The sequence below is a fragment of the Maniola hyperantus genome, chromosome 9 (assembly GCF_902806685.2).
Source record: "Maniola hyperantus chromosome 9, iAphHyp1.2, whole genome shotgun sequence".
Taxonomy (NCBI): Eukaryota; Metazoa; Arthropoda; class Insecta; order Lepidoptera; family Nymphalidae; genus Maniola; species Maniola hyperantus.
Genome location: NC_048544.1, coordinates 1,374,598 through 1,518,776, shown reverse-complemented (window position 1 = coordinate 1,518,776; position 144,179 = coordinate 1,374,598). Strand labels below are relative to the sequence as shown.

The window sequence follows — 144,179 nt, the reverse complement described above, 5'->3', positions numbered from 1 at the left end:
TTGATAGATCAGTTAGTCAGTCAGTCAGTCACCTTTTCCTTTTATATATTATTTAGATATTGATCTCGGAAGAATATTCCAAACCCTAGTCAGGCGTATAAGGAATGGATGACGCAATGCATCTAGTATGTTTGTCAAAAATCCCGGAGTAAATCTATGATTTTCAGGGGTGAAAATATGTCTACTGTCTATGTCCGTCTTCAGGATACAAGCTTTCTTTGAGCCAAATTTCATCAAGATTTCAACGGTTGACTTTTCATAGACATCAAACAGACAGACAGACAGATAGACACATTTTTGCATATTTTTTTTTAAAAAGAATATTAGCCATGACTAATATTCCCTAATAATATTAGTGTTAATGTATGGATTTGTATGTTGTATGGATGATAATATTAGTGTTAATGTATGGATTTGTATGGATCTTACGAACTAGTCTTAGATCTTACCTCTTATAAACTTTATTTCGAGAACTTTAGAACTTGAGCGAACTATGATAAACCTAAGCAACGTTCACCGTACTGCGAAGGCTAGATGACTATCTCCCTTCCTTATCTAAGCCTGTGAACAGTACTACCATAGTATAAGGAATATAAAAGCCATTTGTGGGTATGGGTATAACCTTTTATAACAAAATTCCGCAGTCTGTTATGGACTTGCCTTTACACAAGTTTAAAAAATCTACTAAATAAAATAAATAAATAAATAATCTTTTATTTCAGACCAGTTCTAGTCCATATTTAAATTTACAACTATATATTTACTAAAGTTAGTGTGTTAGTAACAATATTTCCTTATACTAAAAGTATGCTCCAGAAAAAAGCATATTACAACAATTGAATATTATCTAAATGATAAAAGAGCGTGCGTTCCACATGCAGCTCGCTCCAGCAAAACGCAGGACTGCAAATGGTTTCATATACATGGCATAATATTGTATATCAAATCTTTGAATTTTTTTTACAAAAAAAATAAAAACCGACTTCGATACACAAACACTAAAAATTGAAAAATAATTTAATTTATTACCGAATATATTATGTATACAAGAGTTAATATAGTTCCATAATAATACTTTTTGGTGCCGGTGCCAATTAGCTTTAGCTGTGCGAATCGTCTAGACTTCATATTTTTATGAGACTCCACAATGGCACCTCATTGGCACCGACCCCAAAAAATATTATTATGGAACTATATTAACTCTTGTATACATAATATATTCGGTAATAAATTAAATTATTTTTCAATTTTTAGTGTTTGTGTATCGAAGTCGGTTTTTATTTTTTTTTGTAAAAAAAATTTATTTCACAATTTTTAGTGGCCCCATGGAATTAAGCTATGACTGGTTAAAAATCTACTGTTTACTAAGCTATTACACTGATCGCGAGCAATTTACTCTTATCCGTTGAGGAGTTCCAGTATCTATCTTCGAAGATGTTCATCAGATCTTCACCAAATTTAAATGGGACCTTTGAAGTATACCCTTTCAAACAAAAAAAGAATTTTCAAAATCGGTCCAGGCGTCATCGGGTAATCGGGGAACATACATAAAAAATAAAAAAAATAAAAAAATAAAAAAAAGATTCCGACGAATTGAGAACCTCCTCCTTAGAAAGAGTCGGTTAAAAAGAGCAACCGCCGAGTTTCGTGCTGGTTCTTCTCGGTAGGAAAGGCATTCCGAACCAGCGGTAGATGCATTTGACGATTCAAAGTACTTGTAAAATTTTAATTAAATAAATATTTTTATTAGGAATCCAATAATGTTTTGTGTGCCTTTATAATAAAATATAATAAAATAGCACATTGACAATTTAAAAGAGCATAATATCTAAATATATAAAAGGAAAAGGTGACTGATTGACTGACTGACTGACTGACTGACTGACTGACTGACTGATCTATCAACGCACAGCTCAAACTACTGGATGGATCGGGCTGAAATTTGGCATGCAGATAGCTATTATGACGTAGGCATCCGCTAAGAAAGGATTTTTGAAAATTCAACTCCTAAGGGGGTGAAATAGGGGTTTGAAATTTGTGTAGTCCACGCGGACGAAGTCGCGAGCATAAGCTAGTCATAATATAAAGCTTTAAGCTATATACCGTGAGAACAGTGACAAAATACGTGACATACTTGAATATGTAGGTAAGTAAATGATTTTAGTTGCTCGCTATTATGCGATAGGTATATGCGTTGTAATAGATCAAATGAATTCTGTTAAAGTCACTGAAGGACCTTGGCACTGGGAACATAGAAAAAAACCGGCCAAGTGCGTGTTAGACTCGCGCTCCGAGGGTTCCATATTCGGAATTTTTTTTCGACATTTTGCACGATACATCAAAATCTATTATGCATAAAAATAAAGAGAAATCTGTTTTAGAATGTACAGGCAATGCCCTTTCATATTATGATACCCCACTTGGTATCTAACTTCGAAAATTGACAATAATTATTTATTTGTTCGTGAACACGTTTTAGTTTTTTGTTTGATGTAGCCACAAATTCACGGTTTTCGGATTTATTCCTTTACTTGTGCTATAAGACCTCCCTACCTGCAAAATTCCTGCCAACTGGAAGTACCCTATAGGTTTTCATGACAGACACCACAGACGGACAGAAATACAACAAAGTGATCCTATAAGAGTTCCTTTTTCCTTTCAAGATACGGAACCCTAAAAACGATGGATTGATAAACCAATGATAGAAATTCAAAGAGTTCCATTGATAAAACTGGTTCCTTGCGGAAATTGTAGGTGAAACTCATTATGTAATGTTTGACGTGAGACCTTGGGCCTTGGGGCTGGTCATGGCCCCATTGCATTTGCAATTGCTTATCATTCATCAATGGTGTAATTAAAGACGAATCATCATCATCATCATCAACAACCGATAGACGTCCTCTGCTGGACATAGGTCTCTTGTAGGGACTTCCACACGCCACGGTCTTGCGCCGCCTGAATCCAGCGGCTCCCTGCGGCTCGTCTGATGTCGTCCATCCACCTAGGGGGGGGGGTCTTTCAATACTGCATCTTCAGGTGCGAGGCAACGTCTATCGCTTTTACGAACTATGTGCCCTGCCCATTGCCACTTCAGCTTCGCAACCCATTGAGCTATCTCAGTTACTCTAGTTCTCCTTCGGATCTCCTCATTTATGATTTGATTACGTAGAGAAACTCCGCACATAGCTCTCTCCATCGCCCGCTGAGTGACTCTGGGCTTTCTTATGAGGCCCATAGTTAGCGACTATGTCTCGGATCCATATGTCATCACTGGCAACACGCACTGTTCGAAGACTTTGACAAGCACTGAGGAATTTTGGACAAGAAGACATCTCGAAGCTTCCTGGACGCTGCCCAACCGAGTTGGATTCGACCGAAAGACCGAAAGACGAATACGTTATTGATATTGTCGGAGGTCAGGCATAATGATGGATATTATTAGACGGTAAAAACATTACCAACGGATTGACAGTATAAGAGGATAGTTACCAGATTAGGCTAGCTATGAGTTTCATTGTAAGGTTTTCAATTTAAAAAAAATGAATGCAAAACCAGCCAAGTGCGAGTCAGACTCGCGCACCGAGGGTTCGATACTCGGATATTTTTTTCGATATTTTGCACGATAAATATTATGCATAAAAATAAATAAAAATCTGGTTTAGAATGTACAGGTAAAGCCCTTTCATAGTATGATATCCCACTTGGTATAGTTATCTTACTTTGAAAATTGAAAATACTAACTATTTGTTCCTGAGCACATATTCTTTTTTTGTGATGTAACCTCGAAATCACGATTTTCGGATTTTTACCTTTATTTGTGCTATAAGACCTAGGTACCTTCCTGTCAAATTTAATGATTCTAGGTCAACGGGAAGACGGAAGTACTCTATAGGTTTTCTTGACGAACACGACAGACAGGTTATGCAGTGATCCTATAAGGGTTCCTCTTTTCCTTTTGAGTCACGGAACCCTATATATAAGCACGAGGGATTGGAGTGGTGAGAGTTGGAATCACTCATGTTTATCTGCCTAGGCAGGGTTAGTATTAAGCTGGTCTAGTATTACAAAATATCCATTAGGACTAGGTCAATGTTAGTAACTTCGTGAGACCAGTGTGGAATTCTTAAAACAACTTATAAATAAATACCTGCCTACCATATGTCTTTAATTTCGTACAAGGTTGACAGACGCACGTAATGTGTGTGTATGGTAAACCTATGTAATGAATATTAGGTACTCTAGCGACCGTCCGCGGCTTCGCTCGCCGAAAATACAAGTCGTCTTTATTCCCTATCCCAAGAGAATTTTCGAAATTCCACCCTAATTTCTTATTAGCAGGGGGAATCCCTGCGCAAAATTTCAGCTTTGTAAGCATTGATATAAATGTTTGTAAGTCAAAAGGTTTGGATTTTTATATTTATATTATTACCATTTAGATTTGAGTTTTACTCAAATATAATATAGTCTATTATATTGCCCGCGACTTCGTTCGAGTGGAATTAGGTTTTTTTAAAAATCCCGTGGGAACTCTTTGATTTTCCGGGATAAAAAGTTATAGCCTATGTCACTCTTCAGGTCTTTATTTATACCCATGCAAAAAATCACGTCAATCCGTTGCAGCGTGATTGAAGGACAAACCAACAAACCAACAAACCAACAAACCAACGAACCAACAAACCAACGAACCAACAAACCAATAAACCAAAATACCAACAAACAAACATCGGCCGTCGTCTAAGGGAAAGAGGTTGCGATCCGCGCTCTGGGGCCTACGGTCCAAAGGTTGTCCATCGCCATTCAGCGTGGCAATAGTGCCAGCTTAATGGGCACCTTTGGCCCAGGGGCAACCAGGGGCGGACTTTTTGACGATCTTTAATTTTAAGTTTGTATGTTTTATTTTAATATTTTTAAGTACTTTTAATTTAGATTTAAGTTTATTTAATATAGATTATTTTTATTGTGGTCTAAAATAAAAATATAAAAACAAACAAACACACTTTCGCATTTATAATAAAGGTACTGAGGTACTGATTATAGGTACCATATAGATTTGAGTTTTACTAAAATAGATATAGGTAGATAGGCACTTATAATAAAAAAAAACCTTAATTACGTATAGAAAAAAATTGTTACCACCCAGTAGGTACAGTTTACAGGAATTTTTTGACACTAGCTTATGCCCTCGACTTCGTCCGCATGGACAACTAACACAAGCAAACCCTTATTTTACCCTCGGATTACGATTATCTACGTCATAATAGCTCTCTGAATCTCAGTTCTTTATAATCTAAATAAATAAAAGAGAAAGGTGACTGACTGACTGACTGATCTATCAACGCACAGCTCAAACTACTGGACGGATCGGGCTGAAATTTGGCATGCAGATAGCTAATATGACGAAGACATCCGCTAAGAAAGGATTTTTGAAAATTCAACCCTTAAGGGGGTGAAATAGGGGTTTGAAATTTCTGTAGTCCACGCGGACGAAGTCGCGGCAATAAGCTAGTTACACTATATAGTGTAAGCGAAGTTTCAAATTATTATTATTGTTACCTAGTTAAAGGTAAATACTTGCCTATAATAAGCTGTGATAGCCTAGTGGTTAGGACGTCCACCTTCTAATCGGAGGTCGGGGGTTCGATCCCGGGCACGCACCTCTAACTTTTCGGAGTTATGTGCGTTTTAAGTAATTAAATATCACTTGCTTTAACGGTAAAGGAAAACAACGTGAGGAAACTTAAACCTGAGTTCTCCATAATGTTCACACATGGCCAGCGTGGTAGACTATGGCCAAACCCTTCTCACTCTGAGAGGAGACCCGTACTCTGTAGTGAGCCGGCGAAGGGTTGATCATGATGATGATGACTTACCTATAATATATTTTGTACATAATTAGTTGGCTTAGAATGCTTTTTTTTGTACAATATTTTGAGCTCCAAGGTAAACCACGGACTAACAAAAAAACTAAATTATAGTAATGTACATTTGATAAAAAAAATTGCCTAAGCAAGTAATGCTTAATGCGGAAATTAGCTAATTAAACAGTTTTAGATAATAACAAAATAAGAACGTTAAGATTTGAAATGATAATATTTTTTTAGAATATCGTTCTATTGTCGAAAATTTTTTGTTCATGTTTTTGTTGACGGTTTGATGATACGATCTTTCTACGAGATTATTACGATTATTGAGAATTAAGTGCTTGTTGTAGCACTTAGTTCGTGATTTATTACATACCTATAAAATACTATCCATACTAATATTATAAATGCGAAAGTGTGTCTGTGTGTCTGTCTGTCTGTCTGTCTGCTAGCTTTTCACGGCCCAACCATTCAACCGATTTTGATGAAATTTGGTACAGAGTTAGCTTATATCCCGGGGAAGGACATAGGCTACTTTTCATCCCGGAAAATTAAAGAGTTCCTACGGGATTTAAAAACTTAAACCCACGCGAACTAAGTCGCGGGCATCATCTAGTACTATATATATATATATTTTTTTATTTTTTTTAAAGAATATTAGCCATATTAAATGACTAATATTCCCCTTTCCTCTCCAACTAAGCGTCAGGCTCGTGCTAGGAGTAGGTACCACAATAGTGCAACGGGCGGGATTTGAACCGTCGACCTTTCGGTTTTCAGTCCACTCCTTTACCGATTGAGCTATTGAGGCTCTGATATATTACACTATAAGTATATTTTATACTTGCAAAGGCTTTTTAGGGTTCCGTACCAAAGATGATGGCAGATTGTAATTGGACTTTCATATTTTTAAGACCCTATGTACCTACATACAATACGGTATTTGACAACTAGTCAAATCAGTAACTTTTTATCAAACGTCAAAACGCGCGCTTAGTATGCGAGCTTCTATGAAATACCGGTGTGTGACGTCACAATCATTTAACGTGCTTTTTTAAGTTTAATCGATAATTTAAAATGATCATCATGATCAACCTATCGCTGGCTCACTACAGAGCACGGGTCTCCTCTCAGAGTGAGAAGGATTTTGAACCTGTTTACATGCAGGTCATAATGAAAAATATGTATCAGAGCTATTACAACTGGGGTAAGCAGTGCATTTATGCCTCTATGATCTGCACGCCACTGCCACACTGGCCATGTGCGGATTGGTAGACTTCACACACCTTTGAGAACATTATGGAGAACTCTCAGGCATGCAGGTTTCCTCACGATGTTTTCCTTCACCGTTAAAACAAGTGATATTTAATTAATTAAAACGCACATAGCTCCGAAAAGTTGAAGGTGCGTGCCCGGGATCGAACTCCCGACTGCTCCCGACCTCCGAAATAAGGCAGACGTCCTAACCACTAGGCTATCACAGCTTCAATACAGTTATTACAGGTTAAATAACTGGTTAAATGTTTTTGTTTATCTTGTTTCAGGTAATACAGCCAAATTTTAATAGAGCATGAGCATAGAGCACAGACCACATAGAATAACGTGAACAAGATGGCGCCTCAAGAGCGAACTCCTTGTTGCGAAGAGGATTCCCGGCAAAACACACCCATAGACAACAATCTGTCGAACATAGACTTAAGCGGAAGTTTCGTTAACAAAGGATACACGAACGACCCAAGTGATAGTTCAGCTAGTGTTGCCAGCACAAGAAAAGTCTCAGATGATGGGGAAAATAGGAAGAAAGCTACAGACTTCGATGATTTGTTGCCATATGTGGGGGAGTTTGGGATGTACCAGAAGATTTTGTTTCTACTAATGATACCGTTCGCGTTCTTCGTGGCGTTCGTGTACTTCTCGCAAATCTTCATGACCATCGTGCCGGAGCAGCACTGGTGCTGGATACCGGAGTTGGCGAATTTGACTGTTGAAGACAGGTAAGAACGATTTTAGTAGGTACTTATAGTCTGTCTGTTCTTAGTTTGATTAAAAGGTGAACCAGAAACTTTCTCGGAGAAACGCCTAAGCGACGCGATTTTCCCAGAAGATCAACCTAACAAGCGTTAGACCTTCTGGTGTTGGGTTTTTAAATCTATATATATAAAAGGAAAAGGTGACTGACTGACTGACTGACTGAATGACTGACTGACTGACTGACTGATCTATTAACGCACAGCTCAAACTACTGGACGGATCGAGCTGAAATTTGGCATGCAGATAGCTATTATGACGTAGGCATCCGCTAAGAAAGGATTTTTGAAAATTCAACTCCTAAGGGGGTGAAATAGGGTTTTGAAATTTTGTAGTCCACGCGGACGAAGTCGCGAGCATAAGCTAGTCGTATCATAATTTCATTAGCAGGTCACGGTAAAAGGTCGTATGGGCTGCGTATAGTGCGCCTCTTACGCATTTCAGTGAGAAGCTACTAGTTGACCTGTTAAGAAAACAAAGAAAAACTAAATTATAATAACACTAGCTTATGCTCGCAACTTCACGTGGACTACACAAATTTCAAACCCCAATTTCACCCCTTAGGGGTTGAATTTTCAGAAATCCTTTCTTAGCGGATGCCTACGTTACAATAGCTATCAGCATGCCAAATTTCAGCTCGATCCATCCAGTAGTTTGAGCTGTGCGTTGATAGATCAGTCAGTCAGTCAGTCATCTTTTCCTTTTATATATTTAAGAGATTAAGAACATGAGGAACGTGTGACCTAGTTGTGACAAAACATATCAATCGATTCCAGTAATTGGATTGGTTTGTTTTGTTTGTTTGAAAAATGTCTTTATTAATAAATAACAAAAATATATAGGCCTACATAGTTTATGTCCTATTAACCTAGGATAAACAAATAAAAATATAATTAAACAAAGACGCCCCTTTCAAACTTACCAGCTTCATATTTTAATTGTATGGGTGATCAACTTTGGAGGTCCGAATTATGCCTTTTCGTTTCCTCCGAGTTCAATACTCTATTTTGACAACCCTTTATTTGTACTGTGGATACAGACATTCAAGTCAAATCCAATAATTTATTCAAAATAGTTAATAAAATACAGTTTTTGATTGTCAGTTGTTGCATTTGTAAGATATAGTGGTGATAATTTTTACGCCGACTTAAAACTAAAGCTACGAGGGTTCCAAGTGTATGATTCATGCCGTAAACTGCAAGTTAAACACTCAATAAAAGCAGAACGGAGGTCAGCACCGACTACCACGTAATGAGCAGTGGAATAGCCGCCTCAACAAAACAATCGGCGCTAAACAGAAAATGATTAAAAAACCAAGGTTCGATACTTTGCTATTGTGCACAAGGCCCTTCCGGTTTCATAATATCATATTTTTGTAAACGTGAATTTTTTGGGGCACACTTCCTTCTTCATTACCTACTTATACCATATTTTGAAAAAAAAATCGTTTTGTTTTAACTAGTAGAAGGTACCTACTTACCTGCAGAAAAGGTTTTGAAAGGCAAACGAATTCAGCCACCATCACAATTTTTTTGTTTAGAAAGAACCTATAAGGGTTCCGTTTCTCCTTCCGTCCGGTTCCGTTTTTCCTTTTGAGGTACGGAACCCTAAAAATTGGGAAATTCAAAAGGAGTAAGTATATCTACATTTAAAAAAAACATGTCTCAGATTATGATGGCGGGGGGTTAGAAGTTGAACCCCCAAACCCCCCTTATAACTTTTATAGCTTTTAAAACATTTCTTTACTAGCTGCTCGCGACTTCGTCCGCGTGGACTACACTAATTTCAAACCACTATTTCACCCCCTTAGGGGTTGAATTTTCAAAAATCCTTTCTTAGCGGATGCCTATGTCATAATAGCTATCTCCATTGGCATCCAAATTTCAGCCCGATCCGTCCAGTAGATTGAGCTGTGCGTTGATAGATCAGTCAGCCAGTCAGTCAGTCAGTCACCTTTTCCTTTTGTATGATTTAAGATGTAATATCTTCAATAGTTAGAAACATATATCTCATTTCTGTCGAATTCGTTAGATGACTAGGCGAACTTGGCCTCTGCACGAATTCAACGACCTTTACTTGTAACCTCAAGTTCTCAAGTTCGGATCGCTACAACGTAACGGTTACCTAAGAATTGTCGAAACGTTCAGATTATGCAACTTTACGCAAGCATTTCTAATTGTTTGTGATTCAATACCAATAGCGGACGATAAAGAAAAACCGGCCAAGTGCGAGTCAGGCTCGCGCAACAAGGGTTCCGTACTACAGTCGTATTTTGTCGACATTTTGCACGATAATTCAAAAACTATGATGCATAAAAATTAATAAAAATCTGTTTTAGAATGCACAGGTGAAGACCTTTCATATGATACCTCACTTGATATAGTTATAATACTTCGAAAATTGAAAATACTAATTATTAGTTCATGACCACAATTTAATTTTTTTTATGTGATGTAACGACAAATTCACATTTTTCAGTTTTTCCCCAAATGTCTGGTAAAAGACCTACCTACCTGCCAAATTTCATGATTCTAGGTCAACGGGGAGTACCCTGTAGGTTTATTGACAGACCGAGAGTCAGACAGTCAGACAGACAACAAAGTGATCCTATAAGGGTTCCGTTTTTCCTTTTGAGGTACAGAACCCAGAGAGGGCGGATTTGTAGAGCATTGTCTGTGTCGTTGAGACCGACAAAATGTCATATCGAGTTATCAAGAGACAAGTTATCTCTATATTATGCTTACGTAGCTATTTATGCTGAACTAGATGATGCCGCCGACTTTGTACGCGTGGATTTATGTTTTTCAAAAGTTCCGTGGGAACTCTTTGCTTTTCCGGGATAAAAAGTCCTTCAAAAGTCCTAGTCCAAAGCCTATGTCCTTCCACAGGATGTAAGCTAACTCTGTACCAAACTTCATTAAAATCGGTTTATGGATGGGCCGTGAAAAGCTAGCAGACAGACAGACACACTTTCTCATTTATAATATTAAGATTTTAATGAAATTTGGTACAGGGTTACAGAGAGTTACACAGAGAGAGAGAAACAGTTAGGTAACAGAGAGGTAGGATTAGGATATTATGGATTTCGGCCTGGTGACGTCATGTAGCAACATTTTGGCACTTTGGATTGTGTGGTTGTTTGTGGCATGGCTGCAAGGATCCTTCAAGTCATTTCCGTGAAGTATTATAGTAGGAGAACTAGAGCAACCGATAGCTCAACGGGTTGCGAAGCTGAAGTGGCAATGGGCAGGGCACATAGTTCGTACAACCGATACGAGTAGACGTTGGGGTCTCAAGGTGCTGGAATGGCGACCTCGCACCGGAAGACGCAGCGTTGGAAGACCCCCTACTACGTGGACGGACGACATCAGACCAGTCGCAGGGAGCCGCTGGATTCAGGCGGTACAAGACCGTGGCGTGTGGAAGTCCCTACAAGAGACCTATGTCCAACAATGGACGTTTATTGGTTGATGATGATAATGATTATGGAAGTGACTTATCTATCATCTTTGCCGGCGCCTACAGGCTAGGCCTAGAGGTAGAGACGTTTTCATTGAAAATTATGCATAGTAGTTCAGTTAAGCAATTAAACTAAACGCCAGTATCCGTTCAAACTAACCTCAGAGTGCGGACGTCCGCAATCACTTAACTGACTAATTGCAAAGCAAGGCTTAGATCTTGTGTCGGTAGAGCTATGTTGGTTACTATGACAGGTTTTGATACGCAAAGTGACAGATCATGGTAAGAGAACGTTGGACCCTGGGAAGGGTGCTTTCATCATCATTTGGCATTGCTGTAAGCATACCAAGGATATTTCCTAATAAATCAATAAAAAAAATCCGGCCAAGTGCGAGTCAGGCTCGCACACTGAGCGTTCCGTACTACGGTCGTATTTTTTCGACATTTTGCACGATAATTCAAAAACTATGATGCATAAAAATAAATAAAAATCTGTTTTAGAATGTGCAGGTGAAGACCTTTCATATGATACCCCACTTGATATAGTTATCTCACTTCGAAAGTTGAAAATACTAATTATTAGTTCATGACCACAATTTTTTATTTTTTTGTGTGATCTAACCCTAAATTCACGGTTTTCAGATTTTTCCCCAAATGTCAGCTATAAGATGTACCCACCTGCCGAATTTCATGATTCTAGGTCAACGGGAAGTACCCTGTAGGTTTCTTGACAGACAGACAGACAGACAGACAGAGAGAGACAGACAGAAAGACAGACAGACAGACAACAAAGTGATCTTATAAGAGTTCCGTTTTTCCTTTAGAGGTACGGAACCCTAAAAATCAACCCACACCGGCTCACTATTGAGCACAGGTATCCTCTCAGATAGGGTTGCCAACATTTTTTCGGCTGTTTATAGTATTTTTCAGAATAAGCTAGAAAAAATATAGTAGGTACCAGTGGCGTGCACAGATTTGAAGCCAGGGTAGGCATTAGTTAGCTAGGAATCTGTTCATTAGCAGGTCAAAATGAAAAATATGCATTGAGCTATTACAACTGGGGTAAGCAGTGCATTTATGCCTCTATGACCTGCACGCCCCTGGTAGGTACCATAAAAGGCATTAGAATGAAGTAAGTACCTAACCACAAGATAAAGCAAAAAACAATAGCATTAGAATAACGGCCAATTCTTTGAAGAAACCGAATGAAAAGAAATAGTCAAACGTCTTTTCCTCAAACAGACAAACTTTTTAGGGTTCCGTACCTCAAAAGGTAAAACGGAACCCTTATAGGATCACTTTGTTGCCTGTCTGTCTGTCTGTCTATCTGTCAAGAAACCTACAGGGTAGGTACTTCCCGTTGACCTAGAATCATGAAATTTGGCAGGTAGGTAGATCTTATAGCTGACATTTGGGGAAAAATCTGCAAACCGTGAATTTAGGGTTAGATCACACAAAAAAAATTAAATTGTGGTCATGAACTAATAATTAGTATTTTCAACTTTCGAAGTGAGTGACTATATTATCAAGTGGGATATATGAAAGGTATTCACTTGCACATTCTAAAACAGATTTTTATTTATTTTTATGCATCATAGTTTTTGAATTATCGTGCAAAATGTCGAAAAAATACGACTGTAGTACGGAACCCTCATTGCGCGAGCCTGACTCGCACTTGGCCGGTTTTTATTTATTTATAGACTAGGTAGCGCTTGGCTGCAACTAGACTTGCTAGTAAGTGATGGAGTTCGCTTGTCTAGAAGATGTCTATTCACTCTTGACTTAAAGGTAGATACCCATGCTTGACCTATAAATTGATAACTGAATTATTCCTGCATTTATCTATACTAATATTATAAAGAGGTAAAGAGGGGGTAATATTTGGAACTAGTGAACCGATTTTGGAAATTCTTTCACCAGTAGAAAGCTACATTATTCCTGAGCGACATAGCCTATATTATGTACTAGCAGATGCCCGCGACTTCGTCCGCGTACTGGTTTCACACGAGATCTGAATTTTCCCGCTGCAAAAGGCCTCACTTACCTACTCACTCAGTCTCACCTTAAGACACGGAACCCAGAATACCTAAATGCCAATTTTCATATCTCTAACTTCAAAAACGTAGGATTTTCATATAACCCTTCCACCCCCATTTTACTCCCTTAGGGGGTGAATTTAGCTAGATCCTTTCTTATCTAATACCTACCCCCTAGAAATAGCCTACATTTCAAATTTTAAGTAAAAATAACAATTGTTAAAACTTTTCTATTAAAACATTGCCCCCCTATTTTACCACCCTTAAAAGGGGAATTTCCCAAATTGAATTATACAGATTTTTATTATTTAAAGCTAATAACCTAAAATATCGATTTTCACGTCTCTAACTCGAAAAACATAGGACTTACATACAACCTTCGACCTTTTCAAAACCGTTTCTTAGCTGACACCTACGTCCTAGAAAGAACCTCCCTTCCAAATTTCAAGTTTGTAGGTAGGTATTTCGTGATTAGTCAGTCAGTCCGTCATCGTCAGTCAGTGAGTGGTATTTCTCTTTTATATATTTAGATTTAATTTTCAAAAATAAAATAGAGATCCCTACGAAAATTATTGTAAAAAGCTATCCGTGCAAAGCCGGGCCGGGTTGCTAGTAATAAATATTAGTATGAATTAGTTACTAGACGAAGCCGATATAAAGCGTGTAAAAAAAAAAGTTTACGTTTTTTACTAGCTGAAGTGGCACGGCGGCGTACGATGCAAAACATTATAAAAAGCCCCAAATACCCAAACAACAATGGGTAGGTAAGTACCATCCTCATAACCGGAGACTATTCTTTGTAATAGGTACTAAATGCTAATGAAATTTTCCTGACGCAAACGGCAAACCACATCTTAACACTATAGCGAGAGAGCCAGCGCGTGCAAAACCTTTGTTATTTTATAAAAGGTGAAAGTTTCCCTGCTTACTGTCCCCAACACTGGGAGGAACGTTTGTTTTGATCATGGTGGCTGTGGAAGATTCGTGGTAGCCCCCTGCCAGACACCTTTAAACTTTTAAACTTTAAGGGTGTCTGGTGGCGGGTTGCCATGATACTAATTGTCTGGCAATGCATGACGTGATTTCTAATACCAACCTGAAGAAAATATTAAGAAATTAGCTGATGCTCGCGACTTCGTCCGCGTGGATTTACATTTTTCAAAATCCCGCGGGAACTCTTTGATTTTCCGGGATAAAAAGTAGCCTATGTGTTAATCCAGGGTATAATCTATCTCCCTTCCAAATTTCATGCAAATAAGTTCAGCCGTTTTTGCGTGATTGAGTAACAAACATCCACACTTTCACATAGGATTAGGATTAGTCTTAGTCTCTAGTTATTTTCCAAAGTCACCATTATCCAAAGAAACGTTTCTCCCAGTGTTGGGGACATTACGCAGAGAAACTTTCAGCTTTTATAAAAACGAAGGTCTGGCACGCGCTGACTCTCAGTCCACTAAATCTAAATATCTAAAGGAAAAGGTGACTGACTGACTTACTGACTGACTGACTGACTTACTGACTGACTGACTGACTGACTGACTGACTGACTGACTGACTGACTGACTGACTGACTGACTGACTGACTGACTGACTGACTGACTGACTGACTGACTGACTGACTGACTGACTGACTGACTGACTGACTGACTGGCTGATTGACTGATCTATCAACGCACAGCTCAAACTAGTGAACGGATTGGACTGGGCATGCAGATAGCTATTATGACGTAGGCGTCCGCTAAGAAAGGATTTTTGAAAATTCAACCCCTGAGGGGGTGAAATAGCGGTTTAAAATTTGTGTAGTCCACGCGGACGAAGTCGCGGGCATAAGCTAGTATATAAATAAACAATTGTCGATTTGTTAAGAACAAAGGAGATAAGTAGGTATCTAATTTAGGATTTCGTGATCATGCATTGAATAGAAACCGCAGATAGGTCAAAGATTTGCGATCGTCTGATCGTATCGCTAGGTGTTTTCCCAGGAAAACACTTAGATCCTTTAACGCTTTGAGCTGACCTTAATTCTTGGGATTTGTACTTTGAAATACATTTACATCGTGACTGTCTCGTTGGTTTAGTGGTTAGCATGTTCGACTGCAGATGACGAGGTCCTGACACCGAGTCCCGGGTCGGGCTAAATTTTTTGTAAGGAAGTTCTCAGTACTAGTCTGGAGTTTGGAAGTTGGAGGTGCGTCACCCGTGCCTCGAAGAGCACGTAAAGCTGCCGGTCATGAAACTGATCTCTCTCCGGTCGTGTTGGATATCCGTCCCATCAGGTTATGAGAGTGAGGTAATAGAGGGTGAATCAGCTGTGTTTGCGCACACACTAATTGTGCACTATATTAATATCTCCTGCATAATTGGTTAATTAAACTCCAAGGAGATTGGCCGCCCGTTGCCGAAATTCGGTTAGGAGGACATTGCGTAGGGTTACTCTTTCTCTACTCCGTGGTAGGGACTATATTGGTCTCCACTCTCCTGAGGGTCCTCAGCAGACGCCGCTAGCTGGGTTGCGCGAACGTGCTTGGCCCCGTAACCCAGCCGATGCGTGGAACATCGTGGGGTTTTAGTCGGTAAGTGTCCGACAAAACCTCCGTGCCTCCCCGGGTATCCATACCCCGTGGTATCCATGAGTATTTCCCCACGGAAAAAAGGGTTGAGTCCACACGGGCGAAGTCGCGGGCATTTAAACTAGTTTTCAATATGCAATCTTATTATAATAAGTAGGTCGTCGCACAAACCGGATAAGGCACTTGCCACTTAGTTTAACACTGCAGTGTTCAATGCAGTTCAGTGAATACCCAATAGGTACAGTGCAACAACGTGCAGTTCCTTTGTTGGAAACACTGCACTGTACAAAGAGGAACTACTGGTGCGAGAAATGAGAGCCTTGTACGAATATCTACTTACTGAGCATGCGCGTCGCATCTCTCAAGCTTCAGCATTTATGTACATAAATGAATTATCTTCATCTTCTTCTTCATCATCATCATTATTAACTGATAGATGCCTACTACTGAACGTACTTAGATCTCTTGTTGGGACTTCCACTACAGTAAAACAGCAATTTTTTTACAATGTTTTTTTAAATCAAATAGGAATAATTGCAATCTCTATCTCTACATACTTACTTAGTATAAAATAAAGTCGCTTCCCGCGTCTGTATGTATGTATGAACGCATAGATCTTTTAAACTACGCAACGGATTTTAATGCGGTTTTCACCAATAGATAGAATGATTCAAGAGGAAGGTTTATAGGTATAGTTTAATTCTCAAAAAATTAGAAATCCCTAGAGAAATTGAAATAATGTGAATTAGGGTGGAAAAAATCCTCTCATTTGAGAGTTTCCGAGGCAATGACACCTCAATGAAACCACATTAGTATCTACATTGCACCCATGCAAAGCTGGGGCGAGTCGCTAGTAATTAATAATTGTATAAAATAAACTTATATCTAAAAAAAAAAAAAACTGAAACAAATTAATTTAAATCTAAAACTAATTGGAATCATGAACGTCACACGTTGCATCCCACACAAGCGAGCTGCCCATCATTTATTATCCCGACTTATATTATAAAGGCGAAAGTTTGTATGTGTGTGTGTGTGTGTGTGTGTGTGGGTGTGTTTGTATGTTTGTTACTCCTTCACGCAAAAACTACTGGACGGATTTGGCTAAAATTTGGAATGGAGATAGATTATACCCTGGATTAACACATAGGCTACTTTTTATCCCGGAAAATAAAAGAGTTCCCACGGGATTTTGAAAAACGTAAATCCACGCGGACGAAGTCGCGGGTATCAGCTAGTTATTAGATAATTTCCTTTGCTTGACTTCAGTATAAAATTGTGACGTTATATTTATTTTTATTTATTTTTAAGAAGAATATTAGCCATTTTTTAAATGACTAATATTCCCCTTTCCTCTCCAATTAAGCGTCAAGCTTGTGCTAGGAGTAGGTACGACAATAGTGCAACGGGCGGGGTTTGAACCGTCGACCTTTCGGTTTTCAGTCCACTCCTATACCGGTTGAGCTATTGAGGCTCTTGACGAGTTATAGATAAGAACAGCATCTAAATAGCATTAAATGTGAACCCTATTATTATATTTTTATGCAATAAAAAATGCGGAAATTAATCAGTGCACATATAATATGAAACGACATATACACGAAGGTATGTGTTTTTTATTACTAGCGGACCTTGCATTAAGTCACTATGTCACAACCGACTTCTTAGCGTCTCAATCAATCCACGTCCATAAAATGTAAATTAACTTACAAACTATACCTTTTTGTAATATTAGTATACCTAGAAGTATAGATAGGTATATCATTTATTTTATTTATTTTTTATTTATGTTTATATCTTATTAGAACGGCAGTGCCACTTACACTAACTAGATGATTAATAATAAATTTAAATACAAATAAAGGTACAAGAAACAAGACACAAAATACAAAACGATAAAAGATTAAAGGATTTTGAATATGTACGCTGAGAACATTGAATGACATATTCATGCAATGCTCTCAGCGTACTTCAGTAACTCCCGAACCAGTATTATAGACCCAACATTAAATGGGTCCCATTGAGCATTATTGTCCAAAAGCGCGTTGAATGATGCTAATGAACGGGGTATAGGTGACATAGATCTAGCAACAGTGCGATGATGTGGGACCACGAAAAGTTTATTTTTTCGTGAACGAAGATTGCTATTGGATTCAGGGACACGTATGCGACACAGTTGGTCATGAAGTTCTGGAGCATTATCATAATATATAAGTAGGTACCTCAACCTACTTAGTAGGGATTTGTGTTGTATATTATTAAGAGCAATAAAAGAATTATAAACATAGATAATACACAAAATATTTCACACTTTTTGCTCGAATTCAAAGGAAATAGCCATCAGTTTTTCAATAGGCAAATGAAAAACGTTGTATTATTTTGTATAGCAAACTCGCTGAACCGAGAACATGCAGTTTTTGTGTCTGTTTACAACTTCGCATAAATCTCAGAAATATAACATTCGTGTCTATGTTCAGTGGAGATGATAATATAACTTGAGTTATGGGTCGTTAAAAATCGGTCAAGTGCGAGTCGAACTCGCACACAAAAAGTTCCGTACCATACAAGAAATAACGCTTTAATTTTTTTAAATTTTCATGGCAACCATTTTTATATTTTTACTAGGTAGCTGATGCCCGCGACTTCGTCCGTGTATTTAAGGTTTTTAAAAATCCCGTGGGAACTGGGAACTCTGATTTTCCGGGATAAAAGTAGCCTATGTCACTCTCCAGGTCTTTAACTATACCCATGCAAAAAATCACGTCAAACGGTTGCTCCGTTGCGACGTGATTGAAGGACAAACCAACAAACAGACAAACAAACACACTTTCGCATTGATAATATGGATACTGATTATTTTTGTTATAGCGGCAATAGAAATACACATTCTGTGAAAATTTAAACTTTCTACCTATTACGATTTACGAGATATAGGCGGCTGACAGACGGACGGACGGATACGGATAGACATCGGAGGTTCAGTAATAGGATCCCGTTGGTACCATTCGCATTCGGACCCTAAAAACTGCTGTACAATACAACTTCAAGGTTATCGGGTATCTATCAGATTATATCTACTTCTCTTCTAGTATAAAATTATTGTAATTAACAAGTTGAGTGCTATGAACATAACCGGTGCTCGGTAGTTAAGTTTTTAACTGTTTTGTATATAAGGTTAACTATTTTTTTTTTTTTTTAATTCAGATACAAGTTAGCCCTTGACTGCATTCTCACCTGGTGGTAAGTGATGATGCAGTCTAAGATGATAGCGGGCTAACCTGGAAGGGGTATGGCAGTTTTTATTAAACCCATACCCCTTTGGTTTCTACACGGCATCGTACCGGAACGCTAAATCGCTTGGCGGCACGGCTTTGTTGGTAGGGTGGTAACTAGCCACGGCGGAAGCCTCTCACCAGACCAGACCCCTGCCAGGAATCGAACCCGGGACCTCCCACTATTAAGACCACAGCGCTCACCACTGCGCCAGGGAGGTCGTCAACTAACACCTAATATGTACCTAACTATTTGATTTTCTTAGTCTAATCTAAAAATTTATAAATCGTGTAAGGTCGATGATCTTTGTCAGCGCTAGCACAGACTACGGTCTATTTGTTGCTAACACCAGTCTCAGTTTTTATCTAGTGCTTTGGTCTAAAAATGTGGTGTGAAATGTTCACTTTTCATTAAATCTATTTAAAAAAAACCGGCCAAGTGCGAGTCAGGCTCGCGCAATGAGGGTTCCGTACTACAGTCGTATTTTTTCGACATTTTGCACGATAATTCAAAAACTATGATGCATAAAAATAAATAAAAATCTGTTTTCGAATGTACAGGTGAAGACCTTTCATATGATACCCCACTTGATATAGTCACTCACTTCGAAAGTTGAAAATACTAATTATTAGTTCATGACCACAATTTAATTTTTTTGTGTGATTTAACCCTAAATTCACGGTTTTTAGATTTTTCCCCAAATGTCAGCTATAAGATCTACTTACCTGCCAAATTTCATGATTCTAGGTCAACGGGAAGTACCCTGTAGGTTTCTTGACAGACAGACAGACAGACAGAAGGACAGACAGACAGACAGACTGCAGTATTATTGTAACTGCCGAATATAGCTCATATAGTCGTAATAAGTCTATGGTACTGCTTAATATATGTAGTAACTATAATAAAATAAAATATCAATTATGTGATTCCAGACGAGCGCTGGCCATACCACCGAAATTAGAAGGTCCCTTCGCCCACGACAGGTGCCATATGTACCAAGCTGACTACGCCTTAGCTCTAGCTCAGGGTAGAACCACGCCTGATGATGAGTGGCCTATCGTACCCTGCACCAGCGGCTGGGAGTACAACAGGAGCGATGTGCCATATGAAACTATTGCGTCACAGGTAATTAATTTTAATTCTACCCCTTACTTTCTTCTTAAATGCCGTCTCCTATTGGAGGTTGGCAATCATTAGGGCTATCTGCATCTTGGACACTGCTGCTCGGAAAAGAGATCGGGTAGTCTTCCCGTACCATTGGCGTAAATTCTTTGGCCACGATATTCTTCTACGGCCTGGTGGTCTTCTGCCGGCTATTTTTCCCTAAATAATGAGCTGAAGGAGGTATTTCTCATAATGTGGCCGAAGTACCTACCCCTTACCATACCACAGACATGTGCCATATTATGTGCCAAGCTAAATGAAACCTTGGTTTAGTTCAATCGTATAATATAGTAAGTACGATGTGCCATATTATGAAACTGCATATCAAAGACCTCCTCAGTCCTATCATTATCATCATCAACCGATAGACGTCCACTGCTGGACATAGATAGGTCTCTTGTATGGACTTCCGCAACGCCACGTTCTCGCGCTGCCTGAATCCAGCGGCTCCCTGCGACTCGTCTGATGTCGTCCGTCCACCTAGTGGGGGGTCTTTCAACACTGCGTCTTCCGGTGCGAGGTCGCCATTCCAGCACCTTGAGGCCCCAACTATTGGTTTTACGAACTATCATGATTAAGTCATCAATCATGGTTATAACTTTGCAGCTGGACTGGGTGTGTGACAAGGACAACCTAGCTGCAACGGCGCAGGCTATCTTCTTCTGTGGTGCCATCGTCGGTGGTCTGGTCTTCGGCTGGATAGCTGACAAGTACGGCAGGATACCTGCTTTAGTTGGTAAGTTTAGGTATATACTTAGGAAACCGACCAAATATTCCCGAGCTGCCAGTTTTTTCTTGGTCTATATTGCTCATAGTACCTATGTGGGAAAGGGTTCACACCATCGATATAAATGACAAGATATGCCCAAGCGAACAAAATTTTTCATGGTTTTGGAACCAAATAAATCAGCGCCACCTCCTAGATAAACTACACAAATTTCTAACCCCTATTTGAGCACAGGCTACAGAATGCCGTGTTAAGCTATACAAAGTCTCCGATAACCATGTCGGAGGATTGCCAGCGAAACATACATTAAAAAAACCCCTATTTCATCCCCTTAGGGGTTGAATTTTCAAAAATACTTTTTTAACGGATGCCTACGTCATAATAGCTATCTGCATTGGCATCCAAATTTCAGCCCGATCCGTCCAGTAGATTGAGCTGTGCGTTGATAGATCAGTCAGTCAGCCAGTCAGTCACCTTTTCCTTTTATATATTTAAGAAGAAGAAGAAGATTGATGGTGATTAATTTCACTTTTCAGGAACAAACCTGGTGGGCTTCGCGGCAGGCATAGCCACAGCATTCTGCAACACGTTCTGGTCCTTCGCCCTGTGCCGGTTCTTCGTGGGACTGGCGTTTGACAACTGCTTCACTATGATGTATATCTTGGGTAAGGTAGTCATCATCATGATCAACCCATCGCCGGCTCACTACAGAGCACGGGTCTCCTCTCAGAGTGAGAAGGGTTTTGGCCATAGTCTACCAGTGCGGATTGGCAGACTTCACACACCTTTGAGAACATTATGGAGAACTCTCAGGCATGCAGGTTTCCTCACGTTGTTTTCCTTCGCCGTTAAAGCAAGTGATATTTTAATTACTTAAAAATGCACATAACTCCAAAAAGTTAGAGGTGCGTGCCCGGGATCGAGACCCCGACCTCCGATTGGAAGGCGGACGTCCTAACCACTAGGCTACCACAGCTTCAGGGTGAGGTAGTGGCACCCATGGCCGTAACATTACGCATTCCCATCTGAAAATAAACATAAGTACCCAATGTTCCAACTTTCTCCACAGTTCTAGAATACGTGGGGCCGAAATGGCGTACGTTCGTAGCCAACATGTCAATAGCGATATTCTTCACTTTGGGCGCGAGTCTTTTGCCCTGGATAGCGTTGTGGGCTGATGATTGGAGGACATACGCTCTGGGCATCAGCGCTCCCTTCATCATCGCTGCAGCCACGCCTTGGCTGGTTCCAGAAAGTGCCAGGTGAGCTCATCTTACAGATAGATATAAGAGATAAAAATGGTGACCCGACCACACTTGAGAGTGTTGTGAGCTGGATGACTGAAAAACGTAAGCTCCAGGTACCTATCAGAGATCCCTTCATCATAGCAGCAGCCACACCTTGGCTGGTTTCAGAAAGTACTAGGTCAGTTAATCTTAAAGATAATATTATAGGCAAGAATAGGTGGAAACTATACCATTCTTCTCCTCTACATACCGTTGTGGACTAACGATTGGAGGAGATGACGACCACACTAGTCTGGTTCTTGGGCTGATGATTGGTACATATAAACTCTAAGCACCAGCACTCCCTTCATCATCGCCGCAGCTACACCTTGCTGGTTCCAGAAAGTGACAGGTGATTGAAGAACATATGCTCTGAACATCAGCGCTTCCTTCATCATCGCTACAGACATACTTATTAACTGGTACCAGAAAGTCTTAGATTACTAAAATTTATTTTGAGCCGGTATGTATAAGAGATGCTTCGGAGACAGACTAAAAAAGGATGGGAGGGATAAAAATTTTGGACCCAATTTACCTTTCAATATCCATAGTCGCGTGTGTGAGATTTAGATGAATAAGGTTAAGACAGTGGGCTTTAATAGTGATGATAAATTAAATCCAATGATTACTAATGAAAGTTATCATTTATCAATTATTTGTCAGGTAAGGCCAAATACCAAGTAATTAAAAATCAAGCAAAGCATCTGCTGTATTATTTCAAAGTAAGAATCCTAATCATCTAAACAGGCTTCTATAATAATTAGAAGCTAACATCCTAGTGTTTACTTTTATCTCAATGTGTAAAATAAATAGCACAAGAGGGTAGGTGATAAATACAGAAGTAAAACCAACCAAGTCGAATAATAACTGAAATGTATTTGTTCAGCATTGATCTATTTATATTAAAATGAATCTACCACCCATTTCGCTAAGGTGTTTAGTCATGGAGAAGAAAGGGCAAAGAAACTCCATAACACACATCTTTTAAAACATTAGAACGTTGAGTAAAGTAGTAGGTACATATTTGGTACACAGTTACAACAGGTAACCTATAAAAGGCAAATGATTACATTACATTATAATACAATATAAGAATACTTAACTTCAGTAAGGTCCGCTGTGTTTGCTCTGGGCTGTCGATACAAGACTGTCCTCTCTGTCGAGGTAGGGTACTTTTATAACACTGCCATCGCAAACAGGGCGGATGTCGACTATCACATGCTCTTAATATTAATCATTTATTTTGGGTTTGTTGACAAAAGGTATGTTGACACACCCAATTTACAATAATAAAATCAGTAACATTGATGGTCTACGTATTAATAATTTACAATAATAATAAGCGACTTAAATTGACAGTTTACACAACATTATTATTTCACATAATAGCTATTGCCAACTGCATGTTGACAATAGCTTAGTATAATGTCACTCTTAGTACATTGACAGTATTTAATTTACGATGAATAATTAGTTACCAGTATTGACAATTCACATAATATTATTTATCGTATTGTCACATTCCTAAATATTAAATTAAACAACATACAAGAAAAGATACCACTTAAACCATACTCTTTCCGTACATTGATATTGAATCCGGAAACGGAATAACGATTCTGTTTTAAATATCACAACAAATATTCATTTCGGACTCCCAAGTTTATGATTAGATGAATTTTAGCATAATAATTATGTATCCAATTTTATCGTAATATAACACGGCCATACTGACAAGTACTTCGCTCCCGAAGTACATAGGTAAAAACAGAAAGAAAAGAAAAAAAATTGTCCCATTGGGAGTCTTAACATTTTGTCACATAGTGAGTCTTAACATTTTGTCCCATTGGGAGTCTTAACATTTGTCACATAGTGAGTCTTAACATTTTGTCCCATTGGGAGTCTTAACATTTTGTCACATAGTGAGTCTTAACATTATGTCCCATTGGGAGTCTTAACATTTGTCACATAGTGAGTCTTAACATTTTGTCCCATTGGGAGTCTTAACATTTTGTCACATAGTGAGTCTTAACATTTTGTCCCATTGGGAGTCTTAACATTTGTCACATAGTGAGTCTTAACATTTGTCACATAGTGAGTCTTAACATTTTGTCCCATTGGGAGTCTTAACATTTGTCACATAGTGAGTCTTAACATTTTGTCCCATTGGGAGTCTTAACATTTTGTATCATATGCCAAAAAAAAATTTTTTTTTTTTTTTTTTTTTTTCTTTCTTTTTTTTCTTTTTTTTTCTCTGTTCTGCTTTTGTCATTTAGCATAAATTATTAGTATGTTTTATTACAATTCGGCCATCTTGATAAGTACTTCGTTCCCGAAGTACATAGGAAAATAGAAAAATGCAGCCAGTGAACTTAAATGAACAGCGGCAACAAAAGTACTGACATAAAAAAAATATAAGATTGCTTCATTCACAAAACGATATTCAATGATTCAATGTCAATGTTACTGTCATCTGCCTTACGTTGCTAAAAAAGTAATTTAGCTAAATAATAAAAGTTACTTGAATTGACCATCTCTTTTGTGTTGTTTTAAGAGAAGAAAAATGGTTGAGTTATTTTAAGAAGCAAAATAAATAAATAAATATAGTTTATGTTTAAGTTACATAAATCAGAATAAGGTAATTTCTTCAAGTTTCGAGTTGTAAGTACGATGCAATTTCTCAAAAGTAAACCTACTGATTTGATTAGTATTATTGTTTCGGTATATCATAACTTTCTAAATGATTTCACATTTACATATACTTTATCAAAAACCGTTCGGCTAATCTGACCTCCAACTAGACTTATTCTTATCTAAATAAATTATACCACAACACGTGGTTTATCTAACTAATTAAAAATCTTCTCTGATTCACCTCACAGAAACTTTTTTCATATAAACTATACCACAAAATCGTGGTTTTAAATTTACACTTTTCTTCACACACAACGCACAAAATTGTACTTAGCTTGCTCAACGACGCGACGTTTCAACCGGCGATGCCACACCAGCACCAAGTGCCACTGACAACAGAGTTGCCCCTCGCTTTGGGATCATCGGGCACCAACATCAAGTGCCACCGACGACAGGCGGTAGCCTGTCGCTTCGAGGAGAAGCCGTATCCACGATTGCTGAAAGCATTTGAAAAGTATTAGTATTTCGACAAGAAAAGAATTACCGTATCCCACTTCTGATGTGAGATTTAGATGAATAAGGTTAAGACAGTGGGCTTTAATAGTGATGATAAATTAAATCCAATGATTACTAATGAAAGTTATCATTTATCAATTATTTGTCAGGTAAGGCCAAATACTAAGTAATTAAAAATCAAGCAAAGCATCTGCTGTATTATTTCAAAGTAAGAATCCTAATCATCTAAACAGGCTTCTATAATAATTAGAAGCTAACATCCTAGTGTTTACTTTTATCTCAATGTGTAAAATAAATAGCACAAGAGGGTAGGTGATAAATACAGAAGTAAAACCAACCAAGTCGAATAATAACTGAAATGTATTTGTTCAGCATTGATCTATTTATATTAAAATGAATCTACCACCCATTTCGCTAAGGTGTTTAGTCATGGAGAAGAAAGGGCAAAGAAACTCCATAACACACATCTTTTAAAACATTAGAACGTTGAGTAAAGTAGTAGGTACATATTTGGTACACAGTTACAACAGGTAACCTATAAAAGGCAAATGATTACATTACATTATAATACAATATAAGAATACTTAACTTCAGTAAGGTCCGCTGTGTTTGCTCTGGGCTGTCGATACAAGACTGTCCTCTCTGTCGAGGTAGGGTACTTTTATAACACTGCCATCGCAAACAGGGCGGATGTCGACTATCACATGCTCTTAATATTAATCATTTATTTTGGGTTTGTTGACAAAAGGTATGTTGACACACCCAATTTACAATAATAAAATCAGTAACATTGATGGTCTACGTATTAATAATTTACAATAATAATAAGCGACTTAAATTGACAGTTTACACAACATTATTATTTCACATAATAGCTATTGCCAACTGCATGTTGACAATAGCTTAGTATAATGTCACTCTTAGTACATTGACAGTATTTAATTTACGATGAATAATTAGTTACCAGTATTGACAATTCACATAATATTATTTATCGTATTGTCACATTCCTAAATATTAAATTAAACAACATACAAGAAAAGATACCACTTAAACCATACTCTTTCCGTACATTGATATTGAATCCGGAAACGGAATAACGATTCTGTTTTAAATATCACAACAAATATTCATTTCGGACTCCCAAGTTTATGATTAGATGAATTTTAGCATAATAATTATGTATCCAATTTTATCGTAATATAACACGTGCAGCCAGGCCATGTTTTCCAATCTTAAATTGACGACGAGGTGAAATTCGTGATTATTATTATTATTAAGTAAATCAAGCATTTATCTTTATTAACTGTTTTTGCAGGTGGTTGGTATCGCAAGGCAAGATCGACAAAGCTATGATTATAATGAAGAAGTTCGAAAGAATCAACAAAACCAAGATCCCTGACAAAGTTATTAGTGAATTTACGGTGAGCGTGTTTAGATATTATGGTTTATTAACCCCCTTCAATTCATTCTTTAATTCACCCTGTCTTGATTCATAACAAAAATATTGACAATACAAAGTTACAATAATGATTTCTCAACTATTTCCAGGAGGCATCCCATAAAGCAATCAAGGAATCCGAAGCGGAATCCAAAACGTATTCAGTTTTGGACATCTTCAGGACTCCCAGGTTGCGTCGCAACGCTTTACTCCTCATAGTCATTTGGATGGCTATTTCCCTGGTCTTCGATGGCCACGTGAGGAACGTGGGGTCTTTGGGCCTGGATATATTCCTGACCTTCACTATTGCCACCGCTACGGAGTTCCCGGCTGATACGTTTTTGACTCTTGTGCTGGATAGGTAAGATTTTGAAAAATTACAATAAATGATTTTTTTTCAGGCAATAGAATTACAACCCATAACAAACTATCAAAACTTTAATTAAAAGTTCTACAACAATATAAGTAAAGTTGTTGTTGTCGCACCGATGCAGGTTAGACCAATGTTTGACTCAGATCCCCAACAACAGCACACAAGATGGAGTCACAAATATTGAGCAGTTTTCTAAGTCCGTTTATTGAGGGGCTTAGAAGCACCATGTCTTCAGCGTAGCTGAAATTGTTAACTCAGACGTTACCAATATGGCAAACAACTTTGGTACTTCTCAGCCTCCCAATAAGGTCATTGATGTAAAAGTTAAATAAGTCTGGAGACGTTAGTCCTCCTTGACGAACGCCATACTCTAGTCTGTATTCACAAGAGAATGCGTCGTCCCATTTTTACGTAGTTAGTTTGGTTCTCGTACCAAAATCTCTGTTCTTCAGCTGAAGGATTTGATCTAACGAACTCTTAGGATGCGTTTTCTGTTAATTTTTATGGCAGTACAATTTTACAGAGATTTGAATGGCCTATTGGGCAACAAAAATGAGCTGTGAGAGCCATATACCTACTCGTCCGAGTGACTTTGCCCGAGGTCTGTGCAGCAGCGTCTACAAGGGTATTTATTTACACATGCATCATCAGTTTTATTTTCTAAGCGTATTTTCGTTTCCAGATGGGGAAGGAGGTGGCTAGCCTGTGGGTCAATGGTCGTCAGTGGTATATTCAGTTTATTGGCTACGGTTGTTCCTATTGGTAAGAACTTCATATTTGTTTAACACACACACACGCACACACGCACACACACACACACACACACACACACGACACACACAACACGCGCGCACGCGCACGAAACTGGATTATATACCCACCTATAGGCGGGGCATGGCTGCGTGTTTAGTAACAATGTGATGTGCTTCATTCAATTCCTTGTATAAGTCCCGCAAATTGCTAAAGCGCGTGACCGCCATTTTAGTGACGTCAGCACTAGACTGAAGTTTTGATGGTATTGTTTTTACTTAAATATACGTCAAATGACGTCATTTCGATGCTAATGAGACATGGTTCCAGCGCAATAGCAATTTGCTGGACTTTATCGTTTAAAACTGTTTCTTTTTCCTCCAGGTGGCCCCTCAGCCTCTCTAGCCATTTGCGGGCGCTTCGCCGTCAACATATCCTACAACATCGGCCTGCAGTACGCCGCTGAACTGTTACCCACGGTGGTCAGGGCGCAGGGAGTGGCTCTGATCCACATTATGGGATATGTCGCCTCTATTGTGGCTCCATTCGTCGTGTATCTGGTGAGTCCTATAATTATTTATCAGTAAAGAAGATAAGCTGTGATAGCCTAGTGGTTAGGATGTCCGCCTTCTAATCGGAGGTCGGGGGTTCGATTCCGGACATGCACCACAAACTTTTCGGAGTTATGTGCATTTTAAGTAATTAAATATCACTTGCTTTAACAGTGAAGGAAAACATCGCGAGGAAACCTGCGTGCCTGAGAGTTCTCCATAATGTACTAAAGGAGCGGACTGAAAACCGAAAGGTCGACGGTTCAAACCCCGCCCGTTGCACTATTGTCGTACCTACTCCTAGCACAAGCCTGACGCTTAGTTGGAGAGGAGAAGGGAATATTGTTCAATTAACATGGCTAATATTCTTTTTTTTTTTTAATAAATAAATAAAAAAAATGTGTGTGAAGTCTACCGATTCGCACATGGCCAGCGTGGTAGACTATGGCCAAAACCCTTCTCACTCTGAGAGGAGACCCGTGCTCTGTAGTGAGCCGGCGATGGGTTGATCATGATGATGATGAAAGAAGATGGTTGCACCAATTTGCTCAGCTATGAACAGGAAATAGAATATTAACAAAAAAACAGTCAAGCGCGAATCGGACTCGCACACGAAGGATTCCGTACCTATAGTACGGAATCCTTCGTGTGCGAGTCCGACATCGTACAAAATATAACAATTTAAAAGTGTTATTTTTATAGGATGACTATAGCTGATGCCCGCGACTTCGTCCGCGTGGAATTAGGTTTTTGTAAAATCCCGTGGGAACTCTTTGATTTTCCGGGATAAAAAGTAGCCTATGTCACACTACAGGTCTTTATCTATACCCATGCAAAAAATCACGTCAATCCGTTGCACAGTTGCGATGTGATTGAAGGACAAACCAACAAACCAATAAACCAACAAACAAAGACACTTTCGCATTTATAATAAGGGTACTGATACGGGACCCTTCGTGTGGAAGTCCTACTCACACTTGACCGGTTTTTATTTAAATCTTCTAGGGTAACATATCCCAAGATCTACCACTGCTGATCCTGGGCGTGCTGGGCATCGTGGGCGGCGTGCTGTGCCTGCTGCTGCCGGAGACCATGGACATGGAGATGCCGCAGACCCTGGCCGATGGAGAGAACTTCGGCCAGGACCAGAGGTTCTGGGACAACCCGTGCTTCCCCAGGTAAGCAATTAGAAATCTACAATACATAAAACTAAAGTGACTTCGTCATCATCATCATCATCAGCCTGTGGACGTCCACTGTTGGACATGGGCCTTCCCTAAAGAGCGCCACCACACCCAGTCTTGAGCCTTCCTCATCCAGCCACTTCCCGCCAGCCTCTTTATATCGTCGGTCCATCGTGCTGGAGGGCGTCCCACACTACGCTTGCTCAAACGCGGTTTCCACTCAAGGACTTTCCGGCTCCTATACGACAGGCATGACCTGCCCACTGCCACTTCAGCTTTCTAATAGTTTGGGCTATGTCAGCGACCTTGGTTCTCCTGCGGATCTCCTCATTTCGGATCCTATTCCTCAGGGGAAACTCCTAACATAGCCCTCTCCATAGCTCGCCGAGCGACTTTGAATTTGTGAACAAGGTCGTTTGTCAGTGTCCACGTTTCAGCACCATAGGTGAGGACGGTGACTTAGTTTTGGGTTTTTGCATTAAGGAGCCTAGTGGAAGCTGTGGTAGCCTAGTGGTTATAGGACGTCTGCCTTCCAATCGGAGGTCGGGGGTTCGATCCCGGGCACGCACCTCTAACTTTTCGGAGTTATGTGCGTTTTTAAGTAATTAAAATATCACTTGCTTTTACGCAACGTGCGTCGAGTGTGTTTTGGGATTTGTGTGGTGGTGGTGCGTATTGCTTGCCTGGTGGCTGCTTTTCCCTGCATGGGTTAGCAGTGGGAGGGCGGGCGGTGCATTTGGCATGTTGCATCATATCTACAGATTCAACCTATTAATTAAATGTCACTTGCTTTAACGCTGAAGGAAAACATCGTGAAGAAACCTGCATGCCTGAGAGTTCTACATAATGTTCTCAAAGGTGTGTGAAGTCTGCCAATCCGCACATGGCCAGCGTGGTAGACTATGGCCAAAACCCTTCTCACTCTGAGAGGAGACCCGTGCTCTGTAGTGAGCCGGCGATGGGTTGATCATGATGATGACTACCTTACCCAAGATATAAAAGGTGATGAAGAATAAGAAGGTGATTTAGGTGTGACAAAAGCCTCCGACGACGAGCTCTCTGGCGCAGTGGTAAGCGCTGTGGTCTTGTTAGTAGGAGGTCCCGGGTTCGATTCCCGGCAGGGGTTTGGAATTCAATAATTTCCAAATTTCTGGTTTGGATTGGTGGCACAGCAGGATGTTTGCCAGATATTAAAGTTAGTAATTGTCTAGACAAATATGATCTGTATAAAAGTAAATAATTACATCATTTATGCAGCCATATATAGTTGTGGTAATTATAACAAGTTCACATGAATGCGTAAGTATTTATGGCTGTCTCATCTCTATATCATTCTATATATATTATATTATATGTACTTATCTCAATATTATTTCGGTCTTTGCAAAAAAATAGATTTTTTACTAACAAGAACTAAACTAGAGACAAGTTTTTTGGAGTTGATTAAATATTCTGTATTTCTGTCTAGTAATAAGCTTTACGATTTGATAACGATAATGAAGTCGGTTAAAAATAACCCTGGCCCAGGAGTGAGCGCTGTGGTCTTATCAGTGGGAGGTCTCGGGTTCGAATCCCAGCAGGGGAAATTTGTAATTTTAAATTTTTTAAATTTCCTATGGTCTGGCTGGCTGTGAGGCTTCGGCCGTGGCTAGTTACCACCCTACCGGCAAGGCCTTACCGCCAAGCGATTTAGCGTTCCGGTACGATGCCATGTAGAAACCACAGGGGTATGGGTTTAATAAAAACTGCCACAGCCCTTCCAGGTTTGCCCGCATTCATCTTAGATTGCATCATCACTTACCACCAAGTGAGATTGCGGTCAAGGGCTAACTTGTATCGGAATAAATAAATAAAAAAGCCACGTGATCTTTTTCTTTTTCTTTTAACTTTTTTGTCACTCACAAAATTTCTTGATCAAATTTTCCCAAGCTTCGGCAAAAGTATCGAAATCAACGCGCATCGATTTTTGTAAATTTTCATACGAACGATCTTGATGCGATTGACAGATAATTTAATTTAAATTTAATTTGTACCAAAAACCAAAAACATTTACAATAAAGAGAAAAAGAGAATAAAAGTAGACAGGGAATCACTTGTCTCTATGAGAGATCTCTACCAGTGACCCTTCGCAGTGCGACAGGTTGTAGATGGAGTAGAATAGGTACAAAAATAAGATAGAAGATGGGTTGGTGGGGCGACGATGCTAGATCCTTTTTTAAGGACCTTTCATCCCGTCTCGCGGAATCTACGGGGGACCGGAGGGCTGGCAGTTACCTCGGTCAACATATTAGTCTGGCCATTCAACGAGGTAACGCTGCCAGCGTTCTGGGTACCCTGCCTCGTTGCGGTGGTTTAGATGATATTTTCGATCTGTAATTTTTATGTTCTAGAATAAGTTTGGTATTTTTGTTTATTGTATTTTCATTTGAATCTAATAAAATAATAATTATTATATAAAAAAGATAGAAGATAAATACCTCTTACCAAACATTTATGTATTGTTACGTTTACAGAAAAAAGCAAGGAACAAGTATCGAAGAGAAATACAACAGTCGAGCGTCGATGTCAAATCAAGAGAACCACTTCGTAAGATCCTTGCCAGCTTCTGGGTCCAGGGCGTCCGTAAGAGCTTCCATCAGACTATCATCCAGGTCACAGAGAAGGAACCACGAGAATAGCGGGGTTTGATACCAAAACATAGAGGTTTAATGAAAATTGGCTATGTTAAAGAATCTATACAAAACTGGGCCTATTGTTATTGCTAAAATTGTGATACATTGCGACTGGTGTTATTGACTGAGTTTATGGTAATTTACGAGTGTTTTTTAAGCTTTGTAGACAATTTAGAGCCTCAATAGCTCAACGGGTAAAGCAGTGGACTGAAAACCGAAAGGTCGACGGTTCAAACCCCGCCCGTTGTACTATTGTCGTACCTACTCCTAGCACAAGCTTAACGCTTAGTTGGAGAGGAAAGGGGAATATTAGACATTTAACATGGCTAATATTCTTTTTAAAAAAATGTAGAAAAAAGGTATTAAACTGTTTCTTGCGAAATACTCGTAAGTTACCAATACTTTCTCTTTACTATATTTTGCTATACTTCGATTATTATTCTACAGAGAAATTATACAAAGTTACTTTGCTAAATTGTACTTTAAAACTGAGTTTTTCTGCAAAATACTTTGCACTCTGAGATCAGCTGTTGATAACTCAGTTTCTGTGTAAATTGACTTTGGTGACGTAGATTTTGAAACACAGTTTTTGTGCAAATTGACTTTGCAATCTGAGACTTCGAAACTCAGTTTTTCTGCAAAATTACTTTGCTACCTTACACTTTTAACTCAGTCTTTGAGCAGTGACTTAGATTTTGAAACAGTTTTTTGCAAAGTAACTTTGCAGTCTGAGATTCCGAAACTCAGTTTGTCATTATTGCATAATTCGCATAGTTTAATAGGCTGTACTGTGATTGATTAGTATCATAAAGCTGAAACGAAAGGAAGTATCTGTTGACTGACATGGTTATGTCGGTAAACGCTAAGAAAGGCTATTGAAAAAATCTAATGGGCTCTAGAAATATTATGAGAAATGAAACTCCACATTTCGCGGGTTGATTTTAACCCAGGACGGGGTTTGATCATAAACTGAGAGGGGGAATTGGCTGCCATCGAATTTGTAATTTTTTAAAATTGGTTTTTAGAAATACGTGAAGGATCTCTTAAAAGTTTTTTAAATTATTTTACATTTTAAATTTTTAATTTTAGTACAGTATGTATTTACTCAAAAGTGATTTTAATGAATAAATCCAGAATAATTTGCTTTTTAAGAAAAACTGTTCTGTACTGTATGCTAAAAATTAGACATTAGTCACGTAAGTTTGACGAAGGTATGATCGTTCACACAAAATTACGTATGAGCAGTTAATTTGCATAAAAAAACATCGGATTTGTTAAGTCCCTTTCCCTTTTTGGAATTGGAAGTCTATTAATTTAGACAAGAATACAATATTTTGTTGTTATTTTAATTAGCAGCTGGGCTGACTGTATTTTAATGATTTATGTTTAGTTAATATTTTAAAAGATTGAATTGCCAAGGCGCGTTTTAAAAATAAACCTGTTATTGATTTTTTTCTTTTAATTTAGATAGTGTAAATAGTTGTTACAATTAATTTTAATTGCAAATGTACAATACCTACTATAGTTATTTAACGCAAAATATTATGATATCTCATTAAGTGACAGTATTGTGTGAAATACACGAGCAACGATATTTTGCTTTCCTAGTATAATATTGCAAAGTAATATTCTTTACTATGTCGTAATCCTTAAAAATCTGTAGCTATGGTGCTACCGTAACGTATAGTTGCACCATAGTGTAAAAATATTATAAACAGATCATGGCATATTGGCATTATTTAGACTTTGAAATTAAGTTTTTTATTTCAAAGAAATGGAAACGTTTTAAGCACAGTAATCGTGCAAAATAAGTTTGTAATCTCAGACTTTGTAGACTAGTTTTTAGGCAAAAAGACTGTAAAACTCAGTTTTTTGACAAAGTTATTTTGCAATGGTCTGTTTAAAATATTGTCATAATATGATCGATTCGTCTGGAATATCCACTGTACTTATTTGAAAACTTGCCTTTTTAACGTTGTAGTTATATCCAGTATATATACCAGATACCTACTAACCTATTTATTTCCTGATTTTGAAAACATTTCTCAGATGCCATTTAGTATTTTTTTTGTTCAGAATTGTTAAAACTAACCTGTTCTGTGATAATAATTTTAATGCAATAAAATATCATAGAATAAAGAAAATTGTTTCAATTCTTCTTACCTAAATAGATATCCCTAACATAAAGTAAAACTTCATAATTTCACCGAATCCACTGAATTGATTAAGATGACATGTTTGAAAAAGATCCTGTAAAAGCAGAACATTATAATATTTTTTTAATTCACTTTAAAACTTTATTGAACTATTAGAATAGCCTTGTTAGTTCTCGATAAAATAGATTTCTAGTTATGAAAGAATTATCACTAAAAATCAGTTTTTTTAGAGTTTATCGATTATAAACAAACAAACAAACGAATATTTCTTTATAATGTGAGTGTCCCGCCAATTTCTAATGCCATTTTAGTGACGTCGTCACTAGACTGAAGTTTCGAGCTGATGGTTCAAGTGACGTCAAAATTACGTCATTTTGATGTAAATGGAGACATGGTTCCAGCGTAATAGCAATTTGCGGGACTTATACCTAGATCAATGAATACTAGAAATTTCTCGCTCACACTTGACCATGTTTTTTATCAATGTGCGTCAACCGGTGGTATCTAGTTTTCTGCTGTAGTAGATATTGTTATTTGTTTTAATTGATAACAGTTATGTGTTACAGTTTTAAATTGTAGCTTTTTATGGCTTTTGTAAGAAGCTGGTTTATACGCTAATATTAATGCCCACCTAAGCCATGATAGCCTAGTGGCTAGTATGGCCTTACTATACCTACTTTTTCCAAGAGAGTAAAAATTTATACCCAATAGAGGGAAAGAATGATGATATCGTATTTTTCTTGGATCAGAAAGTAGTTGGCTTCTTTTTCATTAAGCTTATTGTGCATAACTATGATATTTACTTATGCATGCAATTTTAGACTTTGCTATTGAAATTATAAATACCATAACAGAATGAACAAAATGAAAAACATCGTTAATGCAGCTGTAAGAACATTATTAGGGTCTAATTGTGAAGTACTTAGGACATTACATAGAGTTCAGTTTGATTTAGATAGGTCGGTATCTAGTTCAATGAAAAAATATCTATGAATATAACATACTACGCAAATTATCTGGAAACAAAATCCATTGTTAGCGTATCTGTGACGTAATTTATTGAAGGTAGGTACATAAATTATATCGACTAAGTAATATTTATACGACGTACTATTTACTCAGACTGATGTAGTTTATCTCTAAACAAATAGGTAACTTATCAACATACTTAGTTCCTTACTTTAGTTATTTTCTGTGTTGACTACTTATAGTATAAATGGTTTTCTCCCATTGAAAACATTGTCACTAGAAAATTTATTTTCCTTTTTTTATGCAAGTTTCTACTATTAACTTACTTTGGGATGCCCGCGACTTTGTCCGCGTGAATTTAGGTTTTTAAATATCCTGTGGGAACTCTTTGATTTTCCGGGATAAAAAAAAGCCTATGTCACTCTCCAGGTCTTTGTCTATACCCATGCAAAAATCACGTCAATCCGTTGCACCGTTGCAACGTGATTGAAGGACAAGCCAACAAACCAATAAACTAACAATCAAACACAGTTTCGCATTTATAATAAGGGACAGACAGACAGACACACTTTCACATTTATAATATTAGTATGGATTAACTTTAATAATTTCTGCAATTACAAAAATTAATAATTTTGACATAATATGTATATACTTGACAATATAATTGATACAAATTAAAAGTTAATTAATTAATAATTTAAACTAAAACCAAAACCTTAAAAAATATAATGGATAAATAGTATGGATTTAGATTATTAGGATCACCTACAGTACTCGTTGAATAATATTCACACTAATAAAGTTGCGCAAGAGGCGACGACGTGACCTCTGCTGACGCATCAGTATTTCTTAGACGACGCCGTTTGATCAATTAATGATTATGTCCATCTTCGTCCATGGTACACGTGTAGTTTATAGTCAACTAGCTGATGCCCGCGACTTCGTCCGCGTGGAATTAGGTTTTTTAAAATTCCCGTGGGAACTCTTTGATTATCCGATATAAAAAGCAGTTTTAGAGTTTATCAATTACAAACAAACAAATCTTTCCTCTTTATAATTTAGTATTTTTTGTACTACTAGTTTCTATTTTTTTCTTTTTTTATAACTCTATGGTGACAAATAAAGATCTATTCATTCACAATAATTATTAAACGATAGACAATGAGATATATAAGGAGATACATATTATAATATACGAACGACGTTTGGTACCTACCTTCATCACGCAAATCTTTGATAATAAGTTTCTCACTTACGTTACAAACTCTACCAGAAGGAATAGGTAGATAGGTACTAAAATTAAGACTTTGCCTGACGTAATAACACTACAAAACTGATTGTTCGTTATATACGTAACATATACCAGAAATTTATTAAATTACACGTACTTAACACAATTATTTTTGCAATAACGTTATAATCCAATCATAACAGTTTTAATAATATGGTCCAACCATTAATTGTTGCCAAGTAAAGTCCTAGCACGCAAATTTAAACTTTAGATTTAGCGTTATATGATTCACATTCATAGATTTAAGTTTTTGATGGTATTTAATACAAAATTCCAGTCGAGACTAAAATACCAATAACTGAAACTTTCGAAATACCTAACAATATTATGTACTTGTTTTCGTGTTGGTTTATTACTCTGATTTAACCTGGGTCTGTCTAACTGTACACACAATTAATAAACTATTACTACAGATTAGAATATAATAGTTATAAAGTACCTACTTCAATAACTAACCAATTTTGGTACTTAGCTAATTAGCTATTCAAATTGTAGGATTTCAGATTAATTTTTTGTAATTATGTCAGCCTAAGCCACTCAGATTTTAGGCAAAGTAACTTTGCAAACTAAGATTTGGAAACAGTTTTTGTGCAAAGAGACTTTGCAACCGCCGACTTTGAATATCAGTTTTGTAAACGTAACATGGGATTTTATTTGCTATCGTAAAGTATTAAAAGATTTTTGTAACTAGCTTTTGGCAACATTCTTTTATTCATTGAATGAAATGTCGTCCAGGACTATAGTTTTGATTTGGACCAGCCTCTAAAAAACCTCTAGGTACGACTAACAGACAAATGAAATGATGTTCACTTGTTCGTTTGTTTATATTGTGTTTCGAGTATCTGCGAATGAAGCCGTGATAGTCTTGTGGTTAAGACGTCCGACTCCTATTCGGGAGGTCAGAGGTTCAATCCTGGGCAAGCACCTTTCCGAACTATGTGTGTTTAAAGCATTAAATATTATAATAGAAGGAAAACATAGTGAGGAAACCTGAGAGTTCGCCATAGTGTTCTCAAAGTCTGCCAATACTCACTTGGCCAGCGTGGCGAATGATGGCCTAAACCCTTCTCATTCCGAGAGGAGACATGTTCTCAGTTTGATCATGATGATCTACGGAACACAAAAAATACTTTTTGTACTTAACTGCTTTACTCGGGCTAGTTACAAGATATGCATATAAGATACAAACTCATATAGAGTAATCATTTCGCGTTGAATCTTCATTGAAGGCGTACAATTGAACAATCATTTTACTCTTATTTTACTCTTTTGCACATAGGGTCTTTGGTGGTAACAAAGAAAAAACGAGGTAAGTCGTAAACTTTAATTTTATTGAGCTTTATTTGATTTTATTATCTCCTTTTTACATTTTTACAAAATCGAATCAAATCGGGAATCAATCTTAGGAATAGGATCTCCTACTTATAAGACCACAGTGGTAGGTCGTCGAAAGCATACCCATATGTATCTATCTAAATATATAAATGGAAAAGCTGACTGACTCAACTCATAAGGGTTTTTAACTTATTATAATTATTTAAAAAAATGTTTCGAGATGATTGAAACTCTTAGATTGACATCCTGCAAAGTGCAAACACGCTAGGTATTTTAGCTAAGTAAGTTTTATATTGACGGAATCATAATCTAGTTAATTATTTGTTTAATTTAAGACTTCTTTTGTAGTAAGTAATAAAACTTTAATTGTATAGATAAGTAGATATTTATATATTTTGTTTTTCAGTTTGAGATTACATTTAATCCTACAATCATAATATTATTGTCAATTGAATGTTTGAAGGTTTGAAAAGAGTAGCCACCGAATTTCTTCCTGGATTTTCTCGATAGGAACGGCATTCCGAACCAGTTGCAGTGGGACCACTTGTAAAAGTTTATTTGAATTACTAGCTTATGCTCGCGACTTCATCCGCGTGGACTGCACAAATTTCAAACCCCTATTTTACCCCTTTAGGGGTTGAATTTTGAAAAGTCCTTTCTTAGCGGATGCCTATGTCATAATAGCTATCTGCATGCCAAATTTCAGCCCGATCCGTCCAGTAGTTTGAGCTGTGCGTTGATAGATCAGTCATTGAGTCACCTTTTCATTTTAAATATATAGAAGACTAGCTTATGCTCGCGACTTCGTCCGCGTGGACTACAAAATTTCAAAACCCTATTTCACCCCCTTAGGAGTTGAATTTTCAAAAATCCTTTCTTAGCGGATGCCTACGTCATAATAGCTAACTGCATGCCAAATTTCAGCCCGATCCGTCCAGTAGTTTGAGCTGTGCGTTGATAGATCAGTCAGTCAGTCAGTCAGTCAGTCAGTCAGTCACCTTCTCCTTTTATATATATAGATTATTTCTATTAAATATACAAAAGGAAAAACTGACTGACTGACGGGCTGACTGACTGATTGATCTATTAACGGCCAACACACTGCTCAACCACTGGACGGATACGGGATGAAATTTGGCATTCGGATAACTATTATGACGTAGACATCCGCTAAGAAACCTCCTCTAAGGACATAAAATAGGGGTTTGAATTTGTGTAGTCCAAGCAGACGAAGTCGCGGGCATAAGCTAGTCTATCTATCTAAATATATAAAAGGAAAAGGTGACTGACTGACTGATCTATCCACGCACAGCTCAAACTACTGGACGGATCAGGCTGGGCATACAGATAGCTATTATGGTGTAGGCATCCGCTAAGAAAGGATTTTTGAAAATTCAACCCCTAAGGGGATGAAATAGGGGTTTGAAATTTGTGTAGTCCACGTAGACGCAGTCGCGAGCATAAGCTAGTTAAAACTAACTTGGCGGCGCAGCTTTTAGTAAAATAAAACAAGCGCTCAATATCAATTTATAAAGAGTACAATACAATGATTGATGTGGTCCAATTAAAAACAATCTACCGTCGCGATATACACTTAAATGACATGAACTCGTTCCTTGCACTTTATAGGATAAAACACGATAAAACCTACCATTTACTGACGGAATTTAGATACAATTGAATAATACAAAATCACTAGGTACCCATCAGTACCCTTATTATAAATGCGAAAGTGTGTTTGTTTGTTGGTTTGTCCTCCAATCACGTCGCAACGGAACAACGGATCGACGTGATTTTTTTCATGGGTTTAGTTGAAGACCTGGAGAGTGACATAGGCTACTTTTTATCCCGGAAAATCTAAGAGTTTCCACGGGATTGTTAAAAACCTGAATCCACGCGGACGAAGTTGCGGGCCTACCAGTGTGGGGGACTATGGCCTAAACTCTTCCCATTCTGAGAGAAGGCCCGTGCACAGTAGTGAGCCGGCGTGATGATGATTACACGCGATAAAATCTAGAATTAATTGACGTGGGATTAGCTAAAGATCTTGATTAGATGCAATTGAAGAACCACAATATTATAACGGCACGTTTAATCCTATAGATAACTAATTAGACTAGTTGATACGCACGTCTTCAACTGCGTGGATTTAAGTTTTTGAGTGAAAACTTTTATTGCATGATAGACTTGCGATTCACGACAATCATGATGAAATAAAAAACCGGCCAAATGCGAGTCAGACTCGCGTACCGAGGGCTCCGTGTTACAGTCGTATTTTTTTGACATTTTGCACGATAAATCAAAAACTAAAAATAAATAAGTAAATAAAAATGCCTAAAAATAAATAAAATCTGTTTTAGAAACAGGTAAAGTCCTTTCAAAATATGATACGCCACTTGGTACTAAAGTTATCTTACTATGAAAATTAAAAAAACTATAATTTTTTGTTCATGAATTTGTTAGGTAATTTTTTATAATCCGCACTTGGTCAGCGTGGTAGACTATGACCAAAACCCTTCTCACTCGAGGGCAGACCCATGCTCTGTCGTGTGCCTCAATGGGTTGCTCATGATGATGATGATGACTTTCTTTGATCTTTTTTATAATTTTGATGTAAGTACAGACCTACTTACCTATGTCATTTTATTTTATTTTATTCTTTTAGCCCAGAGTCTATCATTCGATTCACCGTAACCAGGAAGACGTCGGAAAAAGTGTCTTTTAAGGGAAAAACCGAATTTGAAAATGGAATCACATGAGAAGACGGCAGAGACCCCGGGCGAAACCCGCGGCCTTGAACCTGTTACCCTGGAAATGCAATCGCCTAATGGTAATTATAACATCTAGATTCCTTACTGGTTCCCTGGGAACGGGGACGGGTGCTAATGTGGGACGCAACTTGCGTTGACACATTGGCCCCGTGTCAGGGAGACAGCATCAAGACCGGGAGCCGCAGCAGAAACAGCTGAAAACGGCAAGCGGCGCAAGAATGAGAGTCTTATCGAGAGTTACATTTTGTTCCGTTTGCCGTGGAGATCCTGGGGCCATGGAGTCTTAGTGCTAAAAAAATTTTACGAGACATTTCACCACGATTAATAGCCTCATCTGGTGACAGAAGGGCTGGCTCATTTTTTGCGCAACGGATCAGCCTGGCTGTCCAGTGCGGAAATGCAGCCAGTATTCTTGGCACCATTCCATGCGGGCATGATTTGTATAGTAATTAGATAAGGCTAGCTTGAAGCTTTATTGTAATATTTTCACAATATTCACGACAAACTCCCTTTTACGATGTTACCACTATGCTTTGATGTGGAGTTATTCTCTCTCTGTTTCGTATTTGTCATAGCTTCTGGAAGAAAAGGTCAAAGAACCTTAAAATTCAATCACCATTCCAGTTACTGTTAGTTGCTTAACCAAGACAATCGATTGATAAGGGCTATCGTAACTACAACGCGACAAGGCTATCTTGGCGCGTGGCAAAAATCGGAACTAACGTTGACCTCAAGTGTCCTCTTTGTTCTTGTTTGAATATTCTAAGCCTTTGTTCTCCAACAGCGCCTCCCCTGTCAATGTCATTCAAGTGCCAAGAGAGCCTTGTCGCACTGTAAGTCGAAATTTCCTCAATGGGGAGATAAACATAAGGCAAGAAGTTAAAAGACCTGGACTAATTCCCTTACAGCGGCAGATTTGGCTGCTGCCAGCGCATCCTATTCCTCTGAATGATACCTACAATTTCTTCTTAATATTGACACTGGACTGCTGAGCTGAAATTTATTGATACCATTTCTGAACTTCTTTTCTCGTTTTTTTTGTGTTTCTGTAAATCCATGCCAAAATCTTCCAAAATAGTCAAAATATTTTTTATTTAGGTAATGGCTCCCTACCCCCGAGGGTACGGAAGCTGAAGGACCTAGATGACCTGTTCCCTTACATCGGTGGTTTCGGCTGGTACCAGCGCATCCTCTTCCTCCTGATGATACCCTACGCGTTCTTCTTCGCGTTCGTCTACTTCGCGCAGATATTCATGACTGTGGTGCCGGCAGAGCATTGGTGTTACGTGCCTGAACTTGGCAATTTGACTGTTGAGGAAAGGTAAATAACAACTGGCAAAAACGAAGACAGGTAATACTGCTGATGATTACAGATATTAACTCCAAAAAAACGCGAAAAATCTAAAAAAACCTATATTTTGTTCACGATATATTGCAAATAAAACATCTGACTGACGCTAGAGATCGACGAACCTTGCGTAAGTATGCCATTCGGAGTCAATGCCACGTCGTAGGCGGGGCATTGACCTGAGTTTTGCACGCTATTCATTGCGGGGTTAAAAATTACTAAATCACTAAAACTACAAAATGAGGCAAATGGTTATTTTTATTGGATTATGTTTAGGTAGTGGACTTAACAATAATGCTAAGTTTTTACTAGCGTTCTGGTTACACCCTGTGTAATTCTTCAATTATACCTATACTCTTGCCTTCACGACTGCAAGAATTATAAGTGATTTGCTGCTCTCAGTTAAGAAGATCAATTTTTAATTTCTTTTACAAAGTCGGAGAGTTATTCGGTGTTTTTAAGGAATGTTTTAAGTGCCATATTTTAGTCAAATGTAAACCGATTTCAATATTTTTTGTAAGAAAGGTCCTTATTAGGTAAAGCTGGTAAAGATTTGTTGATTATAAAATTAGGAGATGCACAATGGAATTCCTGAACGCATACTACAATCGTGATCAGTCCTATTCCTTAGTAAGCACTTATAGTCACAACACACCTAACACCTACTTCGAGTAGATTTTATAAACCCATTTATTTTGACTACAGGCGCCATCTTTCGATCCCTCAAAATGAACTCACCAAGTATGAAAGATGTTTCGTCTACGATGTTGATTGGAACAGTGTTCTGGAAAGTGGCACCTCGATGCCAGACTCAAAATGGCCAACTAAAAAATGTGATGGAAAATGGGAGTTCAATTTTACTGATGTGCCTTATGAAACTATAGCTACAGAGGCGAGTATTTAAGTTTAAGTAGGTACTTAGTAATTGAAGTCGGGTTTTCATATCTGATGCGATTGCATTTTGCTTTTGATTGCTCGAAGTTAAAGTTTTCTAAGTGAGATTATAATATACTTCGTCCGCGTGGACACCACAAACATTTATTAATCCCCTTAGGGGTTAAATTTTCAAAAATCCTTTCTTAGCGGATGTTTACGTCATAATAGCATGCCAAATCTAATTGCAGAAAATGTTTATGCAAATTAAAAAATAGAATTTCAGTTGACCATTAGCTCTGATATGGGAACAATAATATTAGTTTGGTCAGCATCATAAAGCAACAAAACCAGAGGCATTAAAATGCTTCCCTGTGATACGCCATTCTGTCATTAGTAAAGCCTCTGATCGGGTCCTGATTAATTCATGTTCCATTTACAGTTGGGGTGGGTGTGTGACAAAGACAACTATCCAGCAACAGCGCAAGCAATTTTCTTCTGTGGTTCAATTATCGGAGGATTGATTTTTGGATGGATAGCAGACAAATATGGACGGGTGCCTGCTATTGTTGGTGAGTTTTTTTTAGAACAATAATCACCCAATTTCAATTAGTCCAGTTCGATAAATTGATGGACATAGTAAATATCAGAGATACTGGTGCCTTTCTGGATTCATGCTAGTGCTTTTCTAATTAAGTTTTATTTGCAGGTACAAACATGGCTGGTTTCCTGGCGGGAGTTGGCACGGCATTCGCTAGCAGTTTCTGGTCCTTCTGCCTCTGCAGGTTCCTGGTGGGACTCGCGTACGATAACTGCTTCGTTATTATGTACATTGTGGGTATGTTGACAGTGGATACCAACTCCTATATTACCCTGCTTAAATGCTATCAGTAGTCGTTTTGTGCTTTCTGATAACTTCACTTTTTGCGCCTTCTTTATGTTGCTAACATTACATTTATATTAGCAGGTGTCGAGTCACGCCTATTGGCCCTTTAAAATAAAATCGTTGGTGCTATGGATACTACAAGCTAAATAAAGTCCGCAGATAATTTAATATATATAATTAAGTTTAATGATCGTTAAACAAACGAGGATATTTAAAAATTAGGGTGAAAAGTATGCTTTACAATTAATAATACTTACAAATCAATATTTTCATTACAGTGGTAGAATACGTAGGACCAAAATGGCGCACCTTCGTCGCAAACATGTCAATAGCAGTATACTTTACGTTCGCGGCATGTCTCCTGCCCTGGATAGCCCTGGGGGTATCTAACTGGAAGATATACACTCTGGTCACCAGCGTGCCCCTAGTACTGGCTGTACTGACGCCGTACTTCGTGCCTGAAAGTGCCAGGTTAGTAAAGTTAAAAGTTAAGAATAATCAAATAATTTTTCATAAGAAAGAGGGAGATCAGGAAACATCTGAATACTAAATTTGAAGCTAAATTGTGGTCAAATTAGCATCCTTAAGGAAGCTAAACTAATCCCAGACAAGAAAGTGCTGATGTACCCGGCAGCAACGGGCATCGATAGGAAGTTGATAGTGATGATCACAATTAATCGATGACGATTAACGTGATACCTGAACCTGAAGATATTCATAGCCGCATCACAAAAAAAGAAAAAAATAAACCATAAATCTACTTAGGCTTGAAAAATTATATACTTATATAATAAATTTTAGTCTCTCTCAAATTTCAGATGGCTAATTGCTCAGGGACGTCTTGATGAAGCTTTCAAAATTTTAAAGAAGTTTGAAAGAATAAACGGAAAGAAAATACCTGAAGAAATCTCAAAGGAGTTTAAGGTAAGGCGTCTATCTATATAATCACGTTTAAATTCTCTTTTGCTACAGGAAGAAAATATGTTAAGGTATGGCAGTAGAAACACTATCAATAGATCCCCTACTGTGAGAGTGTTACTAGACTCAAGCGTCAAAAGATCACGAAAGAACAAGAACATGTTACCATACTCTTAAGCCTATATTAGTTAGTAGGTTTAAGAAAAACAAAAAAAGAAGAAGAAACACCCATGATATTAAGATGATCTGATAATTAAGATTAACAATCAAATTACAGGAAACAGCTATAGAAATAGCCAAAGCTGAGGCAGAGATCAAGAATTACTCCGTAGTGGACCTCTTCAAGACCCCTCGTCTGCGTCGGCACAGCATCCTGCTCGTCATCATCTGGATGTCCATAGCCATGGTCTTCGACGGACACGTGAGGAACGTGGGGTCTCTGGGCCTGGATATCTTCGTGACCTTCACAATCGCCACGGCTACTGAATTCCCCGCTGACATTCTCTTGATTATGGTTTTGGATATGTACGTATGCCTGTACAATGTACATCCACGCTTTCCACACTTGTTAAACTTTGAAATACATGTTATTTCGGAAATTGCGAAATTATTTAAAATTGCGGAACCGGCAGGATTTGGACCTTCGTTTCTAATGGGTTTTACGTTCTTAGTGCTTTGGCTCTTTAGTCATTCACTTATCGTCGATGCCGAAAGTCAAGAAGCATTTTTGAACAAATATGGCGATACGTCTCACAGATCGTACGCGTAATAATAATCAAAAGTCAAAAGTCAAATGATTTATTCAAAATGGGTAATTAATAACTCTTTTTGATGGTCAGATGTTGGATTTCTAAGATAATATAGTGGTGATAATAATTATTACGCAAACTTAAAACTAAAGCTACGAGGTGTCCAAATGCGCCCAGGTCTGAGAAGAGCCCACAACAAACTCAGCCTTTAATTATGTACCTATCTTTGTTAGCCTTTGACAGTTAATATACATAATCTGTTTATATGCAACATTTTCACAAAACCGATTTTGATAAAAGACACAAAGCTCAAATATTTTCTGTCGGGCTGCTCTTTAGATTTTCATCAATTAATTTTAGTATCTCAAATTACTGAGATAAATTCAACGAGTTCTAATAGTTAAATTGTAACTCTTTTTTTTCTTTCAGTATGGGTCGTCGTTGGCTCGCTTTTGGCTCTATGGTGGTCAGTGGATTGTTTAGCTTCTTAGCTACTACTGTTCCTCTTGGCAAGTTAACGTCTTCTTCTTCAGTTACCATCTCCTAACAAAGTTTTGCAACTATTTTAGCTAATTAAAATTTGTCCACCGCAAAACTCAAATTAATAATACGTACCTACTACACTATAAGAGGTTAAAATTCTACCTTCAAAGTTCAAAACAAGTAATTTAAAAAAATCATTGTAACCTACCAATGTTTTGAAATGCTTTTCCTACCTTTTTGCCTTTAGTTTTTACAAGCTGTCTATATTATTTCAGGTATTCCATCTGCTTCTCTAGCGATCGTAGGTCGCTTCGCCGTCAATATATCCTACAACATCGGGATGCAATACGCGGCTGAACTCCTCCCAACAGTGGTCCGAGCTCAAGGACTGGCTCTCATCCACATCAGCGGCTATGTGGCCACTATACTCGTCCCGTACATTGTTTACTTGGTAACTACCCTCTAATCACTAGTTATTATTAGAGTTTAATGCTTCCCTACATGTCCGCCATGTTGAATTTGTGATGACGTCACATATTATCTTACAACATATTGGTTATTATAGGTTTTTTCGTCCGCGTAGACTACACAAATTTCAAACCCCTTTACCCCCATAGCGATTGAATTTTCAAAAACCCTTTCTTAGTGGACGTCATAATAGGTATCTGGATGCCCAGCCCGAGCCGTCCAGTGGTTTGAGCTGTGCGTTTATAGATCAGTCCACGGAACAGAAAAAACAGTGGAAGTGCTAAGTAGGCGTGGCACGCGTGCCACAATTAAGCGTAGTTACGTAAAACTGATCCCAGTCCCGTTCTAACATCGCGTGGAGTTGGTAGTCTCGCGACAAATTCATATTGCCCTAGCAATGTTACTGTTCCGTTTTGGAGTGTAAAAATGATAGTAGGAGAAAAAATCTTAAAAATGGAGGTGTTTCGTATCATCGGTAAGTACGATTTTCATTGTTTTCTATAAAATCTTAATTTATTTCAATTTACTAATATTTAATAGAACGGTTAGTCAAAATCAACCTTAACCAATTAAGATAAAGTTTATTTTGGATTGATTCTATTCCGAAAGTACTTCGCTCCTTGTTCGCTACTCAAGTAGTGATGTGGCCAAGTCGAATATTGAATTTATCGATTGATATCGATACAAGGATATAAATAAATAGTAACGCAATAATTATAATTTATTAATGAGTGAGACGTTGCATTGATCACTAAATAGACATCAGTAGTTCCTCTAACCTTCATTTAAAATATTTTTAGGTTTCCCAAAGATGCAAGCATCAAAGAGAAATGGATAGATGCAACGGGTAGAGTTAATTGGATGCCAACCAAATCAAGCATGATATGCTCTGAACATTTTTTTAGAAGTCGATTTTATAATATCAAATAAAGGATATAGATATACGAAACCTACTGCGCTTCCATCAATGAAAATCGTTAAGTTTTTTAATCAAGTAAGTAACCTTGTTTTATTTTATTACTTTTAGGAAGTATTGAAAATACTTGATATTATAATACAAAACAACACCACCTCTTAGTTATATTTTATTTTTGTATGAAGATTGACTGACTAAATATCAAATTTAATTCATAAACACACTAATTAATTTTTCTCCTATTCATTTTTATGTAGGTACTAGATGATGCCCGCGACTTCGTCCGCGTGGATTTAGGTTTTTAAAAATCCTGTGGGAACTTTTCAACTTTCCGGGATAAAAAGTAGCCTGTGTCCTTTCCCGGGATGCAAGCTATCGCTGTACCAAACTTCATCAAAAACGGTTGAACGGTTGAGCCGTGAAAAGCTAGCAGACAGACAGACAGACACACTTTCGCATTTATAATATTAGTACGGATTTATTCTCAAAATTTAATTTTGGTTTCAGCCACAAAATGATAAATGTGGTCACTCCAGGATCTTCAAAAAGACAAAGTGATTCGGAGATTCCTGCGTCTAATCACGTTACCGATTTGATGAAGGCAATAGTCGAAAAATATATACATAAATGTTCGCATACACCGTTTATTAAAATTAAAAATAAGACTTTCGAAACGCCAGTTTCTTAACAAATATGTTTTATTTCAAGGGCAATAAATAAAATTTAACTATTTTCATACGTTGCAGTATTTATTGTGCATACTTGTAAAAGGCATGCATACATACCAGCACTTTTATTCAATTTTATAATTACCTTTTTAATTTTATTTTTGCGAATGAACAAAATAACGAGTATCTATCGATATCGATAGGTAATTCATTGAGCTACGCGGTGCGGCCTTAGCTGAGGAGGAAAAAAAATCGACCGATCACGCAAATGTCAACCATATGTTTGACGTACTTAAGTTTATAATTGCTACCACTTAGAATACCGCCATCTATGGTCAAGTAGCGGAATTAATTGGACAATTGAATCTAGTGTGACGTGAGTGTGACTATAGCTCGTAAATACGTTCTTCCGCTAAAGCAAAATAAATCTTATTTCTAAGCGTCAGGGTTTGTTTCCAAATCTGTGACGTAGGCTAGTTTTGACTAAACTTAAACGACAAATCAAATGATTTGTTTCTTTGTAGTGCAATATATGACTATCGGTATATTTGTATGAGTTAGGCGACAGCGGTTCCTATAGTAATTTTGGTGAATTGCACTTCCACTGTTCTTTCTGTTCCCTGGATCAGTCAGTCAGTCAGCTTTTCGTTTTATATCTTTAGATTATAATAGATTTTTACAGTGGGTTCAGTTATTAATATGCGGGTGCTATTATACTTTCTTTAAATTATTTTGTTCTCCGGATGACAAAATTTCCATAACACTTTGACGCATTTTGAAATGTCCAGTAAGAAAATTATCGCAAACAGATTTTAGTAGTTTTCTCCTTGCTTCTATTCCAGGCAACAATATCTCCGGAGATCCCACTTCTGATACTCGGCGCTATCGGTATATTTGGCGGTTGTCTATGCCTCTTCCTCCCCGAGTCTATGGGCAAGAACATGCCACAGACGATACAGGACGGGGAAGAGTACGGCTCTGACCAGAAGTTCTGGGATATGCCATGTTGTAAGAGGTAATATTCCATTTTTTTTATACAAAAAAGCGAGCAAACTGGCAGGCGGGTAATCTGATGTCTGCGGCACACACCTCTAATAATTTTTCAGAGCAATGTGCGTTAGTAAACGTTTGAATATTACTTGCTTTAACGGCGAGTTCTCTATAATTTTTTCAAAGTTGTGTGGTCTGCCCATCCGCACTCGGCCAGCGTAGTGGACTGTAACGTAAACTTAATGGTTCTATCCAAACAGACGCTGCTCTGTGGGTATGTGTTCTGCGTTTCCTTAAACATGATTTTATAATTTACTATCTAGTAACGTAGTAGTAGAGTAGTACTATTCCGAATCGCACTTGATTTTCGTATTTTTTGAGAGTATTAATAAATGTTCATACATTTGATCATTCGGTAAGCGCAAGTACTTATCGTTGGTATAGATTAATGTGACTGTAAAAGAAAATACCTACATATATTCAATTTCTTTTCAGGAAAATCTCTGACTCACCTGAAGAAATCAAGATATAGATAAAGATTGTTTAATGCCCTGTATTATAACTTAGGTTATAACTTGATATGTTATATTATGTGAGATTTTTGACTATTCAATCTACGCAGATTCATTTTTTACTAATCTAGACGATGCCCGTGACTTCTGTCCCCGTCTGTGTGGATTTTGATTTTTTTTTAAATCTTCGGGGATAAATATAGCCTAAGTATGAATGTTCGTCCGCGGGATGCAAGCATAAAGTGTTTTTTTAAAAACACTTTTTATATTATTTTCTATCAATCTATTCTCATCAAACAGATGGACCGTGAAAAAGTAACAAACGGACAGACAGACACACTTTCGCATTTATAATATAAGTAGATATGAGTGGATGGACGAACCGCCATTGGTACTTATGTAATAAAAATTGTTTTTACCTACAGTAGAATTATTTGATCTACATACTTAATTAAAGTATTGTATTTTTATGTAAGCACATTTTGTTTCATTTAATTTCATCGTTTTTCGTTATAACGATTTAAAATCCAAAAGACGTTTAACCATGCAGCATTTAACGTGATTCGATCATAAATCTTGGTTTATAAACAGTCGTAGTAATAAAAAGGTCTAAAAGATTTCATCGGTTTTCAAATAAAGCAAAAAATTCCGTGTTTGTTACTCACACAAAATCGACGTGTACACATAAACAATAATGTTGTACCTACGTTTACAAAGGTATCGATATCGACGAAAAATATCACCATTAAATACTTGGTAGGTATCACAAATTAGAGAAGTAAATTCGGTATAATTAAAACCGGCTAAGTGCGAGTCAGGCTCCCGCACCGAGAGTTCCATACTACAGTCGCATTTTTTCGACATTTTGTACGATAAATCAAAAACTATGATACATAAAAATAAACAAAAATCTGTTTTAGAATGCACAAGTAAAGCTCTTTCATATATACCATACTTGATATAAATTGAAAACACTAATTGTTAGTAATTCATGACCACAATTAATTTTTTTTTGTGTGGTGTAGCCACAAATTCACGATTTTCAGACTTTTCCCCATATGTCTGGTCATTGACCTACCTACCTGCCAAATTTAATGATTCTAGGTCAACGGGATGTACCCTGTAGGTTTCTTGACAGACAGACAGACAACAAAGTTATCCTATAAGGGTTCCGTTTTTCCTTTTGAGGTACGGAACCCTAAAATGGATTGTACCTTTTGATTTAGTGCACAATAAATTAGTGAAAGTGTAGTTAGGGTAAATGCTAGAAAAAACGTGAACAGAGTGTCTCTATACCTAATCAAGAAAAAACTAAGATGCGTCATTGGACAATTTCTTAATATCGATTTACATTGCCAGCGAATAAAAGCGCATTTTCGAAATTTTACAAAACATAATGACTTCTATATCCACAATGTAAAGCACCGGTTTCTACCGAGAAAACATTAATAATTTTCTCATCTCGTAAAGATTAAGACCTAATATTTGGATCAATTCTATAATTTGATTAAATTTTTATTTGAAAATCCAGTATCGACGTTCACATAACATCACTAAATTCATGTTTACAAATAAATTTAAACCTCGTATCACACTGCATATACATTCCGAATTCTTCATTCATCCACCATCATTCATTTCATTGTATAGTCAAGACATCCGAGTAATAATAGCAGTTAGTAATGATGTATAAACAAATAAAAATATCGATATACATAAACATATTCAATTTATTGAACTTAATATCTGCTGCGTACTTGGAAGATGAATCGAACTATGTGAAACCGAAGTTAGAGCGAAATAATATAGTTAATAAAGGTTTATGGATAAGAAACAACAGGGACAGGAAGTTTGCAAATGATTTTATATTTAGAGCTAATTCCCTCGATGACGATAATGTGCTTCAAAATAACTTCAACGCGTTCCGACAGAACATGGCGGATTCGGCATTATTCTCTGGATATAATAATATGGAAAGGGGCAAACGATCGATGAAAGGTATGTCAAGGTTTTCATAAAGCTTGATAAAATTATATTTTAATCTTAGATGCAGATGAATGTTATTTATTCCTGTCTGTTAAAAGTTTTAAGCCCGAGTTGTTAAAATTTATCCAAAATTCTATTAACATTATATTTTTGATAAACTTTTTAATTTCCAGACAAATCAAAAATACTTTCTGCTAATAAAGTGAAATGCAACAATAAGTATAATTGTCCAAATGTAGACGCTAGAACTGCAGAAGAGTCTAAAATAATTTCAACTCTGAAACCAGCATCTATTCTTAACGACTATCCGTATGAAATCGCTGTAATTCTCAATAATAAAAAAGACCCACAAACTGATATTTCTGAGGAAGATGTTAACGACAAAGACGGAGTCGATAGTAAAGTGATCAACAAAAAAGCCATCATACAACATAACATAAAAAAGGATAACTCTTCAACTATAAAAGATAACAATAATTTAACCAACATATTTCCAGTTGAAAAATCAAATAAATCTCTCACCGACAGACCTAACACAATACCGAAGCGAAGTATGAGTCAACGTGAGTACGAATCTGAAGTAATAAAAAAAATAGAATTTACTGAAGATGATAATTCGACAGACATTAACATTAACAAAATAGATAAAAATATATTCGGTAAAGAAGAAATGGCTTGGCATAATGCACCCACACCAAATATTAACGTTTATAAAATCTTACCGAACAAAATAGAAAATGTAAAAAACAATCCGATCAATGAGAGAGGTCTGTTAAAAGTTTTGTCGATGCTCACAAAAACATTCAAAAAGATAATGAAACAACATCAGGATATAAAAAGGATTCATAACAGATTGTATGATCTTAATGACGAATTCACAAAAAATGCTGAAATATTGACTAGTAAATTTGAAGATTTCAACTCTAAATACTTATTTATGGTGAATCTTAACGAAGAATTGAAAATAATGGAAGATAAATTAAAGGAAAAAGAACAAAGATTTAACAATAGAGAGAAGGACTTGGCTAAAAATTTAAAAGAGTTTGAAAATCAGCAGAAACAATTCTTAGCACAGCAGCGACAGTTCTATAACGTGCAAAAGTTGATGCTAGTACAAAATGAAAAGATAAATTTAAAACAGAACATAATATCCAAAACCCAAAGTGAAATATCTCACAGACAAAACAATTTTGCGCGGATTTTGAAAAAGGCGAAGCAAATTTACATAGATTCTAGAAACTTGACCCCGACGAAATTAAATACCGCTATAGTTAAACCAAAGGTAAAGCCGGCTGCGGAAAAAGTTGAACCAATAAGAATTGTTTACACCACATCAACGACTACCACCACTACTTTGCCACCTCCTACACCAACAACTGAAACTGTAAAAATTAATTTATTTTCCGTACCAGCTTTTACTAGACTAGAAAATCAAGACCAAATGATACTAGATGAGAAAGACTATCAACCAGTAGACGAGTTGATATACAAATACTATTTTAACAATACTTTCATAGATGATTTGATGAAGAATAAGATCCTGGCGACTTTTCTAGCTGCTTCTGAAGACACAGAAAACAGCATAGCTAAAAAGAAAAGAAACCAAATACTAAAACAAAATTCGACACTTCTAATGCCTGTTAATAAAACTATAGAATCTAAAAAACAAAGAAATAGAAGATGGATAAAGTATTCCAAGAAAAATAATCATAAAAAAGGTCTAATAGGTACAACAACTCCTAAAATTAATAAAGTACTTGATATTAAAGAAAATATAGTCAACACTGGTGATTTGAAAATAGACCTTACCAAAAAAGTAGACGCATTCACCACAATGGCACTAAACTTTTGTAAAGAAATAGGCCAGAATGTTAACTTACAGGTTTTGAATTGGTGCGTAGAAAAGGCGTTGAGAAGATTAAAAGTCATTGGTAAGAAATTTTTAATTCCTAAACAAAGTGTCCACTAACAAATTTTCACTGCACTATTAAAGCATAAAGTTTAAGTTCTCATTCGCCATTTTAACTTTATGTCTCAAATATTATTCTAATGTTATGTGTATGAATTTTAGACTTGAAAATATCTCCATTGATGGCTGCAAGTCCCACTACGCTCAGTGCCACAACTCCGCAAGTCAGCCAAAACGAAGAGGAAGTATTGCGTAAGAATCTGAAATCTAAGATTATGAAATGTTCATAAAACAATACTTACTGAATAAAATAAATCTCGATCCAAAATGTAGATTAGATAACTTTTATAGATTATGTACTTTTCTTTCCATTTTAATAGTTTTTAAGAAAAGTTGTAAGAAAAACTGTAGGTACAAGAAATTCAAAACTTTTAAGTTTTGTATTTTAAAATTATCAATTTATCAAAATTATTCCTTCCAATTACAGAATTTATATTAAATTTAGTTACAGAGACTTCACCGACCTTAAAACCACAGACGCAGAATGTTCAGAATACAGGAACAATTACTGAAGATATCAATACTACTGTTATGTATTTCCCAGGTAAGAATAACAATACAAAACATTGCCAAAGTATTTTAATCATAATCCTCTAATCCATACTAATATTATAAATGCGAAAGTTGGACTGTTAGGATGTCTGTTAGTCCTTCACGCGACAATACCAGGACCGATTTGGCTGAAATTTGAAATGGAAATTGCTTTTTCCCTGAGTTAACTCTAATGCTGTTTTTATTGGGAAAAAATAAAGAGTTTCCGTAAGTGTGAACGGCGATGTTGTGTGTGTGAAGTGAAGTGAACGTGTGGCGTTGTGTGAAGTGGCGATGGCGACCCCATCTAAGTAGATGTAATATTGAAATATACTGGACATTTATTTCTGTACGTTAGTACTATAATTATATTCTGTTATTTCTAGTATTTTTGCTTATACTAGGGTCCTGATTGAGGCTTATAAGTTTTGAAAAATTAACATCATAAGTAACAAATACGCGTGGACTTATTAGGTCCAGTGATTTCTGTGATTTTTAGTATTTTTACTTATACCATGGTCCTGATTGATCCTTATAAGTTTTGACAAAATGAATATTATAAGTAACAGATAGAGATATGTGCGGACTCATTAGATACATTACATCAATTTAAAATGACCACTCAAAATTTTTCTTGCAGACAACGACGAACTGGAGAACAAATTGAAAGAATATGGTACGTTAGTCAAATTAACATTTAAAGAAAAAGAATGTTACCAATCAAATAGACACTAAAAAACCCCAATAATTTAATGAAACAATTTGAGATAGGTCACTTTTTACTAGCGATATTTAAAATTAGGTCAGTTTTATAAACGTGGTCTCTTTTGTAATTTCAGAAATAAAACCTGACACGGAAGGCACAGTGTACTACGATGGGAGCTTACATGCTAGCGACCTAGCCCGCATTGGTAAGTAACTAGAAACAAGAAGATAACAATAATCCAGCAGATTTTGGCCTTTCGGATTTCAGGCCGGCCTGCAAACTACTTTATTTTTATTGCAAACAAACAATACAGAGAAGGAAAGAAGAAAAAAACTAGGAAGAGAACTTTAGAGCATGCACTGGCGGTCGTATCGCTATAGTCAACGCATTTAAAACTGAGTCGTCGAGTTATCTGTCTGTTTTGCTCGCACTTACCTACGACCTGTAAGTGCGAGCGAAACAGACAGATAAATCGACGACTCAGTTTACAATGTGTCGACTATAATAACGATCACTGCCAGACTTGAATTATTTGGCCAGTGAAGCGAAACTTACAAGTCTTTTAAACACTGTTTAAAACAGTTAAGTGAAAAATATTTGTTTATGAAAACAAAACTACCGGTGAGAAGCTAATAACAAACTCAATACTTATTATACCTACTTAAGAATTGTAGAAATCGGGAATGGTTAGGTCAGAGGTCTGTGAAACCCGGTCAGTCACAGATAAAGATTAATTTATTTTGTCACGTCATCATTCATATTTTCATTTTGCAGGTGATGCGGACAGCGGTGGCTTCTCCGACATAATGCCAGGCTTGGACAGCGACTCCAGGGTTCAAGTCGACCCCATGGCTTTTGATCTTCAGCGCCAGAGGCGGGCTGATGTTAGAAAGTAAGTCTGCATGCCTAAATAATTCTAACCTTAAAATAATTAGAGGGATACTCGTATATAGAGCTGTGATTTGTGATTTTTAAATAAGCGTAACTAAAATTAACTTAAAATGTTTTTTTTTTCAGAATTAACGAAAGACTAATCAAGATGAAAATGGATCGATAACAAATTAAGTGGAAAATGTATTATACGTCTTTAAAATCGTAAATAATAGAACAATACAACTTTAGTAATAAGTATAACAGCTAATGTAACATTATATAAAATTGTAAATTCAACAATAAAGTTTATAAATAGTTATTAGTTTTGTTCATAATTTTATCTACTGTAACGTTATCTTTGGTAGGTCGATATCTACTGTTAGAAAACTTTACAACGACGATCCTTCTCAAGTCATATTTACAATTATCAATTGGAAATAAGTAAATCAATAAACTGACTTCACTAAATTAAATAAATTGAACCAATTATCAATTTATATGATTTCAAGTATTCCATTAGTGTAGTAATCTTTTATTTTATTTATTTGGCTACCAAAACAGATTACAATACCATATTATTCCCTGATTCATTAATTATTAATTACATTTTGTTCTGACTGTTACGCTACAGGGTCGCACTGCATGGACACTGGTTTTTAATATAAAGCACGCGAAGTTACCTATAATATACGTGCTTAATGTACTGGTGTAGAACCTAGTGTAGCTTTTAACTCATCAATGTATAAGTTAAATACCAGAGGAGATAAAGAACCCCCTTGTACCCCTCCGATTGGTAAGTTACAGGACCTAAAAAAGTTTGCAAAACGTGCATAACTACGAGTAAGTACTGTCAGAACGTTAATATCTGTCAGATAGGTATTCCCCTAATATTTTATAGACGTTTATGAGACACCTTGGCAATAGTTCTGGTTAGATCTAGAAAATATAGTACGTACAAGAACAGCCAAACTTTGTTGTCATCACATAAAGTGCAGTAATAAAGCAAAAATAAAAATTTCAAAATGGCCGCAATGAAAATTAAAAAAAAATTGCCATTTCTTGTAAGATAGTGCAGAAACCTTCGTGTGCGAGTCCGACACGTATTTTACCGATTTTTTAATGCTAGAAAGGTCTAAGGAACGCTAACAACTGAATAAGTTAAAACTATGTTACCATAGCTATTAACGCCTGTCTCCTGCTGGTCGATTCCGGAAAACATGTAGGCATTTAATCATTATTTTAATCGCAATTGTTGTGATTAGCTGAATTTATGGTATCTCTGTTGCAAAAAGGTATTGACGCAGCATCATCCAATTAAAAGTTATTGCGATCATAAAACGCTCTTGATGATTCCTACAAAATCATCATTTTGTAAGTTTATCTGAGACGGAAATTAACCCATAGTATTACAGCAAACTAACAACTAATCAGTTTGCTGTACACGAATATCTATCCTATTTTTAAAGAACTCTGTGCGGAAGTAATAAAAATACTCATGCATTTTTAAGTCTATAAAACAAAATTTCCAACAAGAACTACCTACATTGTATGGTTCTTTTATATGGTGTTATTTACAAAACAATTGCTCTTAGCAGTCCCATGTAGAACTTATCAACGCACAGTTGAATATCAGTGTTCAATTAAACAGAAAAAGTTCTTAAAACATGAATATGTTAACTTTTAGTATTAAAAACTTACCTTCTATTTAATTAATTTAAAGTATTGGTAGTAAATTTTATTAAAATTATTTGTGATATTCGCTTCGAAAATAAACGTTCTATCGTTAGATAAATTAATTCAATTTCGTATTATGAATTCAAGTATATTGTGTGAAATGTGAATGCCTTTCATGCAACTGAAATCCATAAAACAAAAGAACAAGAAAAAGATTTGTCGAATGAATCAATAAATTACAATAATCATAAACTTAACAACACAAAATGTCACGATGGGATTACGACGTTGTTTTCTACAGAGTGTTTTGTGTGACATTGTTGGCAGTCGCATTCACTTTTACAGTGATATTGACTAATGTTTTTGTAGATATCGATGGTTTACTGTCGAATAAGAAAAAATGTGAGTAGGTATACTGTGGAATGAGTTTTCTCTTTTTCCTCGCACATTCATTTTTCTTTTTCTTTCTTTCTTCGCTCTGGGCTGGTTTCCGCGCTTAAACGTTTCCGTCTGTTGTGCGTGCATCGCCCCTCCCCGCCGAAGTCTTCACTCCAGCCATCCAAGCTCGCTCCAGAAGCCAAACAGACCGCCCAGGTTGCCGAGGCTTCATGGAGTGAGGTCGGGGAACCTAAATGGCGCTCGCGTTGATCTGCTACGCCCGTGCACTCTAGGAGTACGTGCGTCGGTGTTTCATCAACCTCCATGCAGGCCCTGCACAGAGGACTGTCGGTGACACCTTATTTCATTTTATTGGCCAGCCTTCTTTTCTTCTGGTTTATATAACATACTAGCTTATGCCCGCGACTTCGTCCGCGTGGACTACACAAATTTAGAACCCTTATTTTACCCCCTTAGGAGTTGAATTTTCAAAAAATCCTTTCTTAGCGAATGTCTACGTCATAATAGCTATCTGCATGCCAAATTCAACCCGATCCATCCAGTAGTTTGAGCTGTGCGTTAGTAGATCAGTCAGTCAGTCAGTCAGTCTGTCAGTCATTCACCCTTTCGTTTTATATATTTAGATTATGTTAACATTTAAGTTACATAACATACAATTTGAGAAATCCAAGTACATTTAATATTGGTTTAAAAACAATTTCAGACATACCAGAAACTTTTATAAATGATGAAGAAAGTCTTATAGAAGAACCAAAAGAACGGATATCTAATGAAGACAAAAACTACGACGGTGAAATTAATCAATCTTATAGAACTAAAAGATCCATAGGTAACTAGGTTCATGCATAAAAGTTTATTGAAGACGTAATTAAACATAATATTAGGTGTAATATAATATTTTGTGTGCCTAGTTAAATAATAAAAGTAATATTTACAAATTTTGTTATAGAATCAGAAACCATTTATCATGCAAAAAGTTCTACAATCAAAAAGATTTTAACTAGACGATTAGCTAACCTTTTAGAAGAACTAGATGAAGAAGAAGCTAAAAAAGAAGGACAGCTAGAAACTACTTCCACAAAGGTCGAAGTTACAAAAAACGAGGAAAATTGGCTCCAAGGCATTAGAAATGAGGATTTACTTCATCTCGCAAAGCATAACATTATTTCACAAGGTTTAATAGAGCATATGGACTTAAACGATGTTTTAAAAAAAGTTAATGAACGTAAACAAACCTTTAATAAACGCATTGATAATAAAAGTGCACAAGGTATTGTAATATTAACATTTTTTTATCAATTCATAGAAGCTTTTTGTATGGATATTACAGAAAGCTCATTTACTTATTTATATCAACATTTCATTATCTACGTGGTTTTGTTTTTTATAGATAAGAAACTGAACGTATTTAGATCTTCCGACAATTTTAAAGAGATATTGAAAGATATACCTGGTTTCATATACAATTATAATAAAGATAATTATAACGAGGAACACAAATTTTTGGATGAATTAATTAAATGCAAAGAGCTCGAGGAGCTAATAGCGAAAGCTTCTCTTTCTAATGAAATAAACGCTACAAATGAAAATCATAATTTAAAAGGTCAAACAAAATATACTCTTCGTGTTTTTGAATCTATAAGATTTTTAATTTTTTAACATTTATTATTCTTTACAGACCAGAATGTGTTCATAAAAACAGTCATTGAAATAAATGAAAAAGATAATAGATCCGAAGCATCTAATAGATCGTAAGATAAAATACAATATTTGTGTTATAATAATATACATTGTCATATAATTATTTATTAAATAATAGCTAATCATATATACTGCATTTTTTTCATGTTAATTTACCTATGAAGTTATATTTATTTACAGACACCCAAAAGAAAATGTAGGAGCTCTAATAAAGTTAATATATAATGGAAAATTAATCAAAGTAAGCCAAATGCATGACGAAATAAAGACACAAAAAACTAACAAGAGTAAAACAATTCATGAAAAAGAAAATAAATCTTTAATAAATAAAAACAAAATAACTGCAGAACCAAATAACATGCAACAGAATACTTCCAAAAATGGTAAAAATACACCCAGTCTATTACTTAACAAAGTACTAGAGGATTATTTGAAAAAAAAATCACTTCCAAACTATGAATATTTGCAAAACAACGCAGAAGTTAAAACTCAACGCTTAAAGAGACAGATCAAAATTCAATACTCCGATAATGAAACATCATCAAAAATAAAACCCATCCATGAAGGAGTTACCAAGGATGACGATAACCTATACATTGAAATAGAAACACATTTTGATGGAAAGGGTATAAAAGGAGAAAAGAAGAAGAAACTTGTCAGAAGTCTTATAGATAAAATACAAAAAGCCCTAGATTCTGATATTGAAGAAAAAGGTAATAAAGGTAATAGCGTTGAACATATTAAGTTTGTCAAGCGAATTCAGGACCCAATTAATTACAGCCAGACCAAAGTTTCACTTAAGAATGAAAAATCTTTGGAGCCTATTGAGCATAGAGTACTTGACCCTATAGGCAAAACATTAGAGTATCATGAGAAGATAACTGATAAGCTCGGAGATACGTGGAAAAAGCAATATTATGGTCCAAACTTTTTGTCAAAATCAAAAGCTGTTAACTCTGCCGAAATGAATGAGGTTAATATTGACTACGACTTAAAAAATGGAATTTTAAAAAGATTTCAAGCCCCCCTTAATATAGAAGCAGATGACGAAGGTGATACTACTGGATTATTGAATCCTAATTCTGGTAATGTGACTTTGTTTTTAAAAGACATTGATGGATCAGGCTTTTCAATTGGTTTTAATCAGTATAGAGGTGAGACCCCGGATAAAGATAGCTTGAAAATGTTTAATGGGTTAGAAAATCTAATTAGAGAATATCATAAAACATATGATCTTGATGACAATACAAATAATGAATCTCCTGTAAATCAAGTGAATAATTTTGTAGAAACATATCACGAAATAGCAAAAAGAAATGTTGAAAATTTACACAAAGCTCACAAACGTTCAATAACGAATGTAGGGGTCAATTATTATAATGCTAATAAATTAAACATATTTTTTAAAGAAAACCCATCATTTAATAATTATCTTAACATATTTAAACGCCACAACTACAAATTGAAATTGCACAACAGAAAAAACATTGCAAATAATTTTCTCTATGATACAAATTACAATGATATCCACTTACCCACAAACTTATCATTCAAAGAAGTGCCTATGATTGTAAATAAAAGAATTATGAACAAAAAATTAAAACCTTCTGAAATATTTAGTATTGCTAACCTTTTCAACAGAAAGAGGCGATCTGTTAACGTGAAAAAGATCTCAAACTTAAAGTCTAAAATTAAACTATACAGATACTTGAATACGAAAGCGATGGCAAAGAAAAAAATATTTATAAACAATAAGAGGAATAAACGGCATGTTAATAACATTAGAATTGTTGCCAGAGATCGGCCACAAAGCAAGCCATCACAAAAAAATTCTGATGAAAACATATTTTTCATTTCAAAAGAAACTCTTATGTGGACAAAGAAACTATGATTAAAAACTGTTGAAACTGGGAATACAAACATAAATTATAAAAACACTGAATATAATATTGACGAGAATCGCCTTTCAGTAATATATACAGAATTCAAAACCCTATTATACAAGACGGATTAACTGAAAGTGTATATAATACAGCCGTAAGGTCAAATGGACTTATGTCTAAGTACCCTCACATATTTCTGGATAAAGGTTCTAGCTCAAGAGAAGAAATATACTTTGATGAAAAACAGTATAGGAAAACTGATCGACCATACAGAATCGAAGCATCATCTGAACCAGCAATAGAGAAACAAATAATAGGAATAGCCACTGAAAACAATCTTGCAACAGTTTTGCAAGACTTGAGTGCCCCAAAGGTCCAGGAAATGGTTCGCGCTTTGATGCCACCACTATCAGGGACAAATTACAGAGTTTCGGTTAAAATGTCACCAAAAAACAAAACGAATCCAAATGCAGGTTTTAAAGAGGTTCATACCAGTGTTAATAAAAGTTACGACGACAATGGCCTACGCTATTATACTTTGCTAAATGTATCTCAAATATCCAAAATAGAAAAATTAAATAAGACTGAAGAAATACAAAAGATAGCGCAGCCACAAAGTGATAATTTAACTGACCAACAAAAAGAAATAAAGGCCTTATTAAAATTACATAAGAAACGAGTTGATCTACAACTGAATAGTTTGCTTAGAGAAAGTAATCATCTAGAAAAAATTATTGAACCGATCAAAGAATATAATATTGATAAAATAATAAAGCTATTAACGGGTGACGACAATCGTATGGATACAACAAATGTAGAAAAACTAACGGATTCCGTAAGAAAGCTGCAAGAATTTTACAATACTGAGCCAAAACATCTTACAACTACTTCCAAACCCGTAATTACTGTGTTATCATCAACAACTGAAACAGCAGTAACTGATAAATCCAAAATAATCGAAACAATAAAGCAAAATGAGAAAGTGACATTTGAAATACTTAGAAAGATTGATACAAATACGCAAATTCTTCAGACGTTCCTTCAAAAATTTTCTGAAAAATTTGCTATTGAAAAGAATCAACATACTACTATTAAACCCACAGAAAAATCTGCTTTAGAAATTAAATTAGATCTTTCTAAAGATTGGAAATCTCATGGTGGGAATAAAAATGTATTTTTCCCTCCAAATGAGCCCAAAAACGATACGATTCCTTTTGTTTATGCTTATCAACAAAGCATTCCAATGAAAAATAAGTCCCCGTCGCAATTGTTAGCAAGCCTTGTATACCACGGACATATACACACTAATAGTGTACAAAATTTGAACAATAATAATTTAAAAAAACTTACAAATTTGAACCACAAAATTGAGCAGAAACTTGAACCTAATGTACTCGTCAATACAGATAACAGAAGAAAATTTAATGAATCTAAATTTTTTTTGGATGAAATAAGCAATTTCCAAGTTATTCCACCTGAAGATCACGTAATATCGGCGAGTATAAAAACAAATACTACAAATATTTAACTAATAAATAATTATGTTTGTTTCAAGATATTTTATTGGCGTATTTTGTAATACATAACGGATAATAACAGATATAAAATGTGTATTTTATTTCTTAACTAGATGAGGCCCGCCTCGCCCGCGTGGATATAGGTTTTTTGAAAATGCCGTGAGAACTCTTTGATTTTCCGGGATAAAAAGTAGCGAATGTCCGTCCCCGGGATGTAAGCTAATTCTGTACCAAATTTCATCTAAATCGGTTAAACTGTTGGGCTGTGAAAAGCTAGCAGATATAGACAGACAGACAGACACACTTTCGCATTTATAATATTAGTATGGAGTATGAATAGTATGACTATGGAAGTATGGATTTAGTTTCTGTTCTATTAAAACTAGCGTTTGGCAATAGTTCACTACGCTGGCCAAGTGCGGATTGGTAGATTTCAATTTCCTTTTGAGAAAAATCCTTTGAGATTATATCATTTCTCTCTAGAGAACTCTCAGTCATGCAGGTTTCCTTATAATACTTTCCGGCGTCAATTAAATAAAGCACACTGCCTCCCCTATTATAAATGTGAAAGTGTGTTTGTTTGTTGGTTTGTCCTTTAATCACGTCGCAACGGAGCAACGCGAACGAATCGACGTTGTTTTTGCATGGGTACTTAATGGGTATAGTTTAAGACCTGGAAAGGGACATGGGCTAGGTGCTTTTTATCCCGGAAAATCAAAGAGTTCCCACGGGATTTTTAAAAACCTAAATCCACGCGTACGAAGTCGCGAGAATCAGCTATTCACTATAATATTAAATTGCTTTAAATGCACATAGCTCCAAAAAGTTATAGGTACATAGCCTGGGATCGAACCCGGACCCCCTATAGGAGGCTGTCGCCTTAACTGTCGTTTATTACTGCTTTTATCGACCGCCATTTCAAAATTTCCTACAGATGTCATTAGATGCAGTTTACCTATCAGTTAGTAATAGAAACGAAATCGTTTAAGCAAAGATAATTGAAGATAAACAGATGTCAGATAAAATATTCATTAGAAATTTGTATATAAATATTATCTAATATTTCTCAATCACTACAAGTCATACAATCATTTAGTTTAGTTAGTTTTGTGATAGTGTCGTGAATCGTGATCGAAATGTATGCTCAGGTATGTATGAAGTCATTTCTTAAGTAATTTAATATGGAATAATTTAGTGGCTGGTTGGAAATGGTTTCTTGACAGACCGACAGACAGACAACAAAGTGATCCTATAAGGGTTCCGTTTTTCCTTTTGAGGTACGGAACCCTAAAAATGTTAATTTTTCGAGAAAATCTGTAATTGGCCATACTTCTGTAATAATCATTTAAGAAACTTATTGTATTATTTCGCTGTTGATTTTCCTATAATAAAAAAAACGCGAAAAACCGAAAAAAAAATTAAAAATCCTATATTTTGTAAACTTTCGCCATAATTGCAAATAAAATATCCGTCTGACGCTAGAGATCAACGAACGTTCCGTGAGTAGGCCACTCGGAGTTTTGCACATTGCGGGTTTGTAAAATATAAATTAGTATTGGTTTGTGTTTAGGTAGTATAACAATAACGCTAAGTATTTGAAAGCGTTCTGGTTACACCCTGTACTAAGTATAAACCCATGGATGGATGGATGGGACCTATTTTATAAAATTGATATTAATTATTATTTCTTTCAGATTATCCTGCTGTTATTTGCTTTACATTCTCTCTCTGCATACACTATAGTACAAATAGAGGTATGTAAAATATCTGTACTTTATTATTCTAAACACAAATCGTATTTTTGTTTCTTTTTTTTTTTTATTCAGATACAAGTTAGCCCTTGACTGCAATCTCACCTGGTGGTAAGTGATGATGCAGTCTAAGATGATAGCGGGCTAACCTGGAAGGGGTATGGCAGTTTTTATTAAACCCATACCCCTTTGGTTTCTACACGGCATCGTACCGGAACGCTCAATCGCTTGGCGGCACGGCTTTGCCGGTTTCTGATGTTCCATGGGGTCACTGATCCAAGACCTAGTGAAATAGGAATAAATCTTCTTTACTATGAAATACTGTTACATCTGGCACCAGCTGTTAACTAATTTAAATTATGTTCATAGACGCATCTATTACCTTTTCTAATATACTTAGTACTTTCAATCCAATCCAATCTAATCAATGAGCCTGTTTGCGTCCACTGCTGGACTGTGGAACCAACTCCCATCGGCGGTGTTCCCACTAGATTATAACATGGGGTTATTCAAGGGGCGGACCAACAAATTCCTAAAAGGCATCGGCGGCTCCTCTGGTGCTGCAAATGTTCATGGGCGGCGGTAATCACTTGACATCAGGTGACCCGCCTGCTCGTTTGCTCGCTATACCTATTAAAAAAAATAAAAAAAATAAAAAAATAAAAACATAGGCCTTTCCAAGAGCGCGCCACCAAACACGGTCCTCTGCCTTCCTCATCCATCCGCTCCCCACCACCTTCTTTAGGTTATCGGTCCAGCGGGCTGGAGGTCGTCCCACACTGCGTTTACCGGTACGCGGTCTCCACTCCATAAAACGTCAGCCCCATCGGCTAGTACTTAGTACTTACTAGTATAAAACTGAAAACTATCTATAATCCGCGACAGGTCGAGATGGCAATCGGGGCAGGCATACCCCGCACACCCGCACGTCACCCGCCCTAGTGTGCAGGGCGTCCCAACCCCGATTGTCATCTTGACCTGTCGCGTACTTTAGATCAAAATGTTTGAATTATTTAGAAGAACCTCGACTGAAACTGTTACAGTGGCGTACGTTTAAGGTACAGTACGGGGCCGAAAGAAATGAACACCGACCTTCAGAAATTTGTAGAGCACTGTCTCTGTCGTTGAGACCGACAAAACGTCATATAGGTATGAGTGACAGAGACAACGCTCTACAAAGCCGAAATGTCATTCTAAATGCCGATGTACATTACTTTAGGTGTAAGGTGCCCCAACGTAGATTCAGTGATCGGTTTTTAGGGTTCCGTAAGATAATAGTAGCAGAGGCTACAAGTAGAAGGCAGGCAAAGCGAAGATCAATAAAAATAGGTCGAAAACGATTCTTACCATCGTACAAGAAATGTAACACTTTTTAATTTTTTTTAATTAGTTATAACTCTACCTATTACAGTTCACGAGATACACCCCGCTGACAGACGGACGCACGGACGGACAGCGGAGGCTTAGTAATAGGGACCCCTTGATACTCTTCGGGTACCCTAAAAAGTATATTATTGAAATGATTTCAGTTGAAAAATGGCACGGAAGTGAGTGAAGTGAAAGAGTTGACAGACAACACAGCGGAGTTCATCAGTGCTGAGTCGAGACTGCCCATTCTGCGCGAGATTATATTTGTCGTCGACAAATGCCTCGGTACACCTGGGGACCAGGTAAGAGAAAGAGAAGAAATTGGTAGTCTGTGGGAACTGCTGATGAAAACTTAAAACTAAGTATGAAATTTAATAACAGTAGGTAAAGTTTTTGGATTGCCAAATTAATTGCACCTAGTTTCTAAAATTAAAGTAAAAGCATATTTGCATATTTGCGGATTTGCGTATATCTATTGATAAGTTCGTATTATTACTCCAGGAATATTTTTGGGGCCCATGGCTACCGGTCCGGGGGGATTTTGGCATAGCGTAGAAATATAATGATTCTGACTTTTTGGCTTATCACTACTTACGCAACCAGAATTGTAACTCCTCTAGTCTACTCTCCAACCCCCTAAGTCAAATCTCAGCCATTAATAGTGCAGTATGGTGCATGCAATGCATGCATTTACCACATAATGTAAAGAGACAGTGTGCTCTGTGCATTCTGTGATCTCTTAAAGTCAAAGTCAAAACGTTTATTCAAAGTAGGTAAAAAATACGCTTTTTGATAGACGGTTTGCATTTGTAAGATGATGATAAATAGTGGTGATAATTTTTACGCGAACTTAGAACTAAAGCTACGTGGGTTCCAAACGCGCCCAGGTCTGAGAAGAGCCCACAACAAACTCAGTCTTGTTTATTAAACCTGTGTACCTAATTCACTATGTCCTTCGTGTTGTTACAGGACAGTACAATTAAGAAGGAAACGCCGCAAGAAAGTCCAATAGAGTTAGACGGATCGCTTCGATCGTTCACTAATGGGCATGGCTACCAATTCGCTAACTGGGAATTAGTTGATGTGAGAATTCGTTTTTTTTTATTCGATTATAAGTTAAACTATGATTACACCTGATGGTAAGTGATTATGCAGAAGAGATGAGTTTATAGCGGGGTTCGATCCTGGACTCTCACCTCAACTTTTCGGCAGTTATGTGCATTTAAGCAGTAATAACCTGCTTTCTGCTGCTTTGAAAACATCGTGAAGAAATCTGCGTAGGTACCTGAGAGATCATAATGTTTTCAAACGAGTTTGAAATCTGTAGGCCTACCTACGTGGCGTGGCGGACTATGGCCTAAACCATTCTCATTCCAAAAGAAAACTCATGCTCAGTTGATCGGGGATGGGTTGAGATGATGATGACGAAACCCTATCCCTTGTCACATGATATACCCAGACGGTATTTATCCCTTTAGTTGTCTGTTATCCCCTAGTCCTAGTCGAAATCCGAAAGTTATTATGTTTGAAGCATGTCGTGACATTAAGGTAGCTCAGTTCGGTGCTTTCTCCATACAAACGTAGGAGGGAAAATACAACAACATTCGATATTGTACGAACAAAACTAAGAATTATATCGATTTATCTCGTCATTATCTAGGTTTATTGATATATAAAATATTGAAAAAAATATTGATTTAAAAGTTACGAGGCTCAAAAGATTCCTATTTTAACACTAAATTAATGACAACTTTGGGCGTAAATAAATAAGATTAGGGATATGAAAATTCTAAAACAATTTATCATTAGACGTTGTTTATTTATTCATTACTTGAAATAACTTTACTTTGCAAACATAAATTCAGCAGTTTTTTCTCAAAAATACTTTTCCTAAACCCTTTTCGCGCGCTTGATTTCAGTGAAAATTATCGTGCCTCTCAACTTTCTCATACAATGTCAAGTGAAAAGCAAACATGTTACCCACGTGCGCTGCCAATTTCGGTCGAGCGTCCTGCGTCACCTTAAAGGTCCAAAAACACTCACGCTGCGCTTCGCGACGCAACGCGGCGTGACGCAGCACGTCAAATATAGTTTATATGAGTTTGTATACTTGAGGTGTCTTGCGTGAGCGACAAACGCGATACCGTTCTTGCGGCCTATATGGCAGTGTGCGGCGAGACGCAGACTGCCATATAGGCCGCATTACGTCGCGTGGTGTCGCGTCGTATTCGTCGCTCACATAGGACACCGCGTAAGTGCGTATGGACCTTAAAGATTACAATGTTATATTGCAGGAACATCAATCACAAGCACATGATAAGGCAGAAGATAAGACTGATAACGACAGTGAAAGTGATGGGTCTGACGCAGATGATTATGATGACACCACCGGTGACGAAACAGATAAACCTGACGATTATTACAAAGTAAGATTCACAAAATCTTCTAAATATTTAAAGGAAAAGGTGACTGACTGACTGATCTATCAACGAACAGGTCAACTGGATGGATCGGGCTGAAATTTGGCATGCAGATAGCTATTATGACGTAGAAAATAGACATGTTATGCTTAACAATCGCAATCGATTGATATTTTTCCCCTAATGACAGCTATAAGACCTACCTACCTACCTGCAAAATTTCATGAATCTAGGTCAACGGGAAGTACCCTGTAGGTTTCTTGACAGACAGACAGACAACAAAGTAATCCTATAAGGGTTCTGTTTTTCCTTTTGAGGTACGGAACTTTCGGAATGGAAAACTTCTGCAAGGAATTTTTTGAAAACTTACATCCACGCGGATGAAGTCGCGGGTATCGCTGGCTGATGCCAGCCAGAATTTAATTTAATTTAATTTAATTTAATTTAATTTAATTTAATTTAATTTAATTTAATTTAATTTAATTTAATTTAATTTAATTTAATTTAATTTAATTTAATTTAATTTAATTTAATTTAATTTAATTTAATTTAATTTAATTTAATTTAATTTAATTTAATTTAATTTAATTTAATTTAATTTAATTTAATTTAATTTAATTCAATTCAATTTAATTTAATTTAATTTAATTTAATTTAATTTAATTTAATTTAATTTAATTTAATTTAATTCAATTCAATTCAATTTAATAGGAAGATACAAAAAACAAAAATACCAAACTTATTCTAGAACATAAAAATTACAAATCGAAAATATCATCTAAACCACCGCAACGAGGCAGGGGTGCCCAGAACGCTGGCAGCGTTACCTCGTTGAATGGCCAGACTAATATGCTGACCGAGGTAACTGCCAGCCCTCCGGTCCCCCGTGGATTCCGCGAGACGGGATGAAAGGTCCTTAAAAAAGGATCTAGCATCCTCGCCCCACGAACCCATGGTCTCCACCCCAAAAGGCACAAATATGAAACTATTTTCTATATTCTCATATTTGCGCCTCTTGGCCCTTTCTGCCTTAGTAGCCGCCGCTCCGGCCGCCACGGAGGTCGCCTGTACGTGTGACAGCGCCAGTGTATCCACACACGTGGCATCCCACACAAGCGACCTACCTTGCTTCCACGGGACAAGAGTCATACCGTCTGGTCTCTTGCCATCGCTACTTGCCAAACCATTTGGTTCCAATACTGCAGGCACATTAGCCGTGACAAGAGACCTACGTATGACTCCGTTCAAGGAAGCATGACGGGAAAAAACGACCGGCACTTTTGGCACAAGCAAGACCGTGGTGACCATATATATGCGTCCACTGCCTCGCCACAATGACAAAGATGTGGCTGTTGAATCCTAGCGCCAAGCCGAAGACCAACCGCGATAGTAAGTGTAAGGTGGTCTAAAAGAGTGCCTATATGAGAGCTTGAAGCCAATAGCTCGATTCTCTCGTAGACACTGCGAGGAGACGCGCGCGATCTCTTGCAGAAGTTGATGAATTTATCAACTCCTGCAAAACGTCTGCACAAAGCGCGTCATCCCACCCCCTTTGAGAAAACAAAGATACCGGCTCATTACTAGGACATGCTAAATTGAAAGCTTCTCTAGCCTCTGCAAAATACGAAAGCTCTATAGAACCCAAAGATGGATTTATAATATTGCCAAAGAGCTTTAACGTACTATACGCAGAAGATAGAAAAGCTGGTATTTGTGATAATACACTGCTACTTTTACGAATGCCTAAACCACCGTAGCGAATTCAATTCAATTCAATTCAATTTAATTTAATTTTATCTCTTATCCAGTCAAAAGTAGTTTACCTGCAAAACAGCCGTCGAATAATACTTAACTAAGAAATACCTAAATTAACCAAGGTTCTTTTCATCTTCTATACAGCTAATCTACTAGGTGAATATGAATTACCTATCAGCTTTATGTTTCAGGCTAAAATATTGAGAAATAGGATGTTTGACAAAATGAAAGAGAAGTACCACAGTAGAACTAAAGGGAGTAATGTAAGTATTTAGCTTCCTTAAGTCAAGTAAGTCCTTCCTGTAAGTCACGAATCACGATCTCCAATTGTGTAAGAATAACGTTTTTATCGTTACCGTAATCGTCAATAAATACTGCCCTCTAATTGGCTGTGAAAAAATGTACCTAAACAGCGAATCAACCAATTAAAGGGCAGAATTTGTTGACGATTACGATAACGATGAATACGTTTTGCGTACACAATCGGGGGGCTGATGTATGTAGAGAAATCAATCAACTCTCATTTCAACTTTGTCTCAAATCTGAGCAAAATACGTTCTACAGATCTCAGCTTGACCTATCAGTCAACTCCTGCACCATTGAACTACCTTTGGCAGGCTAAATTACTTTAAGAAGTTAAAAATTATAGTTACATAATAAACACATTTTTACTATATTTTATAATTTTTATAGTGTTTTACCAACACTTCAAGGATATTTCTTAATAATTTTAAGTACAGATCAAAAATTGCGAACCGGCAGGAATCGAACCCGCGTCTCCTGGGATCGCGCCCGACGCTCTGACCAGTAAGCTACAGCCCGCTTACTGCCAGTGACGAATCCAGCAGACGCGGGTTCGATTCCTGCCGGTTCGCAATTTTTGATCTGTATTTAAAATTATTTAGAACACATTTTTAATTAAGTACTAAAGATTCCGATCTATAAAAAAGTTTATCATTTTGCAGGTTGATCCAACTGAAAAGGTTAGAGAGAAAAGACAAATATACTATCAGGTAGTCTTTTTTTACAGTTCATGTTATTCCTTTTTTTTATGGAAAAAAGAAAAGTGGACAATAACACCTATCTCTATATCAATATATTTTCAAACAATATGTTTACAATAAATATTATATTTTGTTCTAGAACATGCCAGGACCTCAGACCCAACAGAATATAGAACCCACCGCCATCCCGGATTATACGAACAGAATGTTAGTGAATAGACCAGTAAGTGAAGAAAAATAACTGCCTATTAAGTAACTAGCTAAACAAGAATAAGAAAATTAAATGTGAGAACTAAAAATAAATCTTAGAACAACTACACATAGTAACTGTTACAACTAAAACAATTTTAGAATTATCATAGTTTAATGTAAGAATAGCTAAAAGTAACTTAAAAACTAGATTTTGGAACTATTACAATTAAATTAATTAATATTAAGTATAACTCCCAAAACTAATGTAAGAACAACTACAGCTAAATGTGAGAACAGCTGAAATAAAATGAGAGAATATTATTCTCATATCCAAATATTATAATGTAAGAGCAACTAGATGGTTAAAATGTAAGGTCACCCACAGATAAATCTATCATGAGAATATATTTTTAGTTGTAAGAAAGTGAGAATTAGATCACTTGGAATCACTTGGTGGATTTTTATTTTCCCACACTAAGCATATTATCAAGTGCTGTGTAAACAACTACTTCATTTATCACCAAACGCTTAGGTTTTATCTGCGATTTTTTCAGCATGAAAGACAATTTTTTTTTAAATAATATGGGATTTTTTATTTTTCCGGAATATAAACTATAAAGTGAGAGAATTGACGAGCCATGAAAAAGTAACAGCTCTTTCGCATTTTAATTATGAGTAGACATCGATTGATTTTGTTGCATACACCTAAATTAATAAAAACAATAACTTGAATCACAGCACAGGTATTTCATTTATTTTTCAGCCTTACGACAATTCTCAAAAAGTAATGAGTCCTGTTTTAATTGATGAACACGGAAATATTTTGTATGATAACATGAATACTGTGTATTCCGGTGGTAGACAGATTGGCAGTATACCTGGAACGTATGGCATGAATGTAAATAACGATCAAGGTTACTATTTGAACGTAAGTAGAATACTTCAGCTGAACATAGATGATTTACAGTTAAACTAAGGTTAGGAATGTAAAAAAAATTGCACAAGCGTCTGGGTCACAATATTTACACTACGTATAAAACCTACAATTTAAATTTACAAAAAAAAACTAGAATTTATCATACAATATATTCATTACTTGAACTTATATAATCCAAATAAGAATAAAAATATGTGCTATTAAATGTCTCTATTTTTTCAGCACATGCAAAATGAACCTATCTATAACCAACATATCATAAACCAGCCTGTTCAGCAAAGGCCAATTGAAAGTTACACATTAAATAATAACCCCTATAAACAAATAATACAATCAAATACACCCAACGTTGAATTAAGAAACTTTAACCAAATACCTACGTCAGACATATATGAGATAGATAATACACAGAAATCAAATCAGGTTCCAAATTATGAACTCCTTAAAGAAATGGAAAATAGAAATAAAAATGTAACTCAAAAAACTGATATAGAAAAAACAATAAACAGTAATGAAGCAAACAAAGCGGTTAGACACAATAAAGAAATGTTACATAACGTTAACCAAATGAGTAAAACGATCGGAAGTATCACAGAAAAAGTTAAAGATAGGTTTGCTAGTATAAACGGAATACTAAATACACCTGAAGGAAGAAAGCTGCTTACACATTATGAAATGATTATGGCGGGGGATAAAAAAGAAATTGCAAACGTAAGTTTAAGCTTTAATAATAATTTTCATCTGAAGTTCTGATTAAGTAGTTATTTTGATAGTAATGTAAGTATATTTCAGGATATTGCAGCTGCAGCCCAATACGTACACGCTGCCAATTATACAGCACCGGATTTCAAGAATATTACCAAATATGATAAACTAGAAGTTAAACCTAATACCACCATAGCTATGAATAATGTAGGAAACGAAAATATGATAGAGAGTAATTGTAGCAATAAAGGAAATATAGCCAATAGCTCATTAATTGAAGTTGCAAAAAATATGGACATTAAAATTAATGAAGACACTAAAAACCAAGTGGAAAATACAGTCATCTCAAATACAGTAAATACTACTACCAATAATACTACTACTTGTAACGAAACCAAGAGCATTGAAAAAGTTAAAAATAAGGAATCCACATTAGATTCCGTGAATATAGAAAGTTTTAATGAGACTTCAACTACAGAAGATAATGGATCCACAACTAATCAAACAGTCATTGAAAACAAAATATATAATAACCCGGAATATCATACAGCCACAGTAATACTTACTACTACTTGTAACGAAACCATGAGCATTGAAAAAGATAAGGAATCCACTTTAGATTCCGTAAATATAGAAAGTTTGAATGAGACTTCAACTACAGAAGATAATGAATCCACAACTAAACAGACAGTCATTGAAAACAAAATATATAACCCAGAATATCCTACAGCCACTGTAAAACTTACTACCACTTGTAATGAAACCACGAGTATTGAAAAAGATAAAAAAAAGATATCTACATTAGATCCCGTGAATATAGAAAGTTTCAATGAGACTTCAACTATAGAAGATAATAAGTCCACAACTAATCAGACAGGCATTGAAAACAAAATACATAATTACCCGGACTATCCGTCAGCCACAGAAATACTTGCTACTAATTGTAACGAAACCACGAACATTAAAAAAGATAAAAATAATAAATCTAGATTAGATCCCGTGAATATAGAAAGTTTCAATGAGACTTCCACTACAGAAAATAATGAAGCCACAACTAATCAGACAATCATTGAAAACAAATATAATAACCCGAAATATCCTACAGCCACAGTAACACTTACTGTTACTTGTAACGAAACCACGAGCATTGAAAAAGATAAAAATAAGGAATCTAGATTAAATCCCGTTCATATAGAAAGTTTCAATGAGACTTCATCTACGGAAGTAAAAGAGGAAAGTAAAGGCGAAACGTTAATGTGTGCAGAATTTATTGAAGAAATTAAAACAGACACTTCTGTAGCAAGTAAAATAAGTGAAGAAAACTGCAGCAGCAAAGTATGTAAACTTAAACAATTTACTTCTTTATATATTTTACGCTATTATCTTTCTTCACACATGTAATAAATAGGTGATAAGTACCTATTATGAAAATTATTTTATTTATTTTAGGAAAAATGTAATGCTGATGATGATAATAAAACTGATAAAAAGTACGATAACCTTAACTTAGATGACTTGTTTGACAAGGTATGTACAAAATTCAAACATTATTTTAAAGTGATAGCAATTAATGATAATCTTTCAAGTTTAGGTAATTTAGTAAGGGTACCTAATTTCCTACTCATTAGCGTATAATTTATAAACATATACGTTGAGTATAGTATGCGACACGTCGCAATGGCAATCGGGGAGCGAACGCCCCGCACACCCGCACAACCCGCGCGCTAACCCAGGTGCGGGAAAGCGCGGGTGATGTGTGGGTGTGCGGGGCATCCCCCCGCCTCATACCCCAATTGCAATCTCGATCTGTCGCGGACCATAGGTTCCTGCGGCAGTGGAGCGGTGCGGGAGGGGTGTGATGACGTGACGCAAGAGCTCTGTGATTCGTCAACTTGTGACATCCGTCACCCCTCCCCTCCCGCACCGCTCTACTACCGTAGGAGCATCCTCAGATAATTCTATTTTATTTGTAGGATGAGTTTTGGGATTGGCTTTCAAAATGGACATCAGCTTATATGGAAATTCTACAAGAGGTAAGATTCACAGATAAACTATTTAGTCTAAATATATAAAAAGAAAAGGTGACTCACTGACTGACTGATCTATCAACACACAGCTCAAACTACTGGATGGATCGGGCTAAAATTTGGCACGCAGATAGCTATTATGACGTAGGCATCCGCTAAGAAAGGATTTTTGAAAATTCAACCCCTGTGAGTGAAATATGGGTTTGGTGTAGTCCACGCGGACGAAGTCGCGAGCATAAGCTAGTTAGACATCAAAAAGAAAAAGAAAGAATGAAAGAAAATAAAACCTCGGTGAACATCATGAGAAAACCATGGCACAAATGTATGTCTAGACACGGCAAATAATAATATGGTGTTTCTTACTTTGCATTTTAAAGCATGGCTTTCACCTTTAACTTTTCATTTTTCAACAGAACATCGAAATAATTGTCAAAGAAGAAGTAACTAAGCAATTGTATGAGATCTTTTGGAAGAAGGAAGAGACAACAACATTGGAATAAGCGACGTGTAATAGAAGATGGAAAAATAAATATGATGAGGATATCCTGTCCTGAAAATGCATTAAAAACTTATTTTTACTTCGCTACTCCGACACCTGCAAATGTAGCGTCCACTTAGGGAGACATATCATTTATCCTGAGGATGTTACTTCAGCGGCCACAGGATTTGACAAGGAAGTGTGAAGTGGAGGCAAACACAATAGATCAGAGACGATCGCAGTGATTCAGAGATATAAAGGATCTGTATAGCCCCAAAGAAGAAGAAGAAGAAGAAGGATAATTTTATCTCAATTTTTGGAAATTTTGAGACTCGGAATTTTTTTAAAATCTCGATCATGATACTTATACTTATATTAAGTTTTAAGAACCAAAAACAACTTACAATGTTCTTCCTTGCCGCAGGTGTCGACTTACGAGTATATATACAGGCTTAGCGCATAACGGAGTACAGTACGCAGCAGAAAGTAATGTACATCGGCCTTTAGAATGACATTTTGGCTTTGTACTTGTAGAGCGTTGTCTCTGTCACTCATACCTATATGACGTTTTGCCGGTCTCAAGGACACGGACAACGCGCTACAAATCTGCTATCTCCTTCTAAATGTAGATGTACATTACTTTCTGCCGCGTACTGTAGGTTCCTGCGGTAGTGGAGCGGTGCGGGAGGGGGAGGGGTGTGATGACGTGACGCGAGAGCTCAGTGATTCGTCAACTTGTGACATCCGTCACCCCTCCCCTCCGTCACCGCTCCACTACCGTAGGAACCTATGCGCTATACCGCCTATACCTATAGTATATATTTTATTGTAGTAGGTAGGTATAATCCGCGATAGGTCGAGATGGCAATCGGGGAGGGAACGCAACGCACGCCCGCACAGCGCCCGCGCGAACCCAGTGCGGGCGAGCGTGGGTGACGTGCGGCTGTACGGGGCGTCCCCCCGCCTCATATCCCGATTGCCATCTCGACCTGTCGCGTACTATAGTAAGGACTTGGTTTTAAATCAAAACTAATGTTGACTCATTCTCAATGTCGAGCTACACCAGTCTTTCTTGTAAGCATATTAATAAGAATTAATTACTTATTCTAATTAGAGATGTATTTTATTTATTTTTATCAAAGAAGTAGGTAATTAAACTATTAATAAACTTAAATCTAAAAAAAAAACAACATTAAATTAAAACTAAAATAAATTAAATTAAATCTAAAACCACGTCGAGACTACCGCAGCGAGGCATTGTACCCAAGAAGCTGGCAGCATTACCCCTTTGGATGGCCAAACTAATTCTTTGACCAAGGTAGCTGCCAGCTCTCAGGTCCCCGGTTGACTCGATAACTCTTTTCGCAATTTCTTCAAAAAGAGCTCGAGCCCCCGGGCCCCACGGCCCCAAGGTCTCCACACCAAAAGGCACGAATACGAAGCTCCCATCGAGGTTTTCATATTTGCGCCTCTTGGCCTGTTCGGCGCTGATGGCCGCTGCACCCGCCATAGAGGAGGTCGCCTGAATGTGGGATGCAGCTTAAGTGTCTACACAAGTTGCATCCCAAACAAGCGACCTGCCCATCTTCCACGGTACGAGCGTCATACCATCAGGTCTCTTGCCATCGCTACGTGCCAAACCAATAGGTTCTAGTACAGCTGGCACATGGGCGGTGGCAAGGGACCTCCGGATGATGTCGTTAAGATTAGAGATTAGGTAAATATAATAGATAGGTTTACTGTTAATAAATGAAACATGTAAGTATATGCCATATAGTTTAATTTTTGTTTCCATTACCAAATATAAAAACCGGCCAAGTGCGAGTCAGGCTCGCGCACCGAGGGTTCCGTAGTAGATACAGTCGTTTTATTCGACATTTTGCACGATAATTGAAAAACTATGATTCATAAAAATAAATAAAAATCTGTTTTAGAATCCACAAGTGAAGCCCTTTCACATGATACCCCACTTGATATCAGTTATCTTACTTTGATAATTAAAAATACTAATTATTAGTTCATGACCAAAATTTAATTTTTTTTTTGTGTGATGTAACCACAAATTCCTTTTTCCTTTTGAGTTTTTCGTTTTTCCTTTTGAGGCACGGAACCCTAATAATACTGGCTGATACCCGCGACTTCGTCCGCGTGGATTTAGGTTTTTAAAAATCCCGTGGGAACTCTTTGCTTTCCCGGGTTAAAAGGTAGCCTATATCACTCTCCAGGTCTTTAAATATAGGTACCCATGCAAAAAATCACGACGATCCGTTGCTCCGTTGCGACGTGATTGAAGGACAAACCAACAAACCAATAAACCAACAAACAAAAAAACACACTTTCGCATTTATAATATGGGTACCTACTGGTAGGTAACTTGTTATCAGAGATCAAATATCGCATTAAGTAATTGCTTATTCAATTAAGGTTCAGCTTTGGTGCTTACCTGTGGTATTTACTATCGAACTAAGTATATATTTTAATCAATGAAATCATCGTGTCCGCGTGGATTTAGGCTTATAACTATCCCGTAGGAACTCTGGTTTCTCGGGATAACAAGTAGCCTATGACACTCTCCAGATCTTTGACTAAACCCATGCAAAAAATCACGTCAGACCGTTGCTCCGTTGAGACGTGATTGAAAGACAAACCAACCAACTAACAAACAAATAGTGTACTGATTCATACCTATTTGTCTATGGGATAGGTTTCCCGTGCCATGCGAAGCCGCACGGGTCAACTAGTCGAATTGAAATGTTTGGCCCGTTGACTAAGATACTGGTAGATCATCATCATCACCAACCGATAGACGCCCACAGCTGGACATAGGTCTCTTGTAAGGACTTCCACACGCCACGGTCTTGCGCCGCCTGAATCCAGCGGCACCCTGCGACTTGCCTAATGTCGTCCGTCCACCTAGTGGGGGGGCCTCCCAACGCTGCGCTTTCCGGTGGAAGGTCGCCATTCCAGCACCTTGGGACCCCAACGTCTAGCGGTTTTCGAACTATGAGCCCTGCCCATTGCTACTTCAGTTCGCCACCCGCTAAGCTATGTCAGTTACTCTAGTTCTCCTACGGATCTCCTCATTTCTGACTTGATCACGTAGAGAAACTCCAAGTATAGTTCTCTCCATCGCCCGCTGAGTGACTCTGAGCTTTCTTATGAGGCCCATAGTTAGCGACCATGTCTCGGATACATAATATTAGTAATAATTAGTCATTACTGGCAACACGCACTATTCGAAGACTTTGGTAGATATTAAGTAATGACTATATAATTTTGTCCCTAATTAGTAAATTAAGCGGTAACGGGACAGCATGATTTAGTTAAGATAAGAGATGACACACAGATAAAAGATAAAATATTAATTAGTTTAGTCAGTATATAAATATATCAAATAGTTGGGCGATTTATTTGCATTTAGTCTGTGCTGTGCTAGTGAGTGACATTACAAAATGGAAATACAGGTATGTATTCCAAATAGAAAACCGGCCAAGTGCGAGTCAGGCTCGCGCAATGAGGGTTCCGTACTACAGTCGTATTTTTTCGACATTTTGCACGATAATTCAAAAACTATGATGCATAAAAATAAATAAAAATCTGTTATAGAATGTACAGGTGAAGACCTTTCATATGATAGCCCAGATATAGTCACTCACTTCGAAAGTTGAAAATACTAATTATTAGTTCATGACCACAATTAATTTTTTTTGTGTGATCTAACCCTAAATTCACGGTTTTCAGATTTTTCCCCAAATGTCAGCTATAAGATCTACCTACCTGCCAAATTTCATGATTCTAGGTCAACGGGAAGTACCCTGTAGGTTTCTTGACAGACAGACAGACAGACAGACAGACAGACAGAGAGACAGACAGACAACAAAGTGATCCTATAAGGGTTCCGTTTTTCCTTTTGAGGTACGGAACCCTAAAAAAGATTCTAAGCAGTATTATCTGACTTTAAAACGCACATCCGAAAAGTTAGAGGTGTGTGCCCGGGATCGAACCCCCGACCTCCGACTAGCAGGCGGACATCCTAACCACAAGGCTCACACAGCAGACAACGCTGTACAAAGCCGAAATGTCATTCTAAAGGCAATCTACTTATTTTCTGCTGCGTACTGTAGGGCGATTGTCTAAAACCTGCATCAATCATTATTACAATCTCAATTGTTCTGATTTGCTGAATTTGTGCGATTCTTGTTGCAACAATGCATTGTAGCCAATAGTGAGCGAACGTTAACCAATCAGATCAGAGATGATTGCGATCGTGACATTGTAGCTGTCATTCTCCCGCAATCACGCAGCTTTATGTACCATGATGATGCCTATGAATTTGTTCAGCGGCCCTACCGCGGTTGTTTGACAGCTACAATGTCACGATCGCAATCATCTCTGATTGGTTAATGCTCGCTCACTATTGGCCACAATGCATTGTTGCAACAAAAATCGCACAAATTCAGCCAATCAGAACAATTGAGATTATAATAATGATTGATGCAGGTTTTAGACAATCGCCCTACAGGTGAATTTTCTTTAAAATCCCGAGGTAACTCTTTTATTCTCCGGGATAAAAAGAAATCTAGTAGCTCGTAGCTTTAGTTTTAAGTTTGCGCAATATCACCACCACTATATCTTACAAATCCAACATCTGACCATCAAAAAGAGTAATTTATTACCTCTTTTGAATAAATCATTTGACTTTGACTTTGACTTCTACTTATGTCGTTTCCTGAGAGCAAGAGCTCTCGGTAACAAATTTCATCAAAATCTCTTTTAAACGGATGGGCCTTGAAAAGCTAGCTCAGACAGACAGGCAGACTTTCGCAATTATAATGTTAGTATGGAAATGGACTGCTGAGCCAGATTTTTCAGCGAAATTAACAATAACGTGTTTATACCTACTTATCTCATATTTTTTTGCAGATAGTTCTACTGCTGTTTGCTTTTCGTACAATTTCTGCGCAACTTATGGTATGTACCTAACTTTACCTTTCTTTGTCTTTATAGTCGTGTTCCTCATTGCTGAAGGTCGTGACCCCAGTCCATTAATCCTATAATGATAGTTCAAGTTCTCTTGGGATAATGCTGCGGTGGTTTCTCATATCCTTCCGCATACTCGACTAAGAAGAACGAGATTTCGATTCTTAGGTTAATTTACAGTTATTATCAGATGTTAGTGATAATAACCGGGACCGGTGGGTGCGCTCCGAGACACAGTGGTATCAAAAAGGCCAAATTCGGACCTCCAAAGTCGGTCACCCATCCAGCTACTGACTTGGGTCAACGTTGTTTAACAATCGCAATCGATAGATATGCGTTCCTCTTAACTCTACCTAGATAAGTTCCTCTGTATTACATTTTGTTATTGGTTTATTTATTCAAGTACTCACGTAGCTAATAACTGAAAACTAAAACATAATAATTAGTAGGTAGGTACATATACCTTTATGCAAAAGACGTGCTTATAATCTACTCGTTTATCTAGGTATTGGTGAGATTTATTCCAGAAGCCCTAAAAAATAACATGTGTGGTAAAATTAAATTTTGGTAATGCTGGGTAGGTGTTGAAATTTTTGCATAATAATTAAGCTACCTATATAGTACCTACCTACTTTTTATTAATATGTGAAACATTATGTATTTAAGTAGCTTATGCTCGCGACTTCGTCCGCGTGGACTACACGAATTTTAAAACCCTATTCACCCCCTTATGGGTTGAATTTTCAAAAATCCTTTTTTAGCGGATGCCTACGTCATAATAGCTATCTGCATGCCAAATTTCAGCCCGATCCGTCCAGTAGTTTGAGCTGTGCGCTGATAGATCAGTCAGTCAGTCAGTCAGTCAGTCACCTTTTCCTTTTAATTTAGATTAAACTTTGTTCTAGAACATACCACTACCGCCTACGCTACCTGATTTAGATATCTCTTCGTTCCCGGAATACATGCAGCGATTATTAGCGAATAGACCGGTAAGTAAACAAAACGGTGACCTATTAGAAAGGCTGAGATCTTATGGAGCGTATAGTTCGCGACAGGTTGAAATAGCAATCGAGGTATGAGGCGGGAAGTCGCCCCGCACACCCGCGCTCGCCCGCACTGAATAAGTGCGGGGGCTGTGCGGGCGTGCGGAGCGTTTCCTTCCCGATTGCCATTTCAACCTGTCGCTTACTAAAGTACCTAATTGAAATGTATTTTGGCTTTACTCAGACAAGTTTTTAAATAAAAAAATAGCGAGCAAACGAGCAGGCGAGTTACCTGATGTTGAGTGATTACCGCCGCCCATGAACATTTGCAGCACCAGAGGAACCGCCAATGCGTTTTCGGCCTTTCAGGAATTTGTTGGTCCGCCCCTTGATTAACCCCATTTTGAATTAAAGTGAGACAGATTTATGTTAGCGATATAACGCAGTCTCGTTTTAACAGTAAGTTTGATCAAAGGTACAATGCACTCTATCTATCTCAACCTTAAAGTCAAAGTAGCTCCAGGTTTAAAAAAAAAATATTTTCAGTCTGTAATATCCGTTGACAAACCAAATAATCATGAAGCGGGCAAGGGAAATGGAAATATTTTACATAATCATCTGAATTATCAGAATCCTGTACAAAACATTGGCATACCTAGAACAAATGGTATGAACCCAACAAGTCATCAAGGATACTCTCTAAATGTAAGTATGGATTATTTTAAGAGACTCTCTAAGAGTCCCCGCAGACCACAAACTTTTTATCGGCCGATAGTTTGGTCGGTTTCTTAATCAGTATGTAAGTGCCCAAATTATAACGATTAGGTACATCTTCATACTGATTAAGAAACCGACCAAACTATCGGCCGATAAAAGTTTGTGGTCTGCGGGGACTCTTAAGCTCTAAAACCTATGCGCTGTCAGACTAGTTACTTTCTTTCTTTATAGTGTGTACTTGCAGTAGGTACCTACGCGGCAGAAAGTAATGTACATCGGCCATAAGAATGACATTTCGGCTTTGTAGATCGTTGTCTCTGTCACTCATACCTATATGACGTTTTGTCGATCTCAACGACAGAGGCAATGCTCTACAAATCTGCTATCTTCTGCTAAAGGTCGATGTACATTACTTTACAGTACGCGGTAGAAGCTGTAACGTTCACAAATGCTAATATTAATAATTTTCCTTATTTTCAGCGCATTAACAACCTCAAATCTGAACCTGAGTACGTGCCACACGCTCTTAGGAAACCACACACATATGGAATGCATTTGAGAGGTGATAAGGGAGAAATTTGGAATGTAAGTTTCTAAACTAATGATTTTAAGCTTATTTCGTGGTTTACCGACACATTTTCGACGTATGTCGAAATAGCGGCAGTTAAAAATCGTCTAATGAATCGTGGTATATTATGTACCCGTTTTATACAATACAATGAGTTTGTAAATATTTTTTTAATTTACTTGTTGAGAAGTGCCGTAGTCATCGATCACCAAGTTTGCATGGGATACACCTTACAGTAACCGGTTAAATAAATTAAAAAAACGTCGAAATTGACTGGAATCGGACGGAAATTTAAGTAGCGACATCAAAAAAATCAACAGAACAAACGCTTCTATTTAAAACACTTTATTTTATCAAAGGCCCGTTAAAGTTTACATTTTTTGTATGTTTCAGCATGTTAGCGGAAATCGCTTGTATGTTGACGTTGCACCATCAAAATCTGTCCATCCTAAACCAGAATATTTAGAAACAACTTCTCAGATCATACTAGAAGAAGGCCCTGCAATCACAGAATCACCAAAAGATAAAAACATTAATAATTCTTATCACTCTTCAATCTCAAGTTTAAAATCTGATTTTCTATACTATGTTCCCCAATATTTATCACAAGAAATCCCTAATAATGTAGAAGTTCAGAAAGGAAATAAAGTTAACCACAATGAAAATTCCCATCAAAATGCTCCCTCAACTTCAACACCAAAACCAGTTACACTATATTATACGACTGCTCAGCCTTTATCAGAAGAAATCCCTAATAATGTAGAAGTTCAGAAAGATAAAAATGTTAACCACAATGATGATTCCCATCAAATTTTTCCGGCGATTTCAACGTCTAAACCTGAAATATACTATTCGACACCTCAGCCTTTATCAGAAGAAATCCCTGCCATCGTAGACTATCAAGGTAGTGCAGTAAATTCTAAAGAAAATGAAAACAGTGTAGAAATTCCAAAAGAAAGCAATGGAAATACAATTTCAAAAGATAAAATAGAACAATCCTTTGGTGCTACGATTGGTTCTAACAAAGAAAATAAGATCTATCAATCACCAAAAACCTTTGGAATGCATCTTACTGGCGATCATGGATATGTTTGGAATGTAAGTATAAAATCACTAAAATAACATTAAAACATCATAAAAAATATAATTTAAAAGATCCCGTACTATATGATATACCTACCTACGCAATTTTTAAATATCCCAAACCATATCTTTTCAGGAATTAACAAGTCCTGGAATCCATTACAACGTAGGTGAATTGGAAATAAGTGATACTACTAATCCGATACCTGAAGAAGAGATCTATCCTTTTGAAAAATTAAGAAGGAAGGAAGATACGCCTTCCAATAATATGATACCAGAATTAGATGACCAGTTAAAAAAGGTACGTAACTAGCTAGTTGAAATATGTATAATAAATAAGTGGTAGAAAGTTTAATTACATACGTAAAATAATCTTCGTGACATCTCCAAACAACAAAAAATAAGAAGAAATAAATATTATTTCATAAATAGGTACAACAATAATTTCTAATCGTCTTTTATTTATTTTATTTTTAAAATTTATGACTTGTTATTGTTACTTTTTAACAGGACATTAAAAAATTTATCAAAAAAGAAGTAGCGAGACAGCTAGAAAAGGCTTTTAATAAAATAGATGCAGACAGAAACAATGGTAGTGAAAATAACAACGGCGGTGATGTGGAAGGCAAAGAAGATGAAACAAATAACGACAACAAAAGTGATCACAATAATTATGGTAGCATAATCGGCAATGGTAAAATCACAAACGTATTCGTCTTCTATCCAAATGATAAAAATAAGAAATCCGTTGTTAGTGACAACTCGATTTTGAGCAAACCAGTGAATGAAATTTTAAACGATATGTTGAACAAAAATACTAATAAAAATAAGCCTGATCGGGATGTATCAATACCTGCGGGACCTAATCAACAAAACACGATTCTAACTAACCCAACAAATATGAGATTTGAAAAATTCAAAGAAAATGACATCACAACGCAGACTACTGAAGCAACATCTAAAGTTGACGTAACAACTGTTGAAAGTGCTCCAAAAGATCAAGATAATCAAACTACACAGAATGCCACTGCAGAAGATGTTATTACAAAAGCAAAAACAGATGAAAGCACAACTATTAATTCAATAGGATCTTCTATAGACGATGAGAGTACAACTGCAAAAGAATCTTCTATAGAAGATATCAAAACAGAGGCTACTTTAACTGAAAGCAGTTCCACAGAACCTATCAAGAATTCTTCTGTGCAGGAAAATGACAGTAATAATGAGACAGCATCACAAGCTACTCTAAGCAATGAAGAAGTTGAATTAACGACTGAAGAATCTAACAATACCAATGAATCTGAAAAAAAATCAACCGATGAATTAAACGAAATTGGAGACCAACACAGTAACGAAACGCAAGCGACACCCAATATAAATAATGAAGATGCAGAATCAACATCTATTTCAACAAATGCTGAAGATGCTGATGCAGTCACACCTGACGATAGTGTTACTAGTGAAGGAACCGTTAAAGTGGATCCCTCTGAAGATGTGACCACAGACGCCACTGCACCGGAGGCACCGGAGCAGTGAGCTCTCTCCGGCTTTTTCTCCGGAGAAAATAGATTAATCTTTGGGTCTTGTTTTACTGGAACACAACACAACTCATTATGCATACTTCCACACTAATATTATAAATGCGAAAGTGTGTCTGTCTACCTATCTGCTAGCTCTTCACTGCTCAACCGTTAAACCGATTTTAACGAAATTTGTTACAGAGATAGCTTGCATCCCGGGGGAAGACAATGCTACTTTTTATACCGGAAACTCCCACAAGATTTTTAAAAGCTTAAATCCACGCGGACGAAGCGGGCAATCATCTAGTATTTTATAAAAGTTACTTAGGTTACTAAAGTAAGTTTATTAATTGAAACTAACACAAATAGCATTGAAACTTCCCATGTTACAACTTCAGGTTGGATTAGGCATGTTTTGCGCACACTATACAACTACACCAACTACTATAGGCGACTGGTTGATCATGACGATGCACTAAACACTGGAGTTTGAACCTTATCGATTTGAATCTTACTGTGTCTTAAACTCTAATCTAAGAGCCAGTTGCATATCAGACGGTTAATGTTACGATACGGTTACCAATTGTCACTAAATGGTTAAAATGAAACAAGCGTTAAAAATTGAACACATTTTATTTATAAACGATTAAATAACAAATTCTGTTTAGGGCTGATTTTTCAATTGCCAAATAACTTATTAACAGATTCCTAATAAGTATAAAAAATGTCAATATGACTTTCTTTATTATTCCTGCGTTAAACATTGATTTATTAGTCTTACCACAAACAATTTAATAAAACTATTAAAATTAATAAATTTTTTAGTACCTACTCATTAGTTAAACTTGTTTGAGTAATTATTTTGGTGATAAGACTGCAGTCTGTTTATTTATTGGCGATTGAAAAACCGGGCCTTATGGCACTAAATAAGTTGAAATAAAACATTTTCTTTATAATACGATTTTCCAACATTATTAAATTAATTCATATAATCTGAAATATGCTTGAATAATTACTAAATATTTTTATATATTTTATACTACCTAGTTACTTACACGATGGAAAAATATCGTGGTAGTAATAAAACCGATCACATGGTTACTCGTACTTAAAAAATTATAACGAGTATTTATACTTATAGTATTTCTTTCTCGTGTGAAATAACAATGCTATTTTTTTTGTTACTTATCTAAACATACATATAAACCTAACGAATAGTGGGTGATTTTTCAATCATTGGATGACCTATTTTTTATGCACTGACCTTTACAAATAGATAAGTACGCTGGAATTGCTATTGCCGACCTGTTTTTGAAGCAACTTGAGTATCGCCATTTTGGTGCTGCTGACAGCAGTGGGCGTCTATTCTATTTTCCTACATATAATCTATTTTGTCATAGCTGACTTAAAAGGTAAATAAGTTACTTGTATTGTATAGAACGGCGTTAGGCGTTACTTTGTGGAAGTCCATGATATACAATGATTACAGCAAATTAAGCTTTTGGTTCATTGTAAATAAGTTACTTCTCACAAAAACATAATCAACGCATTGTGAATGGCGTATAGGACCTTCTTACTTCTTACTTACTACCTGCTCAAGTATTAGAGGCGCCGGAATGACCTAACCCCTAGGTTTAACTGGTGACGTGTGGCACAGCTTTAAAAATAAACGTTTTTCTTTCTTTCTTTCTTTGCCGCCAATTACAATAGCACCGTAATACAAGTGAAAAACAAAACTTTAAAACGTTCCAAGGGCGTCGCTTTTGCTTTTTCAAAGTTTCCTACGATTTGTTTACTTTTTAAGTCAGTTAAATAAAATAGGTTATAACCTATTTTACATAAATTTAGAATATATTTGTGCCAATTCGTTTGTATACAAAATATCTTAAACAATACTAAATTAATGGAGCTATACATATTGCCTACTTTTTCTGCAGATAACGTTGTGAAAAGGACGGTACTACTTTTAAAACAGACTATTTATGTAGTTTAGGATGTACCTATTTGTATTTTGTGGAAATTGGTATATTACATTTTAAGATAAAAATAAGATATTTAAAAAATTATTTATTTATACACATTAGAAACACCTATGATTGTAATAACGGAAGTATATAACATGTATAAAAAGTATAAACATCAAAAATTACATAAAAGTCGAATTCAATAAGTAAGAATGCTAAAATTGAAAATATATTTAAGTAGGTAATTTATTTTGTTTATAAAAATAAATGTGTAAATATAATTTATTTTTAATAAAAAATATGAATAAAAATTGAATTCTGTAATTTGTAGTATTTTTGTAATAGGAACTCTGTAGAAATGTTATGTATTATTGGAATATGAGGCGTATAAAAACTGCATGTTGCTATCAATTTAATTTGATTGTCCAACAATAAAACAAGTGAGATGATATAGCTCAACAACTACAGGAAATTGTTAGTAAAACAGCTAATAGCTCGTTTACGAGAACCTTCACAAATGATATTCTTGTTCGTAAATGGTATATATAAAATAGTCTAGTACGTCTTGCTCCATACAAACTGATATAAACTATACTCGTTGCGCTGCATCGCACAGCGCAGCTTAAGTGCGTTGGGACCATTATATTATATCATATATAAAACTAAATACTTAAATAAAAATACTTTCTTAGCGGTATATAAGTATAAATTTTATAATCGATCTATCGTATATACTTATAAATACTAAATATTATGGATAATAAATATATATAAAAAATATTTATAATGAAAATATCATCAGAAAGCCCACAAACAAGTTATTTCTATCAGACGCTATGCATCAAAGTAAAATTATATCTAAATGGTTATTTTCTTCAACTTGTCTGCAATCTTACCTGGTGGTAAGTGATGATGCAGTCTAAGATGGAAGCGGGCTAACTTGGAGTGGTATGGCAGTTTTATGAAATTCATACTCCTTATCGTTTTCTATAAGGCATCGTACCGGAACGCTGAATCCCAGTACGATAGTAACTAGCCACGGCTGTTCAGATCAGAGACAATTTGACAATTTAGAAATCATAAATTCCCAAATTGCGCCTGCCAGGAATCAAACCTGGTACCTCCCGCTTATAAGACACAGCATCCACCGCTGCGCCAGGGAGCTCGTAAACTATTCAAAAATCTATATAATTTATTTTATTTTTTACACCTAAATCAACAATAGTAATAATAATAAATTGTTTTACTGGAAACAGAAGCGCAAAAGCTTCGTAAATATAATAGGGATGATGACTACTTGGCAAATCAGCAACTTTTTATCAAACGTCAAAACGCTCGCCTAGTAAGGGAGCTCGTATGAAATACAAACCTTTGACGTAATTTGACGTACCTACTTGTTTAGTTAAATCGATAATTTAATTAAAAATGGTAAGCAAGCTTAAAACTAGCAGATTTTACGAATTTTAAGTTTAGAGTATTCGCATCCTCTTTTTACTAATATAATATGAAAAGGACAGGCACAGTTTGACAGTTCTAAATTTAATTTAGAGCCGTCAAACCTCGTGACTTTAGCTGCCAGTCGCGAGCGTATCGTTTAAATTTGTAGCGTGCACTAAAATTTAAAATCTTTAAATGTAAAATTCATGTACCGTCCTTTTTTAGCAATATTAAAAGAAAAAGATGCAGAAATTAATACCCTAAATTTAGTTAAGAGAAAACAACAGAATCGGCGCCATACGTATACAATATTTTTGTAACAAAATTTTTATTTATTTTTTATGTGGCTTGTTAACTTTTACCAATGAATTGAACATTGACTATAAAAAAACAGTATACAACTAGGCTGGGTCGAACAAAGTATAATGCGTAAAAATAACTTCTCACGCGCCATTTTAACTTTTTGTGTCAAATTTCATATCCAAGTATGATTTTAGTCCTTATTTTAAAGTAGTGCGACAAGGCTCTTTTGGCGCGTGGCAAAAATCGGAACTAACATTGCCGTCAAGTGTTCCCCTTTGTTCTTGTTTGAATAGTCTAAGTCTTTCTTTTCCAACAGCGCCCTCCTGTCAATGTCATTCAAGTGCCAAAAGAGCCTTGTCGCACTGTAAACCGTACTTTTGACATGACAGTTGACCCATAGAGTTAAAATGGCGACCGTACTATTGACAAGACAGTTGACTCATAGAGTTAAAATGGCGACTATATAAATAAGTTTAATATTAACAAAACATTTATATTATCTGTGACCTGGACCCCCGCCATGTCTTAATCTCCCCACAGAGTATTATTAACTTGTAACGTATATGATATATGAATCTGTACTTATTGCTAGTCTGTGATCCTCAGTTCTGCCAGTTCCTTTTCTTCATCGACCTCGTCTTCGTCTTCGTCTTCTGAGCCGTGGACAGAAGCAGCTGGGGTCGTCGCTCCTGGAAAAATGATTTTATTATAGGGGGTTAATGGCCCCGATTCTCTAGTATCTCTCTAAACTAAATTTAGAGTATCTGCATCCTTTTCTTTCTACTAATGCTAAAAAAGGAACGGAACACGACTTTCACATTTAAAGACTCTAAATTTTAGTGCACAATACAAATTTAAACAGTAGGTTTGCGAGTGCGTGCTAAAATCACGGGTTTTACCATCTAAAAATTAAATTTAGAAATGTCAAACTGCTTCCGTCCTTTTCATATTACAATAGTAAGAAGAGGGTGCGAATACTCTAAAATTAGGTTGTGCTTAGAATCGGTGCCAATATCATTCCAGTTAAGTTAGGTCACATAATAAAAGAAATTAAGATCAGTAGGTACCCTTATTATAAATGCGAAAGTGTGTTTGTTTGTTGGTTTGTCCTTCAATCACGTCGCAACGGTGCAACGGATTGACGTAATTTTTGTATGGGTATAGATAAAGACCTGGAGAGTGACATGGGCTCCTTTTTATCCCGGAAAATCAAAGAATTCCCTAGGGACTTTTAAAATCTAAATCCATGCGGACGAAGTCGCAGGCATCAGCTAGTTGTGAATAAAACATCTAACTGACGCTAGAGGTCAACGAACGTTGCATAAGTAGACCACTTGGAGTCAATGCCGCGTCGTAGGCAGAGCATTGACCCGAGTTTTGCATGCTATACAATGCGGGTTTCAAAAATACTGAATCCCCAAAACTACAAAATGAGGCAAATGGTTATTGGTGTTAGTAGTATAACAATAACGCTAAATTTTTGCTAGCGTTCTGGTTACACCCTGTATTTAAAATTCTTTGTCACGCTGCCACAGCCCATGCCACATCCTAGTCGTTCCATAGCCTACACTTGACGCTTGCCAGTGTAAGTAAAGCCTCGTGGTTTTTTACAAGTTTCATAACTGTCGTGAACTGTGCTATTACTACAAGTCACCCGATCCCCCAAAGCAGAAAACACACCCATTCCTTGAACTCGCCAACACGATCGCTAAGTTTAGCGATCAGTTGGTCGATTTGTTGTACAACAGCCTCGTTTAATGGCTCCAGAAAATCGCTCGGAGTTTGAAAACTCTAGGTCCAGTTAAAGTTAATCTTCAATACCTGTGCTTTGCTAACCACTTTGCATTTTCATGTCATACAACAGGACATAACTAAAAAAACTGTGCCATTTTCTATTACCAGAGTGAACTACTATTACTAAAAAATCTAACCCCCAAACAAGAAAACACACCTATTCCTTGGACTTGCCAACACAATCGCCAAGTATAGCGATCAGTTGGTCGATCTGTTGCACAATAGCCTCGTTATTGGCTCCAAAAAATCGCTTGGGGTTTGAAAACTCTAGGTCCAGTTAAAATTAAACCTGTGCTTAGTACTATTATATATTCTGTGCCTGTGCTTTGCTACCTACTTTGCATTATTATTAGTGGTCAAAATTTTAACGGTAACCGTAACTTTAACCGCCTGTCATACAATTGGACATAACTAAAACATCTGTGCCATTTTCTATTACCAGAATGAACTGCTATTACTAAAAAATCGAACCCCCAAACAAGAAAACACACGTATTCCTTGAAATCGCCAACACGATCGCCAAGTTTAGCGATCAGTTGGTCGATTTGTTGTACAACAGCCTCGTTTAATGGCTCCAGAAAATCGCTCGGAGTTTGAAAACTCTAGGTCCAGTTAAAATTAATCTTGAATACCTGTGCTTTGCTACCCACTTTGCATATTCATGTCATACAACTGGACATAACTAAAACACAACTGTGCCATTTTCTATTACCAGAATGCTATTAGTAAAAATCTAACCGATCCCCCAAACAAGAAAACACACCTATTCCTTGGACTCGCCAACACAATCGCCAAGTTTAGCGATCAGTTGGTCGATCTGTTGCACAATAGCCTCGTTTTTGGCTCCAAAAAATCGCTTGGGGTTTGAAAACTCTAGGTCCAGTTAAAATTAATCTTGAATACCTGTGCTTTGCTACCCACTTTGCATATTCATGTCATACAACTGGACATAACTAAAACACAACTGTGCCATTTTCTATTACCAGAGTGCTATTACTAAAAATCTAACCGATCCCCCAAACAAGAAAACACACCTATTCCTTGGACTCGCCAACACAATCGCCAAGTTTAGCGATCAGTTGGTCGATCTGTTGCACAACAGCCTCGTTTAATGGCTCCAGAAAATCGCTCGGAGTCTGAAAACACTCTTGATCGGATTCAGCAAAGTCCAGATTTTTCTCGAAAGTCACTTCGACGTCCGTGCAACGTTCTAAGTCCGTAATTTCGAGGATTTCTAACGATTTTCGAACGATTGCGTTCCTTTTCTGGTGGTCTATATCGGTTTGGACCCCTTGCTCTTTAGTGGATTTTTGCTTTTTGATCTCCTTATGGTAGGAGGCCGTGAGCCAGGACATTTCGTGATGGTTGCGACGTACTGTACGAAAAATTGTTATTCATTGTTAAAAATGTTGATCCTGCTCCAAAATATGCTATATTCGCACTACTTCAAACAACATGTGATTTACTTAGAAATTGTCTACTTTCCAGAGAGTTCTGCTCTTTTCTAATTACAGTACAGAAAGTTCTACACACTTCTAACCACATTCCAGAAAGTTCTACACATTTTGTAATAACGATATTACAAAATGTGTAGAACTTTGTGGAATGTGTTAAGAAATGTCGAGCTTTCTGGAATGTAGTTAGAAATGTGTAAAACTTTCTGTAATGTGATTAGAAATGTGTAGCACTTTCTGGAATGTAATAAGAAATGTGTAGGACTTTCTGGAATGTGGTTAGAAATGAGTAAAACTTTCTGGAATGTGGTTAGAAATGTGTAGAACTTTCTGGAATGTAATAAGAAATGTGTAGAACTTTCTGAAATGTGGTTAGAAAGGTGTAGTACTTTCTGTAATGTTATTAGAAAAGAGCAGAACTTTCTGGAATGTGGTAAGAAATGTGTAGAACTCTCCGTACTGTAATTAGAAAAGAGCAGAACTCTCTGAAATATGGTTAGAAATCGTAGAACTTGCTGGGTAGAACTGTGGGTGCTAGTGTTGGAATATGGTTAGAACTTACTAGAATGTGTGGGGCTGGGTGGCTCGGAGATCGGTCGCGGGTAGTTGAACCGTTTGCCCAGCTCTCGGTCCATGTGGTCCACGTAGTCCGGGTACACGACCTTCAGCGCTTCAGCGCGCGCTTGTCGGTAATACTGAAAAGTATGAAATATAATGCCATTTGGAGTTCACTTCCAATACTTCATCATCATCATGATCAACCCATCACCGGTTCACTACAAAGCCGGGTCTCCTCTCAGAGTGAGAAGGGTTTTGGTCATAGTCTACCACGCTGGCCATGTGCGGATTGGTAGACTTCACACACCTTTTTTTTTTTTTTTTTTTTTTTTTTTTTTTTTTTTTTTTTTTTTTTTTTTTTTTTTTTTTTTTTTTTTTTTTTTTTATAAAGAATATTAGCCATATTAAATGACTAATATAGCGTCAGGCTTGTGCTAGGAGTAGGTACGACAATAGTGCAACGGGCGGGGTTTGAACCGTCGACCTTTCGGTTTTCAGTCCACTCCTTTACCGGTTGAGCTATTGAGGCTCTAAACCTTTGAGAACATTATGAATAACTCTCAGGCATGTAGGTTTCCTCACGATGTTTTCCTTCACCGTTGAAGCAAGTGATATTTGATTACTTAAACCGCACATAGCTCCGAAAAGTTAAAGGTGCGTGCCCGGGATCGAGCCCCCGACCTCCGATTAGGAGGCGGACGTTCTAACCACTAGGCTATCACAGATTTAACATATTAGCCACTAGATGATGCCCGCGACTTCGTCCGCGTGGATTTAGGTTTTTCAAATCCCGGGGAAACTCTTTGATTTTCTGGGATAGAAGGTAGCATATGTCCTTCGCCGGGATGCAAGCTATATCTGTACCAAATTTCGTCGAACGGATGGGCCGTGAAAGGCTAGCAGACAGACAGACACACTTCCGCATTTAAAATAAGTATGGATATTAGTATGGACTAGCTTATGCTCGCGACTTCGTCCGCGTGGACTACACAAATTTCAAACCCCTATTTCACCCCCTTAGGGGTTGAATTTTCAAAAATCCTTTCTTAGCGGATGCCTACGTCATAATAGCTATCTGTATGCCAAATTTCAGCCCGATCCGTCCAGTAGTTTGAGCTGTGCGTTGATAGATCAGTCAGTCAGTCAGTCAGTCAGTCAGTCAGTCAGTCAGTCAGTCACCTTTTCCTTTTATATATTTAGAAGATTACTTACAATGCCCAAGTTTCTCCAGTCCATGAGATCTGACAATCTCTCCGTTCTGTTCCTCTGGATGATGCGCTGCCGACGAGTCAATCTAGCGACAACATTTTAATATCAGTATCTCACTGAAAACTCGCTCTTTAGTGGTACCTACCGATTCTGAGCGCAACAAAATTTTAGAGTATTCACATCTTTTTCTTACCAATATAATAAGAAAGGGACAGACGTTATTCAATCTAGAACTGACAAATCTCGTGATTTTAGGTGTCAGTCGTGAGCCTATTGTTTAAATTTGTAGAGTGCACTAAAATTTAGAATCTTTGTTAAAATTCATTTCCGTCCTTTTTCAGCAATATTAAAAAGAAAAAGATGCAGATACTCTGAATTTAGTTTAGAGAAAAACATCAGAATCGACTATCAATGTAGGTAAGAGAAAGATGCAAATATAACTCTAAAGTTGCGCTTAGTATCAGTACCATTACCGAGCTATATCAATTCATCTATTTGATTTTCAAAAAATGGTACCATATTATGTTGAAAAATAAATTATTTTATTCGATTGAGATTTTAGCAATGTGATAATAACATCTTTCATAATCGACAAGGCACTAGTTCCTACATAGCGGAAATATCTACGCACCTCGCTGGAATGTGCTTCCCCTCGCGCTTCCCCGCAACTCCCCCTTTTTCGCCTATCCAGTACCGGTTCCAACGCGAGCGCGTTGCATGACGTCACTAAACCAGGTTCGTAGATATTTCCGCCGGCTTATAGTACTCACTTGGTAAAGTCGTACATATACTGGGCGAGTTGCTGCACAGAGCCCTCTAGCGAGATGTAGCGGCGGTCCACCACGTATATGCCGTACGACATTGGGTCCGCTATGTGGTCCTGCATGAAGCAACCGAAACCTGCAAACGCGATCAAATATAATTATTGTAAGAGTCCCGTCCGAGATATCCGAAAATATTCCTTATGTTAAACAACATAAAGTTTAATTTTCCTCACCAAACTAAATTGCTATATTATGAGTATATCTATGGTAGAGCACTCAGGAAGCATGTAACAAAAAGGAAATGCTCCAAGATAGTCAAATAAGAACTTTATAATGCACATTATAAAGTTCAATTTTCCCTACCGAATAGGTAATCATGACGAACCAAGACAGAGCATCGGCGTGTTCCAATCTACTACTACTACTATCTACAGGCCGCTTTTGGTTCTAGTCAAATAAAATCCTTATGTTCAAAGGTGTAAGGTTCAGATTCCCTCACCGGATAGATTGGTAGTAATAGCCCCATGGCTCGTAGTATGATAGTGGATAGTCGAATAAGAACCTAATTATAAACGACTATTAAGTCCAGTTTCCCTCACCTGGCAGATTAGTAATTAATACGGGTATTAATACTGGGTATGCCCATAATAGTGCAGGCGTTGTACACCCTACCGCGGCTGGTAAAACGTATGGAATACATACATACATAGATAGTCGAATAGGAACCTTGTAATGGGCACAATAAAGTTCAATTTTCCTTACCAGATGGATTCATAAAGAACCAAAACATCGCCGCCGTGTTCTAATCTACTAGTAGCACCATCTATCGACCGTTTTTGCTCTAAACAAATAAGAGCCTTACATTAAAGACTGTAAGGCTCATTTTCCCTCACCGGACAGATTGGTAGTAATACTGGGTATGCCCATAACAGTGCACTCGGCAGGCGTGTAGCCCCACGGCTCGTAGTATGAAGGGAACACTCCAAGATGGCAGCCGCGGACGAATTCCTCATAATCCAGACCGAATAGCGGATTGGTTGAGGTGAGGAATTCTGGATGGAATATTACCTGGAAAAATGGAATATAAAAAAGAATAATAATAAAAATGCTGTTTAGGCATGCGTGTATTTATATGGGTGTATTATACGCAATAGAAGGCTGGGTGCGTGTGTACGTCATATGGGTCGGCGGTGTACAATAGAAAATGGATGGGTGCATGTCTAGATATAAAAGTGTTATATGCAAAAATTATTATGGGTGAGTTATTTGTATGTGTTGTGTATAATAGAAAGTGGGTGGGTGTGTTTAAGTATCTGTGTGAGTGTTTTTGTTATGAACTATGATGCTGGGCACAAGCCGAAGTGTGAGGGACGGTGAAGATGGCTATAGCGGTGAATATTGTAATGATGGGCTTAAAGGTGATGAAGGTTGCAAGCATACGCACTTGCGTGCGTGCGTGCGTGCATATGTGTGTGTGTGTGCGTTTGTGTGTGTGTTGGGGGAGGGGGGGGGGGGGGGGGGGTGGAGTGTGCATTTTGCAACGATGACTTACTTTGACTTTATCGTTCACTGTGTTGAACATTTGGCAGCGACGCACAGAGTTTAACACCGGATCGTTCCAGTCGTCTACCTGTATATAAAAACTTTAAATACCATTTACTTCTACTTAATAATCATTTTTAAAAACATTTCATTTTTATTTAAAATTCTATGATATTGGTGTCAATTCTGATGCTTTACTCAAAACTATATTTAGAGATAATCAGCATCTTATTCTCAGCAGGTATTCTTACAGTAGCTTCCCAATATATTTACAATAATATAATTTTTGTACGACAAAACATTCACAGTTACAAAAAAATCAGTGATCTCCATGATAGGCAAACTAGAAACAAAAATAAGCTAGCTACTCCTGCGCTCCGCCTCTGGAAGGTGCGAAAGTCATTTGTGGGAATGAGTGTAATATTTTATAATAAAATTCCACAAGCAATTTTAGACTTGCCTTTACACAAGTTTAAAAAATGTGTTAAAAGTATGCTCCTAAAAAAAGCATATTATACAGTCGCAGACTATGTAAACGATAAAAAAGCTTGGATTTGAGTCGCTCCAGCAATGCACGGGGCTGCAATGGTTTGTATAGTACGGTATAATAACATTGTAAATTGAAAAATTAAAAAGAGCAACCGCCGAGTTTCTTGGTGGTTCTTCTCGGTAGGAACGGCATTCCGAACCAGTGGTAAATTAAACCCGACTATTCATAAGCACTTTTAAAAAGTTTACATGAATAAAAAAACATTCTATTCTATTCTATTCTATATTTTTCTTAATCACGGTTTTCAGATTTTTCCCCTTCAGACAGGCGTCTTCCCAGGCTAACGGACGGACGGACGGACAGACAGACAGAACAACGAAGTGATCCTATAAGGGTTCCTTTTTTCCTTTTGAGTTCCCGAACCTTAAAACGTTTTTTTTTTTATACAAAAGGGCGAGCAAACGAGCAGGCACTTCGACCGTCCGCTGCGCCAGATCCTTCTTTCCACGCACGTGCAAACTGTGGAACCAACTCCCATCGGCGGTGTTCCCACTAGATTATAACATGGGGTTATTCAAGGGGCGGACCAACAAATTCCTAAAAGGCCGGCAACGCATCGGCGGCTCCTCTGGTGCTGCAAATGTTCATGGGCGGCGGTAATCACTTAACATCAGGTGACCCGCCTGCTCGTTTGCTCGCTATATCTATTAAAAAAAAAAAAAAAAGGCAGGCAGGCACTCACTTGTAAAAATTTCATTGAATAAAAAATATTCAGATTAAGATAAAAGCACACTTACAATATTGTGTGTGGTGACGGGCGGCAACCCATCCCTTTGCAGCGCGTAGATACAGCGCTTCAGGCGCACCGTCTCGTCTTTGTGGAGCAAATCCGACGCGTCCGGCAAATTACCTCTGGAGACAATTTTTTTTTTACTTTAAAATGTGTAATTTAGACCTAGGCAAGGATCAAATGGCACGACATTATAATTTTTCATACCAACCAATTTTATTAATTTAAAGTTTTCGAAACATTCCTGTATGGGAACCACATTGATCTCCTTTATCACAAAGACAGGACCCCCTTTCCTAACTTGTTCCTAACGGTACTTTATGATATACTAGCTGATCCCCGCGGCTTCGCCCGCGTAGATTTAGGTTTTTAAAGATCCCGTATAGCCTATGTCACTCAGGAATAATGTAGCTTTCTACTGGTGAAAGAATTTTTAAAATCGGTTCAGTAGTTCTAAAGATTACCCCCTACAAACAAACTTAACGACATTACCTCTTTATATAATACAACGGGCCGTGCAGCAGAAATCGTAATATTTTAATTTCGCCATAACTTCAAAACCAAACGTCCAATTTTAATCATTCAAAGACCAAATATTATCTCCATAAACTGTTCTTAGTGATGAAATCATTTATTTTGATAAGGATTAATAGCATGAGTAAAATAAACGCGTTTAAATGTAGTCCAAAAAAAATTCAAGATTTTTAAATAAAAAAATGGTTGCTGTGCCTCACTCGACATAGATGGGTATAGTGTGTCGCGGACTTTTTTGTAGATATTTATAAGATCTACAATTAATTAGAACATTTTATGGTTCTATCTTTTATAGTTTAAGCAGCGTACGCAAAATAAGTAACTTTTCTGGTTGATTTTTTACACCTTGTGTCCGAAAAACCCAAATATCTTACGGAACCCTATTTTTTTCCAAAATAAAATATAGCCTATGTTACTCGTGGATAATGTAGCTTTCGAATGGTGAAAGAATTTTTAAAATCGGTCGAGTAGTTTTTGAGCCTATTCAGTACAAACAAACAAACAAACAAACAAAGTTTTCCTCTTTATAATATTAGTGTAGATAGTGTAGATAAAGAAGAATTTCTCAGGCTTTGTAGGATTCCGTAGTAAACAAGGAACCCTAAAAAAAAGTTTAAAGTAGTTTCGCCATGCCCGTCCGTCCGTCCTCGGTTGATCTCAGAGACTATCCGTGCTAGAAATCTGTAATGTGGCATGGGTATAAATATTAATCACACCGACAAAGTGGTGAAATAAAATTGTGATAAATATTTTTTTTTAGGGTACTCCATAATGTAGGGTATCGCTGAATAGGTCTTTTAAAAATACTGTGGGTGTAGGAACATCATTTTTCGATTCAAGAACGGACCTATAGCCGTTTGTAAAATATTATGTTTGAAAGTGCTAATTTTTATTAGAGTCAAGTGTCTCCCCCCCCCCCTCACCCCCATCAGCTAAATAGAACGTGAAAAATTCACAACAGTAGTATATATAATCAATTTTAAAGGAAAACTATCATGGCTAAGTAGGGTTCACAGGTTAATGTTATGTAGATATTATGAGTTGCATATTAATGTATATTATAGTTTTATTGTATCTAATCCTAGGTCAGCTATAATAATTGTGACTACGGAACCCTACATTGCGCGTGGCCCGCCACACACTTGGGCGGTTTTTATTAATTACCTCAAGCATATGTCGTACATCCGTTTGCCAATTGTCTGCTGTATTTCGTTGATGGTATCCCTCAACGCTTTAGTGACGGCATGGCCTCGGAGACTCTCCACATTGAAGTTGTTGGTTTTGGCGGGGAATATCAGAAACGCTACCACTGTCATTTCCGATCCGGACGACTGGAAAGACAAGACAAAAATTAAGCATTTTTTTTAGGGTTCCGTGCCTCAAAAGGAAAAACGGAACCCTTATAGGATCACTTTGTTGTCCGTCTGTCTGTCTGTCGGTCTGTCAAGAAACCTACAGGGTACTTCCCGTTAACCTAGAATCATGAAATTCGGCAGGTAGGTAGGTCTTATAGCAGACATTAGGGGAAAAACCGTGAATTTGTGGTTACATCACACTAAAAAATTTGAATTGTGGTCATGAACTAAAAATTAGTATTTTCAATTTTCGAAGTAAGATAACTATATCAAGTGGGGTATCATATGAAAGGTCTTCACCTGTGCATTCTAAAACAGATTTTTATTTATTTTTATGCATCATAGTTTTTGAATTATCGTGCAAAATGTCGAAAAATACGACTGTAGTACGGAACCCTCGTTGCGCGACCCTGACAAGTTATTAGTTCATGACCACAATTTAATTTTTTTTTGTGTGATGCAACCACCAATCAACGGTTTTCAGATTTTTTCCCATATGTCTGTTAAAAGACCTACCTACCTGCCAAATTTTATGATTCTAGGTCTACGGGAAGTACCCTGTAGGTTTCTTGACAGACAGACAACAAAGTGATCCTATAAGGGTTCCGTTTTTCCTTTTAGGTACGGAACCCTAAAAAGTATAAAGTAAACCAACCTTACAGCCGTGATAGCCTAGTGGTTAGGACGTCCGTCATCGGAGGTCGAGGGTTCAATCCCGGGCACGCACCTCTAACTTTTCGGAGTTTGCTTTAACGGTAAAGGAAAACATCGTGAGGAAACCTACATGCCTGAGAGTTCTCCATAATGTTCTCAAAGGTGTGTGAAGTCTGCCAATCCGCACATGGCTAGCGTGGTAGACTATGGCCAAACCATTCTCACTCTGAGAGGAGACCCGTGCTCTGTAGTGAGCCGGCGATGGGTTGATCATGATGATGATGATAATGAAACTTAAAACTACGAGCTCGGCAGTACTAAAAACTAAAATGATCTCTTGTTTGAGCTGAAAGGGCTGCTGCCTCAGCATGATGCTGCAGTATTTGACTACTGCAGCTCTGATTTTCAGGCAGATCATGATGATGATGATGATGAAACCAACCTTTAAATAATGGTTCAATCTTGCCAACGCCTCAATAAAGATGTCCGCCCCCTTGTTGCCAAACTCGTAGCGGCCCGCGATGAAGAAGTATAGAGTCTTGTCCAAATCAAAGTTGAAGTGCCTGTAAGTAAATTATTATGTCACTAGGAGCCTGTTTCCAGTGGCGTGCATAGGGTTAAAAGCCAGGGTAAGCATTAGTTAGGTAAGCAAGCCAAAGGATGACCATTGAGCAATTTCAACTGAGTTAACTATCTCTTGGGTAAGCAGCGCTTTTATGCCTCTATGAGTTGCACGCCACTGCCTGTTTCCCAACCGCCAGATAAACTTTATCTTACAGATAAAGGACAATGCTAAAAAAAACCGAGGCCCGGTGAAAACGTTATGTTACTTGTATTAAACTTTTTTTTTTCCCCTCTTGGAGGAGGAAAACCCTCATGGATTGCACTGTGCATGCCCGACTTGTACCTATATCAAATATTTGAAAAGAGCAACCGCCGAGTTTCTTGCTGGTTCTTCTCGGCAGGAAAGGCATTCCGAACCAGTGGTAGATGCATCCGACTATTCGTAAGCACTTGTAAAAGTTTATACAAATAAAAAAGATTTTCATTTCATTTTCATTTCATTTCACTCCACTGCAGATGTTGCGCAGTGGCCTACGGACTAAAAAACCTCCTCCACTCTTCGGGGCTGTCTCCACGAGCGAGAGTATCGCGACGAGTCCGCGCTTCTATCGTCGGGTAATCTCCACGAACGAGCGATTATTCCGCCACCATATCGTCACGACTCGTGACGGAATCACAGCGTGTCCGCGACGACTCGTAACGGAATCGCCGCATTTTCGATGCGTTGTGCTTTTGTTGAAAGAGTTCAGTTAGGTGCCAGACAAGAGCGAAATAAGTAGTGTCTCAGTTAATAAAATAATTCTTAATTATGGATGTAGTGGCGTTTGAGAGCGCGCCCGCCGCGCGCTCGCTGCGAGAGCGCCACGTTCTGCGGCGAGCGCGCCACCAGTAGCGACGATACCGCGGCGATAGGACGACGTTACGCGCGCACATTGCCACTCGTCGCATCGCCGCGATATCATCGCCGTGTGGAGACACGTTCTTAGAAAGTATATAGAAATACGTGGCACGACGATAATATCGTCGCGATACTCTCGCTCGTGGAGACAGCCCCTTCGATAACTCCGCTCGCGGCTTCCGGGATTTGTACGAAGCATTACTTAAGGAAGGCAGCTGTTTTTTCAGGGCGTGGGTCTTTGCCTCTCCCATTCATCGTCTTCTAGCTTTTTAGGGTTCCGTACCTCAAAAGGAAAAACGGAACCCTTATAGGATCACTTTGTTGTCTGTCTGTCTGTCTGTCAAGATACCTACAGGGTACTTCCCGTTGACCTAGAATCATGAAATTTGGCAGGAAGGTAGATCTTATAGCTGACATTTGGGGAAAAATCTGAAAACCGCGAATTTAGGGTTAGATCACACAAAAAAAATTAAATTCTGGTCATGAACTAATAATTAGTATTTTCAACTTTCGAAGTGAGTGACTATATCAAGTGGGGTATCATATGAAAGGTCTTCACCTGTACATTCTAAAACAGATTTTTAATTATTTTTATGCATCATAGTTTTTGAATTATCGTGCAAAATGTCGAAAAAATACGACTGTAGTACGGAACCCTCATTGCCACATGGCCGGTTTTTTATTATATTATATTTGAGTAGCTTCGCGTACTTCGCTTCGGCTTCGGCCGTGGCTAGTTACCACCCTACCGGCAAAGCCGTGCCGCCAAGCGATTTAGCGTTCCGGTACGATGCCGTGTAGAAACCAAAAGTGTAGAAACCCGTACCGGGTTTAATAAAAACTGCCATATCCCTTCCAGGTTAGCCCGCTATCATCTTAGACTGCATCATCACTTACCATCAGGTGAGATTGCAGTCAAGGGCTAACTTGTATCTGAATAAAAAAAAAATAAAAAAAAATATATCAGGTTTTGCGGATTTAAGTTATCTTCCTTTACCATTTACTAAGTTTCTCTCCTGTTGAAACACACGGCACTCAAATATAGCATGCTGCCGAGCATCGTATTAAACGTTGCGTAAGTAAACATATTTATCAACATTTTGCATCTTCTCCACTTTAAGTATATTTTTCATAGTTAATTTTCTTGTATTTCTTTTTTCTGTGTTTTTATAAATTGTATCTTATCAGTTAGTTAGTGCATATATTTATTTAAGAATTGTTGTGTACACATATTTAGGGTTACCGCTTAGATTTTAATCTATTGTTTTTTATTTTTATTTGGACCATTTATAGCTGAAACCTGTTTTGTGTGCCTTTATAATAAAAAATAAAAATAAAAGTAAGTAAATACTGCATAGGGGGCATCATCGAAATCGATAGCTAAATGGCACCGATTCCGTTGTCTTTCTCTAAACTAATTTTAGAGTATCTGCATCCTTTTCTTTTTAACAATGCTAAAAAGGGACAGAACATGAACTTTACATTTAAAGACTCTAAATTTTAGTGCACGCTACAAATTTAAACAATAGGCTCGCGACTGTGGGTTTTTACCATCTAAAAATAAAATTTAAAACTGTCAATCTGTGTCTGTCCTTTTCATATTACATTAGTAAGAAGAGGATGCGAATACTCTAAAATTAGGTTGTGCTCAGAATCAGTACCAATATGTCACTAGGCCTAGTCCATACTTATATTATAAATGCGCAAGTGTGTCTGTCTGTCTGTCCGTCTGTCTGTCTATCTCTCTGTCTGCTAGACTTTCACAGACCATCCGATCAACCGATTTTGACGAAATTTGGTACAGCGATAGCTTGCATCCCGGGGAAGGACATAGATTATTTTTTATTCCGAAAAATTAAAGAGTTCCCACGGGATTTTTAAAAACTTAATTCGACGCGGACGAAGTCGTTGGCATTAGCTAGTATATACAGTTGTGGTTGTTACCCATAGAAGTGTCCTCTGGAGAACTCGTTGATCTTCTCCTTGGCCAGCGCGTGCAGGTTCTGGAACTCGTGCAGCGCTGAGAACTTCTTGACGTTCAGACCATTCGGGGTGATGAAGTCTGGCTTTCTTTTCAGGAGATGTTCCGCTTCGTAACCTGGTTGATCCATACTTAGTATTATAAATGCGAAAGTGCGTCTGTCTGTCTGCTAGCTTCTCACGACCCAACAGTTTAACCGATTTTGATGAAATTTGGTACAGAGTCAGCTTACATATCGGGGAATATAGGCTGCTTTTTATCCCGGAAATTCAAAGAGTTCCCCCAGGATTTCAAAAAAATTATCCTCTAGTTAAAAATATATTATTTATTTCTGTAAATTTTGCTAAATAAAACTACGTAAATCAAAGCATATAAGGACACTAGCTTATGCTCGCGGCTTCGTCCGTGTGGACAACGCAAATTTCAAACCCTATTTCATTCCCTTAGGGATTGAATTTTCAAAAATCCTTTCTTGGTGGATGCCTACGTCATAATAGCTATCTGCATACAAAATTTCATCTGATCTATCCAGTAGTTTGAGCTGTGCGTTAATAGATCAGTCAGTCAGTCAGTCAGTCTGCTTTTCCTTTTATATATTTAGATAATAATAATAATAATATGAGATCTTACCCGTGATATCCGAAACAGTGGTAAAAACGTGCGTCATATGCGCAGCCGCGCGCTCCATGCAGTAGCGGTGGTATATCTGTCTCTTTCCCGCCTCCTCGTCCACTGAGAACTGGAAAGAGATAGATATACTGTTGACAAAATAAAATAATAAAAAAACGAATATTTACTTCATGCAAATTTTACAAAGATTTTCGCCTGCTAATTTTAAATAGCAAAGTATGATTTAATTATTATTTTAATTAAATAAAATTATTATGAATATTAGCAATTTATGGCACTTATGTGCATGTGCAATATGTGTTCATGTTTTAGAAAATAATACAGGCGCAATATTATAGTAAAAGTCCCGCAAATTGCTAATGCGCGTGGCCGCCATTTTAGTGACGTCAGCACTAGACGGAAGTTTCGAGCTTATGGTATATTTTTATTTCGGTTGATGTCAAAATGACGTCATTTCGTAATGAGACATGGTTCCAGCGCAATAGCAATTTGCGGGACTTATACTACCTATGTATACTTATAGTACGATTCAAACTTAAATGCGTCTGCGTGAAGTTAGCTTGGCGATCTTGCGCAAGTACACTCGAGAAACATACATACAAACTCAACAGAGTTTTAGGATGTCAAGCGTAAAATTGTATATTATTATTTAGCTGAATAAATTAAAAAAAAAAAAAAAACTAAATCACTTAACGGGCGGCGGTAGGTTCCACCTCAGCTTAAACAAAGTAACTTCTCAACTCGACTGTACAAACAAACAAGACACGTATTGCGAGAGAGAGATCAAGGAACTGGCGGGAATGTAGGAGCGAGACGTGCGCTGTTTCCCTCCCCGCTACCTCCCCGACCTCGGACACCCAAAATGTGTGTTCTGCGCAACGTCGTGCGCAAACTTTAGGGGCGTATTTACGTTCGAATCGTACTGTACTTAATGAATAAAATAACTAGAGATTGTGTGTAATGTATATATTATTTATGGAAGCACTATATCCAAAATCGATTAATGGACGGAATGATAAGCAACATACTAAACCTTAGTGGTTTTTTTGTTGTGTTAAAAGTATTTGTAAAATGTTCAATATTTGATAGTTAATAAAAAAAAAAAAAAAAAAAAAAAAAAAAAAAAAAAAAAAAAAAAAAAAAAAAAAAAAAAAAAAAAAAGAGAGCCGGCCCCATTGTTTACCTTATCCAAGTTATTGTAGAAGTCAAGGCTGCCAGCGCACAAGTATCGGCCCAGTAGCGTGGCGTGCGTCGTAAACACCGTCGCCACGTCCACGTGACGTACCCTACAAACAAACAACAACAAAGGCATCGAATCTGATGTTTTCCTCTAAACTAAATCTCTATCTATCTATAAATAATATCTGTCCCGACTGTACTCACGTGTTTAGTCGACGTTAGCCCGACTAGTTTCGAACCCATCCGGGGTCCTTTTTCAAGGGAGTCAGTCACAACCGCGGCGCGTGCGCGAACTGACTCCCTTGAAAAAGGACCCCGGATGGGTTCGAAACTAGTCGGGCTATCGTCGACTAAACACGTGAGTACAGCCGGGACAGATATCTAAATATATAAAAGGAAAAGGTGACTGACTGACTGACTGACTGATCTATCAACGCACAGCTCAAACTACTGGACGGATCGGGCTGAAATTTGGCATGCAGATAGCTATTATGACGTAGGCGTCCGCTAAGAAAGGATTTTGGAAAATTCAACCCCTAAGGGGGTGAAATAGGGGTTTGAAATTTGTGTAGTCCACGCGCACGAAGTCGCGAGCATAAGCTAGTCTAAATATATAAAAGGAAAAGGTGACTGAATGACTGACTGACTGGCTGACTGATCTATCAACGCACAGCTGAAACTACTGAACGGATCGGGCTGAAATTTGGCATGCAGATAGTTATTATGATATAGGCATCCGCTAAAAAAGGATTTTTAAAAATTCAACCCCTAAGAGGGTGAAACAGGGATTTGAAATTTGAGTAGTCCACGCGGACGAAGTCGCGAGCATAAGCTAGTTATTTATAATGGGAATCACTCACGGTAGCTTAAACTCTATCTATCTATTTATATACTGTTCAATCCCTCTATTCCTCTTTATCTTAAAGAACGTTTTGAGTACCGATGTGATACACACTCTTTTTCTCTTCGTTCTCAAAATAATCTACGCCTGAAAATTCCAACACACTCCTCTTCTTATTATGCTAAATCATTTACTGTTACCGCTATACTGCTATGGAATTCTCTCCCCTTGGATATCAAACAGTCTCAATCACTATCTATTTTTAAAACAAAATTGAAGCTATTTTATTTATCCTCCATTTGATGTGTTTATTTATTTTTACTTTTATTCCACTTATCTGTCGTCTATTCCTCTCTTATTTACTGTTGTATTTTCATTTATATATATATATATACATACGTATATTATGTGTATTTACTTTATTTAATTAGTACACCCCTTCCGCTTTCTTTAATTTTTATAATATCCTCTACCCTAAGGTTGCCTGGAAGAGATCGCTATTTTAGCGATAAGGCCGCCTATTGTACATGCTGTATTTGTTATATGTCTATTGTTTTTGTTTTGGTGTACAATAAAGCATATTTTACTTTACTTTACTTTACTTACTATTTGTAGAGCGTTGTCCCTCTCATTGAGAACGACATAACGAGTGACAGAGACAACGCTGAACAAAGCCGCAATGTCATTCTAAAGGCTGATGTACATTACTTTCTGTAATGTACTGTTTGCGCTTCACCTATCGTTCTTTTTACCTCAAAATGATGAGACCAACGCCCGCCTGCCACTCGTGGAAATGCGCCACGACGCGCGGCGGAGTATCACTGTAACTCTCTGCAGCTTTGCGAAACTGAAACAAATTGGGTATTTGACTACACAAAAAATAAATTACTTCTCAGTGATTATTAAATAGAGGGGTGTTATGAGTCTGGCAATCTGGCTTTCAAACGACTGGATCTGATTTCATGGTTCTTTTTGAATTTTGTATTCCAAAGTAAAGCTCTACTGGGATATTTCTTAGCAATTTTAAAGTCTTGTATAAACACAGAATTCTAAGGTAATAGAAATTAAATCTGGGAACTTGTAGAAACTTATAGAAAATTGTACAAAAACAATTGGGTATTTGGCTACATCAAAAATAAATTATTTCTCAATAATTATTAAATAGAGGGTCTTCCAAAATACGTAAATTCCACGTCCTTTGTTGGTTTTAAGTGTAATAACCATTTTAAATTATCGCTTGAACTAAAAAAAGCACGTCAAATGATTGTGACGTCACACACCTGTGGCCCTACCGCGGTTGTTTGACATCTACAATGTCACGATCGCAATCATCTCTGATTGGTTAATGCTCGCTCACTATTGGCCACAATGCATTGTTGCAACAAGAATCGCACAAATTCAGCCAATCAGAACAATTGAGATTGTAATAATGATTGATGCAGGTTTTAGACAATCGCCCTATATTCCATAGAATCTCGCATACTAAGCGCGTGTTTGGAACGTTTGATAAAAAGTTACTGATTTGACTAGTTGTCAAATACCGTATTATACTTATCATGAACTAGCTTATTCCCGCGACTTCGTTCGCATGGACCACACAAGTTTCAAACCCCTATTTCACCCCATTAGGGGTTGAATTTTCAAGAATTCTTTCCTAGCGGATGCCTGCATCATAATAGCTATCTGCATGCCAAATTTCAGACCAATCCGTCTAGTAGTTGGAGCTGTGCGTTGATAGATCAGTCAGTCATCATTTCCATTTATATATCTAGAGATAGAAGATAGACTAGACTTCCGCGTGGCCTACACAACTGACCTCGGTAATGAACTGTGCCACCATGAAGCCCAGTATAACGGAGTCGTTAGCCTCGACGTCCAGGTGTGGGATGCCGATGGACGTGGTGTCCCACAGCTCCTGCTTGTAGCTGTCCATCTGCCACGCCGCTGAGCCGATGTCGAACAGAATGATCTGCGGGTTGCCGTCCACTAGCCAGGTTCCAGTATGAAGCTGGAGAAAAAATATTACATGCATGATCATGATAGCCTAGTAGTAGTGCCTAGGCTTTCTATCTCTATCAGAGCCTCAATAGCTCAACAGGTATAGGAGTGGACTGAAAACCGAAAGGTCGACGGTTCAAACCCCGCCCGTTGCACTATTGTCGTACCTGCTCCTAGCACAAGCCTGACGCTTAATTGGAGAGGAAAAGGGAATATTAGTCATTTAATATGGCTAATATTCTTTCAAAAAAAAAAAACTATTTGGAGAGTATTATAGGTCCATGTTTTCGGAGTTCCGTGCGTTTTAAGCAGTTAAATATTACTCGCTTTAACGGCATGGCCGTATCCGTATACCAACTCCGAATGCATATTACACTAGTCCTTGAATAAAAAATATTTTTATTTTTTATTTTATTTTATTTTAGCATTTTTTTTGTGAACATAATATCAAAAATTAATTAGACTTGAAGACTACTTGAAGAAGACTTGTTCCTGATGCAATGCTTCGTGCAATACCAGGAAGCCTTGGGTGGAGATATCGGAGAGTGGAGGAGGTTTTTAGTCCGTAGATCACTGCACAACACGTGCAGTGAAGTAGGGATGCCAGACAGTATACCTACATTAGAATTTTCCTCCACCAAAAAAAAATTACTTATATTATAAATGCGAAAATGTGTGTGTCTGTCTATCTGTCTGTCTACTAGTTTTTCAGGGCCCAACAGTTTAACCGATTTTGATGAAATTTGGTATAGAGTTAGCTTACACCCCAGGGAAGACATAGGCTACTTTTTATCATGGAAATCAAAGAGATCCCGCGGGATTCTTAAAGGCTCACCCGCTTAACCGATTTTGATGAAATTTGGTACAGAGTTAGCTTACATCCCGGGCACTGACGTCGGACATAGGCTACTTTTTATTTCGGAAAAACTTAAATCCACGCAGACGAAGTCGCGGCATCATCTGGTATGTTATAATTTACCTTGTAACCCTGGCTCCTCATGGCGTTGACGGCTGTGGTGAGCGGGGAGTCGTGAGGGAAATCTGCCTCCTCCACCTCTGTACGAGCGCAGTGTTCCTTGTATGGACCTAGAAAGACAAACTTTAAAGAAAATGTAACCAATCATCAGTACTTTATATTATAAATGCGAAAGTGTGTTTGTTTGTTGGTTTGTCCTTCAATCACGTCGCAACGGAGCAACGGATCGAGGATCTAAAGACCTAGAGAGTGACATAGGACACTTTTATCTCGGGAAATTAAAGAGTTCCCACGGGATTTTTAACAGCTAACGAAGTCGCGGGCATCAGCTAATATACGATAATGAAAAGCACTGGTTAACAGTGTGCCCCTCTTGTCCTCACATATGATGCTGAAACAGGCTCATCTACAAAATCTTAGTCCCTCAAGAAGCTCTGGATGCATGGCACAGCCAAGGAAACCCCACCTTGAGAGATGATTCATCTTACCAAGTAAACAATAGTTTTCTCCCATTTCTTCCGTAGACACATAAGCCTTGGATCTGATTACAGTGTAGATACCACCAACTGCAATAGAAAACAAAGAAATCCAATTTATTCATTTCTTTTGGACTATAACTTCGGAAAGAAGAATTTGACGGGAGACACCCGTTTATATTACGATTACGCGTACTGTACCCTTGTCCACGAATATAAGTTTGCAGGTCTCCGTAAACTGCAATGGTTTGTGTCAGTCAATTTTTATTCAAAGTCAAAGATTTTTTATTTTTTATTATCTTAATATGTAAAAGGAAAAGCTAACTGACTGATCTATCAACGCACAGCTCAAACTCCTGGACGGATCAGGCTGAAAGGTATGCAGATAGCTATTATAACGTAGGCATCCGCTAAGAAGGGATTTTCGAAAATTTAACTCCTAAGAGGGTAAAATAGGGGTTGGAAATTTGTGTAGTCCACGCGGACAAAGTCGCCGGTATAAACTAGTTTTAACATATAGTAGCTTCGCTAGGGACATTAGCGCTAGACGTTACAGAGATTCCTGGATACGGAATTTAGTTTTCGTAAAAACTATCGAAGCTCGTAAAAGCTGAAGCACTGATCGCTTATTATTTTAGTACCTCTAGAGAACTGACTGACTAATGCAATCTCATTAATCATTATAAACTGGAATATTTCTATTTCTGTATTTTTGATTTTTTTTTAAAGAATATTAGCCATGTTAAATGACTAATATTCCCCTTTCCTCTCCAACTAAGCGTCAAGCTTGTGCTAGGTACGACAATAGTGCAACGGGCAGGGTTTGAATCACACGGGGTGCCAGCCAGGTCACCTCCCAGTGTGCCTGGGTGCTGCTGGTTCCTTTTGGATGCATCGGGCATTCGAGGGGAAGAGCAGTATTCGGGCCGGTGCACCCTGGTAACATGGCTAATAATCTGTCTTCGGGGATATTATTAGCCATGGCTAATGACCTGGCAGGGGAAGGTTTCTCCGCGTGTCCCTCTGACTAGCGGAGGGCACAGTGGACGAAGCGGAGGATGGGACGCGGGCGACGTGCGCGGAGTCTGCAGTAGTCGCCCGTTGGGTCCCCGGGACGGGAGGCGCACTCGGTGCGTCGGTGCGCTTCGGACGTTCGGTGTGGGGACCTCGTGAGAGGGATCCCCGGTGGAGGGTCCGCCTCGGCGGATGTCGCTGGCTGGGTCGCAGTGGTTTGCTTCGGCGTTCCCGTGATCCAGTCATCAGGCGACGCGCAGGAGCGCCGCTGGGTTTTAGTGGGTATTCCGGTCGCCTCTCGGCCGGCGAGTCCCACATACCTTCCCTCCAGTTGGTTGGCTGGCTAGTTAGCTGGCTGGCTTCCAGGAGGGGGGGGACGCGTAAACACATTTCCCAGCGTTAAAAAAAAAGGGTTTGAACCACACGAGTAAATTTGAACCGTCGACCTTTCGGTTTTCAGTCCACTCCTTTACCCGTTGAGCTAATGAATGTATTACTTAAGTTTCTTTACCATTTGTCCTCTTTAAGGCCACATGTTATTACACAAAGGGAAGTCATACTATTGTTAGATTTTGAACATGCGCACAGAAAACTGGATATACTGGTTCCATTCTTTAAGAAGTTGCAACTCTATTTGTTAATGCTTAAGCTTTTGATTTTGTATAAAACTTGAAAACATAAACAGAACAATATTAGGTACATAGATGACTTTTATTCTGCCTTTATTACAGCTACTTTCTAGACAAAAGAAGGTCGTAAGGGCGAACAAAGGAAATTCACCTTTATTTATAAATAAATAAATTAAATTAAATTTATGAGCCACCTCGAGGGTCTACCTGTACTTCTCTGGCCTCCTTCAGTTCATTCTAGTACAACACTAGGCAAGAAGGTATTAAGGTAGAAGGAAGAGGTCCCTTAATTAGCCTCCTCCCAAACCGTCTCGAAGATCCCGCAACTCTGCTCGCAAACAATAAGGTTAGAGGGTAGAAGGGGAAGGGGTACCTTTATTAGCTGCCTCCCAAGCTGTCTCGAATGTCCAGTTGTTCTCCTCGCAGGCCATCAGCCTGACATAAGATTATGTCATGATGTATGACAGAACATTATGCGTGGATTCTGATAGAACTCCAAAGAATAAAGTAAGAGGGTAGAAAGGGAGAGGTACCTTTATTAGCGGCCTCCCAAGCTGTCTCGAAGGTCCAGCGGTTCTCCTCGCAGGCCGTCAGCCCCTTGTCCATGTACGACAGAAGATCGTGAGTGGACTCCGCGCGGTAGAACCGCCTAGATGACCTGTCTCGAGACATTGTACCTGCAACAAGTGAAATAGAGCATCACACTATCACACTAATATATACTTGTATCATCATCATCATCATCATCATCAACCGACCGACGATAGACGTCCACTGCTGGACATAGGTCTCTTGTAGGGACTTCCACACGCCACGGTCTTGCGCCGCCTGAACCCAGCGGCTCCCTGCGACTTGTCTGATGTCGTCCGTCCAACTAATGGGGGGTCTTTCAACACTGCGTCTTCCGGTGCGAGGTCGCCATTCTAGCACCTTGGGACCCCAACGTATATCGACACCGTGGCTACTCACGAGGCCTTGCTTTGTCTGCGCGGTAGGTATAGGTTTGTCGCCACGCTGTCTGGGCCGGGGCTTGCATTGCGAGCTAGCTAATCTGTAAGGTGTATAATTCGCGACAGATCGACATGGCAACCGGGGTATGAGGCGGGAGGACGCCCCGCACACCCGCATGTCACCCGCATCGGGTTAGAGCGGCTATGCAGGTGTGCTGGGCGCCGTCTAACTAAATAGTTTTTGCTTTATCGTAAAAATACGACTGTAGCACGGAACCCACGGAGCGCGAGTCTGACTCGCACTTGGCCGGTTTTATTTTTAGAAATCGTTAAAATACAAAATAGGTAATTTATATCAACGTCAACTTTTGGTGATTATCCGAAATCTCGTGATTTTCGTCAATTTTAAAATAATGAGTATGCAAAGTTATGCAATGTTAATTTTTACGCGAGTCGGTAGTTTACATAATACACTCGTAGATTCAAATTATGCTCACGGTATTTTATTACCACGTTTTTATCAACTTGCTTTCTTGTCAGTCTGTTTGTCGTTTCGATACTTTTGCAATTATTGATTTTAAACTAACTTTCCGATATGCTAGAGACTTAAAATTTTCTTATCTGACTGTTAGCTTGTTTGATATTTTGCAAACGATTATAAACTAACTTCCTGATAAAGTAGAGACTTACTTAAAAACATAGCTCATAAAGAGAGGGAAAGAGTGAGAGATACGGAGGGAGGGTGGCTCATTTAGAGGTTAGAGAAGGAACAGGTCCATGAATAAGGACACCAGATGGGTTCAAACTACTCTGGCATACTCTGACAAAAATGTGAATTTATCTGTCTCATGTGAATCATGAAGATTTATGATGTAAGCTTTATCAAACGTAAACCTACACATTCCACATATCGGGAATGATTTAAATTCCTAATTTACACTATTGTAGGTGATATCAAATCATTGATTGATTAGGTATTATTACGACCCATATCATAAATGCGACAGCGTGTTTGTTTGTTGTTTTATTGGTTTGCCCGTCAATCACACCACAACGGAGCAGCGGATTGACCTGATTTTTTACATGGATATAGTTGAAGACCTGGATAATGACTTGGTCACTTTTCAACCTGGAAAATCAAAGAACTCTTACAGAATTTTTAACAATCTAAATCTACGCGGACGACGTCACGGACATAAGCTAGTAGTGGACATTTAATTGATAATTATCCTATTCGTATTACATAGATCTTGTAGTTATTACAGTCATTAGGTAAGTAGTACATTATTGTACAATAATTTAGCTGTAGGTCAATGACAAGTTGTAAACATTCTGTTGCTATTAAGATAACATACCTACTGAACAGTAGATAAGAAAATTATTATTCAATAATATGCAGATAGCTGTTTCTTAAAGTAATCTAAATCTAAATATATAAAAGACTGACTGACTGACTGATCTATGAACGCACAGCCAAAATTACTGGACGGATCGGGCTGAAATTTGGCATGCAGATAGCTTTTATTTTTTTGTTAATTTTCATTTGTTAACCTTGTATTATCTGTTCTTTGTTTATAAAATTAAGTTACTAATACTGTTCGTTTATATTTTTTTATGATAAGTAGGCATGATTTAATGCGCAGACACGCATTGAGGGACAAATCTCTGTGGTTTCTTTGCAATGTGCGCTACCTAATATTCAATTTATTTGTATGTGACAATAATAATAAAGAAAAAAATGAGAAAACCTTTTTACTCAGACAAAGTCACAGATATCATCTAGTAAACTATAAAAAGTAAGTATAATATATCAATGAAAGTCAAATGTAAAATATCCAAATCTTATCAGCTGTTCAATGTAATTTATATAATATTATAATATATATTCGCTCTATCTCACAATTTAATTTAATATTATAATAACATATCCATACTTCCACCATACTAATATTATAGATGTGAAATGTCTGCTAGATTTTCACGGCTCATCCTTTCAACTGATTTAATGAAATTGGCATCATGGGGCATTGGCTACTTTTTCTCGCGGAAAATCAAAGTTCCCACGGGATTTTTAAAACCTAAATTCATGCGGATAAAGTCGCGGGCATCATCTAGTATGATATTATAAATTAGAATTTCTGAACTTAAGGTGACGCTGGATGCACGTCCGAACTGCTCGGCCCACGTGGGTAACCTGTATGCTATTTCACCTAACATTGTGATAGAAAGAAATAGACTCAGTGATGAGCAGTGTAGCGAGTGCATGCGCTCACACTAGCGTCCGGATATATTGATGATGGCACACAGATAGTTGGACAGATGTCACCGATGAATTTTTGTAAATATATGATTTATGAAGGAACTACTTATTTCAATTATTATTGTATAAGATTTTATGGAAGAGCGGGGTCGCCTGCCACGAGTACTCGTAGCAATACTAAAACAGTTACTGGGATGGTCCCAATTACTACGCACTGTGTGAAATTGTTTTACCTACTGAAATAGATATTTTTAAATTTTTTTTGAATGATAATGATTACCTACTTATCTTTTGATGAATACTATAAAATCTCACTTACATACATACCTATTAGGTAACTACTACCTCAGCGTGTATAAACAACTCGTACTTATATTATATTATAGAAATCCATACTTCTATGAAGTGTCTGTCTGTAATTTCGAAATAACTACCGCAAGCTCATAATATTGTTATTTGAACTGTACCATAACAGCTGAATCAAATGTTTTTAAAAACTGTCTGTCTGTCTGTCTGTTTGAAGTTTGAACGGGCTAATCTTCGGAACGGCAGAACCTATTTTGACGGGACTTTTACAGATAAGTAGAGAATTAACAAAGGATACTTTTTTAACCGACTTTTAAAAAAGGAGTTGTGTTTTTCTACCTATGTACACAGAAATCTCCGAGATTTCTGAACCGATTTGCGTATTTTTTTTAATTGATAAAGAAACTTTGCAACATTGTCCTATATAAAATGTGGATTTCAACTCCTCAATCCTGATGCTGCAGGGGACATGACCACCAAAACTTATGGGATTTTGAAACTGTCGGTTATAAATTGATATTGAGAGGTAGGTACCTATATCTACCAAGTAAAGACTTTATCATTGAACTCGAAGACCCACTTCTCGACCCTGATGCTGTACCTAAGGAATTGCATTGCTAAATCGTGGTGATCCCACGGAATTTTAAATGAATCATCGCCCACGCCCGTTCGGTACCCTCATTCCGCACATTGTTTTTATTAGTCAGTCCACCAATCACAACAAAGCATTCTCCCCTGTCCCCCGCCAACATTTTACGATTTTGTTTTCATGTAAATCCTTGTATATGCGTACTCTAGGAGTTGAATTCTCTGTGCTGGCGGATTACCTATTAGGAACACATGATTACACATTCGTTTGTCTGTGAAAATAAATTTTGTTGCCTACACTTATCTATTAGTAGCGACTAAAAACTATATATACCATCTACTTGTGTATAAAAAAGTCTAAATAAATTCCACTTTGATCTCAAAAATGAAAATTTTATTTTTATAAGTAGGAAGTAGGTACAATTCAATTTCCCTCTAAAGCCCACTACACACATAAACACAATATGTATCATTTTCTGTTTCAACAGTCACATTAGATGTATCATTCGACGCAGAACTATTGAAGCTCTCCATTTCATTTCTGGAATTAATAAACATACAATCAACGTAAATATATTGTGAGTATTATCTATATAGAATGTATGCAAAAAACATAGCATAACAACTTACAAGTATGGTATGGGTAGACCTTTCAATATTTAGTACGGAATTGAATGTTGCAGCATCATGTTGGATTTCAGTGGTACGTATATTGGGCACATTCATTTTATTTTCCTTGTTTTCTTCTAAAAGGAATGTCTTGAGTCACTAAAATACAACATAATTCAGCATTGACAAATCTGACAACAAATAGTAAATCTCTATATTATTATATAAAATGAATCGTTGAATGTGTTGCTGATCGCAAAATCTCGAGAACAGCTGCACCGATTTCGCTAATTCTTTTTGATAATATTCCTTGAAGTACGGGGATGGTTCTTATGGAGAGAAAAATTTAAAAATGTCCTGAAAAAGAATCGACTGTAGGCGGTGCGAAGTTCGTCGGGGCAGCTAGTAACATAATAATTATATTATCCTAATCCTAATTCCTAATCTAAATATATAAAAGAAAAGGTGACTGACTGACTGACTGACTGACTGACTGACTGACTGACTGATCTATCAACGCACAGCTCAAACTACTGGACGGATCGTGCTGAAATTTGGCATGCAGATAGCTATTATGACGCAGGCATCCACTAAGAAGAGATTTTTGAAAATTCAACTCTGGAGGGGGTGAAATAGGGGTTCGAAATTTTGTGTAGCCCACGCGGACGAAGTCGTGGGCATTTGCTAGTATCTAAATAATATCAACTTACAAACACAGTGTCAAACTTTCAGAAGCTGGCTCTAAATGGTACGGTGTGATAGCATCATAATCTAATTCAATTCGATTTTTTGCTTTGTCGTTTCCTTGCCAAAGAAAATCCCGTGATCCACTAAAATAGAAGTATAATATATAAGTATTTATTAAAAATAAATAAATGTCATCATCAAATTCACCATCCTGGAGAACCTTGAAAACGACACTCGCGTCTATTTTTTATAAAAAGTGCTGGCCCGCCATCTTAGATTAAAAAATTAATGTCATTATCAAAACCAGCATCCTGGAAACCCTGAAAACGACACCCATTTCTATTTTTTGTGAAAAGTGCATGTCTGCTATTTTGGATTTGAAAATAAATGTCATTATCAAATTCAGCATCCCGGAAAAGTACATATTCAGTCAAATAAAATTCCCGTCGAGTCACATTGTTACTCACGTCGGGTGTGACGCACGGGAATAACCCCGAAAAGGTAATGGCATTATCATCACAAGATAATATTATGGTTTGGAAAGATTCTGATGAATTTTAATAGATCTCCTCTTTGCAAGGGATTTGCTTTTGCGAGAAGCTTTTGCGAGTCTAAACCGTTTCTTTTTCCTCTTCCGCCAATCCATTTTTGTTTCTGTTACACGAAAACTCAAGTATATAATTAAATTGTCTAAGCACACAATATGACCTACATACTTATATTTGTAACTAGATGATATACGCGACTTCGTCCGCGAGGATATAGTGGTTTTTTAATCCCGCGAGAACTCTTTCAAAAGCGATCACTATTTCAAATTTCAGCCAAATCCGTCTTGTACTTTTTGCGTGAAAGGGTAACAAACCTATACACACACACACGCAGATACAAAATTTCGCCTTTATAATGTAAAGTGTGATTTGACAACCCTGACTTTCGGAATTCGGATAAGTCCAAATTATATTTTATTACTAGTTGATGCCCGCAACTTCGTCCGCGTGGAATTAGGTTTTTAAAAATCCCGTGGGAACTCTTTGATTTTCCGGGATAAAAAGTAGCCTATGTGTTAATTTAGGGTATACCCTAAATTAACACTTTTATCTATCTCCATTCCAAATTTCATCCAAAACTGTTCAGCCGTTTTTGTGTGATTGAGTAACAAACATCCAAACATCCACACACACACATCACTACACCTATTATAAATGTGATAGTGTGTTTGTTTGTTGGTTCGTTGGTTTGTCCTTCAATCACGTCGCAACAGAGCAACGGATCGACGTGATTTTTGCATGGGTATGGTTGACCTGGAGAGTGACATAGGCCACTTTTTATCCCGGAAAATCAAAGAGTTCCCACAGGATTTTTAAAAATCTAAATCCACGCGTACGAAGTCGTGGGCATCACCTCATCATCATCATCATGATCAACCCATCGCCGGCTCACTACAGAGCAGGGGTCTCCTCTCAGAGTGAGAAGGGTTTTGGCCATAGTCTACCACGCTGGCCATGTGCGGATTGGTAGAATTCACACACCTTTGAGAACATTATGGAGAACTCGGCATGCAGGTTTCCTCACGATGTTTTCCTTTACCGTTAAAGCAAGTGATATTTAATTAATTAAAACGCGTATAACTCCGAAAAGTTAGAGGTGCGTGCCCGGGATCGAACCCCCCGACCTCCGTTTAGAAGGCGGACGTCCTAACCACTAGGCTATCATAGCTTCACCTAGTTTATAATATTAGTAGGATATATGTAAACTACTACCACCAGCTGTCGATACGATGCATTCTAAATAAATCGACCGACCGACCGACAGACCGACCGGCCAAGTACGAGTCAGACTCGCGCCCCGAGGTTTCCGTACTACAATAGTAAAATGTTTATCTCTAAATCTCCGTTTAGAGATAAGCATTTACAATGTAACTTAATTTATTACTACTATGTAACTAGAATTTCGGTACATATAAAAATGAATCGCTAAATGTGTTGCTGATCGCATATCTCGAGAACAGCTGAACCGATTTCGCTAATTCTTTTTTTATAATATTCCTTGAAGTACGAATATGGTTCTTACGGAGAGAAAATTTTTAAAAAATTCCTGAAAAAGAATCGACTGTTAGGCGGTACGAAGTTCGCCGGGGCAGCTAGTGAAAAATAAAAATAAATAAATAGGTAAATAGTATTTTTTGACATTTTGCATGATAAATCAAAAACTATTTATTATGCACTAGATGATGCCCGCAACTTCGTCCGCGTGGATTTAGGTTTTTTAAAAATCCCGTGGGAACTTTGATTTTCCGGGATCAAAAGTCAAAGTCAAATGATTTGTTCAAAATAGGTAATAAATTACTCTTTTCGATTGTCAGTTGTTGGATTTGTAAAATATAGTGGTGATAATTATTTCGCAAACGCTACGAGGGTTCCAAACGTGCCCAAGACTGAGAAGAGCCCACAGCTAACTCAGCCGGGTATTCTTTTTATTATCACCACTTTACAAAATCATAAATTAAACTTATTAGAACTATCACAAAGCCGAGCAACTCATTCCCAAGCTTGCTTATCATTTAAATAATCCTTTACAATGTAATAGGATTTTTTAATTAGTTTACGTTTTATGAAAACTTTGAACTTATGACAGTCACTTTGAACTTATGACAGTCACTTTTTTTGTTAATTTATTTATGTTTTTATATACGTACAATAAATTTTCAAAAATATATTGATTATGCACTGTCATAATTTTAACTTCTCTAAATTTAGTTCTCAGCGACTCTCGTGGTCCCATACTATATATGGCTCGAACAGCCCTTTTCTGCAGCACAAAAATAGAATTTATACCAGCAGCATTACCCCATAATAATTCCGTGGTGCCATCTGAATCAGGGTTTCTACTGAAAACCAGCGCTGTATGTTTTTGTACTTGTGCAAGACAATATGCATTTATGCTGAGTAGGGACCTTTTTTTTTGGGTTGTGCCACACATGACATACTTTATTCCGGCGCTTCTTCTACTTGAGGTTTTTTGACTTTATTACTCAAGTATAAGAGGCGCTGGGATAACCTAACCAGTTGGTAACTGGTAATGTGTGGTACAGCTTTAAAAAATAAACGTTTTTTCTTTTCTTTCTTTTTCTTTTCTAATAATATGCCATATGACATAATGCTGTGAAAGTAACTAAAATATACTAGTCTCGCCGTTTCTATGTCTGTCAACTGGCGAATCTTTTTTACCGCATATGCAGCAGAACTGTCTGTTCGATAAGTTATTTATATGAGAGCCCCATTGAAGTTTCGCATCTAACGTTATTTCCAGAAAAATAGCGGTATCCACTAAATCTTATTTATCATAAAAGTAGCCTATGTCCTTCCCCGGGATGCAAGCTATTTTTGTACCAAATTTCATCAAAATTGGTTAAATGGATGAGCTGTGAAAAGCTAGCAGACAGACAGACGGACAGATAGACAGATACACTTTCGCATTTATAATATTAGTATGGATAAAAATAAATAAAATCGGTTTTTGATGTACAAGTAAGGTCCTTTTATATGATATCACACTTGGTTTACTAATCTTACTTGAAAGTTGAAAATACTAACTATTCGTTAATGAACACATTTTTATTTATTTTTCGTGATGTAACCACAAATTCATTGTTTCAGATTTTTCCCCTTACGTGTGTTATAACTGTTATTACCTACCTGCCAAATTTTATCATTCTAGGTCAGTGGGAAGTACCCTACAGGTTCTTGACAGACACACTGACAGACTGACAGATAGACAGACAGACAGACAACAAACTGATCCTATAAGGGTTCCCTTTTCCTTTTGAGGTACGGAATCCTAATGATCTCTCTTTTTGCACTGCATTTAATCTGAATCCAAGAATTCCCGATCCGAAATAGCCGTAAGCAAGACTGTATCGTCACTTACCACCAGGTGAGATTGTAGTCAAGGGCTAACTTGTATCTGAATAAATAAATAAAAAAGTACTATTTGTACGAAGCGTTGCGTACTTTATTTGTAAGACGGACAGACAACAAACTGATCCTATAAGGGTTCCTTTTTCCTTTTGAGGTACGGAATCCTAATGATCTCTCTTTTTGCACTGCATTTAACCTGAATCCAAGAATTTCCGATCCGAAATAGTCGTAAGCAAGACTGTATCGTCACCTACCACCAGGTGAGATTGCAGTCAAGGGCTAACTTGTATCTGAATCAATATTATTATTATTATTTTATTACTTATACTAAAACTGTAACAGGTGAAATTCTGTACATTGAAGATATTTTGAAATTTTTTTTTCGAGGGCACTCTATAATCGATACTGAACCCAAACTGGAATTTTTTTCATTTTTGTCTGTCTGTCTGTCTGTCTGTCTGTCTGTCTGTATCACGGCCGCGCATCACGCTAAAACTACTGAATGGATTCCAATGAAACTTGGTACGATTTGACGTCATACTATGAGGATATAGGATATAGGATACTTTTTATCCCGAAATTCAGCATGGTTCCCTTAGGAGAGGGGTTGAAAGTTAAAATGTATACTGAGCTGTAATTCATTAACGCGTAGTCCGATTTCATTCATTCTTTTTTGTTAGAAACCATACATGTTAAAACTTCAAGTGCCAACTTCTCAACCATCATCATAATAATGACGGGTAGCTTTTGTACTTTTGGATTTCAATCAGCTGTTTTAGGAATAGTTGATGTTGAATTGATATTAAAGGTACGCTTAGAATAAACTATCTCTGGTTTAGGTACCAAGCAACGACTTCATAATTCAACTCGATATCCCAACTCTTCAACCCTGATGATGCAGGGTATTGCACTCCTAAGCCACTGTTGATTGTGAGATAATATTGTAGATGCCAAACATATATACCATTATTGAACTTTAAGTTCCAACTCTTCAATACTGATGCTGCAGGGTACTGCACTCCTATTCTATGGGTTTTAGGAACTGTTGTTGGTGAATTAATATTGTACCATTTACTATTGTACCAAACCACGACTACATGGTTGAACTCCGTTCACAAAAATCCACGCACTCCATCGAAATCCTATTCTATTCCAAACTTATTCGCCAGCGTGACAGGAGTGGAGAAGGCGGATAGGGACGTGTGAGGGGTGCAACGGATCAACGTGATTTTTCCATCATCATCAGCCTGTGGTCGTCCACTGTTGGAAATAGGCTTTCCCTAAAGAGCGCCACCACACCCGGTCCTCAGCCTTCCTCACCTAGCCACTTCCCGCCAGCCTCTGTATATCGTCGGTCCATCGTGCTGGAAGGCGTCCCACACTACGCTTACTTATACCTACGCGGTCTCCACTCAAGAACTTTCCGGCTCCAACGGCCATCACCTCTACGACAGGCATGACCTGCCTTCTTTTATCCCAGAAAATAAAAGAGTTCCCACGGGCTTTTGAAAACCTACATCCACGCGGACGAAGTCGCGGGCGTCAGCTAGTTGGTAAATAAATAAAAAAGTACTATTTGTACGAAGCGTTGCGTACTTTATTTGTAAGACGGACAGACAGACAGACAGACAGATAGACAGATAGACGGACAGACAGACAGACGGACAGACCGACAGACGAACAGACGGACAGACGGACGGGCAGACGGACCGATGGACGGACCGACAGACGCATGGACGGACGGACGGACTGACGGACGTACGGACGGACGGACGGACGGACGGACGGACGGACAGACGGACGGACGGACAGACGGACCGACAGACAGACAGACAGAGGGTTCCGTTTTTTCCTTCTGAGGTACGGAACCCTAAAAATACAAAGAAATACCACCAGGTAGGTACCTACCTACCTATATTATTATACATATACAGGTACCTTTTTAGGGTTCCGTACTTTATAAGGAAAAAAGGGACCCTTAGGATCACTTCGTTGTCTGTCTGTCTGTCCGTCTCTCCGTCTGTGTCGTATCTGTCACACAAATCTATAGGATACTTCCCGTTGACCCAGAATCATGAAATTTAGTAGGTACGTAGGTCTTAGAGCACAAGTAAAGGAATAAATCCGAAAACCATAGATTTGTGATTACAACTTACAAAAAAAAATTAAAGTGTGTTAATGAAAAAATAATTAGTATTTTCAATTTTCAATGTATAATAAGTATACCAAGTGGGGGTATTATATGAAAGGGCTTTACTGTATTGTGTGTATTCTAAAACACATTTTTATTTATTTTTATGCATAATAGTTTTTGATTTATGGAGCAAAATGTCAAAAAAATACCTGAGTACGGAACCCTTGGTGCGCGAGCAACTCGCACTTGGCCGGTTTTTTTAAAATTAGATAAAATAAATAACTAAACAAAGTTACTTACCTATTGTACTAGGACCACACGAGTAGATATCCCTACTAGGACCTCAACAACAAAGTCAGGTCAATAAACCAATGAATAAAATTGGTGTCCAAATTTCAAATTCCAGAGGTCAATGTACAAAATGCAATAAGTATTTGAAGGACTTATTGACTCTGCTCTGCTCAATCTTCTACACATTTGCATAGCCACTGAATAAAAATTAATTTTATAAAATCATTACGACTTTTGTTTTTGAAAACATATTAATAACAACAGTTGTCGTCATAGAAACCACAATATTACACGCGCAGCCGCGCGCCGCTGGGCTGGCCCTTCCCTCCGCCACCCGCGCGGTGTCTAATGTTTTGGGGTGAGAAGCATGATGATTTTAGCCGAAATCTAGCGCTTGAAAAGGGTTGAACAGTAGTTTGGGAAAAGTATTTTTGAGAAAAAACTACTGAATTTAGGTTTGCAAAGTAAAGTTATTTCAACTAATGAATAAATAAACTATGTCTAATGATAATTTTTTTTAGAATTTTCCTATTCCTAATCTTATTTATTTACGCCCAAAGTTGACATAAATTTAGTGTTAAAATAGGAATCTTTTGAGGCTCGTAACTTTTAAATCAATATTTTTTTCAATGTTTTAGATATCATTGAACCTAGATAATGACGAGATAAATCGATATAATTCTTAGTTTTGTGCGTACAATATCGAATATTGTTGTATTTTCCCTCCTACGTTTGTATGAAGAAAGCACCGAACTGAGCTGCCTTAACATATTTATTGATAATTTTTGAATTTCGAATCAAATTGGAATATTAAGTACTTAGCCAAGTAAGTTGGGTTCGATATTTATTAGCTCCTAGACCCTTTTGCGAAGTTAGGAATCTATGAACGTGTAGTGAAATACCTACGTACGACATAATAGTAAAACTATTTTTAAACCACGCCGGCAGCGACTGAATGAAAGACATCGTACGCGTGTAGAAACTAGAATTAAAAAGTTAGCTTACCGATTTAAAAAAAGAAAATGCCTAGCTTGAACCGGTCCAACTTGATTTTTATCACTGAAAAGTTCACTGTACACGTGGCACAACCAGTTCTAAACACGATTTTAGATTAATGGAACAGTTTACGGCAATTTTAATGCAAGTTACATGTCTACGCGGGTAGAAAATTCAAACGAAAATATTTTTTGTGGTTATAAAGTTTAGACGTCAAACACACGGTAAATTTGAAGGTCACCTTCAAATGACAGCTCAGTTACGTTCATAAATCGATCCATAGTACAATTATTATTTTCAAGGAATACAGTAAATATATTTTATACGAGTATGATTGACATAGTAGCGTGGCGTGGAGGATGCCTACCGTAGATAGTTTAATAGGTAGATTTAAGTACTGTGTAACCGCGTATGAGATAGCGATAGCACGACGATTATTATTACCATTGTTTAGTAGTCAATATTTGTATTAACCGATCAACAATATTTTGTATTAAACGTTTTTTATGTGAAAACAAGTAAATAAACTCATGAGAAATACAATTACGCCACGAATTCTCAAAGTTTGTTTCGCAACTAAAGTTGCATGCCTTGTATATGCCTTGTATGTAAGTTATATGAATTCATTAAAAAAACCAGTTACACGATAAGGGACAAAAAATAGGTCAGCTGCGTCTCTGTTCATCACATTAGTAACTTTATCTGTGCTCTCTTTTTAGTGTGAATGAGAAAGCAAACGTTCCTGTATCTACCTTTATTACTCTATCTACGATGCCTACGAATATCACGTTTTTGGCGTCAACAGCTGTGCGCTAATATTGTTGTTTTTCGCCCATGTGTGGTGTAGGTAAACCAGCTGTGAAATTAGTATTTTCAATTTTCGAAGTAAGATAACTATATCAAGTGGGTTATCATATGAAAGAGCTTCACCTGTAGGTACATCCTAAAACACATTTTTATTTATTTTTAATTTTTATGTATCATAGTTTTTTAATTATCGTGCAAAATGTCGAAAAAATACCACTGTAGTACGGAACCCTCATTGCGCGAGCATGATTCGCACATGGCCGGTTTTTTAAAATTCAAATACTTTTACAAGTAGATATAATATATACCTACTACCTATAGTACCCAAGCATGTATATGAAATATGAATCTAAAAACTACTAGGCCAGGCTAATTTTTAACCGACTCGGAATCTTTTTATCCGCTAAGATTATTTAAAATTCAGCCATTTAAGGCTTCAAAAATTGTTTACGACATTGGCGAAGTAATTACGCTGGTTTGGCACACCCAAAAGCCATTAAACTGTCCACTTTTTCTTCAAACTTAAACGGCTTTGACCATCCTATTATACGTTAATTTAACTCATCTTAAAAACGCCATACAGAAATGTTCATTTGTTTAAGAACGCCATCTTGTAGCAGTCATATAAACAAACGTGAATTTATTTTTCAAGTAAAACTTGTACATATATTAATAGAAACAATCAATCAATCAGCCTGTTTGCGTCCACTGCTGGACATGGGCCTTCCCAAGAGCGCGCCACCACACACGATGCCTGTCTCTGGAAGGAAGGAATATTGTACATTAATTAGAAAGAGGTTTCGGCATCGTTATAGAGCGTTCTCTGTCACCTCAATGACAGAGACAACGCTCTACGAAACAGCTATCTCTTTTTAAAGGTCGATGTACAATATTTTCTACCGGCTACTGTACACAAGATGGTGATCGCGGGTGTCCGTTAGGAGTATTCTATTCTATGGTACTGGCCATTCTGACATCGTGGGATTCGTAGATAGAATAATAGGTAGATGTAAGTACTGTGTAACCGCGTATGAGATAGCGATAGCACGACGTAACGATGAATAACACGACAATTATTACCATTGTTTAGTAGTCAATATTTGTATTAACCGATCAACAATATTTGTATTAAACGTTTTTTATGTGAAAACAAGTAAATAACTCATGAGAAATACAATTACGCCACGAATTCTCAAAGTTTGTTTTGCAAGTTCTTGTATGTATTCTTGAAAAAAACCAGTGACACGATAAGGGACAAAAAATAGGTTAGCTGCGTCTCTGTTTATCACATTAGTAACTTTATCTGTGCTCTCTTTTTAGTGCGAATGAGAAAACAGACGTTCCTGCATCTACCTTTATTACTCTATCTACGGTGGGATTCCAACATGATAACATCAGTTCTATCGCTTTTTCGAATTATGTTCCCTGCCCATTGCCACTTTTTTATTGTTATAGCGGCAATATAAACACACTGAGTGAAAATTTCAATCCTCTAACTATTACGGTTCATGAGATACAACCCGCTGATAGACAGACGGACGGATAGACACTGGAGGCTTAGTTATGGTCCCGTTGGCACCCTTCTGGTAAAGAAAAAACAAAGTAAATAGTTACATAACAATAACTTTTTTATTCAATAATAATAAGAATGTACTTCTTTTTTTAAACATTTTCTTATCAAAAAAATAACAATTTAAATCTTATATTGTAAATCACCGAGGTTTTGCGAAAACTTTTTGTACGAATTTATTAGAATGTACATCGGCCATTAGAATGACATTTCGGCTTTGTAGAGCGTTGTCTCTGTCACTACTACCTACATGAGGTTTTGTCGGTCTCAACGACACAGAGACAATGCTCTACAAATTTGCTATCTCCTAAAGGTCCGATGTACATTACTTTGTGCCGCGTACTGTATAGACTATAGTAAAGTCTGTTCGCTTAAATGTGGTCGCTTGTCGCGCCGCCTTGGAACGTGACGCATTTTGTCCAACGCGACCGCCACGACTTCAAAGTCTGGGAACGCGGCGGTACACCAGCAGACGAATATAGCATATATGTCTCGTAAATTGCTATTGCTCTGGAACCATGTCTCATTAACGTCGAATTGACGTCATTTTGACGCGGCAGCAGCAATTTACGCGGGTTTATACCTACTCATATTTTTCATTAAAATTCTTTCTTTCTTGCTTGAAAACTGTGTCTATCATCTATATATGTATTTTATTACAATAACCGTAAGAATAAACTAGCATTCTATTTTATTCTTAAAATTAAAAAAAAAAAACATTTATTTGACAAACACAGTGAACAATCCATACTTCCATACTAATATTATAAATGCGAAAGTGTGTCTGTCTATCTGTCTGTCTGCTAGCTTTTCACGGTTCAACCGTTCAACCGAGTTTGACGAAATTTGGTACAGAGATAGCTTGCCTCCCGGGGAAGGACATAGGCTACTTTTTATCCCGGAAAATTGAAGAGTTCCACAGGATTTTTAAAAACCTAAATCCACGCGGACGAAGTCGCGCGCATCATCTAGTAACAAAATAAAAGCAAAATAATAAGTGCACCTGCGGGTGTACCGACACTGTCTTAGTGAACAAACTTTGTATTGCAAGTCGCACCGCAGTGTTATGGCCTTGCTCCTAATATATATTACTTGCTACTAATAGGCTCCTGTCTGTAGGCACCTTTCGGGTATGGAACCCATCTTGACGAAATAATTGAAAAAAAAAATGATTATACATATTTACTGATCAATGGCACCGATTCCGTTGTCTTTCTCTAAACTAAATTTAGAGTATCTGCATCCTTTTCTTTTTAACAATGCTAAAAAGGGACAGAACATGAACTTTACATTTAAAGACTCTAAATTTTAGTGCACGCTATAAATTTAAACAGTAGGCTCGCGACTGTGCGCTAATATCACGTGTTTTACCATCTAAAAATAAAATTAAAAACTGTCAAACTGCGTCTGTCCTTTTCATATTACATTAGTAAAAAGAGGATGTGAATACTCTAAAATTAGGTTGTGCTCAGAATAAGTACCAATGTGGCTAATTCCGCTGTACACAACCTCTAAACTAAACTAAAATAACAGGTCTGAATCTATTGCTATCCCTTTCATAAGGTTGCTTGCAGAAAAGGATGGCACTAGATTATGACCTGTTAATTTAGTTTAGTTTAGAGATTGTGTACAAGAGAATCGGCCCCAATAACTATGTAACAGATTCCACATCTAAACTCAATGGTGGACTGCCATCGAACTCTTCAGCAAACGGGTCCGTAATACTAGTTTCTATGGCATTAGAAAAATTTAATTTCACTGGATTAATACTGTCTCTCTTAACATAAGTTCTATTTACACATAACACTGGACTAGAATCAACTTTATTTACCCTATTTTGGGGTAAAGCATTTGTACTGGTAACACAGGATTTATACTGCCCATTTTGGGCTAAAACCTCCATCTTGGTTTCACCGTCTTTAGATTTATTTTCATCTTTATTTTGGGGTAGTGAACTTGGGCTGGCAACACTTGTAGAAATGTCATTTTTAGTCAGTGGACTTCTGAAAGCTTTTATTGCGTTGCTGGATTTGTTTATTAAATGTATAGGATTTAAAGGCGGCGCTTCGCCGTACATTTCCAATTTGGCAATTTTTTCTTTGACTTTTCTTTTCTTAAGCAACATTTGGGGAGATATGTCTTGCGTATCGGTTTGTTTAAACGTAGATTCGAAATCTAAGCCCGTGAGATTGAAATTTACATCTGTACACTTATAAGCTAACGGGGAATCGATAAATACTTTATTTTTATACACATTATAGTCAGAAGTATTTAATCTGTATGGAGAAACGTTTTCAGTGTTGCCACCCTTTACAATGTGATAATTGTTTTTGAACGCAACACAGTCGTCTATAAACTTCCGTTTGTCTAAACTTGAGAATTTTGCCGTCAAATCGTCGACCAGTTTCCTGACGGAATCATTTTTTGGCGTTTTAGTGAAATACGTGAATTCGGTTGCACGGTATTGTGGTATATTTTTCCTGGTGTTGCCAGCTCGTTTTTGTAAATTCACACACGTCACAATTTGGCCCGTATCCAAAAGGTTTTGGAAACCGAATTTTTTGATGCCACCCCAGAAATTGACACAGATTATATTTTTATTTTCATCGGTTAGATAAACGTTTTGAAACGGCTGATTTTTCTTTTCGAACTCCATTGTTTGTGGTTCTATCATAAATATAAAGCCAACGGTATCCACTTCGTTGTAATCTGTATTCATTGACGGGTTTTGGAGGTCTTTTGTAGTGTAGCATTGCCTCGTTAAGGTTTTCGTTATGGTTTTTAACTTGTCAGTTTCATTCAATTTCGATCTTCGAAACACTGACTGTCTTCCTGCTGATATTTGTATTTCTGAGTATCTGAAAAATATAACACGATTTTTAAAATGGTGGTTTAGGTGGATTTAGGTTTTTAAAAATCCTGTGGGAATCATTTGATTTTCCAGGATAAAAAGTGCCCTATGTCATTCTCCAGGTCTTAAACTATACTCATGCAAAAAATCATCACGTTGATCCGTTGCTCCGTTGAGAGGTGATTGAAATGAAATGAAATGAAATGAAAATCTTTTTTATTCGTATAAACTTTTACAAGTGCTTACGAATTGACAAACCAATAAACAAACACTTTCGCATTTATAATATGGGTAGTGACAGTGGCGTGCACAGGATTTCAAGCCAGGGTATGCATTTAGGTATGAACTTATTTTCCGGCAGGTTTTAATGAAAAATAAGCATTGATTTTTTACAACGCGGGTAAGCAGTGCGTTTATGCCTCTATGAGCTGCACGCCACTGGGTAGTGATAATTTATTTTATTCATACCTGACAGATGTAGGGACTACGTTGTATAAATCAATCCACGTTCCTTCGGTAAGCATCTCCTGTAAGGTCTCATTGGGCTTCCATATCGTGACCATGGCTGAAAATAATATTTTTTTGGTTATCCAACAAGTTAATATATGTTGAGGCATATTATAGGTAAATCCATTCTCCATAGCTCCCGAATCTTTTTCTAAATTATATAAAACTAGCTGATCCCCGCGGCTTCGCCCGCATAGATTTAGGTTTTTAAAGATCCCGTATAGCCTATGTCACTCAGGAATAATGTAGCTTTCTACTGGTGAAAGAATTTTTGAAATCGGTTCAGTAGTTCCAGAGATTACCCCCTACAAACAAACTTAACGACATTACCTCTTTATATAATAGTATAGAAGTTATAGATGAAAAGCTGACTGACTGATCTATCAATGCACAGCTTAAACTACTGGACGGATCGGGCTAAAATTTGGCATGTATATAGCTATTATTATGACGTAGACATCCGCTAAGAAAGGATTTTTGAAAATTTAACCCCTAAGCGGTGAAAAGTTAGAGGTGCGTGCCCGGGATCGAACCCCCGACCTCCGATTAGGAGGCGGACGTCCTAACTACGCTATCACAGCTTTGTGTGGCCCATAGCATATACCACTTCATTCTGCTAATCCTTTGAGAACTAATTGGGTATTTTCCTACTAAATATTAATACTTTATTATAAACTAGGATAAAAATAATGACGTACGCTGAAAAAAATATTAAAATCCAACAAAGATTTACAAAGTTGCAGGCATTTTAATTTTGGAGTGGGAGGGTCTTCTATCCCTTTCTCGCAAAACAAAAATTAGTGTTATTAGTTAGGCATTAGTGGGTGTGACGTCAAACTGCTGTATCGCTATCTCTGTCTAATCAGAAATATTTAAATGATTATAACTTTTTTGTCATTTGATCGATTTAATTAGTTTTTTCAGTTTACGTCATTATTTTTATGCTAGTTTATAATAAAGTAATGAAAAAATTGGAGTCAAATACCCAATTCCTCTTACCTTTAGTAACTCCTGCAGTCTCCACATCAGCGACCCTGATCTTCATCAGCGGCACCACATTCCGGGGAGAGTCCAACCCTCGTTTCTCCACAAGCTTCTGGAATTTGTCCTGCAAGGCTTGGATGAGCTTCTCCTTCTGTTTCAACGAGTGCTGTTGGAGTAGGTGGGCTTGCCAACTTGTCAGAGTTGCCTTTTGAGAAACAATAAGGGTTTTCCTAATATAAAGCTTTTTTTTAAATAGATATAGCGAGCAAACGAGCAGGCGGGTCACCTGATGTTAAGTGATTACCGCCGCCCATGAACATTTGCAGCAGTCCGCCCCTTGAATAAGCCCATGTTCTAATCTAGTGGGAACACCGCCGATGGGAGTTGGTTCCACAGTTTGCATGTGCGTGGAAAGAAGGGTCTGGCGCAGCGGACGGTCGAAGTGCACCAGACACCCAGGTGGTGAGGGTGAAATTCCTTACGGTGGCGCGCGGTGCGGTTGTAGAAAAAAGAGGGTGGAATGAGGTTATACACATTTTACTGTGAAATCAACATAAACTCAACTTGAGTTGCTGAGTTTATGTTGATTAAGTAATAATATCTGTATCTGATGAAAGATACAACGATCACCAACCAAACAGAAATACAAATGGGAAACACATTTTAATATAATTAGTTCTGATGATTCGAAAGTACTTGTGAAAGTTTACTTGAATAATAAAAATAAAAAATAAAAAATGGTTTAGGCTGACAATTGGTACTGATTCTGAGCACAACTATATTTGAGAGTATTTACATCCTCTTCTTACTAATGTAATATGAAAAGTACAGATACAGTTAAATTTTATTTAGAGCCGTCCAACCTCGTGACTTTAGCTGCCAGTCGCGAGCGTATTGTTTAAATTTGTAGTGTTTACTAAAATTTAGAGTCTTTAAATGTAAAATTCATGTTCCGTCCCGTTTTAGCAATCTTAGAAAGAAAAAGATGCAGATACTCCAAATTTAGTTAAAAGAAAGACAACATAATCGGCACCACTGTCTAGTCTCCTAGGATGTCTAGTATGCTAAAGTGCCCAGAGTGTATGCCTTCAATATTAATAATAACAAACTACTTATCCGGATTTCTGTATTGAAATTTACGTACCCCTTTACAAAAATTTATAATCCACTAGCGTATGCTCGCGACTTCGTCCGCGTGGACTACATAAATTTCAAACCCCTATTTCACCCCCTTAGGGGTTGAATTTTCAAAAATTCTTTCTTAGCGGATGCCTACGTCATAATAGCTATCTGCATGCGAAATTTCAGTCCGATCCGTCCAGTAGTTTGAGCTGTGCGCTGATAGATCAGTCAGTCAGTCAGTCACCGTTCCCTTATATATATAAAAATCCATATAAGACATCATTTTAGTTTTTAGTACTTTCTAGCTCATAGTTTTAATTTTGTAATTTTTAATATTATATTAATCTCTACCCATATTATAATGCGAAAGTGTGTTGGTTTGTTGGTTCGTCCTTCAGTCACGACGCAACGGGAGCAACGGATCAACGTGATTTTGCATGGGTATACTATTACGATTAAGTTAAGACTAGTAACAAAACGAATAGGCACTAATGTTAAAAACTTACTCGGAATTCCTCTCTGTCTCTGCTCTTCTTCATCAGCCTGGATATCTGCGAACCGCTTTCCATCGCTCTGTCTTCTAAACATAATCCTTCCGAGTCTTGCGATTCCTAGAAGACAACAATATGTACTCTCAAATGCTGTATAGAATCAGAAGTTACTTTGCAGAAGTCCATACAAAGATTCAAAAGTCAAAAGTCAAATGATTTATTCAAAATAGGTAATAAATTACTCTTATTGATGGTCTGGTATGGTGTTAGATTTATAAGATATAGTGGTGATAATTATTACGCAAACTTAAAACTAAAGCTACGAGATAAAGATTCGTCCCCCTTAGCCCAGGCGATTCCACCATTTTAAAGTCAAAGTCAAATCATTTATTCATAGTAGGAAGTAAGTACAACTCGTCGCAAATATCTGCGCACCTCGCTGGAATACGCTTCCCCGCAGCTCACCCGTTTTCGCCTATCCAGTACCGGTGCCAACGCAAGCGCGTTGCATGACGTCACTAAGCCAGGTTCTCAGATATTTCCGACGGATTGTACTATATTATACTTTTTGATTGTCAGTTTTGGTGATAATTAATTCCAAACGCGCTCGGGTCATTTGAAGGAAACTTTGAAATAAATAACGTAGTTTTTATTTTCGGCACATATGCTCTCAGACATTTCTCCTCAAAAGTCCCCATCCATAGGACTTCGACTCCCCACCTTACCCCCTCAAATGTCTTACCGACTCACCCCTACATGGGGACTTTTGATCCCCACCTTACCCCCTCACCCCTACGTGGGGACTTTTGATCCCCACCTTACCCCCTCAAATGTCTTACCGACTCACCCCTACGTGGGGACTTTTGATCCCCACCTTACCCCCTCAAATGTCTTACCGACTCACCCCAACGTGGGGACTTTTGATCCCCACCTTACCCCCTCAAATGTCTTACCGACTCACCCCTACATGGGGACTTTTGATCCCCACCTTACCCCCTCAAATGTCTTACCGACTCACCCCTACATGGGGACTTTTGATCCCCACCTTACCCCCTCAAATGTCTTACCGACTCACCCCTACGTGGGGACTTTTGATCCCCACCTTACCCCATCAAATGTCTTACCGACTCACCCATACGTGGGGACTTTTGAAGATATACATACTCCTAAGAGCATAAGGAACACATATGCCAAAAATCAAAACTACATTATTTATTTAGAGGTTAATGTATATTATTCTCAATCCGCGGAAAGAAGTTAGTATAGCGTTATCTCTGTTGCGTAATCCCATACAAATGATAGAGGCGAAAATCTCTAAACGATTCTAATCGATTCTAAACGACTAATTAAACTTTTGAATCGTCAAATGCATCTAGCACTGGTTCGGAATGCCTTTCCTACCGTTTAGAGATTGTGTGTGTTAAATTGTGATGACCAATGATGTGTGTGTTAAATTGTGTTATAAGTTGTACCTGATCAGAGAACCTCTCCAACTCCTCGCAAAGCCTTTCCATTTGGATCTGTTGTTCCGTTTCATACTTCATCTGGTAAATGTGCTCCAGACGTTCAGAGCGGGTCACTGTAACAACATTGTTCTAATATATATCAATCGATCAATCAATCAGCCTGTTTGCGTCCACTGCTGGACATAGGCCTTCTCTAAAGAGCGCCACCACACACGGTCCTCAGTCTTCCTCATCCAGCCACTTCCCGCCAGCCTCTTTATATCCGCTACCGTGGACGGGAATAGTAGGGCTGCCGGGGACTGGGGGCCATTGTGTATTGTCCCTACTCATAGGGAGAATGTAACACTCACGAGTGCTGCCATCTGGGAACTTCTCGATGTACAGAGTGGGGTAGACTCTCGTGACGAGCGTCCTCAGCTGCGATACCCTCCCGCCCTCCGGCTTGACGGCTGACAGGCGCGACAATATGGCGACGTTACCATGGAGACCGAGACGCGCGTCCCATATCGCTCGCCGTGTCGAGTTGCCCGATATTTTCAAGCGTACTGAAGATGTATCCTATAAACAAGATGTTAAAAATAAAGATGATGAGGTGAATACTACATGCATAACGGGAACAGGGGTGACAAATCACAAGTAGATGAAACACTGAGTTCTCCACAGATTAGAGAAGTAAAGGGAGCTCTCGCATCACGTCATCGCATCTTTTTTCCCACTGCAGGTAAAAATGCAATTACTCATCCAGCACAAGGGCGGGTATGTGGAACTCGCTGGCAACTTTGGCAGCCTTTAGCATACCCACTAAAAAACCCAGCCGGTACCGTCAGCGTCAAGTATATGGCGTCTCAGGATCCCGGATCAGATGCGACTGAGACGTCCTGACGTTGAACCGGCACAGGTTTACACCCAATTGTTAGATAAAAAGGTTAAGATTAACTTAACACAGTTTACCCACATGCGCCGAGAATTTTGGTCGAGCGTAGATTCAGATTCAGATTCAGATTCAGATTTATTTATTTGCTTTCATGTACATTTACATTTATTGATGCGTACTGCGTCACCTTAAAGAATGTCTGTCTTCAACCGCAAGCCTAACCTGCAAATAAAATTTAAAAAAATATTCACCTCCCAAGGCGCAATCCCCTGTTCACAATTCAACAGTTCAGCTCCATGTATGGCCAGTTTTGTACCAACACTAATCTTCCCTTCACACACTAGTTTGTCGATCATCCGGTCTGTAGACGCCTTTATGGCATACCATCCGTCAGTTAAGAGCAGTTCAATGTTTTGGTTTTGATTGGTAACACTGGAAAAATTAATAAGTCAATTCTGAAATAAATATTTACCTAAATATTTACATCGAATATACACAAAATTTTTAAGTTACTTAAGTTAGTATAATATTATTAGGCATATAAAATTTGATTTTAGTAATAATTGTTAGTTAAGTTAAAGTTATAAGGTACGATAGGGTTGTCATGTACATAGTGTATAAAAGCCCTTTAAAAATAAAGATATTAAAAAAAAACTACATTCTATCTGATACCCGCGACTTCGTTTTAAAAATCTCGTGGGAACTCGTTGATTTTCCGGGATTAAAAGAAGCGCATGTCACTCTCCAGGTTTTTGACTATACCCATGCAAAAAATCACGTCAATTCGTTGCTCCGTTGCGACGTGATTGAAGGACAAACCAACAAACCAACAAACAAACACACTTTTGCATTTATAATAAGGCTTCTGATAGCGCCAATGTTTCCTATCCATAAACCTTTCGCATGCAATCAATGCCAGACACTTTCCAGATAGAATGGAAGATGCATAATTGCACAAAATGACACATACCTGCAAACACTTACACCATCAACAAATAAACAAAATTACACATATCTGCATACACTTACACCATCAACAAATAAACAAATGACACATACATGCATACACTTACACCATCAACAAATAAACAAAATTACACGTACCTGCATACACTTACACCATCAACAAATAAACAAATGACACATAAATACTATCTGTCCCGGCTTACTCACGTGTGTAGTCGACGTTAGCCCAATAGCGTTCAATCGTGACAATGGATGGAAGCTACCCTCAGCGTGGAAACCGCTTTTTGACGCTAAGACAAGGGCATCAGTCGTGGGACGGGACACCATTAGCTCCGCGTGCCTGGATTTCGGTGACGGTTCCAGTGATGAAGAACAGCAGGAACTGTCGGGAGACGATCGGCAGCTGTCTCCCCCCCCACCCCAGCCACCCTCACAACGGGCTCTACGGGCAGCGGCACGTGCGTCCCGCAGTGAAAACCGCGGCGCGGGCGCGGACGGACTCCCTTGAAAAAGGACCCCGTATGGGTTCGAAACTAGTCGGGCTAACGTCGACTACACACGTGAGTAAGCCGGGACAGATAGTATTTATAATGGAAATCACTCACGGTAGTTTAAACGCTAAAATGACACATACATGCATACACTTACACCATCAACAAATAAACAACATTACACGTACCTGCATACACTTACACCTTCAATAAATAAATCGGCCACACACAAAACCATTAGTTTGGAGGACACTTCATCCTTTTCCACAATCTTCCTCAATACTGGTCTCTCAACATTGTACAGCTCTCTGTCGTACCTATATTTTAACTGTTCCAATACATTTCTAACTGTACAAACATTTTTCATAGCACCAGGAAACCTAATTTCATAAGATACTAGTTTCCAAATTATCATTTTCAAATGATTTTCTATCCAACCTTCGGGAATGAATCTTTTGTTTACGGAATCCGTGAAACATCCTTTTATTTTATCTGTCGTCCATCTGTCATTGTCTATGTCATTTCTTTCGCCCATAAACTCAAAATCTAATACTGTCTCAAATCGAAAATTTGAAATATATGGATCCACATCTTTGATGGTTCTTATTTTCTCAATTTCATTTAAGTCTTTTAAAGTATATTTTTTTATTTTCTTGTAGTTTTCATCGAAGCTATACACATTAGATGTATCGATTTTAATTGTGCTTTGTCTATTGGTAGGTGCAACAAATTTTTTGATAATAATTGGACTTTCAAATTTCTTTCTCTTTTTTGAGTTGGGACAAGATAAAATAGGACTCCCGGATCTTTTGCTTTTCGGTGTCTCGTTTTTAATAAAGTCCTCAGTATAAACTGTGTCTTCAAAGTCTTTTATTATCTCTGTATTAAAATCTTCTAAAATGTTGTTTTCAGAAATTACGACATCAAGATTTAATTTTGGATCAGCATTAGATTTTATAGATTCATCTAAATCAGAAAATATGTTTCTACAGTTTTTCAAAGCTTCTTCAGAAATATTAATCTGAGTATTATTTCCAGTTTTAAATCCAAAATTAGATAATGACTTGTCAATAGCTTTTATTTTATGAGCAACTAAATTAGATGGATTTTTAAAAATACAGTTCTCATCTTTAAAACCAAAATTAGCATTTTGAAGAACTTGTCTACTTTTTAAAAGTGCGTTTTCTGATACTTTAACTTTTTTATTACTTGCTGTATCAAACCCTATAAAATCCCATTGCCTTTTTGGAACTATTTCAGGTTGCTTTTCTACTACCTCGACAGGTATTTGTTTTGTTTCACAATCGTTATCCATATTTACAAATATCTTTTTGGATTTTGCAAGAGCATCTTCAGAAATCCCTACTGGCTTATTGCCTGCTGTTTTAAATCCTTGACATATAGCATTTTGAGAGTTACGAGCTATAGGATAAAGTTGCTTTTGTTTTATTGTATTGTCTGAATCATTTACAATATTTCTTTCTTCATCATCAATACCTTGAAATATCTTCCTTGATTTTGCAAGAGCATCTGAAGTAATCCCTACCGGCTTATTGGCTGCCGTTTTAAACCCTTGACATATAACAGTATTTAGAGATGTATTAGCTTTAGGACATGATTGATGATTTTCTTTAGACATATTGTCAGAATCCTTTACAATATTTCTTTCGTCGTCATCAATGCCTTGAAATACCTTTTTTGACTTTGCAAGAGCTTCTGCGGAAATGCCTATTCGCTTATTGGCTGCCGTTTTAAACCCTTGACATATAGCAGTATTTAGATGTGTATTAGCTATAGGACATGGTTGCTTTTCTTTAGATATATTATCAGAATCCTTTACAATATTACTTTCTTCATCATCAATGCCTTGAAATACTTTTTTTGACTTTGCAAGGGCTTCTGCGGAAATCCCTATCCGCTTATTGGCTGCCGTTTTAAACCCTTGACATATACCATTATTTAAAGATGTATTAGCTATAGGATACGGTTGCTTTTCTTTTGATATATTGTCAGAATCTTTTACAATATTAATTTCTTCAACAGCAATATTTTGAAATATCTTTTTTGACTTCACAAGAGCTTCTGCGCAAACCCCTCCTGGCTTATTGGCTGCCGTTTTAAACCCTTCACACATAGCAGTATTTAGAGATGTATTAGCTATAGGATATGGCTGCTTTTCTTTAGATATATTGTCAGAATCTTTTACAATATTACTTTCTTTGTCATCAGTGCCTTCAAATACCTTTTTTGACTTCGCAAGAGCTTCTGCCGAAATCCCTATCCGCTTATTAGCTGCCGTTTTAAACCCTTGACATATAGGAGTATTTATAGATACATGAGCTATAGAACGTGGTGGCTTTTCTTTAGATATGTTGTCAGAATCGTTTACAACATTATTTTCTTCATCATCAATGTCTTGAAATGCCTTTTTTGACTTTGCAAGAGCTTCTGTGGAAATCCCTATCTGCTTATTGGCTGCAGTTTCAAACCCTAGGTATATAGCATTTCCATATTTGTTGGTCATAGGATGCAGTTGCTTTTCTTTCGCTATAGTGTCATTATTTTTTTCATTACAGTTATCAATATCATGAAAAACCTTTTTCGAAGTTTCATCGCTATTATTATTAAATTCAACATTTGGTGCACTATTATCAAAAATATGTTGAAACATATTTTTAGACTTCGCTAACTGTTTCATAGTTACCGCTATAGACTTATTATTGGCAGTTTTGAATCCTTGAAAAACAGGATTATCTGCAGACGTAAGCATTTTTAAGACATCATCTTTTCCTACATTATTTCCAATATCAATAATATGTTGAAATACGTTTTTAGTTTTAGTTAATGCACTTGTAGATAGTTTATCAGGCTCAGTTCTTGTAGTTGTAAATTCTTGGAATGTGATTAATTCTGTATTCTGAATAGGATAGAAATGCCTTTCTTCCAAGTTTTCATTTTTTTCATTTATACTGTCAAAATTTTGAAAAATCGCTTTAGTCTTATCTAATGATTGATAAGATTTTTTAATAGGAGTATCACTTGCAGTTTTGGATATTCGTGACAATGAATTTACTTCTAAATTAAAAACGCACATTTCACTTTTACTTATTTCATTGTTTTCTTCAAAAGGATCTATCTCTTTGCAATCGCAAATATGTCTCGAATCACTTTTATTATTATCATCATTCAAGAGTTTTTCAAATTGACAAGGCGTTACATATTTCAATTTAATTTCTTTATTGTCCACTATAATTAGATCTTCTTTATTGTTCTCATTATTTTGATTGCTAACCTTAATAAGTTTTAATTCAGGTGTTTTTGTGTGACTAGGCCATGTCTTTGATGTACTCTCCAGGCAAATGTTTTTGGTAATTTCTCCAGTAGAAATTGTCTCTGATTTGCGTCTATGCAATAAACAAGGGGTTTCAAAACTTTGTTTTTTACTTTTTTGTGGCAAATTATCGTCGCAGTCAATATTTTCAAAAACGTTTCTAGTTTTCATTAACGCTTGAGTAGAAATTTTTATCATGTTATTATTAGCTGTTCTAAAGCCTATAAAATCGTTGATATCACCTTTAGTTAGCTTATCAATTTTATTTGAGGCAATTTCAGGCATTAAAGCTGTATTAAACTCTTCTAAAATGTGTTCATCAAATTTTAAATGTTCTGCAAAATTATTATCAAACTTACTGTCTTTTATCTTACCAGTACTTGAAAGTTTTACATCTGCGGTTGATTTACAAGTTTCTTTTACTTCTTCTCTAAGTTGTATTCTATTGTTACCATTCATTTCACTTTGATGTAACTGAGGGAGATTTTTAACATTGTCTGACTGATTTTGAGCATTGTTTTTAATTTTATCCTCATTATAAGAAATTGAGTCCTTCTGATTAAAAACATTGAAGGTTTCACCAATAGTCGTTTCAAAACAATGAACTATATCATCATAGTCATTATTTGTTTCATCATTCATATTTACATGGTCTAATGTATCAATATTACTGGTTGTAGGCTTAGTATCCAAAGCTTCTACATTTGTTCCTGGTAGATGTTCACTTTCAACGTTTTCAAAATTATCAAAAATAGTTTTTGCTTTACAATATGAATCAGTAGAAATTTGTATAGATTTATTACTCGCTGTTTGAAATCCTACATACATCGTTTTGTCTAATACATTAGGTTTATCATGAAACAAATTATTTATGGCGCATGTCAATGGTAATTCGTCTACATTGTTTTGAACATCATTTTCTTCATCACTACTAAAGAGCATACTATCTTCTTTCAAATGAAGTTTATTTTCTGTGCATCTGCCATATGAAGATTCTTGCTCTGTTTTACGACTTTCAAGAACAGAACTTCTCATCTGAATATTTTTATCTCTATCACTCAATACAGTTTCTGCATGTGTATACATGAATAACTCTCTATTTAAAATCTGTGAGTTAATAACCCTCTTAGCAGTTTCAAAATCATAGTTTTCTATAACAGACAATGCAAGTGTTTCGAATTTTTCAAATGTTTCTAATTCGAATATAAGTGGAGATCGTGTATTTGAATTTTCTTTGCGCCTGATTTTATTTAGAATTGGACTTTTTGGTTCTTCTACTATAGATTTGGGATTATTTATTAGTTCTTTATTTTGACTGTCACAATCATCTTCATAAGTATCAAAATGAATCTTACACTGTGTATCAAAATTATCACAGACATCTATAACTATACTTTGTGTATCAGTCTTTGGTACAAAATTTTTGAAAGTCATTTTAGCAATAGCCCTTTCTTCCGTTAAAGATGCTTTCTTTGCTTGAATGTTGTCATTTTCTGTATTTTTTTCTTGAGCATTGTTATCATCATGTTCTTGACTCTCCTGAGAGACATTTTTTTCTTCTATATTTTTTTCTAGGTGTTTATAAGCAAAAGTAGTATCAAATTCTTGTATCATTATTTTTTCTTCATCAATATGTTTTACTGTGTTACTATCAGAAATGTTACAGTCATGCAGCTGAGTATTAGTTTCATTTCTGTCCAAGTGACAGTTAGGTTTGTCTGGACTTTTTGATTTATTATTGATTGCACCATTATCTTTAAACACAAAACTGGGCTTCTGTGATATACTGAACAGTTCATCATGCATAGATTGCTCAAGATCTTTATGACAGAAAGTAGTATCAAATTCTTGTGTGATACCTTTCTCTGCATCTATTATTGCCTCCGCGTTATCAATTATATTAATCAGCTGTGTGTCTAATATACATTGTGTTTCGAATTTGTGTGACTGTATTTGTTTTGGTGGCTAAAATTTAAAAAAACATGACAATGGTACCAATTCTGATGGCAACTAAATTTTAGGGTATTCACATCTTCTTCTTACCAATGTAAAAACTACTGACTTAATGTGCCAGTATTGAGCATAGGGTTTGTTCAGTATTAAGTGTTTAATTTTCTGTCCTTTTTTAACATAATAATAAAGAAAAAGATACAAATACCCTAAACAACATTTAGACAACATGTGTGTCTTACATATCAGAATCCATGCCAATAAGTAATTAAACTATAGAAAAGAATGTCACATAATTAAAAAAAGTACAGGCACAGTATATAGCTAGCTTATACCCTTGGTGCCCATACAAAACTGAAGTCAAGGTAACGTGGCTAAAAATTTTATTTGAATTTATGTCTAGACACGTTTAGTTGATTTTTGTCCTTCAGAGTTCAGTCTGATCAACAGTTATTGATCTGTTGCTCCATTGGAGTGAGTGACAAACTGAAGGACTGAAAATTAAAAAGTTTCCACAGGATTTTTGAATCCTAAATCTATATGGACAAATTCATAGGCATTATATTATTATAGTCATCTAAATATATAAAAGGAAAAGGTGACTGACTGACTGACTGACTGACTGACTGACTGATCTATCAACGCACAGCTCAAACTACTAGACGGATTGGGCTGAAATTTGGCATGCAGATAGCTATTATGACGTATCATGTAGGCACCCGCTAAGAAAGGATTGTTGAAAATTCAACCCCTAAGGGGGTGAAATAGGGGTTTGAAATTTTGTGTAGTCCACGCGGACGAAGTTGCGAGCATTAGCTTAAAATTAAAATTCAAACAACTTTATTTCATGTGGGACGACTTGTGGTTCGAATGCTGTGTTAAGAGTTAAGACTCCACAATTTTTCCTATATCTAGCACTAGTTAAAGATAGTGCTAGATATAGGTACGACCAACAGTGTTGGGTAATAGTTGACAATCAGATTGCAGTGGCCCTACAGCGTTTGTTTGACAGCTACAATGTCACGATCGCAATCATCTCTGATTGGTTAATGCTCGCTCACTATTGGGCACAATGCATTGTTGCAACAAGAATCGCACAAATTCAGCCAATCAGAACAATTGAGATTGTAATAATGATTGATGCAGGTTTTAGACAATCGCCCTACAGATTTCAGATTGCTTACCAAAGCGATTGAGGCTTTTTAAATTAGAATTTGAAACTATGAACATTTAACAGTAACAGGACCCTTATAGACCGTTAAGCAATCAAGGTAATATTATGATACAAAAACAGAAGTAAAAAACGTCTAATAAGCTTTATACTTACTTGGTCTACTGGCACCATATAAACAGGTAGAAAACTTGACTTTTTTACTTGATTTGGGATACCATTCCCAAATGGACGTTTCTTGAAGTTATCAGCGTTCTGTATAGCTTTTAATTGTTTAGCAACTCCCGATATAACGTCTTTAACATCATATTTATCTGTGCCACTATTACCTTGACTTCGATTTTCACTATACAAAGAAACTTTTCGTTGTACATGACGATTTCTAAGAGCATTGGCGAAATTATTGATAACATCTTCATCTGTATCCATTTTCAAAGCCCTGTGGACTGTGGAGCCCGGTTAAAATTTTGTTTTTATCATCCATCCATTCATTCAATAATATTCAATATCATAGGGGTGCAACTCCAGAACATTAAAAAATCGCAAATTGAAATTCGCTTGTGGTGCCATCTAAGCGCGAGTACGGCTAAACAAATAGATAACAGTTAATAAAAGACGTAAATAGATGGCGGGCACATTGTTGTAATTTTAAATTACAAACATTTGGACAGCCACAGTCACCGTCAGTGGTGCCAGATTAGGCGAATTACCGCCATTTAGGCTACCTCGGCGGGCCAATCGGCGCCCAAAAATCCCGATTGGCTACCAGTAACCATTTAGGCTACCAGTAGGGCGATTGTCTAAAACCGGTATCAATCATTATTACAATCTCAATTGTTCTGATTGGCTGAATTTGTGCAATCCTTGTTGCAACAATGCATTGTAGCCAATAGTGAGCGAGCATTAACCAATCAGAGATGATTGTGATCGTAACATTGTAGCTGTCAAACAACCGCGGTAGGGCCCCTGGAAGATAGAAACGGGCGATTTTAGGCTACTCAGCAGGCAAAATCCTAAAACAAATTCCTAAAGGCCGGCAACGCATCGGCGGCTCCTCTGGTGCTGCAAATGTTCATGGGCGGCGGTAATCACTTAACATCAGGTGACCCGCCTGCTCGCTTGCTCGCTATATCTATTAAAAAAAAAAAAAAAACGGGCGAATTCAATTGGTAAATATCTGGCAACCCTGGTCACCGTTGAAGTTCAAAACTTTTCATGTTTTCGTGTATTGTTGTTTG

At 37.2% G+C, this 144,179-nt stretch overlaps 8 protein-coding genes and 1 long non-coding RNA gene across 14 annotated transcripts in view; 7 read left to right on the top strand and 2 right to left on the bottom strand.

Moving 5' to 3' along the window:
- LOC117985391 (organic cation transporter protein-like) overlaps positions 1-34,611 on the top strand; it is a 45,446-nt gene extending 10,835 nt beyond the window's left edge. Inside the window, exons 2-12 of the mRNA XM_034972091.2 lie at positions 7,406-7,855; positions 20,160-20,352; positions 20,998-21,127; positions 21,655-21,783; positions 22,188-22,380; positions 26,873-26,978; positions 27,106-27,356; positions 28,051-28,130; positions 28,503-28,678; positions 29,675-29,847; positions 32,367-34,611. Coding sequence (XP_034827982.1) covers positions 7,473-7,855; positions 20,160-20,352; positions 20,998-21,127; positions 21,655-21,783; positions 22,188-22,380; positions 26,873-26,978; positions 27,106-27,356; positions 28,051-28,130; positions 28,503-28,678; positions 29,675-29,847; positions 32,367-32,541 — 1,989 coding nt within the window. The 5' untranslated portion in view covers positions 7,406-7,472 and the 3' untranslated portion in view covers positions 32,542-34,611. The remainder of the gene's footprint in view (positions 1-7,405; positions 7,856-20,159; positions 20,353-20,997; positions 21,128-21,654; positions 21,784-22,187; positions 22,381-26,872; positions 26,979-27,105; positions 27,357-28,050; positions 28,131-28,502; positions 28,679-29,674; positions 29,848-32,366) is intronic.
- A 3,539-nt stretch (positions 34,612-38,150) lies between these two features.
- LOC117984886 (carcinine transporter-like) lies at positions 38,151-50,339 on the top strand. Of its 2 annotated transcripts, none has more exons than XM_034971547.2 (13): positions 38,151-38,253; positions 40,945-41,109; positions 42,149-42,371; positions 43,104-43,290; positions 43,714-43,843; positions 43,981-44,109; positions 44,436-44,628; positions 44,976-45,081; positions 45,353-45,600; positions 46,254-46,333; positions 46,583-46,758; positions 49,202-49,374; positions 49,845-50,339. In XM_034971547.2, the coding sequence occupies exons 2-13, from the start codon at positions 41,025-41,027 to the stop codon at positions 49,879-49,881; spliced, it is 1,767 nt and encodes a 588-aa protein (XP_034827438.1). In that variant the 5' UTR covers positions 38,151-38,253; positions 40,945-41,024; the 3' UTR covers positions 49,882-50,339. The 2 variants fall into 2 exon arrangements, with proteins under 2 accessions (XP_034827438.1, XP_069356945.1); XM_069500844.1 differs by lacking the exon at positions 38,151-38,253 and adding an exon at positions 40,625-40,645.
- LOC138402786 (uncharacterized) lies at positions 47,098-48,427 on the top strand. The gene is made up of 3 exons (XR_011237121.1): positions 47,098-47,250; positions 47,576-47,769; positions 48,199-48,427. It is a non-coding gene; the product is annotated as an uncharacterized lncRNA (long non-coding RNA).
- Positions 50,340-50,758: 419 nt separating the features above from the next.
- LOC117984884 (repetitive organellar protein-like) lies at positions 50,759-56,239 on the top strand. 2 transcript variants are annotated; one of them, XM_034971546.2, is made up of 8 exons: positions 50,759-51,859; positions 52,021-53,778; positions 53,919-54,008; positions 54,262-54,360; positions 54,988-55,023; positions 55,187-55,258; positions 55,828-55,945; positions 56,071-56,239. In XM_034971546.2, the coding sequence occupies exons 1-8, from the start codon at positions 51,544-51,546 to the stop codon at positions 56,108-56,110; spliced, it is 2,529 nt and encodes an 842-aa protein (XP_034827437.1). In that variant the 5' UTR covers positions 50,759-51,543; the 3' UTR covers positions 56,111-56,239. The 2 variants fall into 2 exon arrangements, with proteins under 2 accessions (XP_034827437.1, XP_069356933.1); XM_069500832.1 differs by having other exon boundaries at positions 54,244-54,360.
- A 1,528-nt stretch (positions 56,240-57,767) lies between these two features.
- On the top strand, positions 57,768-63,111 carry LOC117985175 (trophozoite exported protein 1-like). The gene is given in 7 exon segments (XM_069500862.1): positions 57,768-58,002; positions 58,703-58,828; positions 58,949-59,269; positions 59,390-59,602; positions 59,678-59,750; positions 59,881-61,682; positions 61,685-63,111. Coding segments are annotated over 7 exon segments (4,098 nt in total). The 5' UTR covers positions 57,768-57,866.
- A 1,012-nt stretch (positions 63,112-64,123) lies between these two features.
- On the top strand, positions 64,124-75,998 carry LOC117984887 (homeobox-like protein HDP1). The gene is made up of 14 exons (XM_069500831.1): positions 64,124-64,248; positions 64,795-64,854; positions 66,381-66,521; positions 67,189-67,302; positions 68,514-68,645; positions 70,586-70,657; positions 71,360-71,407; positions 71,538-71,621; positions 72,354-72,518; positions 72,750-73,238; positions 73,320-74,567; positions 74,682-74,759; positions 75,206-75,265; positions 75,673-75,998. Exons 1-14 carry the CDS (start codon positions 64,237-64,239, stop codon positions 75,757-75,759), a joined length of 2,790 nt encoding a protein of 929 aa, XP_069356932.1. The 5' UTR covers positions 64,124-64,236; the 3' UTR covers positions 75,760-75,998.
- Positions 75,999-83,849: 7,851 nt separating this feature from the next.
- On the top strand, positions 83,850-85,629 carry LOC138402783 (myb-like protein X). Its single transcript, XM_069500853.1, has 3 exons — positions 83,850-84,083; positions 84,205-84,369; positions 84,579-85,629. The coding sequence occupies exons 1-3, from the start codon at positions 84,048-84,050 to the stop codon at positions 85,602-85,604; spliced, it is 1,227 nt and encodes a 408-aa protein (XP_069356954.1). The 5' UTR covers positions 83,850-84,047; the 3' UTR covers positions 85,605-85,629.
- Positions 85,630-86,202: 573 nt separating this feature from the next.
- Positions 86,203-124,585, bottom strand: Glys (glycogen [starch] synthase). Of its 4 annotated transcripts, XR_011237115.1 has the most exons (19): positions 124,370-124,584; positions 112,156-112,299; positions 109,992-110,069; positions 109,507-109,613; positions 108,346-108,537; positions 107,282-107,376; positions 105,693-105,795; positions 104,510-104,618; positions 103,843-103,996; positions 100,879-100,999; positions 99,592-99,758; positions 97,901-98,015; positions 96,624-96,701; positions 95,965-96,139; positions 95,078-95,207; positions 94,311-94,392; positions 93,103-93,235; positions 89,720-89,981; positions 86,203-89,515 (listed from the first exon to the last, which is right to left on the bottom strand). XR_011237115.1 is itself a non-coding variant. In XM_034971781.2 (18 exons), exons 2-18 carry the CDS (start codon positions 112,292-112,294, stop codon positions 89,881-89,883), a joined length of 2,079 nt encoding a protein of 692 aa, XP_034827672.1. In that variant the 5' UTR covers positions 112,295-112,299; positions 124,370-124,584; the 3' UTR covers positions 86,203-89,880. The 4 variants fall into 4 exon arrangements, 3 of the variants coding, with proteins under 3 accessions (XP_034827672.1, XP_069356935.1, XP_069356936.1); XM_034971781.2 differs by having other exon boundaries at positions 86,203-89,981; XM_069500834.1 differs by lacking the exons at positions 86,203-89,515; positions 89,720-89,981 and adding an exon at positions 92,108-92,461 and having other exon boundaries at positions 124,370-124,585.
- Positions 124,586-126,770: 2,185 nt separating this feature from the next.
- Positions 126,771-143,448, bottom strand: Brca2 (BRCA2, DNA repair associated). The gene is made up of 9 exons (XM_069500818.1): positions 143,098-143,448; positions 136,678-141,785; positions 135,284-135,464; positions 134,509-134,716; positions 134,165-134,271; positions 132,708-132,812; positions 131,095-131,284; positions 130,057-130,153; positions 126,771-129,595 (listed from the first exon to the last, which is right to left on the bottom strand). The coding sequence occupies exons 1-9, from the start codon at positions 143,368-143,370 to the stop codon at positions 128,389-128,391; spliced, it is 7,476 nt and encodes a 2,491-aa protein (XP_069356919.1). The 5' UTR covers positions 143,371-143,448; the 3' UTR covers positions 126,771-128,388.
- Positions 143,449-144,179: the final 731 nt, after the last annotated feature.

Bases quoted from the DNA above. Each gene is read 5' to 3' on its own strand.
- LOC138402783 (XM_069500853.1), top strand. From the start codon at position 84,048: ATGCATCTTACTGGCGATCATGGATATGTTTGGAAT. The intron at 84,084-84,204 runs GTAAGTATAAAA...ATATCTTTTCAG, and splicing joins ATCATGGATATGTTTGGAAT to GAATTAACAAGTCCTGGAAT. The intron at 84,370-84,578 runs GTACGTAACTAG...ACTTTTTAACAG, and splicing joins TAGATGACCAGTTAAAAAAG to GACATTAAAAAATTTATCAA.
- Brca2 (XM_069500818.1), bottom strand. From the start codon at position 143,370: ATGGATACAGATGAAGATGTTATCAATAATTTCGCCAATGCTCTTAGA. The intron at 134,717-135,283 runs GTGAATATTTTT...TCTTGTTTATAG, and splicing joins AGGGGATTGCGCCTTGGGAG to GATACATCTTCAGTACGCTT. The intron at 129,596-130,056 runs GTATGAATAAAA...TATATTTTTCAG, and splicing joins GTAGTCCCTACATCTGTCAG to ATACTCAGAAATACAAATAT.
- LOC117984884 (XM_069500832.1), top strand. From the start codon at position 51,544: ATGATGTATAAACAAATAAAAATATCGATATACATAAACATATTCAAT. The intron at 54,361-54,987 runs GTAAGAATAACA...TTTTTCTTGCAG, and splicing joins TACTGTTATGTATTTCCCAG to ACAACGACGAACTGGAGAAC. The intron at 55,024-55,186 runs GTACGTTAGTCA...TTGTAATTTCAG, and splicing joins GAACAAATTGAAAGAATATG to AAATAAAACCTGACACGGAA.
- LOC117984886 (XM_034971547.2), top strand. From the start codon at position 41,025: ATGGAATCACATGAGAAGACGGCAGAGACCCCGGGCGAAACCCGCGGC. The intron at 46,334-46,582 runs GCAAGTTAACGT...ATATTATTTCAG, and splicing joins AGCTACTACTGTTCCTCTTG to GTATTCCATCTGCTTCTCTA. The intron at 49,375-49,844 runs GTAATATTCCAT...ATTTCTTTTCAG, and splicing joins GATATGCCATGTTGTAAGAG to GAAAATCTCTGACTCACCTG.
- LOC117984887 (XM_069500831.1), top strand. The intron at 71,408-71,537 runs GTAGTCTTTTTT...ATTTTGTTCTAG, and splicing joins AAAGACAAATATACTATCAG to AACATGCCAGGACCTCAGAC. The intron at 73,239-73,319 runs GTAAGTTTAAGC...AGTATATTTCAG, and splicing joins ATAAAAAAGAAATTGCAAAC to GATATTGCAGCTGCAGCCCA.
- Glys (XM_069500834.1), bottom strand. From the start codon at position 112,294: ATGTCTCGAGACAGGTCATCTAGGCGGTTCTACCGCGCGGAGTCCACT. The intron at 110,070-112,155 runs GTACCTCTCCCT...TTTCTATTGCAG, and splicing joins TTGGGAGGCCGCTAATAAAG to TTGGTGGTATCTACACTGTA. The intron at 101,000-103,842 runs GTAACAACCACA...ATTTACTTACAG, and splicing joins TCCAGAGGACACTTCTATGG to GCACTTCAACTTTGATTTGG.